Source organism: Nycticebus coucang, chromosome 3, assembly GCF_027406575.1.
Source record: "Nycticebus coucang isolate mNycCou1 chromosome 3, mNycCou1.pri, whole genome shotgun sequence".
Classification (NCBI taxonomy): Eukaryota; Metazoa; Chordata; class Mammalia; order Primates; family Lorisidae; genus Nycticebus; species Nycticebus coucang.
Genome location: NC_069782.1, coordinates 105,362,551 through 105,503,788, shown reverse-complemented (window position 1 = coordinate 105,503,788; position 141,238 = coordinate 105,362,551). Strand labels below are relative to the sequence as shown.

The 141,238-nt window shown below is 38.1% G+C and overlaps 1 protein-coding gene and 1 pseudogene across 3 annotated transcripts; one reads left to right on the top strand and one right to left on the bottom strand.

Moving 5' to 3' along the window:
* Positions 1-43,929: 43,929 nt before the first annotated feature.
* LOC128581078 (X-linked retinitis pigmentosa GTPase regulator-like) lies at positions 43,930-78,807 on the bottom strand (annotated as a pseudogene).
* Positions 78,808-91,387: 12,580 nt separating this feature from the next.
* ZNF365 (zinc finger protein 365) lies at positions 91,388-117,096 on the top strand. 3 transcript variants are annotated; one of them, XM_053585870.1, is made up of 5 exons: positions 91,388-91,654; positions 93,307-94,062; positions 105,928-106,108; positions 113,556-113,593; positions 114,035-117,096. In XM_053585870.1, the coding sequence occupies exons 2-5, from the start codon at positions 93,320-93,322 to the stop codon at positions 114,291-114,293; spliced, it is 1,221 nt and encodes a 406-aa protein (XP_053441845.1). In that variant the 5' UTR covers positions 91,388-91,654; positions 93,307-93,319; the 3' UTR covers positions 114,294-117,096. The 3 variants fall into 3 exon arrangements, with proteins under 3 accessions (XP_053441845.1, XP_053441843.1, XP_053441844.1); XM_053585868.1 differs by having other exon boundaries at positions 114,032-117,096; XM_053585869.1 differs by lacking the exon at positions 91,388-91,654 and adding an exon at positions 91,728-91,799 and having other exon boundaries at positions 114,032-117,096.
* Positions 117,097-141,238: the final 24,142 nt, after the last annotated feature.

The following is a 141,238-nucleotide window of genomic DNA, read 5'->3' as shown; positions in this document are numbered from 1 at the left end:
GACTCTAAAGAATACGGAAGGACCAGGGAACCAGGTCTTCAAACAATGGCTGTGATCTGGATTCACCCTTCTACAGTCTGGGTAACATTTCAAGGTTGGGTGACCATATGTTAAGCTTTTCTCAGGATGATAGCAGTGTAAACTTGCTGTCCTTGAATAATTATTAATATACCTTCTTTTGACCTCAAAGATGTCTTGGTTTGGATAATAAATTATAGTAACATCACCTGACTTAAAGATGTTGCTGTATAATTTTTGGTTTTCCTCAAGTAAGCATGTTCTTTTTTAAGGATCAGTTAGGATGGATTCATTTCTCAAAGTCTTAGGAAAAGATAAACTGGGATTGGTGGGCCTTAGCAAAATTGGCAGGTTGTACTTAGGGTCTTTGTAAATGATTAAGGCAACACACTTTACAAAAGGAAGAGTGTGAACTCTAACATGATGTACGTGTACCACTGCTCCTTCCTTTTGCTTTAGAGCTGAGTCTTTGATCAGGTAATGACTTTGTTATTAATATGAATACTGGAACCAAAGAGCTCATAGCTAATCTTGAACATTTATCAAATACATGTTATCCATTCCAAGCATAAAAACTGTATTGTCTGGTTTGGTTTACATTATATCTCATGAGGTATGCAGAACAGAAATTCCTCTTTTCATTTTGCAGACAGGAGTGTGAAAGTGGAGAGAAAGTTGATGACTTGACCAAGAGAATGTTGCTAATAAATACTTAATCCTGGTTTGGGATCAGCTCTTAGATTTCACTCTTCTTTTTACATCACATAGCTTTTTGCTTGTAGGTATTTTGGAAACTGTTTTATTCAAGAAAGGGAAGGAATAGAAATAACAGGAAGGTAAATACAAATAAATCAAAATGAAAACTTTTTGGTATTGCTTCAGGGTTTTTGATCTTAAGAGAGTAAGGAGTTTTTATTTTGTTTGTTAGAAGTACTGAAGTTGTCTAACTGAAGTAATTGAGGGGAAAAGCTTGTAGGTAGTATCTGATAACAGCCTCTTAAATTTCTGTCATTTTTTGTAGCTATATCCTAAGACCTGACATTTAAAATATAAATATTAACATTACACTTTCAAAGCATTTACCTTGAAAACACACACAGAAGCATAAACACACACGCACATACCTGTACTCCCCTGCACGAACACACAAGCGCAAATACACAAAACCTTTCCAAAAATACACTAGAAAACTGAAAAGAAGTCTGCTTTGGAAAAATTATTTGTTTCGATTTTGTATCAAGTGTTATGTTTGACTTTAAAAATTAAAAAATAAAAGTATGAAATAATTAAAGGAAGCATCTACTAAGAAATAAGGATTCTAAACTTTATTTTTCTTACGTAGGAAGTTCATTATAGGAGAAAATATCAGATTCTACTAGAAACAATATCTGGATAGTAAAGCATCACAAGAATGGAGAAGCATGAATCCTACGTACTCAATTTTGATATGAGGACAATTAATGACAATTAGGGTTATGGGGGGGGAGGAAAAGCAGAAAGAGGGACGGAGGGAGGGCGGTGGGGCCTTGGTGTGTGTCACACTTTATGGGGGCAAGACATGATTGCAAGAGGGACTTTACCTAACAATTGCCAAGTGTAACCTGGCCTATTGTACCCTCAATGAATCCCCAACAATAAAAAAAAAAAAAGAAAAGCTAACATTTGAGAATGAACGTCAGGGATTTGACTCTGAGAGTATGGTCAGTGCATGTGGACAGGGTTCTAGGGATTGGATTCTGGTGCTGACTGGTGCTGACTGTGCCATTCATTCTCCGTCCCCTCATCTGGGTAGGGGGAACATGCTTTGGGGGACTATATTGGCTTAGGGGTAGAGGACAGGATGGAAACTATTTCTGTAACATTCAATAAACACTCAACAAATGTTTATTGAGTGTCCGTGAAGGAAACTGAAATACGGCACCTCACAATATAGTTCTTTGGCATATTTCAAGATATGCCAAAGGCACTACACCTACAGAACTAGCTTGGGGTAGCTGTCCTTGGTGAGGGACATTTGTATCTGTAGAAAAAAAAATCTACATTAGTGAAGCAAACAGCAGATGCAGAAGCTTTCTTTCTCAGGAGTCCTCTTATTCAGATCCAGGAAAGATTAATTCAAAGGAAAAGGAGACTAAAAGTCTAACATTCTATAAAGTCTGATGGCTCCCACCTATTCTGTGCAAGGCTATTGTCTATCAGACTTCATATGCACAACAGCACAGCCTTGCTCCCTACTTTTCCTCTCTATTCTCTCTTAGACATTGGCACCAGGCTCCAAACCTCCATTCCTTTCTGTATAGTATATATAAAAACATGGGTCACCTGGTTCTTTGACTTTCATCTTTATGAAACTCCACTGACCACGGGCACGTTAATAAATTTGTACATCTTTTCTCCTGTTGATCTATTGTTAACTCAATTCATTTCAGCAAATTTAGACTCAAATTTTCAGAGAGACAGTTTCAACTTTTTTGTATCCACTATGCGGAAAGGTCTGGCTGGGGCTGTGTGTAATACACACTGGTAATTAAACTGACATGTTCTCTGCCCTTGTGGACTTACAGCCTAGTAGGAAAGACAGACAACAATTAAATACCCACATACGTGAAGAACTGCAAACTGTCTTCAGTATTGTGAAACAGATGAAAAAGAACAGTACCAGAGTATAAGTAAATGAATAAATGAACTAACACACTCAGATATACATTTATTTTGTTAGAACAACGACGATAAAAATGCTGGATGCTTTTTTTTTAAAATCTCTGTGATCAGAGAGGTAGGGTCCAGGAGTGAATATGTAAGAGTAATAGCCCCTCCTTTTATAGGTATGGAAGGTAAAGTTGACAATGGGAAATATGTAACAAAGAGAATAATCTGGAAAAACAAAAAGCCTCTTTCAAATTTTCCACTCCTTTTGGAGAACTAAAATATGCATCTCTGATTCAGGTCAGTGGCAGGGAGGGGCAGAGGAGCGTTCTTTGCTTTTTGTGCTACAGAAGGCGACTTGACTCTACAGAACTGTTCTGGTCCTGGGCAGAGGGCGTGGGATTGGCTTTCGGGGAGATGGGACAATCAGAATCTTCAACTATAGCCTAGCACTGAACACTCTCCTTCTAAAAGCTCTGTATTTCTGTTTATCATTAGGAATTGGTACTTTCAGGCTGGAGTCTAACAGCTTTCTCATTTGCCAGCAAATTAATAAATCTTTCCATCTCCCCAAACCACTTGTACCCCTTCTTTCTATGCAGCCTCAGCAACAAGTCCTGAGCTTTCAGGAACAAAAAGAAGACAGGATTTTCTCAGAAGTGTTGAGTCCTAGTTTCTCTCTGGCTATAAAAGAGACAAATATTCTAAGCCTTAATTTTTTAGTTGATCTTCCTTATTCATAAAGTTGTGAAAAAGAAAATGAAATGTATCAATGTAAGTGAACTGCTAGAAAGTACTATTTATATCTCTTTTCTCAATGAACATTTGTTGAGTAATGTTGTTGAGCTAGGAGCTTATTACATGGAGTTTCAAGACGTAAAGCTTGATCATATTCACAAAGAGTTCAGCTCTGATTTGGGGAGGTTGATAAGTTATAAGATAATATAAGATATATTATATTATATAAGATAATATTATATAAGATAATATAAGATATATATTATAAGATAATATTCCTTGACTTGTGATGGGGTTATATACTTTTAAAAAGGCATAAAAAAAAATGTAAGTCAAACCATCACAAGTAGGAATGTGTCTGTATATGTAACTATGTGTGGGTGGGTGTGTTTTCTTTTTAAAGATGGGTTTTAGACAAATGGAAGTAAAAGCTCACATAAAAATGTGATTTGAAAAGCACATGGATTAGTATAGATCCAGCTCAATATTTGTCGGCATTTATATCTATTCTTGTAGACAATGAGAACAATGTTTATAATGGTGATGCTGTTGTGCCATTTGAATCAGCAAAGATTAAATAACCATGAGTATAAATTTGTGGGAAATATTTTTGTTTGCAGTTCAGAGGTGTGAAAAATAACAATTATAAATATTAAATGATTGCTATTTCTAGAATTTTAGTTTGCTGTAACACACTATTCCATGATGCATGATGACAAGGCCAGATTAATAGCTTTCCCTATTAAAAAGGAAAAAAACACTTTCTGATTTAAATTATAGATCATAAAAGTAAAGTGTTCATGGATGAATTGAAGACAAATTTGTAAATATTTGTATCCTAAAGAAGAGAATAATTTGGAAAGTTTGTTCCAATAGCTATAATTTCTCAAGAGTCAAAGCAGTTTTTATCTATTTAAATTAAAATGAAAATAGAAAGTTTAAAATATCCCTTTTGCACTTTTAAAAACAAAGACTCCACTGTGTTATCTCAGTCATTAGAGTTCGACAATTGATTTGTCTGAAGGGATTGTATTTTTATAACTGAATTGATGAGCTATTTTGATTTGTTGTCTATATATTTGCAGGTGCTCAGACATCACCCTCATCTGTATATTCTCTCAAGTGGCCTATTTCTTTTTCACAATCTATCTCACATTTCTACTTGTGTTTAGTTTGGTCTTTAAATAGAATGTTACATAAAACACTTCCTGAAAAATGTGGTTCTTGAAAAAATTCATAGAATAATTAAAGCAATATTCTCAAACAAAATCGAATAAACAACACAAAGAAGTGAATAAACTTCTTTTACATACAGTTTTATAGCAATTTAAAAACTCTGTGTGAGTATTACCTGTGTTCTTATGGCAGGGGCCCTGCTCTGCTTAACTGGGACCTAATTATTCATGTTCTGAATTATTATGGTTCTTGTTTCCTTCCTTTCTTTTCTCCTATTAAAACTTAACTTCTGTCCTCAGCAAAAGACTAAATGATGTGTCTTTTAACGTTTTCTATGTTGGTAGTTCTTGTTAGGAAGAAGAAGAGAACAGAAGCTGAAGCCATTTAGAGAAAGGAAATGAATGGATTACTGGTAGGTAATTATTTCCTGTTGATTTATAACCCTGATGAAAGCAATGATGACATGCCCATCACGTTCAATCCCACATCTCCAGGACCTGGCATGGGGCCTAGTATCTGAGAGGTATGTTGACGAAATACTGCGAAGATGAACACCTCTCAGTCTTCCCAGCTTCCAGGTTTGTGAAGAATAAATTTCTGTTCTTTACAAATTGCCCAGTCTCAGGCATTCTGTTGTAGCAGCACAAAACGGTCTAAGACACCATACATTACTGTGTGAGTCTGTAGTTCAATTTCTTGCCAAATTGTGACATGCTGATCAGTGACTATCTAACTTAGCAGGTAATTGTTCTGAATATCTATTGCTATATGTAGGTCATTATGAAAGTTTTGAGATACATGTAAGGGGGAGGGGAAATTTGTCCTTTCCCTGAAAGTTCACTGGAAGATCAACTCACAGTTAAAGCAGATTAATAAGAGAAAGGATTTATTTACCATGCACACAGGGAGAAATCAGAGAGTGATAACTCAGTTTTCCAGAGGAGTTCAGATATCTATAGGCCTTTTTAGAGGGGAGGGGGGAAATTGAGGAGAATAGCGTATAAATGGTTGCTAGGGAGGTTGTTAAGGGATGGGGGAGAAAATTGATTGACTTGTAGATTCACCTGGAAGACAGATATTTATGACCCAAATGGTTTGGGCCAAATCTACTACATTCCTGACCCTCATTTCTAAACATTTCTAAAATATTTTGAGCCAGTTGTCCCTAGGGATCTTCTGATCAGGCCAGTGGTGTTTATGCAGATGGAAGAGAAGGCCTCTTTCCAGTGTTTCTTGACCTTGAATAGCCTTTAGTCCAGACATTCTTTAGACCAGATACTTTTATTTCGGGGTGAAATTCCCTTAGCTCCTTCATACACCAAAATCAAGAAACGTAAAATTCACATGAACGGAATCAAATGAAGCCCTCTTAGCAGTACCAATAATCCAAACAAGTTGAAACTAGATGGTTGAAGTAATATCTGGTGATTTTCTGGGTCAGGACTTCAGCAGGGTTTCCCCTGGAGCTGTCTGTTTGCTTGATGGTATTAACTGGAAAATAGGCCAATCAGGAAGGTCCAAGCCTGCTTTACTCACATGCCTGTTTCCTTGTAGAAATGGTTAGATGACTGGGAGCCTTGACTCAGCTGGAATCAGCAACTGGGGGTCCCACTCCAGGCCCTTCCATCACAGGAGGTGGATAGTCAGACTCGTACATGGTGGCCCAAGGCTCCAAGAAGACTGTTCCTGAAAACAAGGAGGAAGCTGTGTGTCCTTTATGGACTAGCCTTGGAAATCACTTAGCATCCCTTCTGCTGAGCTCTGTGACTCTAAGCTATCATGAGTTTGTCAAGCTTAAAGGGGAGGAATAGAGTCCCCAACTCTCTGTGGAAGGAGTATCACAGAATTTGTAGCTGCATTTTGGAACTGCTAATTATTCTACTTTTATTACTGGATAAGTCAAGGAAAATTGGTAGGAGCAAGCAGTATGCTTTCTCCACTGTCACAGAAAGAAAGTATTGCGAAGGATTCCATGCTTTCTTGAAAATTTTATATTGTGTTTAAATGTACGAAGGTGAACCAAATGACTACTGGGTCTCTTGGGTTCTAAGCTGCAGGCAAGCATTATACCTGTGGTGCAGAATGTTTTGAGCAGAATTCTTTGTATCAATCAACATAAACAAGGCTTTTACAGCAAGTATGTGCCAAATCACTAAAGCATTGTTTGTACAATGGAAATAGGGTGTGCACATTTGAAGATCTGCTACTGGAATTGCAGCTCTCATAGTTCCTGGCATGTAGGCTTTGTTATGCTACTAGAATCATCTGGATATTTTTTCTTGCTTCCCAGATACAAATAAGTTAAAACTCTAAAATATTTATTGTCTGGGGAAATGTATTAAACACACTTTTGGACACAGCTGCCTTTTTATAGAAATGTACTATTGTGTGGAAAGAGTATTTAGGAGGCTAAATGACATATTGTCTTTGATAATAATAAATGGACTTAACTGGATTTTTCTAAACAAATGAATATTACTTACAATAATTCTACACATTGCCTACTATGGAATAGATAACTCAGAATCTTAAAAGACACATTAAGAAAAAACGATATCAGGAATCAAATTGTTTTAGTGAAGAATTGCCCCAGAACTTTTCCAGAAAACCAAATATGACAGATTTTTCAAATGTTTTATACAAGATCCCCTTACACCAGGAGGGTCAAGCTTGCAGCCCACGGGCCCTATGCTGATTTTGCAAGGACTGTTTTGCTTATCTCTAGTGTCAAATATCACACAAAGTATGCAAGGACTTTTTTTTGCTAATCAACTTTCATTAGTGTTTGTGTATTTAATGGGTGGCCCCAGACAACTCTTATTCTTCTGATAAGATAAGAGAAAAAAAAAGTTTCACATCCCTGCCTTATACCAAGTGCTCTGCAGTCAGTGAGAGTGTAATCACCAAAATGTCTCTGTAGTTATCCCAGCAGTCCAGGTTAAGCTCTTTGTTTAAATGAAGATAATAGATCAACTAAAGTTCTTGGTACCCTTCCAAGAGGTAATAATAATTATCAGCAAGTGCTATAGAGCTCAGTATTATTATTTGGGTAACAGCGTAGTCACTGAAGGGAAGGGAGAGCGTAGGGAGGACAATTGCACCTCAAGCAAGGAGAATGGCTGTGAGGAGGGTTCTGAGTCACCACAGCAGGGAACCTTGAACCCAACAGGAAGCCCTCGAAGACAAGTGAGAGCACAGAGACTAAAACTAGAATGGGGAGCAAAGTGTCTGAGTACGTGTGTGTATTGAAAGGGGTACCCTTGCAAAAATAACAGGAAAATACTTAATCCTGCAATTTCCTAGTAACAGTTAAAGATCAATCCTATGAGTTCTCCTGCTAACAGGTACCCTGTGGGAGTTCTGTTTTGCCCAACTTCTGAAAAGGGCTGAACAGACAGAAAAGAGATGTACAGTTTTCTCTCTCAACATTGTTTCTGAGAATCCTTTTTTTTTACCCAGAGTTCCTAAATAATCAGCAGGGAAGGAACTTCAGGTTTCAGTCCTATCTCAGGGCACTCTCTGGCCTTCTCTTGCGATAATCCCAACAATTCCATCCCCAAAGAAAGGCAGAGGAGCTAGCTCTTGGGCTTTGATGTAGGCCCAGCTTGGTTTTGTTATCTACCTGCCACTAAGAAGAGAGGAGAGGATGTGGCATTTCTTAACTGTGGCAATTTACAACCCCCTTTAAAATCCCGGAGCCACTTGGCCTCAGGTGCTGGTTTTTCCCTTCTCTTTCCTTGGGATGCCACTCTGCCCTCTCCTTGCTCTTTGTCTCTCTTTCTCTATTCTCTTTTGCTCTCTCACTCCCTTTTTCCTTATCTCTGTGTCAGTCATTTTTCTCAACCGGCATTGGGAGCACCTCCTCAGCTTTCCACCCTAACAGGGGTAAACTCACGAAAAATGATGATTGAACTGTTTCACATAAGGGTAGTGGAAGAGTGTGGAGAGAGCTGTCAGACCAGAGCTCTGGCTTTCAGTAGAGAGGGAGCCAGTTTATATGATAGTCCTGCAGTGGGGAGCTGGGGAATAAATACGCCAACTTTGCCATCCTCTCTCATTGTGGCACCCCCCCCCCCAACCACCAGTTCTCCTCACTGACTGAATCTAACCAGAGACAAAGAGCCAGGGAGCCCACTGAATGCATCTGGATGGGACAGCCTCTCCGCCACACAAAGCAGGGTAGTGGAGAGAAGGTTTGAAGGGGTGAGTGGGAAGGAATCCAGCACAGCATTCATAATAATAATAATAATAATGATTACTAATTTCATTTTTGTTATTCTAGTACCTGGTACCAGAATACACAATACTTTAAAAGATGCCAGGAATTTTGACGTTCATTTTATTGAGTACATGAATAAATTTCCACCCATGATGGTATAAGTTAGGTGTTATTAAGCCAGTGTGATATTAAAAGACACCCAAATGGCTGGGCATGGTGGCTTGTCCTGTAATCTCAGCACTTTGGGAGGCTGAAGTGGGAGGATTGATTGAGGAGTTTGAGTCCAGTCTGGGTAACAGGGAGAGACACCATTTCTACAAAAAAATAGAAAAATCAGCCAAGCATTGTGGTCCACACCTGTAGTTTCAGCTACGTGGGAGGCCGAGGCAGGAAGATTGCTTGTTGTTTGGGGTTTGAGGTCACAGTGAGTTATGATGATGCCACTGTACTATAGTTTAGGCAACAGAGTGAGAACCTGTCTCAAAAACAAACAAAAAAAAAAAGGTTGTTAATCTCCCGCAGTGGTGGGCATTTAGGTTGTTTCCATGTTTTGGCGATTGTAAATTGAGCCATAATAAATAGTCCAGAGCAAATATCCTTATGATAAATAGATTTTTTTCCCCTTTCTGGGTAGGTGCCCAGTAATAGAATTACAGGATCAAATGGGATGTCTAATTTGAGTTCTTTAAAAATTCTCCATACTTTCTTCCAAAAAGGAGATTCTTGCATGCATGTGAATAAAAAGGAGACTGACGGAAAAAAAAAAAAGAAAGAAAGAAATGATAATGACGAGGTTACCCAGAAAAAAAAAGGGGGGGGGACATAACCACAATGGCTTAAAAACATAAAGGTCTGTTTTCTACATAAAAGAAATCTGGAGGCATAAAAGACTCCAGGACTGATATGGGGGCTCCATGAAGTCATAAGGGATCCTGTTTCTTTCTTTCTGCTCCCTTGAGGTCTCAACCCTGAGGACTGATAGTCCTCAAAGATGCATCTAATGGTCCAAGATAGCTTCCGGGGCTCCAGACACTATGTCCACATTTCAGGAAACAGGCATACAAAAAGGGGAAAGGGAGTTAGCTGTCTCTAAGGCATTCTCCTGGAAGTCCTATGTGGTTTCAACTCGTATCTTATTGGCAAGATTTAGTCATGTGAATACCACTGTCCATGTGGAAGTAGGAAAGTGATTTGTTACCTTGAATAAAATCTACTATTGGTAGGGAAGAAGTTCAGCAGCCTCTTGACTAAATTGTATGGACTTCAAAGACTAAATTTTGACACCTTAAGCAAAGATAGCTATAGAAGAGATACATACGTTATCTCCCTTTACCTTTTCCTAAACTGAATCTGAATTAGATGAATAGTAGTAACCTGAGACAGTTATCTGGGGAGTGGAAGAAAAAGAAACCATGGCTGAACTATTAGTGGTGGTAGTGGGGTTCATCTTCCATTTTTAATCTTCTACACACTTCCTCACCACACGTTTTGTGAAACTCACAAACCCATCTTCATGATGAAATGAAATAGTTCTAAAAATGATCCTAAATTGTCATTAAATTTAGGGCTGAATTGAATTTTTTGTCTTCGAATATTTTAAAAATAAAAATTAAGGATAAAATTAAGAAAAATGCAAAGGACAATACATCAAATGCCCATGTTCCCACCAATTACAACAGAAACTTACCATTTTTAAAATAAAATTATAAGGCGGCGCCTGTGGCTCAGTGAGTAGGGCGCCAGCCCCATATGTCGAGGGTGGCGGGTTCAAACCCAGCCCCGGCCAAACTGCAACAAAAAAAATAGCCGGGCGTTGTGGCGGGCGCCTGTAGTCCCAGCTGCTCAGGAGGCTGAGGCAAGAGAATCGCGTAAGCCCAAGAGTTAGAGGTTGCTGTGAGCCGTGTGACGCCACGGCACTCTACCCGAGGGTGGTACAGTGAGACTCTGTCTCTACAAAATAAATAAATAAATAAATAAAATTATAAAACATAATGCCTGTCTTTCAGCCAAACCCAAGTGTGTCAGAAAAGTGGAGAAGAAAAAAAGAAAGAAAGGAAAGAAAGAAAGAAAGAAAGAAAAAAAGAAAGAAAGAAAGAAAGAAAGAAAGAAAGAAAGAAAGAAAGAAAGAAAGAAAGAAAGAAAGAAAGAAAGAAAGAAAAGAAAGGAAAAGAGAAGAAAAGCAGAAAAGAAAAGAAACGAGAAAAGGAAAGGAAAGGAAGGGCTAAGGGCAGGAGTTTTACATAAATATATTATATGGCAGTAAGGACTGGGCTTTTAGTGCACTTATAAAACCAAATAGCATACACTGTACCTTAGGTAATTTTTTTATCCTTCACCTCTACCATCCACCTTTGGAGTCTTTGGTGTTCATTATTCCACTCTGTATGGCTATGCGCACCCATAGTTTAGCTTCCACTTATAAATGAGAACATGCAGTATTTGGTTTTCTGCTCCTGAGTTATTTTACTTAGGATAATGTCCCCCTAGTCCCATCCAAGGGCTGCAAAAAACATTATGTCATTCTTTTCTATGGCTGAGTAGTATCCCATGTTGTGTGTGTGTGTGTGTGTGTGTGTGTGTGTGTGTGTGTATAACATTTTCTTTATCTACTCATCAATTTGTGGATACTTATGTTGATCACATATCTTTACAATTGTAAATAGTGCTGCAATAAACATACAAGTATTTATCTAAAACTTTCTTTTTCTTTGCGTAGATACACAGTACCAGGATTGCTGGATAGAATGGTAGATCTACTTTTCGCCCATGAGAAATTTCTACACTGTTTTCTACTCATTTACATTCCTACCAACAGTGTATAAAGTTTCCTTTTCACCACATTTATGTCAACATCTGTTGGTTTGGGGGTTTTTGATAATGGCCCTTTTGACTGGGGTAAAGTCTCTAGTGATTAATGACATTGAGCATTTTTTCATATGTTTCTTGATCATTTGTATATCTTCTTTTGAAAAATGCCTTTTTGTGTCCTTTGCCCACTTTGAAAGGAGTTATTTGTTTTTTCTTGCTAATTTGTTTGAGTTCCTTATGGATTCCAGATATAGACCTTTGTCAGATGCACAGTTTGTGAATATTTTCTCACATTGTATGGGTTGTCTATTTACTCTGTTGATTATTTCTTTTGTTGTGTAGAAGTTTCTTAGTTTAATTAAATCCCATTTGTTGATTTTTGTTTTGTTGCATTTGCTTATGGGGTCTTAGTCATAAATTCTTTGCCTAGGCCAATGTCCAGACATTTTTCCTAGGTTTTCTTCTAGAATTCTTATGATCTTAGGTCATACATGTAAGTCTTTAACTCATCTTGAATTAATTTTTCTTACAGTGATAGGAAACCAGTTTCATTCTTTTGCACTTTGCTATCTAATTTCCCAGCCATTTATTGAATAGTGTGTCCTTTTCCCATTATATGTTTTTGTCTGTGGTGCCAAAGATAAATTGGCTGTAGGTATATGACTTTGTTTCTGGGTTCTCTATTCTATTCCATTTATCTATGTGTCTCTTTTTATGCCAGTACCATGCTGTTTTGGTTACTATTACCTTGTAGTATAATTTGAAGTCAGGTAATATGACACCTCCAGTTTTGTTCTTTTTATTTAGGATTCCTTTGACTACTTGGGATCTTTTTTGTTCCATATGAATTTCAGGATTGGTTTTTCTATTTCTGTGAAAAATCACAATGGTATTTTGTTAAGATTTGCATTGAATATGTAGACTGCTTTGGGAAACATGGTCATTTTTAACAATAGTGTTTCTTGTGATCCATGATCATATCATGTTTTTCCATTTGTTTGTGTCATTTGTGATTATTTTCATCTGTACTTTGTAGTTGAGACCTTTCACCCCCCTTGGTTAGGTTTTATTCTCCAGGTATATATATATATATATTTTTGCCACTATTATAAATTGGATTGAGTTCTTGATTTGGTTCTTAGTTTGGTCATTATTGGTGTATAGAAAGGCTAGCAATTTTTCTATGTTGATTTTGTGACCTGAGACTTTACTGGACTTCTTTATGAAATCTAGGTGTCTTTTGGAAGAGTCTTTAAGGTTTTCTAGGTATAAGATTATGTCATTGGCAAGTAGAGATAATTTTACTTCCTCTTTTCTAATTTGGATGCCCTTTATTTTTTTTCCCTTGCCTGAATGCTTTGGTTAAGACTTCCAGTACTATTTTGAATAGAAGTGATGACAGTAATTATCTTTGTTTTGTTTCAGTTCCTAAGGTGAATGCCTACAACTTTTCCCCATTCGGTATGATGTTGGCTATGAATTTGTCATATAAGCTTTTCATTATTTTGAGGTGTTTTTTTCTAGGTCTAGTTTGTTGAAGGCTTTTTTATTGTGAAAGGATGCTTGATTTTATTGAATGTTTTCTCTGCACAATATATTGAGAAGATCACATTTTGTTTCTAATTCTGTCTATGTGGTGAATAACACTTTTTAATTTACATGTGTAGAACCATCCTTGCAGCTCTGGAATAAAATCTACTTAATTGTAGTGTATTATGTTTTTGATGTGCTGTTGGATTTGGTTTGCTAGTAGTTAGTTGAGGATTTTTACAACTATGTTCATCCCCTTCCTCTCAACCTTTTGGAAAAGTTTCAGTAGAATTGGTCCCAGTTCTTCTTAGTATGGCTGATAGAATTTGGCTGTGCATCTGTCTAGTCCTGGGCTTTTTGTTATTATTGTTGTTAGAAAAAAAATTTGTAATTACTGGTTCAAAATTTCAGTGCTCATTAAAAGTCTATTCATAATTTTTATTTCTTCCTGATTCTATCTTAAGGAGATTGTAGTTTCCAGATATTTATCTATTTCCTCTAGATTTTCTAGTTTGTGAGCCTAGAAATGTTTATAGTTATAGTCTCAGATGATGGCTTATATTTCTCAGATATCAGTTGTAACATGTCTTTTTTCATTTCTGATTGAGTTTATTTGAATCCTCTTTCTTTTTCTCTTGGTTAATCTATCTAGAGTCTATACATTTTGTTTACTTTTTCAAAGAACCAACTTTTCATTTCATTGATCCTTTGTATTTTGAGGGCTTTAATTTTATTTAGTTCTCTGATCTTTGTTTCTTTATTTGTTTTGCTATGTTTAGATTTGGTTTATTCTTGTTTCTCTAGTTCCTTGAGGTGTGACATTAGGTTGCTAATTTGTGATCTTTCTGCTGCCTTCAAGAGATTCACTTAACTCTGAAGATTTTTATAGATTCCAGGCAAAGGAGTAGAAGAAATATTCCACACAAATGGGAATCAAAAGCAAGCAGGAATAGCTATACTATTAACATATAAATCAAACTTAAAATTAACAAAAGTATAAAAAGGCACAGAAGGCCATTATACAGGATGGCCATAAAGTTCATGTGCAATTTTAAATAGACACGAACCCTTTATTTTAAAGGATTTCCTTTAAAATTGATTCCTGTATTATTAATAATCAATCCTTTTATTGGGAGGTTTGAACATTCCTCTGACAGCACCAAGATAGTTTCATGTCTTTACTGTAAGACAGAAAATCAACTAAGAAACGCTGGACTTAAATGAGACTCTAGAATAAATATACCTAACAGACATTTTCAGAATATTCTACCCAACAACTGCAGAATATACATTCTTCTCATCAGCATATGGAACATTTTTCCAAGGTATACCATATGTTAGGCCACAAAATAAGTCTCAATAAATTTAAAAAAATTGAAATCATATCAAGCCGCAGAATAAAACTAGAAACCAATCCAAGAGGAACTCATGAAACTATGCAAATACATGGAAGTGAAATAACCTGCTCCTGAATGATCTTTGAGTTGAAAATGAAATCAAATGGAAATTAAAAAAATTTTCAAAATAAATTATAATGGTGATACAACTTATACAAAAGTTGTATCAGATACAGCAAAAGCAGTGCTATGAGGGAATTTTATAGCACTAAATGCCTACCCCAAAGATAGAAAGATCCTATGTTGACCCTTTTTTCCGTTTGAAGCATGTCATTAGGATTTCCATATCAATATAGCATGTAGTATACTCATTGTGTTTTTTTGAGAACATTTCATCATTGTAAGCCTGCTTCATAATTTTTTAACTTTTTTTTTATTTTTGAAGACAGTCTCACTATGTTGCCCTTGGTAGAGTGTCGTGACATCAGAGCTCACAGCAACCTCAACCTCAAACTCTTGGGTTTAAGGGATTCTCTTGCCTCAGCCTCCCAAGTAGCTGGGACCACAGGCGCCTGCCGCAACGCCCAGCTATTTTGTTGTTGTTGTTGTTGTTGTTGTTGTTGTTACAGTTGTCATTGTTGTTTAGCTGGCCCAAGCCGAGTTTGAACCCGCCAGTCTTGGTGCATGTGGCTGGCTCTGTAACCACTGTGCTACAGGTGCCAAGCCATTTTTTGACTTCTTAATTGATGGACAGAGATACATTTTTGCTATTACAAACAATATTGCAATTAATAGCCTTACAAATATGTTGTATTATGTATTTATAGGTATATCTTCAACAAAAGTCAAGGGGATTAAACTTTAAATGAACATGTAAAGTGAATGGAGAAATTTAATTTACAGAAGACTGTCACATTGCTAACTCTTACCATCTCCGGCACCCAGTAAGGAGTTTCTTTTAGGTGAGCCCGTCAGTTAGTGGAGAAATAAAGAAGCCACATAATCTTGGTGTATCTAAGAATACCACTGGTAAGTACATGACTCTACTTTATATCCATATATCCATATAAACACACACTAAAAAAATAAAATTGTGTTCATAGTCTACATACTCTTTCATGACAGTTGCAAGATAGAGACCCACTGAAGCCAGTCTATGCAAAGGACTTTGCAAAATTTTCAAGAAATGATAAGGACATTGTCTTGGCGATCCAAGAGCAGAGGCCAAGGTAGGGTGACTCCCTTAGGGAGTTGAGCTAAAGTTTGGTTCAGGATCTGAAGCAGCTCCCAAGACCTCAGCAACAAAAGCTCCATGTCATTGTTGCAGAGCTCTGTTTACAACAAGGCTGGCTAACCTCCATCTGTCTTCTTCTGTCTGCCCTGCCTGCAACAAGTTTTCTCTGCTTACTCTTAATTTCTGCTCCCTCATACTTTCAGTTTACAACTTATTAGAGTGGCTGCTCAAGCTTCAACTTTACCTTGAGATGTTGTCACTGAGCTCTTAACCTTATTGTCTGTCTCGTACTTCTGAGTTTTTAGTATTGATTTCAAACTTTCATTTTTCCATCAAGTTCATACAGAAAATAGGTTTCTGGCAACTCTGCTGGTTAGTTGTTCTTGGACATGTTAGTTGCCCCTGAGCCAATCAGATTTAGTGGAGAGAGGAGCCAGATGGTAACACAAGGGCTTTACTTCCTGGCTGCTGAGCAGTGGATGACTATATCTCTGACAACAGGGAGTGGTCAGGGAAGAAACACATGATTCCAATATTCAGAATCATGAATATTTTCCATGTAATTTAATATCCCTGCATGATCATAAAAATTGGCCCTTTTTTTGCAGTTTTTGGCCAGGGCTGGGTTTGAACTTGAACCTGCCACCTCTGGCATATGGGGCTAGCACCCTACCCCTTTGAGCCACAGTCGCCACCCCAAAGTGGCCTTTTGTATGTAGATACCTATCATATTCTGTAATTTATGTTATTAATTTCTATTGGTAGACACCTAATTTAAAAAATTATTTGTTAATTTTCTGCATCTATAGAATCATCTAACCATGTATCAAAAATATGTGGGGAAAAACTCAATAAAATAGTAAGCGATAAAATAGTACAAATTTAAAATATATAGTCTCTATATATACTTATATTGCATTTACATGGTATTAGGTATTATAAGTAATCTAGAGATGATTTAAAGTATATAGGAGAATGTGTAGGTTACATGCAAATATACCATGTTATATCAGGGACTTGAGCCTCTGCACATTTTGCTATCTGAGAGTGGCAGGTCTGGAACCAGTCCCCAAGGATATTGATGAATGACTGTGTAAATAACACCCCAATGAAAATCAAGAAAAGGCATGAGTTAAGGGTTAGAGACAGGGCCAGCACCCTAAGTCACACAGGGCCACTGTATTCAGAAAAGCCTAGTGCTTGGTTTAATGCTATGCTACAGCCATTTCGAAATTTTTAATAAGTTTTGAAGAAAGGGTCCACTTTTAAAATTTTGTTCTAGGCTCTTCAAAATACATAGCCTGACTAAAGAAGATATGCATATTTTGAAGGGTGGTCAAGGAATTGATTAGAGCCAAATCAATGTGCATGTGTAGAAAGACACTATATTGATGTATTAATTGATGTATTTCTCCCTCATTCTCTTTTATCTCCTGTGATTCTCCTTCCCTTTACTGAGGCAGCTTCTGGGAAATGATAACATAAGAGAAAGGAAGAGCAAACAAGAAATTTCTGCACTTCAGTTTTAAAATAGGTCTTGGCAAACAATTGCCTTAACCAAAAAAAGTGTCATAAGTTGTAAGAGTCTGGATTTTGAAGACTTTCAAAATCTTAGAAAGATTAGAACAGAATAATAGTTTTTAGAAGAAAATGTTCTCAGTTCAAGAAGTCCCCCTCCCCTTGCAATTTTAATCCCCTTGAGAAAGAAGAGTTAGCTAATAGCCACTGATATTTTTTAGAGAGGGACCCTGCACTGGGCCTGGCCCTGGAGAAAGCTTTGGGGGGCCAGAAGCAGAGAAAAACTGAGCTGCACTTCACTTTCAGTGTGGAGCAAGTTCCACCATTTCCACCATTTCCCTTAAGGTAGCGTGGGTATCTTAAGAGAGGGGCATGAGACACCTCTTCATGTGGTTCCTGACATCGCAGCAGAAAGCCTTCCTGAAAGACTGAGCCATGGGCAAAGGCCGTTGATAGAAAGTTGGACCCTAAGAGGCTTTATGGTCAGGAATAACAAGGGTCTTCATGGACTCACGCCTGAGTCTAGGTGGCACAAGAGGGTATCTCAGAAGATGCCAGCGAGGACAGATAGGCACCAGGGACCAGGCCCTCCCAGATGCCTTGGCACTGCCTAACCCTTCTCAGATTAGGCACAGCAAGGGCAAGGGCAAGGCACCTTTAATGTTAGATGCCAAAGTAAAATAGAAATAAATGTAAGTTGATGTTTTTTAATTTTAAATTTTGAAAAATTCTGATCTGAGATTCTTCCCAGCTATGCATATTTCTCATGGGTGCAACTATTTGAGCCGCATTATCTCCTTAGAACTCATCAAACACCTGAAAAAAATATGACTGAAGAATAAACACTCTTCTGTTCTTTTAAGTGTTTTTACATTTCATTAATAGTTGAATTGGTGTCTGGCTCCTAAGATACTTGGATAAACATCTCAGACAACATTACTCACATTGCATTCACATTTTTAGAGGAGTGATTTCTCAGACTTGGCATACTTTAGCAGTGAACTCTCTTTTCAAATAAAATGTGAAGAAACTCAATACACAAACAGGCGTGGTTCTCTGGCTGGAGGTCAGAATCTGCCCCTTCCTCACTGTTTCCTTTCACCCCTGAGAGGGCCCTGGAGACATACCTGGTACCCTGGCGACTTGTACACAGCTTGAAAACCACAGCGTGTTTAGACTACTCCAATCCTGATGATCTCATGAAGAAGAACTGAAATGGTGAACAACTCGCTTAGCAGTTGCCAAGTCTATAAAGTACACAGAACAGTGTAATCCTTATTAAAATCTGCCTGTGGCGTTAAGGATATCTACAATTAGCCTTTCTAGTCCTCTCTCCCCATCTCTGAGAGTAGTCTTTGGTGGGCCCAGGAATTTGCATTTTTAAAAGGCTACCCCCCCACACACACCAGTTATTCTATTACGTGGCCTGGATGGAGAACCTAGAGGCAGATGATCTTTGAAGACTACTATCGACAATAAAATCCCATAAATAGGAATTTGGAAGAAGAGATTTCTTCTTACACTTTACTGAAATCCTTATATGATTGGAATAATTTGCTGGTTACCTTAACTTGATGATCCAGGTGGAACAAACTGTGGAGGGTAGGAGAATTTTTTAAAACTCATAGGAGGTAGAAATAATACATTTTCAATTTCAGTGGTGTTAAATTAGAGTGGGTAGCGGAAAAAATTCTATTCTCCTAAGAAAGCAAGAATTTCTCTCTAGTGAAAAGAGTCCTTGAAATAGTTATTTGTCCTTGGCTCGTCTTAAAAATCATGGCTCATTGCCAGGTGGGTATAGAAAAATGATTTTATTCATGTAAATGACAATATTGCCTTCAGGAGGTAGGAATGTTAAAAACAGTGTTTGAAAATTTTGGAGCCTAGTTACCATATAATTAAATTAAATCTCAGCTACAATCTCGCCTTCCCTGAGAAGAGTATTATTCTATTTTTGTTAAATATTTAAAAATTAACCTATAAGGAAATGAAAATCATCATTTTAATCTTGCCTCATATTTGTTTAATAATATCAAGTGATTAATTTTCTAATTAAGGAAATGGAATTGATTTTGGAAAGTTATGTAGTATTCATGGTTGAAGTTTTCAATATTTCATTATGACATTTAGCCCAGTTTAATGAAAATTCTGCAGTTTTCTAAAAGAGTTTTCCCAGAGTTTTCCTCTTACTGCTGCAAGAGGTTAATAGAGGTCACGCAGACAAAATATTTCTATTTGGTCTTGAAAGTGGTATGGGGAATACATATATATAAATTTGGGGTTGAATTTTAAATACCTTAATTAAAGTTCTCAGAAATTTTTTTTATAATAGGTTCTTTTACCTCAAGACTATTTATCGACTGAGAATAAAACGTACAGGCAGATTTTTGTTGAAGTATTGCACCCAGCTCCATCTCTATTTACTCAGAGGCACGGGGGAACCTGTTCCTTCTGAAAATGTTGACAGATTATATGGTAATTGTACACCGCCATCTGTGACTGAAACAAATCAAGGTCTAATTACAGGGTTCTGAGGGGAATAGAAGCAACACAATTTTGGACTGAATTGTTGGAGACTTCTATCCTTTTATCAAGGTAAAGTTCTATATGTAATGTGGTAATTGTACTTTTTAATATCGTAGTCACTAGCCATATACAGTTATTTAAATTTAAAGGTAAATTAATTAAAATTCAATAGAATTTAAGATTCAACTCCAAAGATACACCAGTCAAATTTCAAGTGCTCAGTAGCCATATATGAACATTTCCATCATCACAGAAAGTTCTCTTGGAAGCATAGGTCTCAAATACTGGGTCCAGCTATCGAATGCTAATTCCGAAGAAGAGTTAGATCTCTCCCATTGTTCTAGTGCCTCCCTAATCCATCTATATTGAGCTCCCCTGTCTTGAGGATTGGTTTTCACTTTACATTTCATGTGATTTTTGTCTCTGCGTACTCTTGTAGACCCTACCTTAGCATTTGGATAGTGTTGTGATCTTTCTTTTTATCTATTTAACTTTTCTTGATTCTGCAGATTAGTGGGACTCAGCTGGTGGCTCTTCTTCATGTGGTATTGACTAGAAGCCAGTGTGTGACTACGGCCTGCTGGACTTGAGCTGGGATGTCCATGATGGTTTCCCTTACATGTTGGGCACCTTACCTAGGGTGCCTATGAGCTGGCTGGGTCTCTCTCTCTCTCATAGTATAGCCCAACTGTGGTTTCATTTGGTAAACAAGCAAGGCAGAAGTTGCCAGATCTCTTAAAGGGCAGGCCTACAACTTGCATAGCAACACTTCTGCCATCTTTTATAGGTCACAGCAAGTCACGATGCCAACTAGAGTTTAGAGGAAAGGAAATAGTTTTGACAGTTTACAGGAGAGCAGCTTGCATGTATAGGGAGAGGATGAATTTTTGGCAGTCATCACTGTAAGCTTATTCCATTGCTTTCTATTTTATCTAATCCCCCCTTTTTAGGCTGGGTGCAGTGGCTCACACCTGTAATCCTAGCACTCTGGGAGGCCTAAGTGGGTGCACTGCTTGAGCTCAGTAGTGCAAGACCAACCTGAGAAAGAGTGAGACCCCATCTCTGCTAAAACAGAAAAACTAGCCATGTGTTGTAACAGGTACCTGTAGCCCCAGCTACTTGGGAGGCTGAGGCAAGAGGATGGCTTAAGCCAAAGAGTTTGAGCTTGCTGTGAGTTATGACACACATTGCTTGTCCCAGGGCAACAGAGTGACAGTCTGTCTCAAAAAAAAATTCCCTTTTTTTGGGTCATCATCTGCATTCTTAATGATAAATATATTCTATATTTGTATCATTAATATATTTAGCAATAAATAACCACTTACTTTATAAATTATATACACAATAATATATACTGATAAATAATATTTTCCATAGCATCTAGGAAGCAGGGGTGGAGTCATTACAAGTTGTTGTGGTAAGAAAGTTAGAGGAAGAAGAATGTGAAATGAAGATTTTCCATTAAACTTTTCTCTCCTAACTGCATCTTGGAAAGTCACAACACACATAGTGCAGTAAAAATCTGAGCAGTCCTAAGTAAAATACTTTTTTGAAATGAAATTTGGGTTTTACTCCATCTGTATTTACCCATCATGAGATGATTTGCACACTTTGAGATGCTTAAGAAGAAATTCTGAGGCAGGTAAATCATAAATAAAGAGAAATGTGTGACATTAAAACTCATTCATAATTTAAAAATGCAATTGAAAACTAAAATACCATATTTTACAAATTATATTCTCCACAACTGGAACATTAATACTATCCAGGATGAGAATGTATGTGTATAAATGTGTGAGAGCATATGTGTGTATGCACAGGTATGTTGGGGAGGGATGAGGGAAATAGAAGCATGTGAGGATATAAATTTAAACAACTTTTTAAAGGGGATTTTGATACTGTTCATCAAAACGTAAAAACTATATCATTTAAGTTAGAATTTCTGCTTTTGGGAGTATGAGCCAAGATGGCAACCCAGAAGGATCATTCAACTTATCCTTCTGAGATCTCTTGGAATGAATATGAAAAAAGAGAAAACCTAGCCATATCTGGCATGAGGACTTATCCAGAGTCGTAGCTCAGGGAGCACAGTGAAGAGGTGGTGAGCTGGATATAGCGTATGATCTAGAGCATTGGAAATCTAATGAATTAGGCAAGTGATTGCAACTAGCTGGGATCAGCTACCCCCCCAACCCCCAAGGTCTGGGACAGGAGGAAGTCTTTCTGGAGTTTTCAGTTGTTGGAGGAAGCTGTGCATTGAGTGGAAATCTTAGAAGAGTGGGTGGACTCGAATAGCTTACAGCAACTGGATTTGAATTCCCACTGGGGTGGTCTTGCCATAGATTTAGTGGTTGGTGAGGTAGCCATACTGAGAAGGTGGCCAGAGGGCTGCCATTGTGGGAAGGTCATGAGCAGGTCTTAGCAGGCGTCCAAAATATGGCCATCTTATTTCTGCCTGCCTGGATCAGAACTCCACTTTTGGGATAGGCTGAGGGGCTCCTACACCCCATAGGAACTGGAATAAGGGGGCACTGTGAGACTTGCCCCTGAGGATTCTTGTGAGTTTTAAAACCCCAACCTGGGGGATTTTAAATGAATGCTGAGGAAACAATCAGGTGATCACCAAAGACAACTAAGTTTGGAATAAGGACCATAGAAGTTAATGGCTGTGCTGTCTCCAAAATGTGTCCCAGTCACACATTGCAACATATTGTCATCAAGAGCAAGGGCTCCTATTTAAATTAAAGGAGGCAGTGAGAATGAAAAAGGAGAACAAGAAGGTGAAAAAGAAAGAACATATGAGGAGGAACCAACAGAAAAATTCAGGCAACATGAAAAAAACAGAGGAACTCCCCCATGGGACCATGAGGCAACTACTGCAGAAGATTCCACGCATAAAGAATTAATGGACTGGGCAAGAATGGAATTTAAAATATGGATGATAAAGACAATAAAAGGAATGGATGAGAAAAGGGAAAGACAGAACCAAAAATTAGATGAGAGATATGTAGAATATATATGGCGAGCTTAAGGAAATGAAGGAGACAATCAGGAAATGTAAAGATGCAGTAGAAAGTATCAAAAATTGGTTAGACCAAAGAGAAGAAAGAACCTCAGAACCAGAGGATAACATTTTTGAGTTAACCCATGTAGTTAAAAAGGCAGAAAAGAAGAGAGAGAACATGCGCTTAGATAACTACAATACTCCATGAAGTGTTCAAATATATGAATAACAGGGATTTCTGAAGGGGAACAAGATTGTCCCAAAGGAATGGAAGCCCTACTGGAGACTATCAAAAAGGAAAACATCCCAAGTTTTACTGAAGACCCCAACACACTCCTTTCAGATGGATATCAAACCCCAGGTCATCTCAACTCAAACAGCCGCTCCAAGATACATTGTAATGAATCTGTCCAAATGAAGGAGAAAATTCTGCAAGCAGCCAGGAGTAGGCACCAACTGATCTACAGAGGCAGAACCATTAGGATGACAACAGACTTTTCAACTGAAACCTTCCAAGCCAGTAGAGCATGGTTATCCACCTTCAGTATTCTTAAACAAAACAATTTTCAGTCCAGAATTCTGTATCCTGTTAAAGCAAGCTTTAAGATTAATGGAGAAATCAAATCTTTTGTGGATACATAAACACTGAGGATATTCACAACAAGACCAGCTTTAGAAGAAATGCTTAGACCTATTCTCAAAACTGATGACCACAATGGACCACCAACAAAATAAACACCCAGAAGCTAACGGTCAAAATATAGCTTCCACACTGGCCCAAAGGATAAAACTACACAATGGACTTTCACAAAATAAGATGAATAGAACTGCATCACACTTATTAATTCTCTCAATAAATGTCAATGGACTGAACTCACCACTGAAGAGACACAGACTGGATGATTGGATGAAAAGCCACAAGCTATCCATATGCTGTCTCCAGGAGACACACCTAGCCCTGAAGAACAAATCAAGACTCAGGATTAAGGGATAGAAAACAATATTTCAAGCAACTCGAAATCAGAAGAAAGGAAGGATTGCAATCTTATTTTCAGATACAAGCAGATTTAAAGCACAAAATTTGAGAAAGACAAAGATAGACACTATTCTAGTCAAAGGAACAATTCCACAAGAAGAAATTTCAATTTTAAATATTTATGTACCAACTTCAATGCTCCCAGCTTTATTAAACAGACCTGATGGGTCTGAGCAATATCATAGCTCATAATACCATAGTAGTTGGGGACTTTAACACCCCACTGACAGAACTAGACAGATCCTCTAAACAGAAACTAAATGAATATGCAAAGGACTTAAATGTGACCCTAGACAAATGAGATTAATAGACATATACAGAACACACCATCCCAAAGCTAAGGAATATACATTTTTCTTGTCAGCCCATTGTATGTACTCCAAAATCGACCACATCTTAAGATACAAATCAAACCTCAGCAAAATTAAAAGAATAGAAATTACACCTTGTATCTTCTCAGACCACAAAGCAATAAAGGTGGAACTCAATTCAAATTAAAATGGTCATTCCACACAAAGAATTGGAAATTAAATAATCTTATGCTGAATGACAGCTGAGTTCAGGAAGAGATAAAAGAAGAAATTGCTAAATTCATCAAACATAAAAACAACGAAGACACAAGTTAGCAAAACCTGTGGGATATAGTGAGAGGGAAATTTATTGAATTAGATGCCTACATTTGAAAAACAGAAAGAGAGCACATAAACAAATTCATGAACTACCTTATGGAACTGGAAAAAGAAGAACAATCTAATACCAACCCCAGCAGAAGAAAAGAAATAGTCAAAACTAAATGAGAGATGAATGAAATTGAAAAGAAAAGAATCATTCAGAAAATTAACAAAAAAATTCTTGAAAAAAATAAATAAAATGATAAACCTTTGGCCAAATTAACTAGAAACAGAAAAGTAAAAATTTCCAACAACCTCAATCAGAAACAATAAAGGAAAAATAATAACAGATGGCACAGAGATACAAGAGCTCATCTCTGAGTACTGCAAGAAACTCTATGCCCAGGAATTGGACAATGTGGAGGAAATGGATCAATAACTGGAATCACACCCTCTCCCTAGACTTAAGAAGAAATAAGATCTCTTGAACAGACTGATTTTAATCACTAAGATCAAAGAAACAATAAAAAAAATCTTAACAACAACAACAAAAATCCCTGGTCCAAATGGCTTCACACCAGAATTCTATCAAACTTTCAAAGACGAGCTTATATCCATACTGCAGACATTATTCCAAAATTTAAGAAGGAAGAAATCTTCCCCAACATGTTCTATAAAGCAAACATCACCCTGACACCAAAACCAGGAAAGACCCAACAAAAAAGGAGAATTTCAGACCAATTTCACTAATGAATATAGATGTAAAAATTCTCAATAAAATCTTAGCCAATAGATGACAGCTACATATCAAAAAAAACAAATCATTCATCATGATCAAGTAGGTTTCATCCCAGGGATGCAAGGCTGGTTTAACATACACAAGTCCATTAATGTAATTCACCATATTGAGAGAAGCAAAAACAAAGACTATATGATCCTCCCAATAGATGCATAAAAAGCATTCAATAAAATCCAGCATCCTTTTCTAACTAGAACTCTGAAGAAAATGGGCATAAGTGGCACATTTCTTAAACCGATTGAAGTTATCTATGACAAACCCACAGCAAATATTATACTAAATGGAGTAAAACTGAAAGCTTTTCCACTTAGAACTGAAACCAGACAAGGCCGTCCTCTATTACCACTGCCATTCAATACAGTGCTGGAAGTTCTAGCTAATACAATCAGATATTAAAAAGTATAATGTTGGTATTTTAATGGGGATGGCATTGCATCTTTAGATTGATTTGGATGCCAAATGGGGGCAGCGAAAGTCAAACTCTCCCTCTTTGCTGACGATATGATCTTGTACTTAGAGAACTCCAAAGACTCAACTCCAAGGCTCCCGGAAGTGATCGACAAATACAATAATGTCTTAGGATATAAAATCAATGTCCACAAATCAGAAGCTTTTGAATATGCAATAACAGCCAAAATGAGAAGCTAATTAAGGACACAATTCCCTTCACAGTAGCTTCAAAGAAAATGAAACACCTAGGAATATACCTCACAAAAGAGGTAAAGAACCTCTATAAAGAAAATTATGAAACCCTAAGAAAAGAAATGGCAGATGATATTAATAAATGGAAGAACATACCATGCTCATGGCTGGGAAGAATCAACATTGTTAAAATGTATATACTTCCCAAAGCAATCTAAAGATTCAATGCCATCCCCATTAAAATACAAACATTATACTTTTTAATATTTGAAAAAAGTAATTTTTCATTTTGTGTGGAACCAGAATAAAATCTGTATATAGCCAAGATAATTCTTAGTAATAAAAACAAAGCCAGAGGCATCAGCCTACCAGGCTTTAGGCTGTACTACAAGGTCATAGTGATCAAAACAGCATGGTATTGGCACAAAAATAGAGACATAGACATCTGGAACTGAATAGAAAACCATGATATGAAACTAACACCTTACAGCCACCTAATCTTTGATAAATCAAACAAGAACATACACTGGGCAAAAGAATCCCTATCCAACAAATGGCGCTGGGAGAACTGGATAACCACATATAAAAAACTGAAACTGGACTGACACCTTTCTCCACTCACTGAAATTAATTCAAGATGGATAAAAGATCTAAACCTAAGGCATGAAACAATAAAAACCCTTGAAGAAACCGTGGGTAAAACACTTGAAATTATTGGACTGAGGAAAGACTTCATGAAGAAGACTTCAGTGGCAATTGCAACAACAAAAATAAACAAGTAGGACTTAATTAAATTGAATAGCTTTTGTATAGTTAAGGAGACAACAACCAAAGCAAATTTTCAGAATGAGAAAAGGTATTTGCACATTATGAATTGCACAAAAGCTTGATAACTAGAATCTATAGAGAACTCAAATTAATCAACATAAAAAAGCCAACAATCCCTTATCTCAATGGGCAAGAGAGATGAATAGAATAATCTCTAAAGAAGACAGATGAATGGCTAACAAATGTATGACGAAAATGCTCATCATCCTTAATTATCAGAGAAATGCAAATAAAAGCCACCTTGATATACCACCTAACCCCAATAAGAATGGCCCACATCAAAAAAATCTCAAAGCTGCCGATGCTGGCGTGGATGTGGAGTGAAGGGAACACTATTAAACTGCTTTAAACTGCTGGTGGGACTGCAAAATAATGCAACCCTTTTGGAAGGAAGTATGGAGAATCCTCAAAGAACTCAAATTAGACCTCTCATTTAATCCTGCAATCCCATACTGGGCATCTACCCAGAAGAAAAAAAAAAATCATTTTATCATAAGGACATTTGCACTAGACTGTTTATCACAGCTCAATTTACAATTGCCAAACTGTGGAAACAACCTAAATGCCCACCAATCCAGGAATGGATTAATGAACTGTAGTATATGTACATCATAGAATACTATTCAGCCACTAAAAAAGATGGAGACTTTACATCTTTTGTATTAACCTGGATGGAGTTGAAACACATTCTTCTTAGGAAAGCATCACACGAATGCAGAAGTAAGAATCCTATGTACTCAATTCTGATAGGAGAACAATTGATGACCTAGTACATGGTGGGAGGTGGAGGTATGAGGGAACAGAGAGAGGGAAAAGAAGGGACAAGGTGGGGGGGTCACAGTGCGCGACATGCCTCCTGGGACACAATTTTAAAAGGGACTTTACCTAACAAATGCAATCAGTGTAACCTGGTTCTCTGTACTCCCAATGAATCGCCAATTATAAAAAATAAAAATCAATAAAAATAAAAAACACATTGAGATGATAGGGAGGAGAACATTGATAAAAAGAAAAAAACTTTCTGCTTTGGGGAATTCACCCTGTATTTCATGAATCCTTAGTGAATCCCCTTTTTAACATACTGCATATGTTTAGTGATTGTTTTCTTTTTTTTTTTTGTCTCTTAAGGAAACAGAGAAATTTCAAATTATGAGAACACCACTTATTCTCAAGTAAATCCTAGCAGGATCTGCATGTTCTTTTCTTAGAAAGAAGAAACTTCACAACGTTACATAATGATGGCAGAGTTTGTAGAAAATCTCTGTTTAAAAAAATTGTTCTGGCTGGCCGTTTAATATACTTTACCAAACTAACTAGAGATACATTCCGTTAGAACTCTTGGGTTCTCAAAGGGACAGCTCACAATGATTTCTATTTTAGTCAAAAAAGCCAGAACCTGATCCCCCTCTGAAGACGTCACTGACCAGTAGTTGACCGTCCCTGTGATCATTTGATAAAACATGGTAAATCCAGACAGCTCAGATATTGAAATAATTCTGACCACTGGGAGCAAACTAAAGCCAATGTGATAACATCTAAATGTTGAATAATGTTGCTCTGAGTAGAGAATAAAAAAGTTGTACAAAAACTCTTTTTAATTGGTTTCTCACTCCCTTGGGTCCCCTAAATTTCTGCCCCATTACTTACTATGACCAAAATTAGGCTTTGCTTAACCATGTAGTAGTTCTCAACCTTCTTAATGCCGTGGCCCTTTAATACAGTTCCTGTGGATTGTGACCCACAGGTTGAGAACCTCTGGAACGGATTAATCCTCAATTTTGAAAGCACCCAATTCAATTTGACATGTAGAACTGATGTAGTTTTATTTGGAATCTTTGAAAAAGGGGGGAAATAATCCTGGTAGGGATTGGTTACATCAGTTGTATACACCCATGCAAAGGAATATTTATATAAATTGCCATAAAGTAAAAAATGTAGAACTATATAATACTCATATGAAAAGATGTGCAAGATATGTTAAAGGGAAAAAGAAAGGTACAGAACAATTGATGGAGAATTGATGAACAATACATATTTTGCATACGTATTCAACTGAGTAAAATGAAAATGTGTGTGTGTGTGTGTGTGTTTGAATACAGACAGAAAATTTCTAAAAAGGCCTATGTGAAGAAATCTTACAGTGGTCATCTCTGGGAAGAATATGGGATGGAGATGGGAGAAGTTTTAACTATAACTTACCCATTATTAAAAAAATCACCCAAGCAAGCATTACTTTTATAAGTTAGAAAAAAATGAATTAAAAGACAAAACAGTTGGCTAAAAACAAAAAAAGAAAAATTTGAAGGTAATGTGTTCTAAAACAATCCCAGGTGAACAAAGTTACATGATCATTATAATCTGAAACACATGGCAGTTGATGGTTTTATAACGCATGGTGAAGAATTTAGGGTTTGGAGCCTGACTGATCCAGGATTAAATCCTCACTGCACAGCACACAGAGTGGAACTTTGGGTAGGTCAAAGAAGCCTTCTGTGACTCAGTTTTCACATCTGTCAAATGGTTGCAATCATGCCTTCTTTACAAGCTCATTGTTAGAATAACTATGCTGTTTAAATACTTGGCTTCTTATTGGCCTCATAGTAGCTGCTCAGTAAACGGTTGCTGCTCTCACTACACTGTATACAAGCTGTATGGAACTGAGAAAATCCCAACATATCTTAAATTCAGTTCCTATCATACATCAGGAAACAGAAAAAATTATAGTTGCCATTATATTGGCTACAAAAAGCTGAGTTCAGGCAATTGACAAAGGATATTTTTAATATCCTCACAAAATTTTCCTAAAAGCCATACATGGGAGTGGATTCTAACTCAGGGGATAGAAGAAAAATGTAAGTTTTCATTAAATCCCCGTCATGATCAGCCTACAAAAGTCAGTTCTAGTTGAATGCCCTCCCAAGACATTCTTCTCTTTTTATGTCTTACTATTCAAAACCTTGTTAGTTTATTCCTGTGTTGAAGACTACTGGCTCATATCCCTGGGAAGTAATGACAGTTAACATCCTAGCAAATTTATTTTAATCAGAAATCTCCTCTCAGTTAGGCCATGGTTTAAAAAAGAAATTGAATAAACTTTTTTATTATGGGTTTTCTGGTTTCACTTTATAAATATTCCCACAAATCTACAACTGTATATACTAGATCATTTTGTCCCCAAATATTAGTTGGCTCAAATATTTGTCTAGAAATAGAAAGAAAAATCATCTGTTAGCAGTTAAAAAAAAAAAAAAAAAGAGTCTTTGTGTTTGACTAAAACCCCTGACAAATACCAGATCAGCTTTTTATGGGTAGCCAGTCAGCTTGATTTATTTATCATGTGTACATTTGTGAGCAATAAAAGATACTTGGCGTAAAAATCTTTAAGGAAATATACTTCTCAGTTCTTTCAAATTACTCTCTAAGCAAATGCTATAAAATGTCATAAAATGTAGCCATTTAATCCATTAGTCTTTATTTCTAGTAGATGTCATTACCACACCCAACAATTCTCTAATATCATCTCATTCAAATGTCAGCCTACGTTCCAGTATCTCTGCTGTCATAAAATATATATTTTTGAATCAAAATCCAAACAAGATCTACATATATATTTGGCTATGTCTCAAATATATAAAATAAAACTTACAGAATTAAAATAAGGATTACCTAAGTTCACCATAATAGTGGGAGAATTTGCATGCTTCTTTTACTAAGAGATAAAACAAGCAGCGAAAAGTCACCAAATGTATAGAAGATTTGAATAATACGAGAAATAAACTTGACTTAGATGACATGTGTATAAAACACAGAATACTCCACTCAATGGTGACTTTTTATTTTAAGCTCAAAGGGAGCAAATCTGAATTGATTACACACTGGTCCATAAAACAAGTCTCTACAAAGTTGACAGGATTAAAAACATACAGAATATCTGCTTTGATTATTAAGATTCAATAAGAAAAAGAAAAATAGGAAAAAACCCCAACTGTTTGGGGATTAAGCAAATGCATTTTTATAATTTATAAACCAAAGAATTTACAATGGTAATGGCTGGCATATGATAACACGAAGGTATTATTTGAATGTTATTTTATTATTTCAATAAACTTGTTCTTCCACAAAGTTGGAAGACACCAAAAACTCTAACTATTCACAAAAGTAACGCTGGAAAATTCAACTACATAGAAAGCTCAGACACTGTTCTTTCACTTATTTTTTTTTTTTTATTGTGGTAAAATACAAACACCATAAAATTTAGTGTTTTAATCATCTTAAAGTATACAATTCGGTGGAATTTGTGGCATTCACAATAAAATAGTCACTCTCCATTCTCCTCTCTTCCTAGTTGCTGGCAACCACTAATATGCTTTCTGTCTCTGAATTTGACTATTCTGGAAATTTAATATAAATGGAGTTATAAGTCTGTAGCCTTTTGTGTCTGGCTTGTTTCACTTAGCGTAATTTTTCAGGTTTAATCCATGTTGTAGCACATAGCAGTACTTTATTATTTCTTATGGCTAAATAATATTCCGTTGCAAGGTTATACCATATTTGTCTGTTCACTGGTTTCTGGGTTGTTTCCATCTTTTGGCAATTGTGAATAGTGCAGCTCCACACAAATTTTTGTTTGAACAATGTTTTCAATTCTTTTGGATATGTATCTAGGAGTGGAATTGCTGAATCATAGGTAAATCTGCATTTCATTTATTAAAGAACTTTCAAACGGTTTTCCACAGAGGCTGCATCACTTTACGTTCCCACCAAGAATGCATGAAAGTCCCAATTTCCCTACATCTAATTAACACATATTCTTTTACTTGTTTTTCTTTGTCTTTTTTTAAAATACAGCCATCCTTGGGGGTATAGAGTGGTATCTCTTTATCTCATTCTGATTTTTATTTGCATTTCTCTAATGACTGGTGATACTGAATAACTTTTCACATGCTTGTTGACCATTTATGTATCTTCTTTGGGAAAATGTCTATTCAAGTTCTTTGACTTTTTTTTTTTTTTTTGAGACAGAGTCTCACTATGTCGCCCTGGGTTGAATGCCATGGTGTCACAGCTCATAGCAACCTCAAACTCTTTAGGCTTAAGTAATTCTCTTGCCTCAGCCTCTCCAGTAGCTGGGACTACAGGCGCCCACCACAATGCCTGGCTATTTTTTGGTTGGAGTTGTCATTATTGTTTAGCAGGCCCAGATAGGGCTTGAACCCGCCAGCCTCGGTGTGTGGCTGGTACCCTACTCACTGAGCTTCGGGAACCAAGCCTCTTTGACCATTTTTTAAGGTAATTGTTCATGTTTTTATTGTCCAGTTGTAAGAGCTCTTTATGTATTCTGGGTCTAGATTCTTATTGGATATATAATTTTCAAGTATTTCCTCTTATTCTGAGTTGGTTTTTCATTCTCTTGACAGCATCCTCTGACACACAAAAGTTTTCAATTTTGATGGAGTCCAGTTTATCTATGTTTTGTTTTTGTTGCTATACTATTTGTGTCATCTAGAAGAAACCATTTGCAAACCCAAGGTCATGAAGAGTTACCTCTGTATTAATTTCCTAGGCTGCTATAAAAAGTACCAAAAACTGGGTGGCTTAAACAAACAAAAAAATTATTGTTTCATGGCCCTGGAGGCTATGTGCACAAAGATGTCAGCAGGGATAGCCACAGTCTGTCTGACAGCTCTAGGGGAAAATCCTTCTTTGCCCCTGCTGGGTTCTAGGTTTTGCTGGCATTCCCTGGCATTCCTTGGCTTGTAGAAGCATCTCTCCAGTCACATAACCTTATTCTTTCTGTGTGTATTCACATCATCTTCTCTTTGCCCAGGCCTGTCTTTACGTCCATATTTCCTCTTTTTATAAGAACACCTGTCAAATTGAATTAGAACACACCCTAATGACTTCATTTTAACCTGACTACCTCCATACAGATTCAGTTTCTAAATAAGATCACATTCTGAGGTATGTGGGGATAGGATTTCAACATATCCCTTTTTTTTTTGCAGTTTTTGGCTGGGTCAGGTTTGAACCTGCCACTCCTGGTATATGGGGCCGGTGCCCTACTCCTTGAGCCACAGGTGCTGCCCCAACATATCTTTTATTGGAGACATAATTCAACCCTAAACAATCCATTTGTTATAAGAGTTTTATAGTTTTAGCTTTTATGTTTAGATCTTTGATCCATTTTTGAGATAATTTTGTATATGGTGTTGGTATATATTATGCATGAGATAGAGTCCAACTTCCCAACACCACTTGCTGAAGTGACTATTCTTTCCCTATTGAATGGTCTTGTCACCCTGGTTAGAAATCCATTGACCATAAATGCATGGATTTATTTCTGAACTTCCAATTTCTTTCAATGTTCCTTATGTCTATTCCTATGTCATTCCACTGTCTTACTAACTGTACCTTTGTAGTTGTTTTGACATTGAGAAATATGAGTCTTCCAACTTTGCACTTTTTTCAAAATTGTTGTGCAATACCATAGGCATTTTAGGATCAGCTTTTTCATTTCTGCCAAAAGTCACTGGGGTTTGGATAAGGATTGAGTTGATTCAGTAAATCACTTTTGAGATTGTTGCCATCTTAACAATAGTAAGTGTTTAAATCTCAAACATTGGATGCCTTTCCACTTATTTAGGTCTTCTTTATTTTTTCAAACAATGTTTTGTAGTTTGTACTGTACAACTCTTGTACCTACTTGGTTAAATTTATTTTTAAGGATTTTATATTCTCCTTAATAATATTATAAGGCACTGCTGTACTCATAGAATGAACTAGGAATGTTGCCCCTCTTCTATTTCTTCTAAGAGTTTAAAAAGGATTAGTGTTAATTTTTTTTAAAAAGTTGGTAGAATCCATGGGTAAAGTCTTACTAATTTCACTCTTCTTTTTTTTTCCTCAGTCAATCTAGCTAGAAGTTTGTCAATTTTGATTTTGTTTATTCTTTCTATTGTTTTTCTATTGTCTATTTTTTTCATCTCTGCTCTGGCTCTGGGCTTTTCTCTCTCTTTCTCTCTCTCCCCTCCCTTCCTACCTCTCTCCCTCCCTCCCTCCCTTCCTTCTCTCTCTCTCTCTTCCTTTCCTTTTGGACAGAGTCTCACTCTCTCACCCTGGGTAGAGTGCTATGGGAGTCATAGTTCACAGTAACCTCAAAGTCCTGAATTAAGTAATCCTCTGGCCTCAGCCTCCTCAGTCACTGGGATTACAGGCCTCCACAACAATACCCAACTAGTTTTTCCATTTTAGTAGAGACAGAGTGTCTCCTGCTCTTGCTCCTGAGCTCATGTGATCCACCAACCTCCACCTCCCAGAGTGCTAGAATCATAGGCATGAACCACCACACCCAAGCCCCTGGGCTTTTCTTATTGAAAAAAAGTTTGTTTGTTTGTTTGTTTTTCTGATTCAATCTTTTGACTTGTTATAGATCTATTCACATTTTCTTTTTCTGCTTGAGTCAGCTTAGGCCATTTGAGTTTTTCTAGGAATTTGCCCATTTCACCTATGTTACCTGATTTGTTGGCATGTAATTGTTCATTATATTCTCTTATAGTCATGTTTACTTTTGTAAGGCTAATGGTAATCGTTAGGAGCTAAATTGTGTTCCCCTAGAATTCTTACGTTGAAGGCATATCAACTAGTACCTCAGAATGTGATTGTTCCTGCAGATAGGTGATTAAAGAGGTGACTAAGCTAAACTATGGCTTTTTAGGTATGCCCTAGTCTAGTCTCAAACTTTTGTGAAATTAGGACACACCAAGAGAAACTAGGGGTGCACTTACATAGAAGCACAGCCATGTGAGTAGGCAGCAAGAAAGCAACCTCTTTCTGCAAGCTGACAAAAGAGACCTCAGGGGAAACCAAAGGTGATGATGCCTAGATCATGAACTACTAGCCTTCAAAACTGTGTAAAAAAAAATTCTGTTGTTATAGCAGCTCTGGCAAATGAATACAGTAATGCTTTATTTTTGTGTTTGATTTTACTAATCTGAGCCTTCTTTCTTTTTTCTTAGTGAGTCTAGTTGAGATAGTCAATTTTGTTCATCTTTTATTACTTTTCTGCTTTCTATTTCATTCATCTCCCCTCTAATCTTTTTTATTTATTTTTCTGCTAGCTTTGGGCTCAGTTTGGTTCTCTTTTTCTAGTTCTTTAAGGTAAAAAGTTAGGTTATTGATTTAAGAGCTTTTGTTTTTTTTATATGTATATAGTCATTTGCACCTGTAAATTTCCCTCTGAGCACTTTCTCTTTATTCCAAAAAATTGAAAATTATCATTTGTCTAAATGTATTTTCTAATTTTCCCTTGCATTTTCTTCTTCAACATTAGTTAAAGAAGACTCTTAAAGGCAGTGCCTGTGGCTCTGTCAGTAGGGCGCCGGTCCCATATATGGAGGGTGGCAGGTTCAAACCCTGTCCCAGCCAAAACTGCAACAGAAAAATAGCTGGACATTGTGGCGGGTGCCTGTAGTTCCAGCTACTGGGAGGCTGAGGCAAGAGAATTGCCTAAGCCCAAGAGTTGGAGGTTGCTGTGAGCTGTGATGCTACAGTACTCTACAGAGGAGTACTCAGTCTCAAAAAAAAAAAAAAGACTCTAAAAAATTTTTCTATTTTCATTTCTAGTTTCACTCGATATGTTCTCAATTGTGGTTAGAGAACATATTTTGTATAGTTTCAATCTTTTAAAATTATTAAGACTTATTTTGTAACCTAACATGTGATCTATCCTGAAGAATGTTCCATGTGCAGTTAGTTGAAAGGAATGTGTTTTCTGCTATCATTGAGAGGAATATTCTGTATATATCTGAGATCTACTTTAGGTTTATACTGTTGTTCAGATTTTCTATTTTCTTATTTATTTTCTGTCTAGTTGTTCTATCCATATTTAAGTTGGCAATTATTGTAGACCTATTTCACCATCTGCCATGTTGTGCTTTATTTATTTTATGATTCTATTATAGATATATGAAATTTATTTATAAAATAAAAAATTCATAAATGTATATAAATAATGTATTTATAATTGATATATCTTCTTGATGGAGTGATCTTTTCATGAATTTATAATGTCCTCTTTTGTATCTTATTATGATTTTTGGCTTAAAGCCTATTCTGTCTAAGGTAACCACCCCAGCTCTCTTTTTATTACTTACTATTTGTAGGGAATGACTTTTTTCTGTTCCATAACTTTTAATCCATTTGTGTCTTGAATTAAACAGAATACAGTTGAGTTATGTGCTTTTAAAAACCCATTCTGCCAAAATATGCCTTTTAATTAGAAAAATTCAATCCATTTTCATTGAAAGTCACTACTGAAAAGGATACATTTCAGCCTTTTTTCTGTTTGTTTTCCATATGCCTTATTTCTTTTTTCTTTAATTTTCTCCTGATTGTCTTCTTTATGTTTGATTCTTTTCTAGTGTATTATTTTGATTCCATTCTGATTTCTAGTTCTTGAATATTTTTAGTAGTCTTAGTGTTTAACTTGGGATTATAATTTACTTTTAAATTTATAATAATGTTGTTTGCAAGAAACCAATTACCACTCATACAAAAATTCTGCTCCTATATAACTCAATTTCTTCTCCTTGTTATATTGTCACAAATTATATCTTTATATGTTGTGTGCCCAGTAACATAGAGCTATAATTATTATTGTATGCATTTATCTTTTATATTATATTTAAAAGAGAAGTTACAAACCAAAAGTACAATAATACCAGCTTTCATGTTTACCTAAGAAGTTACCTTCACCATATTCTATATTGTTTATATGGCTTCAATTTTCAGTCTATTGTGTTTTAATTTTAGCTTTAAGGACTCCCTTTAACATTTTCTTATAGGGTAGATCTACTAGCAATGAATTCTTTCAACTTTAGTTTATTTGGAAACATTTACTTTCTTATTAATATTTGAAGGATAGTTTAGCCAGATATAAAATTTGTGGTTGACAGTTTTTTTTTTTCTTCCAGCACTTTAAATATGTAATCTCATTACTTCTGGCCTCCATGGTTTCTAATATGAAATAAGCTGTTGATGTTATAGAGGATCCCTTGTGTATGACAAGTTGCTTTTCACTTGCTGCTTTCAACAGTCTCTCATTGCCTTTGTCTTTAAATGTTTGATAATTGTGTATTGGTTCATAACTTTTTGAATCTATTCTACTTGGAGTTTATTGATCTTCTTGGATGTATAGATTTATATTTTTATCAAATTTGGGAAGCTCTGGACCATTAATTCTTTTAACTTTTTTCTTTCTTTCCACCTTTTCCTCTCCTTCTGGGATTTCCATGATGTGTATATTGGTGTTTCACAGGCCTCTTAGGCTCTGTTCATTTTTTCTCTTTATGCTTTTTTCTTTCTGCTCCTAAGATTGGATGATTTCAACAAACCTATCTTCAAGTTTGCTAATTTGTTCATTTGCCTACTTAAATCTACTGTTGAACCTCTCTAGTGAATTTCTCATTTCAGTTATTTTACTTTGAAGGTCCAGAATTTTTATGTTGTTCCTTTTTATAAATTCTACCTTTTTGTTTTTATTCTCTATTTGGGAAGACATCATTATCCTGGCTACCTTTATGTATTGGTCCATGGTTTCCTTTAGCTCATTGTACATTTTTAAGACAGTTGATCCCAGGGCAAGCTCAGCCAGAGGACTGCTTTAGTGAGCATAAGAAGAACCCAGCCCCCAGGGGATCATACCTAAGACAGGAGCAGGTGGATGGGGCTGGAACTGATTGCTGATTGTGAGCTCTAACGGCACCTGCCCCAACACAGACTGCAGTGGAGACAAACACCCCAGCTCTGGGCAGTGTCACAGACCAGAGCTGAGTAGGAGTTTCTGTGAACTCAAACAGCATCTGGTCCACAGGGGAATATAGCCAGGACAGAACCACAAATTATGCAAAAATATAAGTGTCAGTAACATCAATCACGAGTGGGGCTGGAACTGAGTGAACCGCCCCAGCTTCCATTAACCACCTGAGGTTGTCAGGCCTTAGCTCCCCCTGCTGGATGGTGGCAGAGTGCAGAGGCCTGGCTGAGGAGATATAAATCTCCCTGTGACTCATGCAGGCATAAACCCCGGGAGCATCTGCTCATTAGAGGGAACTGTGTCACAGCCCTGTGTTACCAGTGACTGGGTGTGACAGAGATGCAAGGTGGGGAAGGAGGCATCAACCTTCCCAGATTAACTCATTTGCTGGAGGGGTCCTTCTGACTCCATGGAACACCAGAATGAGTCATGCTCAAGCTGCCAGCAGACCCCTGCTATCTAGTTACCAGAGACCTTTTGAACTCTCCCACTTGAGACTGAGTGCTGACTGGGACAATTGATTTGGACCTTTTAAACTGGACCGATCACCTGAGGACTATCCAAGGTGATATTCTGGGTGTGTGGTTGTGGGAAGCTTTGGTTTTCCTTTTCAAGTTGTTGTCCATGGGAGGTGGGGTGACTTAATTGCTGATATTTCTCAACAGATGAGATTTTAACCCAGAGTAACTGATTTCCCAGAGTAGGACAGTGACCAGCTGGAAACAAGATGTAGCCACTTAGCTCCACCACACCAAGCAAGTCCCCAGTGTCTCAGATCGTAACACTGTACAGGTGTACAGGTCCTTTGCAGACACAACTGAAGATCCCATTCATAAACAAATGGCTGAGATGTCAGAAATCTAACTCAGAATTTGGATTGCAAATAAGATTAATAGAATGGAGGAAAAGTTGGAGTTAGAAATTCAAGGTGCATTTCAAAAGTTTTCTCAAGAATTCAATGAATTCAAAGACAAAATCACCAAAGATTTTGACACATTGAAACAAGAATTTGCAGCCCTCAAAGATCTGAGAAATACAGTAGAATTCCTCAGTAACAGAATGGAGCAAGCAGAAGAAAGGATTTCTGACATTGAAGACAAAGCTTTTAAATGCTCCCAAACTCTCAAAGAGGAAGAGAAATGGAGACCAAAAATGGATCATTCTCTCAAAGAACTCCACAGTAATTCGAAGAAAACTAATATTCACCTGATAGGAATCCCTGAAGGTGATGAAGTGGCTTCACAAGGCGCAGGGGCTCTTCTTCATGAGATTATGAAGGCGAACTCTCCAGACATGCCAAGAGATTCTGAAATGCAGATAGTGGACAGTTTCAGAACCCCAGCACAACTCAACCAGAATAAGAAATCCCCCAGACACATCATAATTAACTTCCCTAAAGTTAATATGAAGGAGAAAATTCTGAAAGCAGCCAGACATAAGAAAACCATAACCTTCAAGGGGAAGAATATTAGAATTACTGCAGATCTCTCTGCTGAAACCTTTCAAGCTAGAAGTGGGAGGTCATTGACTTTTAATCTCCTAAAACAAAATAACTTTCAACCCAGGATCCTGTATCCAGCTAAAATGAGTTTTGCTTATGATGGAGAAATTAAATACTTTAATGACATTCACATGTTGAAGAAATTTGCCATAACTAAACCAGGTCTCCGGAATATCCTCAGACCTATCCTCCATAATGAACAGTGCAATCCTCCACCACAAAAGTAAACTAACTCAGAAACTTTTGATCAAATTCCAATTTCCACAGAAGCAAAAGGATTAAAAATGCCCACCGGACTTTTGAAAAACTTGTACCCAAAATTCTACCAGGCTTATCAATATTGTCAATTAATGTGAATGGCTTAAACTGTCCTCTAAAGCGGCACAGGTTGGCTGACTGGATACAAAAACTCAGGCCAGATATCTGCTGCATACAAGAATCTTATCTTACCTTAAAAGATAAATATAGACTCAGGGTGAAGGGATGGTCATCAATATTTCAGGCAAATGGAAATCAGAAAAAAGCAGGTGTTGAAATTTTATTCACAGATACAATAGGCTTTATACCAACAAAAGTAAGGAAAGATATGGATGGTCACTTCATATTTGTTAAGGGTAATCCTCAATATGATGAGAGTTCAATTATTAATATTTATGCATCCAAAAAGAATGTATATGTATACATCCAAAATATGTATACATCCAAAAACAATTTATAAGATAGACTCTAACAGACATGACCAACTCGATTTCCTCCAGCATCGTAACAGTCAGAGATTTTAACACTCCTTTGGCAGTGTTGGATAGATCCTCCAATAAGAAACTAAGCAAAGAAATTTTAGACTTAAACTTGACTATTCAACATTTGGATTTAACAGACAACTACAGAACATTTCATCCTAACAAAACTGAAGACACATTCTTCTCATCAGCCCAGGAAACATACTCCAAAATTGATCACATCTTAGATCACAAGTCTAACCTCAGCAAATTTAAAAGAATAGAAATTATCCCCTGCATCTTCTCAGACCATCAAGAAATTAAAGTTGAATTCAGTAACAATAGGAATCTGCATACTCATACAAAAACATGGAAGTTAAATAACCTTATGCTGAATGATAGCTGGGTCAGAGATGAGATTAAGAAGGAAATTGCCAAATTTTTGGAACAAAATGATAATGAAGACATGAATTATCAGAATCTCTGGGATACTGCAAAGGCAGTCCTAACAGGGAAATTTATAGCACTGCAAGCCTTCCTCAAGATAATGGAAAGAGAGGAAGTTAACAACTTAATAGGACATCTCAAGCAACTGGAAAAGGAAAAATATTCCAATCCCAAACCCAGCACAAGAAAAGAAATAACCAAAATTAGAGCAGAATTAAATGAAATTGAAAACAAAAGAATTATACAACAGATCAATAAATCAAAAAGTTGGTTTTTTGAAAAGGTCAAAAAAAAAGATAAACCTTTGGCTAATCTAACCAGGAAAAAAAGAGTAAAATCTCTAAGTTCATCAATCAGAAATGGTAAAGATGAAATAACAACAGATTCCTCAGAAATTAAAAAAATCCTTTTGAATGTTACAAGAAACTTTATTCTCAGAAATATGAAAATCTGAAGGAAATTGACCAATACTTGGAAGCACACCACCTTCTAAGACTTAGCATGTTGAACAGGCCTATATCAAGTTCTGAAAAATCTCCCTATGTACAGAATCTCCCTAAAAAAAGCCCAGGACCAGATGGCTTCACGTCAGAATTCTGCCAAACCTTTAAAGAGAAACTAGTACCTGTATAACAACCTTTTCCAAAATCTAGAAAAAGAAGGAATACTACCTAACACATTCTATGAAGCAAACATCACCTTGATTCCCAAACCAGGCAAAGACCCAACAAGAAAAGAAAATTATAGACCAATATCACTAATGAACATTGATCCAAAAATATTCAACAATATCCTAACAAACAGAATCCAGCAACACATCAAACAAATCATACATCATGACCAAGTTGGTTTTATCCCAGGGTCTCAAGGCTGGTTCAATATATGTGAACCTATAAATATAATTTATCACATAAACAAATTAAAAAACAAAAACCATATGATTCTCCCAACTGATGCAGAAAAAGCTTTAGATAACATCCAGCATCCCTTCATGATCAGAACACTTAAGAAAATTGGTATAGGAGGGACATTTCTTAAACTGATAGGGGCCATCTACAGCAAACCCACAGCAAATATTGTATTGAATGGAGTTAAATTGAAATCATTTCCACTCAGATCAGGAACCAGGTAAGTTTGCTCATTGTCTCCACTGCTTTTTAATATTGTAATGGAAGTCTTAGCCATTGCAATTAGGCAAGAAAAGGCGATCAAGGGTATCCACATAGGGTCAGAAGAGATCAAACTTTCACTTTTCGCAGATGATATGATTGTATATCTGGAAAACACCAGGGATTCTACTACAAAACTCTTAGAAGTGATGAAGGAATACAGCAACGTCTCAGGTTACAAAATCAACACTCCTAAATTGGTAGCCTTTATATATACCAACAATAACCAAGCTGAAAAGACAGTCAAGGACTCTATTCCGTTCACAGTAGTGCCAAAGAAGATGAAATATTTGGGAGTTTACCTAATGAAGGATGTGAAAGATCTCTATAAAGAGAACTATGAAACTCTAAGAAAAGAAATAACTAGGGCGGCACCTGTGGCTCAAGGAGTAGGGCGCAGGTCCCATATGCTGGAGGTGGCGGGTTCAAACCCAGCCCCGGCCAAAAAAAAAAAAAAAAAAAAGAAATAACTAATAATATTAACAAATGGAAAAGCATACCATGCTTATGGCTGGGAAGAATCAACATTGTTAAAATGTCCGTACTACCCAAAGGAATATACAATTTAATGCAATCCCTATTAAAGCTCCACTCTCATACTTTAAAGATCTTAAAAAAATAATACTGTGTTTTATATGGAATCAGAAAAAACCTCGACTAGCCTACACATTACTCAGAAATAAAAAAAAAGCATAAGGAATTACGCTACCAGACCTCAGGACTATACTATAAATCAATAGTGATCAAAACAGCATGGTGCTGGCACAAAAACAGAGAGGTAGATGTATGGAACAGAATAGAGAACGGAGAGATGAATCCAGCTACTTACCATTATTTGATCTTTGACAAGCCATTTAAAAACATTCAGTGGCGAAAAGATTCCCCATTTAACAAATGGTGCTGGGTGAACTGGCTGGCAACCTGTAGAAGACTAAAACTGGACCCACACCTTTCACCATTAACTAAGATAGACTCTCACTGGATTAAAGATTTAAACTTAAGACGTGAAACTATAAAAATACTAGAAGAAAGTGCAGGAAAATTCTTGAAGAAATTGGCCTGGGTGAATATTTTATGAGGAGGACCCCCTGGGCAATTAAAGCAACACCAAAAATACACTACTGGGACCTGATCAAACTAAAAAGCTTCTGCACAGCCAAGAACACAGTAAGTAAAGCAAGCAAACAGCCCTCAGAATGGGAGAAGATATTTGCAAGTTATGTCTCCAACAAGGGTTTAATAACCAGAATCCACAGAGAACTCAAACATATTAGCAAGAGAAGAACAAGTGATCCCATTGAAGGCTGGGCAAGGGCCTTGAAGAGAAACTTCTCTGAAGAAGACAAGCACAAGGCCTACAGCCATATGAAAAAATGCTCATCATCCTTAATCATCAGAAAAATGCAAATCAAAGCTACTTTGAGATATCATCTAACTCCAGTAAGATTAGCCCATATCACAAAATCCACAAACCAGAGATGTTGGCCTGGATGTGGAGAAAAGAGAACACTTCTACACTGGTGGGAATGCAAACTAATACCTTCCTTTTGGAAAGATGTTTGGAGAACACTTAGGGATCTAAAAATAGACCTACCATTGGATCCTACAATTCCTCTACTAAATATATATCCAGAAGACCGAAAATCACATTATAACAAAGATATTTGTACCAGAATGTTTATTGCAGCCCAATTCATAATTGCTAAGTCATGGAAGAAGCCCAAGTGCCCATCAACCCATGAATGGATTAATAAATTGTGGCATATGTACAGCATGGAATATTATGCAGCCTTAAAAAATATTGAGACTTTACCTCTTTCATGTTTACATGGATAAAGCTGGAACATATTCTTCTTAGCAAAGTATTTAAGAATGGAGGAAAATGTATCAAATGTACTCAGCCCTACTATGAAACCAATTTATAGCTTTCAAAAGAATATGAATTATTATAACCCAAGAATATGGGGAAAGGGGAGATGTAGGGGAGGGGAAGGGGGAGGCTGGGTGGAGGGAGGGTAATTGGTGGAACCACACTTAAGGTACATCTTACAAGGGTACATTTGAAATGTAATAAATGTAGAATATAAATGTCTTAACACAATAACTAAGAAAATGCCATGAAGGCTATGTTAACCAGTTCAATGAAAATATTTCAAACTGTATATAAAATCAGCACATCGTACCTCATGATTGTATTCATGTACACAGCTACGATTTAATAAAAAAAAAAGAAAAGAAAACGCCATGAAGCCTATGTTAACTAGCTTGACGAAAATATTTCAAATTGTATATAAAACCAGCACATTGTACCCCATGAATGCATTAATGTACACAGCTATTATTAACTAGAAAAAGAAAAAGAAAATATATTTTTATTGCAACACTGAACAGTTAAGGCTACAGCACTTGAAGAAGAGTTTAAGATACATATATTTTGAAACTGCTTGTTATAAATATTAGCATAAATAAATGGTCACACTGTTCAAATAAAATAAAACATATTAACTTGTATCTTTAAAAGACTTACCAGAAACTTTCCTTTATAACTCATAACATTTTTCAAGTATAAATTATAACATGCTTGGTGACCATGAAAACGTAAATATATATTTATAGTATTGTACACGATTTTGACCTTCTTGCCATACTTGCTGGTGTGGAAGTCTGATGATTTCGCCCCCTGTGATTCTGGTTAGCATCTTTCTTATTGTTTTTTGAAGCTATTTGATCTTTTATTGGTTTTATCTCTGGAAGTGGCTCCTTAATATTGTGTATACTTTTCTGACTTGCCCTTGATATCCTTTTGAAGACAAAAGTCTTTTGGATTTTCATTGTATATTCACAAATGGCCTTTTTCTCTGGGTTAGCTGTTTCTTCCTTTTCGATGGTTTTAGCTGAGTCATTGGTTATTTCTGTCTCTTCTGTTTCACTGTGGTCACCTTCAGGAACATTTCTATCACCTTCTGCAGTTTTCTTGTCACCTTCCAGATTTTCAGCATTAATTTTCTCAGGCACACTTTCTGGTTCTGCTACTTCTGTTTCTGACACCATGTGATCCTTTTGTTTTTGAACTGGTGGTGAGTGTAATGACTTGTCATTAGAATTCTGGCTAATTATATGTGTCATATTTAAGATGTCAGTAGTTTCTGCAAAGCTTTCTGAATCTGCTGTTGAAGAATTTTCTGTCTCTTTCTCTTTGGTCATTTTATCTTGAAAATTAACTTGGTTCCATTGGCTGCACAGTCTTCCTTTTCAGATACAGTTTTCTCTAGCGGGTTACTCTTAAGCAAATGGAAAGGGAATGAACTAGGGAAAAACAAAGCAGGTGCAGCAGTAGCCCCCTCTGTTGGAGGCAGTGTTCGCAACATTCGAATAGAGTTTGGGGGGAAGCGCTCCTCTCTTCGCGCATGCGTGCTGATAGAGTCCTAGTCAGTGTGTTTCCCGACGTCAGAATGCCAATCGGCAGAAAAGTTGCTACAGAGAAGCCAGAATCAATTGTTTCATCTATTTCTTCTGCCATACCAGGTCAAGGAGTGGCAAGGACTAGCATGTGACATCCACTATAAGCAACCAACTGAACTATAAACTTCAAAAAAATAGAGCAGAAAGTGGGAATGAACTGACTGGTAAAATTCTCCAGTCCAAGTGCTCATTTTCCATGTGGACCATTTCCAACAGTACACAGAGCACCTGTGTCTGTTATCAAAGCTGTATGATTTTCTCCACAGGACAAAGAACTTATTTTCTAATGTTTAATATGCTCAAGGACCTTGGGTTCTGAAGTTTCAAAAATAAAAATGCCAAGACCCAGCTGACCAAACTGTTCCAGCCCAAAGGCATACACAGCTTTCTCTGTGAGAACCGTGCGTGCCCTACACCACATGCTACTTGGGTCACTTTCTCAGGAATTCCAGCCACCAGCTGGGGTGTTCTGTGATTGGTCAACAGCTGATTGGGAAGATCTAATTTCCCAGATATGTGTACAGTTCACCATCCATTGTTACAAAAGCTGAATGGTGATACCCACAGGAGATCCAGGATATAGATTCCCTGGGTCACCTGATGAGGGACACATGCGTTAGTTACATATTTTAAACCAATTGGCTCTTCAGAATTGTCAACCCTCATAAAAAGTTGTTTTTCCTTAGTGCAGCTGAAGTATTAGATCCAGCAGAGAGCTGCTTAATTTTGTGCTGGGATGTAAAAAAGCTTATCAGATGAAAAGTGTTTCTCTCTTTAGTGTCACCAAGTCCCAACTGCCCTTCATTATTTCCTCCAGTTGCATATACATTGCCGCCTTCTGTTGAAATTAGGGTGTGGTTCCTTCCACAGGCAGCAAATTTAACTTTTTCAGGTTTTAGAGCTTTGACACATGTTGGCTTGTTGACTTTGATCCTAATCCTAACTCACCCCAGTTGTTGCTGCCAAACATAAAGTTTGTTATTTCCTGTAAAAATAGTAGCATGTTCCTCTCCACATGAAAGACATACATGTGTATTGCTTTTAAACCAGAATTTGCTGGGAATATTTTTAGCAAATTTGGTCTTTCCAAATGTAAACACAGCTCCAGAATCAGGCACCAGCTCCTCAGACTCCTTCACACTGAGGGAATTACAGGAAGCCTGCATCTGGGGCAAGAGTCTGACAGGGGAGGGTCAGTAAAGACTAAAACAATATCTCAACCCCGGTGCTGGCCGCAAAATAACCCCAGATTCCCACAAAGAAACAAGAGGAAAATAAATGTATCAGATAAGCTACAAACTGGATAATCCAGCTCTGGGTAGTACTGAACACCTATTTCAGGACTGTAAGTTGTCAACTCGGGGAATTCTGCTTGCTTTGCTTATTTTATCATGTCACTTCAAACATATGTTAGTCACTTACTGTGTGCCCAGTCTACTGTGAGGATAAATTGGATCCTCATCACCCAGGAAGTATATGAGTAATCTCTGTGGTGCCCTTTTTCACCATGCATAAGTCATTTAAATACTAATTAGTATTTGTAAAGTAGACAGAAAAACAGGAATGAGGAGATGGTTGATTTTCATTACCTGACAGTAATGAACATGCCACAATATTATTATAAAGAATAATATCCTAGTATCCTTTTATCTTGGCAAGTTAATTTAAATGAGTCTTTACCTCACTCTTTGGGGAAAGAGTTTGAATAGATAAGAACAATTAAAATATAGAGTCTTCATAACAGATAAAAAAATAAAAGTTATACCTTTAGTTTTAGCATCTTTCTTAATCTTCAGACCGACATATGCAAGATTTATTCAATAAATTAATACAGCTATCCAAACTCAAACGTTTTCAAAATGGTAGGCATCATCTTATCCTCAAACTCAATAGGTACATCATGGAACTCTCCATCTTTCCTTCCAACTCTATTCTTCTGTATTTCCTATCTTTTTATTCATGACAAATACCTACCCACTTTCACAAGTCAGAAATCTGGGAGTCATCTTATTCCTCCAGTTCCTACCACATCTATAACAAATAGGCCTCTATGTCCTATTAATTCTACCTCCTAAATCACACTTCTATCCTGCATATTCTCCATTTCCACTGCTACCACTCCAGTTTAGGTGCTCAGTATGACATTTAGAATCCTATAATAGCTTCTTAACTTTTCTCTTGGCTGAACTCTTGGTATTTTCCAATTTATTTACTATATATTGATCCCAATTGATCCTTACAACATGCAAATCTCTTTGCTCTTTCTTTTAGTGTGTAATTCACCATTGTGCCCTATAGTATTTTGGATTAGATACACATTTTTAGTTTGATCCCTACAGTTCTTCATGTTCTGAACTTTGCCTCTCTTCTATCTGTACATGATACAACAGCCATGCTGAGCTACTTGTGCTTACCCACATATCACACTGTTTCATTCCTCTGGACCCTTGTACATGCTGCTATCTTCTGTCCCTCTCTGAAGAATTTGCCTCCTACTCTCATATTTTCACAACATTCCCCAAACCTGGCCTTATTGTACCTAGTTATCAATACTCAATTGAAATGTCACTTTCTCTAGCAATGTGTTCTTCCTCTCCCACTTCCATCACTCTGAGTTAAATGGCCTTCTTCACACTACGTCATAGAAGATGGTTGGAGAACATCTTCTATAAAGAGACAAATAATAAATATTTTAGGATCTGAGAGCACCTCAGTCCATTTTCTGTTGCTATAACAGAACACTACAGACTGGGTAATATACAAAGAGCAGAGATTTATTTAGCTTGTGATTCTGGAGCCTGGAAAGTCCTCGAGTATGGTGCTGGCAACTGGTGGTGGCTTTTGTGCTGCATTTTCCCCTCATGGAAGACAGAAGAGCATTGAGAGACAGAGAATGGAGGCCGGACTTATCCTTTTATCAAGACCACACTCCTGGGCAATGCCTTTGGCTCAGTGAGTAGGGCTCCGGCCCCATATACTGAGGGTGGTGGGATTGAACCTGGCCCTGGCCAAACTGCAAAAAAAAAGAAGACAACACTTCTGTGATAACCAACCCACCACAGTGATAACAGTATTGATTCATTTATAAGAGCAGAGCCTTGATAACCTAATTACCTCACATCTTAAAGGCCCTACCTCTTCATACTGTTACAAGGGCAATTAAATTTCCAATACATTTTTTGACACATTTAAACTATACCAGAGAGTGTAGTGAGTTATTGGTAGCCCCTAAAAAGATATGGATACCTTCTAATGGCAGTAACATGTGAATATTACCTTACTGAAAAAAAGAGTCCTTGCACAAATAATTAAGTTAAGGATCTTAAGATGAAGAAATCATCCTGAATTATGGGGATGGGGCCTAAGTTCAACAACAAGCGTCCTTATAAAACATACACAGAAGAAAAAACAGATGGAAGAAGAGGAAACAATGTGACCACAGTGGCAGAGGTTGGAATGATGCAAACATTAATTAAGGAAAGTCCACAACCACCAGAAATTGGATGAGTTGAAAAACAGATTCTTCCCAAAAGCTCCTCGGAGAAGGGTGCCTCTGCAGACACCTTGACTTTGCTGCCATTTTTACCATCTGTTTTGTGGTCATTTGTTACAGTAGCACAGGAACTATGCAGGGACCCAGAGACTGGGTCTTAACTACTGGACTCTGCCACAGTAGTGCAATAGCAGCCATAGATAATATGGGAAGGATTGGGCTTGACTGTGTACCCATAAAAACTTTATTTACAAAAACAATGGAATATATTAGCCAACCTACATCATAGCATAGTGATGGTCATGCCTGTCTACTGCTCTCCTAGAATAGAAGCATATTATATCAAGGATTATGTCCTAACATAGTACCTCAAACTTTAATTCTAGCAGTGACCGGGCAAGTAAACCAAATGAATGAAGTAGGCTGGATGAAAAGTGAAAGTGTAATCTAACAAGGACAACTTCTACTCAGCTCTTGGCAACTATTGCCATGTTAGCTTTAAAAAAAAAAATGGGCCAAATAAAGCATATCTGGGTTTCAAATTTAGTCTCAGGCCATAAGCTTGCAAGTTTGCATAATCAGTGCCTGGCACAACACATAGCAAGTACTTTGTTGAATGAATTAACATATTCACAAATGCAAACATTCTAACCCCAAATAATGAAGATATTGGCGAGAGTATTAGCTGGGATATAAATTCGGCTGCCAGTGGACAGAGACAAAAACATTAATGGTTTTAACCAGAAAAAAAGTGTATTTTTTTCTCAAGTAAAAATCAGAGCTGGTATGAAGCAAGGCCACTTTTTTACTCTTCTTTTCTTAAGGAGTTGCTTTTGTCCACATAGCACCAGATGGCTCATTACCACATGTATATTCCAACCAGCAGGAAGAGGGAAAGGGGAGAGGGGAGCAGATTCCTTCCCTCTGAAGATGTGTCTACGCAGTTTTCCACATATTTTTTGCTCATATCCCAGTGGAAATAAAATAAAATATTTATTGTGGGCAGCCATGTACCCAGATAACAGCTGACATTTCTGTTAATATGTAAGAAGAGAAGAATGAATCCAGTAAGTGTATATAGTACCAATGAAATAATTTACATAGCGGGAGCAATATAGAAGTCTCATTTAATAAGTTCAACAAATCAGGTGATATCAAGCCAATGCTCCTGCTGCAACAGGAGGAAAAGCCAAATAAATTGCAAACATCTTTTTCTTTCTTTCTTTCTTTTCTTTTCTTTTTTTTTTTTTTTTTTGAGACAAAGTCTCACTTTGTCACCCTTGGTATAGTGCCGTGGTGTCATAGCCTACAGCAAACTCAAACTCTTCATCTCAAGCAATCCTCCTGCCTTAGCCTTCCTAGTAGCTGGGACTACAAGTGCCCGCCACAATGTCTGACTATTTTTTTTTTTTTAGAGATGGGGTCTCACACTTGCTCAGGCTGGTCTTGAACTCAGGCAATTCACCTACCTCAGCCTCCCAGACTGCTAGGATTATAGATGTGAACTACTGTGCCTGGCCAAATCTTACTTTTTAAAGTGTAAAAGATTTGAGAAAACCATGAGAACTGTCTTAGTCTGCTCACACTTCCATAACAAAATAAAACAGAGTGGGTAGTTTAAACAACAGAAATTTATTTTATCACAGTTTTGGAGGCTGAAAGTCGAGACTGGAGTCCCAGCAATGACTAGATCAGGTGAGGCCTGTCTTCCTGCATTGTGGATGACCACTTTCTTGCTGTGTCCTCACATGACCTTTTCTTGGTGTGTGCACATTGCTAGAGAGAGAGAGAGTAGAGCTCTCTGATGTCTATTCTTATAAGGGCACTAATCCCAGCATGGGACCCCACCCTGATGACCTCATTTAACCCTAATTCCCTTCCAAAGACCCCATCTCCAAATATCATCACATCAGAGGTTAGAGTTTTAACACATTACTTTTTGGGAGAGCACAAATATTCACCCCCTAAGAAAGACCATAAGAATGAGATGAATTCTCAGAGAACTTTTCCAGAAAATTTGTCAGTCACCAGCTTTTTTTTCCTTGGAGGCATCTGCCACTCCTGGGTGGCAGGATGATAGTCTGGCTTAGCCAAAGCAGAGACTGTCTGCTGGAAAAAAAGAGACATCAGTCTGTCTTCAGTGGTCACGTAGGCTGCAGTAACAAATTAGAAACTTGAGGAGCTTCAAATACAAAAACAAAACAACGACAATAAAAACAAACAAAACCAGTGAATTCTGGATCTATGTGGGAGATTCAAGAATTAGAAAGCCAGGTAAAATTTCTTGCAACTTGACATACTTACAAAAAAGGACCAGCCAGGGCAAGGGTCTCATCTCAAGCACATAGCTGGTCTCCATCTCAAGATATTCCCCAGATTTAAAGCTGTGTTGCAGTGAGGGTGAGGTGGATGGGGCTGTTGGAGAGCTGGGCTGTGAATACCTAAATGGCAGAGTTCAATCTCTCACATATATTTTTTAAGAATTTTATTAAAATGCAATTTACATATAATAAATTGCACTCGTTTTAAGTATAGTTCAAATGATGAGGTTCAGTCATTGCCCCCGTGTCCCACCCCTAGACCCAGGAAACTACTGATCTAATTTTCTGTCACTGTAAATTAGTTTTGCTCCGAGAATTTCATAGATGTGAAATTTCATAAGGCACATCCTCTTTTATATCTGGTTTCTTTCACTCAGCATGATATATTTTTTTTTTAATTTTTTTTTTCAGCATGGTATTTTTTAAGGTTCATCCATGTTTTGCAAGGATAAGTTCTTTGCTCCATTTACTGTTGAACAATATTCGTTGTGTGTTGTGCATTTTCTTTTTTTTTTTTTATTGTTGGGGATTCATTGAGGGTACAATAAGCCAGTTACACTGATTGCAATTGTTAGGTAAAGTCCCTCTTGCAATCATGTCTTGCCCCCATAAAGTGTGACATACACTAAGGCCCCACCCCCCTCCCTCCATCCCTCTTTCTGCTTCCCCCCCCCATAACCTTAATTGTCATTAATTGTCCTCATATCAAGATTGAGTACATAGGATTCATGCTTCTCCATTCTTGTGATGCTTTACTAAGAATAATGTCTTCCACTTCCATCCAGGTTAATACGAAGGATGTAAAGACTCCATTTTTTTTGATGGCTGAATAGTATTCCATGGTATACATATACCACAGCTTGTTAATCCATTCCTGGGTTGGTGGGCATTTAGGCTGTTTCCACATTTTGGCGATTGTAAATTGAGCTGCAACAAACAGTCTAGTACAAGTGTCCTTATGATAAAAGGATTTTTTTCCTTCTGGGTAGATGCCCAGTAATGGGATTGCAGGATCGAATGGGAGGTCTAGCTTGAGTGCTTTGAGGTTTCTCCATACTTCCTTCCAGAAAGGTTGTACGAGTTTGCAGTTCCACCAGCAGTGTAAAAGTGTTCCCTTCTCTCCACATCCACGCCAGCATCTGCAGTTTTGAGATTTTGTGATGTGGGCCATTCTCACTGGGGTTAGATGATATCTCAGGGATGTTTTGATTTGCATTTCTCTAATATATAGAGATGATGAACATTTTTTCATGTGTTTGTTAGCCATTCGTCTGTCGTCTTTAGAGAAAGTTCTGTTCATGTCTCTTGCCCATTGATATAAGGGATTGTTGGCTTTTTTCATGTGGATTAATTTGAGTTCTCTATAGATTCTGGTTATCAAGCTTTTGTCTGATTGAAAATATGCAAATATCCTTTCCCATTGTGTGGGTTGTCTCTTTGCTTTGGTTATTGTCTCCTTAGCTGTACAGAAGCTTTTCAGTTTAATGAAGTCCCATTTGTTTATTTTTGTTGTTGTTGCAATTGCCATGGCAGTCTTCTTCATGAAGTCTTCCCCCAGGCCAATATCTTCCAGTGTTTTTCCTATGCTTTCTTTGAGGATTTTTATTGTTTCATGCCTTAAATTTAAGTCCTTTATCCATCTTGAATCAATTTTTGTGAGTGGGGAAAGGTGTGGGTCCAGATTCAGTCTTTTACATGTAGACATCCAATTCTCCCAACACCATTTATTGAATAGGGAGTCTTTCCCCCAAGGTAAGTTCTTGTTTGGTTTATCGAAGATTAGGTGGTTGTAAGATGTTAGTTTCAGTTCTTGGTGTTCAATTCGATTCCAAGTGTCTATGTCTCTGTTTTTGTGCCAGTACCATGCTGTCTTGAGCACTATGGCTTTGTAGTACAGACTAAAATCTGGTATGCTGATGCCCCTGGCTTTATTTTTGTTGCTAAGAACTGCCTTTGCTATACGGGTTTTTTTCCGGTTCCATACAAAATGCAGAATCATTTTTTCCAAATCTTGAAAGTACGATGTAGGTACTTTGATAGGAATGGCATTGAATAGGTAGATTGCTTTGGGAAGTATAGACATTTTAACAATGTTGATTCTTCCCATCCATGAGTATGGTATGTTCTTCCATTTGTTAAAATCCTCTGCTATTTCCTTTCTGAGGAGTTCATAGTTTTCTTTATAGAGGTCCTTCACCTCCTTCGTTAGGTATATTCCTAGGTATTTCATTTTCTTTGAAACTATGGTGAAGGGAGTTGTGTCCTTAATTAGCTTCTCATCTTGACTGTTATTGGTGTATACAAAGGCTACTGACTTGTGGACATTGATTTTATATCCTGAAACATTACTGTATTTTTTGATGACTTCTAGGAGTCTTGTGGTTGAGTCTTTGGGGTTCTCTAAGTATAAGATCATGTCGTCAGCAAAGAGGGAGAGTTTGACCTCCTCTGCTCCCATTTGGATTACCTTTATTTCCTTGTCCTGCCTAATTGTATTGGCTAGAACTTCCAGCACTATGTTGAATAGTAAAGGTGACAGAGGACAACCTTGTCTGGTTCCAGTTCTAAGAGGAAAAGCTTTGAGTTTTACTCCATTCAGTAAAATATTGGCTGTGGCTTTGTCATAGATAGCTTCAATCAGTTTTAGAAATGTGCCACCTATGCCTATACTCTTCAGTGTTCTAATTAGAAAAGGATGCTGGATTTTAGCAAATGCTTTTTCTGCATCTATTGAGAGGATCATGTGATCTTTATTTTTGCCTCTGTTAATATGGTGGATAACGTTTATGGACTTGCGTATGTTAAACCAGCCTTGCATCCCTGGGATGAAGCCTACTTGATCATGATGAATGACTTTTTTGATGATAAGCTGTAATCTATTGGCTAGGATTTTGTTGAGAATTTTTCCATCTATATTCATGAGTGAGATTGGTCTGAAATTCTCCTTTTTGTTTGGGTCTTTTCCTGGTTTTGGTATCAGGGTGATGTTTGCTTCATAGAATGTGTTGGGGAAGATTCCTTCTTCCTCTGTTTTTTGGAATAATTTCTGCAGTACAGGAATAAGCTCTTCCTTGAAGGTTTGATAGAATTCTGGAGTGAAGCCATCTGGACCAGGGCATTTTTTGGTTGGAAGCTTTTTTATTGTTTCTTTGATCTCAGTGCTTGAAATTGGTCTGTTCAGGAGGTCTATTTCTTCCTGGCTAAGTCTAGGGAGAGGGTGTGATTCCAAATATTGATCCATTTCCTTCACATTGTCAAATTTCTGGGCATAGAGTTTCTGGTAGTATTCAGAGATGATCTCTTGTATCTCTGTGGGATCAGTTGTTATTTCCCCTTTATCGTTTCTGATTGAGGTTACTAGAGATTTTACTTTTCTATTTCTAGTTAGTCTGGCCAATGGTTTATCTATTTTATTTATTTTTTCAAAAAACCAACTCCTTGTTTCATTAATTTTCTGAATGATTCTTTTGTTTTCAATTTCATTGATCTCTGATTTGATTTTGGATATTTCTTTTCTTCTACTGAGTTTAGGCTTAGATTGTTCTTCTTTTTCCATTTCCATAAGATCTCTTGTGAGATTGTTGACGTGCTCTCTTTCTGTTTTTCGAATGTAGGCATCTAAAGCGATGAATTTTCCTCTCAAAACTGCTTTTGCAGTATCCCACAGGTTTTGGTAGCTTGTGTCTTCATTGTTGTTATGCTCAAGGAAGTTAATGATTTCCTGTTTTATTTCTTCCTGCACCCATCTGTTATTCAACAGAAGATTGTTTAATTTCCATGCCTTTGGGTGGGCTTGAGCATTTTTGTTAGAGTTGAGTTCCACCTTTAGTGCCTTATGGTCTGAGAAGATACAAGGTAAAATTTCAATTCTTTTGATTCTGTTGATATTTGTTTTGTGTCCCAGGATATGATCAATTTTGGAGAATGTTCCATGGGGTGATGAGAAGAATGTATATTCTTTATCTTTGGGGTGGAGTGTTCTATATGCGTCTATCAAGCATAGTTGTTCTAGGGTCTCATTTAAATCTCTTATGTCTTTGTTTAATTTCTGTTTAGAGGATCTGTCCAGCTCTGTAAGAGGTGTGTTAAAGTCCCCTGTTATGATGGTATTGTCAGATATCATATTGCTCAGACTGAGTAAGGTCTGCTTCAAGAATCTGGGAGCATTTAAATTGGGTGCATAAATATTTAGAATTGAAATGTCTTCTTGTTGTATTTTTCCCTTGACCAATATAAAGTGACCATCTTTGTCTTTTTTGACTTTAGTTGCTTTAAATCCACATGTATCTGAAAATAAGATTGCAACTCCTCTTTTCTTCTGAATTCCATTTGCCTGAAAAATTGTCTTCCAACCCTTGACTCGGAGCTTTAATTTGTCTTTTGAAGCCAGATGTGTTTCTTGCAGACAGCAAATGGATGGCTTGTGTTTTTTAATCCAGTCAGCCAATCTATGTCTCTTCAGTTGGGAATTCAAGCCATTAACATTTATGGAGATAATTGATAAGTGTGGTAGTATTCTATTCATCTTATTTGGTGAGACTCCATTGCTTAGTTTTATCCTTTGCATCAGTGTGGAGGTTAGGTTCTGTCCTTTGATTTCTGAGTTCTTACTTTGCTGCTGATCCATTGTGGTGGTCAGTGTGCAGAACAGGTTGAAGTATTTCCCGTAGAGCTGGTCTTGTTGTGGCGAATTTCCTCAATGTTTGTATATCTGTAAATGATTTGATTTCTCCGTCAATTTTGAAGCTTAGCTTAGCATGGTACAGAATTCTGGGCTGAAAATTGTTCTGTTTAAGTAGATTAAAGGTAGATGACCATTGTCTTCTTGCTTGGAAAGTTTCATTAGAGAAGTCTGCGGTCACTCTGATGGATTTGCCCCTGTAGGTCAACTGGCGCTTACTCCTGGCAGCTTGCAGAATCTTTTCTTTTGTCTTGACTTTGGACAGGTTCATCACAATGTGTCTTGGAGAAGCTCGGTTAGAGTTGAGGCGACCTGGGGTCCGATAGCCCTCTGAAAGCAGTGTGTCAGAATCTTTGGTGATGTTTGGGAAATTTTCTTTTATAATATTCTCTAGTATGGCTTCCATTCCTCTGGGGCATTCTTCTTCCCCTTCTGGAATTCCTATAACTCGTATGTTGGAACGCTTCATAAAGTCCCATAATTCTGACAGTGAACGTTCTGCTTTCTCTCTCTTCTTTTCTGCCTCTTTTACTATCTGAGTTATCTCAAAAACTTTGTCTTCTACCTCTGAAATTCTTTCTTCTGCATGGTCTAACCTGTTGCTGATACTTTCCATTGCATCTTTAAGTTCCCTGATTGACTGTTTCATTTCCTTCAGCTCTGCTATATCCTTTTTATATTCTTCATATCGTTCGTCTCTGATTTGATTCTGTTTTTGGATTTCCTTTTGGTTATTTTCCACTTTATTAGCAGTTTCCTTCATTGTTTCCATCATTTCTTTCATTGTTTTCAACATGTGTATTCTAAATTCCCTTTCTGTCATTCCTAACATTTCTGTATAGGTGGAATCCTCTGCAGTAGCTACCTCATGGTCCCTTGGCGGGGTTGTTCTGGACTGGTTCTTCATGTTGCCTGGAGTTTTCTGCTGATTCTTCCTCATGAGTGATTTCTTTTATCTGTTTCCTTGCCCTAATTTTCCTTTCACTTCCTCTTGCTCTTTAAGTTCTTGTGCCTGTGGACTAAGGGTTACAGGACCAGAAGGGTGAGAAGGTTGAAGAGCAAAAAAGGGGATGAAAGAAAGGAGAACCGAGTGATAAGAAAAAAAAAGAAAGAGAAAGGAGAGGGGGTGGGGATAAGGAATATTGACAAAAAGAAGAGAGGCACAGAAAGAGGGAGACAGGGCAATATAGGTGTACAGTAGGGTACTTTGACACAACCTTAAAAAACCCCCACCTTCTGGGGGTGGCCAGTGGGGTGGTTCCCTTGAGGTCAGCAGCTCTTTGCTAACCTGATCAGACACAGTACCCCACCTCCACCAAGTAGAGAGGAAAGACAAAAATGCTATAAATCAAACCAAAACAAGCAAACAGAAAACTTTACGGGGATAAAATTGGGTGAAAAACCAAGTGATAGTGGTAGAAACACTAGCAAAAATGAAGTTGTAGTTATTAAAAAAGGCAGCAATGGGAAATTATAATTAAACCAGTAAAATTGAGAAAGAAAAAGGGATCTGTATGGAAAAGATTGAAATTAAAAAACAAAAGAACACCAACAACGTCAAAATAAACAAACAAAAAAAACACAACCAAACAAAAAAAAAAAAAAGAAAGAAAGAAAAAAATACACAACCAAAAACAAAGCAGTTTGTATATGTTATTGAATATTGTCTGGGCAACACGTGGTCTTCTGGGGTGTGAGATGTTAGTCACAGTTCTGATACGACTGGAGGCTGCTGATTTCTCAAACCTCAGCAGGTAGACACCCTAAATCTCTCTTCAGCCCACTTAAAAGGCACTTTGAACTTGTAAACTTGCTGAGCAGAAGCTTTCCCAGCTTTCTCGCTGGAATCACTGCTGAAGTGGCTATCCACTTACTCAGTGTGCCAAAACCGGTCTCACTCTGCCCCTGAGGGTTAGGGCTGCAAGGCGGCTCAGACCCAACCCTTAGGCTACTTGGTTGCTGGGTTACCAGCTCCCACCCGTTTCTAGCTCTGCGACTCTGAGGGCGGAGCTTGCCGGGGCAGATCACTGACAATGGTTCCGTGTGACCCACCGCCAAACAGTTTTAGCTCCGTCTGGCTCAGCGGCTCAGACTGGGTCCCTAGACAACGGCCAAAGTTCTCCGCCCTCCCGCTCAGGCCTTCCCCAAGGCAGTTCAACTCAGTGCCAAGTCCAAGGACATCAAAACAGTTCACAGGTAAGGCCTTTCTGGTTTGCAGTCTCGCTGCTACTGAACTTACAGTTGTGGGCGGGTTTAGACGGATTGAACACACGCGACCACTTGCCGGTTTTCCACTGTTTTAGTCCTCCTCTTGGGGTCCAGAAGTCTCTCGCTGACTCCCTGTATCCTCATAGGAGTGATGGTAGGCAGATCCCACCAGCCAGAGATGCCTGAAGTCCTATCTCCCCAGACTCACGGTGCCCAGATGCAAGGAAGCTGTTACTCGGCTGTCATCTTGCTCTGCCTCCCCTGTTGTGCATTTTCTTGTTGAACATTTTTACTATTTCCAGTTTTTACCCAGAATGAATAGAGCTGCTTTGAACATTTATGTATAAATGTTTTATGGATGTAAATTTTTTTCTCTTGAGTCGATACCAAGAAATAAAATCGTTGGTTTATTTGGTGTGTTTTTTTAACATTATAAAAAAATCAAATTATTCCCCAAGGTGCTTGTATTCATTTTATGTTCTCAACAGAAATGTATGCATTCCAATTGCTCCATATATTCACCAGTGTTTGGCATGCTCACTTTTTCAAATTTTAGCCTTTCTAGTGGATGTGTAGTGGTATTCCCTTATGGTTTTAGTGTGCATTTACCTGTTGATAAAAAATGATCTCTTAATGGTTTTTTTTTTGTCAATCGTGTATCTTTTTTATGATATATCTATTTCATTTTTCTTCATTTTAAAGAGGTTTTACATGTATAATATGTACATGTATTATAAGCATACATAAACACACATTCTAGATACAAATTTTTTTCAGATGTGTACATTGGTAATACTTTCTCTTTTCATATAGTTTGCTTTACATTTTCCTATGCTTTCAAAAATCAGCATTTCATTTTAAATCAAAATTTAAAATTTTTATAAAGCCCAATATATCAGTTTTTTAATTGATTTAATTTTTGAGTGGCAGTGCTTTTTGCATTCTAAAAAGACGTTTTCCCTACTCCGAAGCCATGAATCTAATGTTTTCTTCTAGAATTTTTAGTTTTAGCTTTTTATTCAGGTCAGTAATTTAAGTTAACATTTTTGTGTATTTTTGATATAAGGGTAGAATGTCATTTTTTTTTAATGTGGATATACAATTGTCATAACACCATTTATGGAAAAAAAAAAACCTACCCTTTCCTATGTAAAATACTTTGCCACTTTTGTTGATAATCAATTAATCCTACCCATGTTTTACTTTTACATTCTCTTTATTGATCTTTATGTTAATACCACTTATATGTGGCTGTATTAGGAGTCTTCATACAAACAAAATCAATAGAAGATACATGCACACACACACAAATACCCACATGACATATGAGGTCAGACAAGTTCATGAACAAATCCTAGAAAAAGTGCTACATATCTCATTGCTGAATATCACCGTGGTCATCATCAAAGTACTCCCTTTGGGAAGCTATGCACTGATGCCAGTACCTCACCTACCCTTCAAGTCAATTTTGGAATTCTTTTTATAGAACAACCATCAGATCTCTCATGATATCATACGAGGTCTGAAAATAAAGTTTGTGAAGTCATCCTAGAAAAATTGCTTTGAAGGTTGGACTAGGTGCTTGCATTGGTGCATAGCTTCCCAAGTGGAGTACTTCAAATGTGACCATAATGCTATTCAGTAATGAGGTATGTAGCACTTTTTCTAGAATGAGTGTGGGAACTTCATTGTCCAATCTTACAAATGTAATTATGTACATGTGTTCATATATATTCATATATGAAGAGATTTATTAAGCCATATTGAAGAGATTTATTATAAGGAATATGTTTACATGATAATGAACAAGTCCCAAGGTCTGCAGTTGGCCAGCGGGAGACCCAGGGGGAACCAATGATGTAGTGGCAGTCCCATGGCCAGCAAGCTTGAGATCCAAGAAAAAGCCCATCTTTCAGTTCCAATCTGAAGGTGGGAAGAAAAAAAAAAGATTTCCTAACTCAAATGCAGTCAGGCAAGAGAATCTCCTTTGATCCATTGTTAGTAATTTCTTTTTTTTTTTTTGTAGAGACAGAGTCTCACTGTACCACCCCCGGGTAGAGTGCCGTGGCGTCACATGGCTCACAGCAACCTCTAACTCTTGGGCTTACGCAATTCTCTTGCCTCAGCCTCCCGAGCAGCTGGGACTACAGGCACCCGCCACAACGCCCAGCTATTTTTTTGTTGCAGTTTGGCCGGGGCCGGGTTTGAACCTGCCACCCTCAGCATATGGGGCTGGCGCCCTACTCACTGAGCCACATTGTTAGTAATTTTTATACATTGCATAAAGTAAGGGTCTAATGTTATTTTTTCATGTGAGAATACAGATGTTAATGCACCATTTTGAGGGGGAAAAACCCTGACTATTTCCTAAGTAAACTAAGTTGCTATTTTTGTTGATGTCTTAATTCATTTTTGTGTTGCTGTAAAGGAATATCTGACACTGGGTAATTTATAAAGAAAAAAGTTCATTTGGTCCATGATTCTAATGGTTGGAAAGTCTATTTGCATCTGGTGAGGACCTCAGGCTGCTTCCATTCATGACATAAAGTGAAGAGAAGTTGCTGTGTGCAGAGATCCCATGGCAAAAGAGGAAGTGGGAGATGGGGAGGTACCAATCTCCTTTTAATACCCAGCTCTAAACTAATATGGTGAGAATTCACCTTCTCCCAAGGGAAGGCATCAGTCTATTCATGAGGGATTCCTTCCCATGACCCAGCACCTTCAATTAGGTCCCCACCTTTCAACACTGCCACACTAGAGATCAAATTTAAACATGAGATTTGACCAAGACAAATGAACCATATCCAAACCAAGCAGTTGACAATCAATTAGCACTACATAAGTTCTATTTTTAAAGGCTTAAAATTTAATAACAATAACAATGTTTAAGATAAGGATTCGAAACATAAACCTTGTAAAGAACAAACAAAGATAAATACATTCAGAAAAGAAATCAGATGATTGCTGCATCGAAATATTAAGCAACAATAATAATACTAATGCAAAGAAAGTAACATTCACATTGTCAAATAAGAGTATGTCTATTGGATATACACCTAGTAGAGGAATTGCAGGATCCAATGGCAGGTCACTTTGCAAAAAAGATATTTGCACCAGATTATTCATTGTAGCTCAATTCATAATAGCCAAGTCCTAGAAGAAGCCCAAGTGCCCATCGACCCATGAATGGATTAAAAAATTGTGGTATATGTATACTATGGAACACTATGCAGCCTTAAAAAAAGATGGAGCTTTTACCTCTTTTATGTTTACATGGAGGGATCTGGAACATATTCTCCTAAGTAAAGTATCTCAAGAATGGAGAAAAAAGCATCCAATGTACTCAAGAATGGAGAAAAAAGCATCCAATGTACTTAGTACTTCTATGAAACCTACTTATATTTACTCACACTTCCTTATGAAAGATAGAACACAACTATAGCCCAGGATGAAGGAGAGAAATGGAGTGGGAAGGGAGGGGAGGGGGGAAGGTTTAATAGAGGGAGGGTAAAAGGCTGGACCACACCTATGGAGCATATGACAAGGGTACAAGTCAAATCTGTCAAGTGTAGACCATAAATGTCTTAGCACAATAATCAAGTAAATGAAGTGAAATCTATGTTGATTGTTTGATCTAACCATATCAGATTGTATAAAAGATCTGATGTTAGATCTATGTTTGATCTAACCACATCAGATTGTATAAAAAAGAAAAAATCAACACATTGTACCCCATGTATGCATAAATGTATTCATGATCTATGTGTATTTGACTTAATAATAAAAAAAAAGAGTATGTCTATTATCGAATGCTTTGACTCTGAGGTTCAGTATGGAGTCATCAGTTAACTTCTTGTTTTTCTTTTTTCCAAAGTCTCAAAAAATACAACTAATATTTATAAATAAAAGTAAAAGATGATTTCAAAAAACAGATCATGCCAAATCTTATAGACAATAGAAAAAGAAGAAATACTTCAAAATCATTCTACTTAATGTAGATACACCTGATATTAAAATTGGAGAAAATATATTATTATAAAGGGGAGATTATAAACATATTTCACTTATAAATGAGGATGCAATATCCCAAACAACATATTAACAAGTTGAATTAAAAATTAATGTTTAAGTAACGTACTTTGGTCAAAATTAAATCCAATTTATGTGAGAATTAGTCGCTATTTTCTTTTCTTTTCTTTTTTTCTTCTTTTCCTTTTTTAACCCTACATTCTATTTCATTGATCTTTCTATCAATACCACACCATGTGTAGTTTTAAAACAAACCTTGAAATAAGTTAAGGTCTTTCAACTGAATTCCTTTTCAAAATTATTTGACTATTCCAGGCCCAATGAATTTTCATGTGAAATTTCATTCTCTTAATTTTGTATAGAATCTATAGATCAACCTGGGGAGAAACTCATCATGACAATATTGAACATTCCAATTCATGAACATGGTACATCCTTCCATTTATTTAGGTCTTTCTTAATTTCTTTCAACAGCACATTTAAAATTTTCATTTTCTACCCAAGTCTTGCTCAAAAATTTTAAACTCATTTGTAAATATTTTATGTTTTTTGATGTGATGGTAAATGAGACTTTTAAAAATGTCATGTTCTACTTCTGAAATGGCAAAGACCTTTGAAAATCTGCTTCTCCATAAAAGCCATGACAGCACTGCCAAAACTATCAAAATCAACTTGTTTTAGAACTCTGGAAATGTTTGCAACAATCTGAAGGGTAATTACTCAAGAAAAATAGCTGAATTTCTAAAAGAACAGTGAACCTCATGGAACTTTAATTTGCCTCAATCTCATAACTTTTTCCTCAGCTTCCTAGTGGTCTTGAAAGCCAACAACACCACAACTTTAGGATCAACCACTGAAGAAGCAATAAGAGTTGGGACTCCCCAAAACTCCATCCCTAGAGAATTTTCACTATTTGACTTGTATAGGAGCTTGTTGAAAAATTCCATTTTTAGGGCTTGTCTTTATTTGACCTCACTCTGCAAATAGCACTGCCATCAGGCGTTTGTTACAAACAGTAACTTTTTTTTTTTTTAACATCACAGCTGCCTGAGGCAGCATTACCAGCTGAGGGTAAGAATAGGTTGAATAAGAGCTTAAAGGATGAAATTAGAAAATAAGATATCCATAGGGACCTTTGAAAACCACCCAGAAATAGAGTAGGTCATGCATGCATATATCCAGGGCTGGGAGCATGTCCAGGGCTGTGCACATTCCTAGTATAGATCTAAGAAGATTCTAAGTTTTACCTCTGGCAGATCTTGAGGCTCGGGGCAAGTGGGAATTGAAAGGCAAGGCTGTATTTTAAACTGTCTGCCAGAGCATTAAAGGTATGACCCAAAGTGCTGACCACATCAGCAAAAGCTGGAAGCCTTATTGGTTCGAGGCATTTAAGAAAATGTCTGCCCATCATTAACTGACCTCTAAGCTAACTGAGCAGAGACTTCAGTGACCACATGTGATAAAACAAACATACAGACTTTACAAAATTGGTACAGGAAAGTCACTGAACAAATAGCAATAACAACAACAAAAAGAGCAACAAAAATGATTATTGTGGGAGTCCAGATTTCTGCAAATGACACGTAGTATTATTTAAAATATCTAATTTTCAGTCTTGGCACCTGTAGCTAAATGGTTAGGGTGCTGGCCACATATACCGGGGCTGGCGGGTTCAAACCAGTCTGGGCCTGCCAAACAACAATGACAACTACAACAACAACAAAAAAAATAGCCAGGTATTGTGGTGGGCACCTGTACTCTCAGCTACTTGGGAGGCTGAGACAAGAGAATTGCTTAAGCCCAAGAGTTTGAAGTTGCTGTGAACTGTGACATCTGAGGCAAGAGAATTAAGCCCAAGAGTTTGAGGTTGCTGTGAGCTGTGACACCACAGCACTCTACTGAAGACAACATAGTGAGACTCTGTCTCCAAAAATAAAAATGAAAATAAAATAAAATGTCCAATTTTCAGTAAAAAATATAAGGCAGGCAAAGAAACAAGAACATTGGCCCATATATTGATTTAGAAAAAAACAAACAGCTAACAGAAACTATCAAAGAATTCAGATGTTGAATTTATTAGATAAACCTTTAAATTATCCATTACATGTTCAAAGAATGAAAGGAAACTACATTTACAGAACAAAGGAAAATAGGAGAATGATATCTTACCACATAGAAAATATCAATGAATAGGTAAAAATAACAACAAAAAAGGCTAAGTAGAAGTTCCGTAGTTTAAAAATGCAATAACTAACATGAATAAGTCATTAGAAAAACTCAAAAACTGGTTTGAATTGGTAGAAGTATCAGCAAACTTGAAGACAAGTCAATTAAAATTCTAAGAACCCAAAAGATTAAAATAATATAGAAAAGTAAAGACCTGCGGAAAATAATGGCAAACCATCAAGCATACCAACATACACATAGTCTTAGGAGTGGGGCATGATAGAAAGAACATTTGAAGAAATAATGGCAAAAACGTTTTCAAATTTAATGAAAAACATTAATCATCACATGGCAGATGCTCAACAAACTTCAGGTACGATAAACTCAAAGAATTCCATGCCTGGATACATCATAGTCAATCTGTCAGAAGACAAAGACAAAGAGAGAACCTTAAAAGCAGCAAGAGAAAAATTACTCATCATATAAAAAGACCTTAAAAAGAAACTCTAGGGCTGAAAAGGGGAGTATACAATGAAAGACAGGAATTAGAAAGGGGAGTCCTACCACAAAGGTTGCCCACTGAATGGCAGAGTTCACTGCATCGTGGCCCAGAGTTGGTCTACAATCTTTGGACATCATCAAACAGCCTTGGGGGAATCAAATGAGCAGAGGCCTATGGACAGTCATGAAGAGGGATTTGGAATGCCTCCAGCTCCCAACCTGGTCACCAGATGCAAGTCAGAGCTGCAAGTTCATTGAGGGACTGTAGATGCTCCTTTGCAGCAGGGACAGTGTAAAACTATGATGTTCTTACATATTTGTAGCTGACAGGCTGCACAGCAAGAATAAATAGAAACAAAACAGCAGCAAACTGGACCAGGAAGAGAAGCTCCCTTTTCTACCTGCAATTTCCCTCCAGCATGTACTGTTGAAAAGCTTAATACTGTGCTCGCTGTATAATAGAAATGCTCATTAAAAGTCTGGACCATAATTATGGAACCCATACTGAATTTGGTTATGAGAGGCAATAAATTGATAACTTGCATAGTTAGGGTATGTCTTAGTTTGATTGACTCTGTGTTTCTCAAGAGGATCTTTTGAGCCCAAGAGATCAAAGGCTGTAATCATAGCTGTGAGCTATGATGATGCCATGGCACTCTAATCAGGATGACAGAGTTAGACTCTGTCTAAAAAAAAAGAAAGAAATGCTCAAAAGGTTAATGTGCCTATAAATGGAAATTGTATCTGCGATGGTGTATTAGCGATATTGCTTCATAACAAATCAACAAATCACTCCAAAATGGCTTAAAATCAATAATTTATTCTCTTGTATGGTTCCTGGGGAAACCACAGGATTTTAGAAATAGCTTGGTTGAGGGTGGCGCCTGTGGCTCAAGGAGTAGGGTGCCAGTCCCTATATGCTGGAGGTGGTGGGTTCAAACCCAGCCCCGGCCAAAAAAAAATAGCTTGGTTGAATGGTAGTTTAGCGTTAGGCTATTTTATACGATTGCAGTCAGATGTTGACTGGGCCTGCAATCATTAAACAATTTGACTTCAGATTGTTTTCAAAGGTTCACCTTTAAGGATATTAAGTCCCATGGCTGACAAGTTTGGCTGCTGTTTGTCCCTAGGGCTCCTTGTGATGGTGCTACTTGAATGTCCTCATGATATGGCAGCTAGCTTCCTCCACATAGAATGATCTAAGGAATCAAGAAAGAAGTTGCAATACTTTTTATGATCTATTGTAGGAAGCGACACACAGTTAAACTCCAGTGTTCTATTGGCCACATAGGTCAGCCTTGATTCAGTGTGAAAGGGTATTAACCAAGAACATAAGTAACAAGGAGTAGTGTAGTCTAACTACTATAGTTGGCTCTCTGACCCCCCAGTGATTCATGTCCTTCCCCCATGCAAAATAAACTGCCTATTAGGGATCTCAAAAGTTTCATCATATAGCAGCATTGCATTAGTTAGAAGTCTATGATAGCATCATTTAATTAGATCCAAATGCAGGGAACGTTCCCTGATTGTTGTTCTTCATATATAGCCTCTAGAGTAGTTTTCCTTGATCTGAACACCTTTGAACTAAAGACATATTCCCCAAATAACCCAAATTACAATGGTGAAGCAAGGACAATATAAACACTATAGACTTCCCCCCATTGAAAAAGAGAAAAACAAGAAGAATCATACAGGAATCACTGGTACGTATCAATTCTAAAATATACCTGGGCATGTGTCATAAATCCATTTATTAGGATTCAGTCTTAGGACTGCTTAGAAATGGTTCTTGATAGTACTCGGTCCCATTCACTGAGCTCTTGCTTCAGTTATTAGCTTTCCTCTGCTACAAATGGTAGCACATAGTTTCAGCTGAGTAGTTTATCTCAGCCTTCCTTCTGACTCAGAAAATTTGGGAGTCCAAAGACTACTGTTATCTTGTACTATCGTGGTCCCTTTTAGTTCATGTATTATTGCTATTAGTACAATTCTTTTAAAAATTTTGTTGGTCTCCTATGAATCATATTAGAGTTTACTTTACTACAATAGCCACACTCACCAATGTCTTCAGACAAAAGCCACACCCCAAAATGTATTTACTATAATAGAAGACTTTCTTTACATTGGGGTTCTTTTCGGGTCATTGATGTGCAACATCTCCAAGATACTTAGAAGCCTTATTATTAACAGAGAGGATTTACAAGCACATTCCTCATGTTCTTACAGGACTTCTTCTCTGAGGCATTGCTTGAGGTTTTTCCTCACTCTTAACAAAGGATTCTACAGTCACACCATCTGCTTCATCTTTAGATTATGTTTTTCCTGAGAATGATATACGCTTAAAAGCCATTTCTTAATTTTAGCATTGTTTGCCATCTGCAAGTCTTGGAATAGGAAACAATTTTAATTTCAAACCCAGCATGCCCTGGATTTTTAAATTTTTCACAGTTCTTTCCTTAGCTTATCTCTCCTCTCTTGTATTTTACTATGAGCTGCAAGTAGAAGACTGGTGATACATTTAACACTCTCTGTCTTGAAATCCTCTTAGTGATTTCTTTCAGTTCACTGGGCATATTTAAAATTTTCCATTCCAATTTCAGACAACAATATGGATAGACTTCCCATCACTTCATAATAAGCATTTTTTTCTAGTGTAACATTTTCTTTACTTTTCTTTAATTTCTCACCTCATCTCCTCATTGAGCACCATCCAGTTTTCATTAACCGTCTCAAGTTGCATTTAAGTTTCATTAATAAACTCCTCATGGTCCTATAAGCTCTTCCTACCAACTTGTCTCAAAACTATCACCTTGTTTTTAGGTTTTTGTTATGGCAGCACCCAATTTTCAATTATCAAAATCTATATTTATCAACTACTATGCAAAAAAAATCATCCCCAAAGCCCATCAGATTAAAACAAAAAAAGCAATTTATTATTTATTGTGGTTTCTATGGGTAAGGAATTCATTTTTAGGTTGGTTGGTACATTCTGGTTCCGAGTCTCCTATGAGATCGCATCCAGATGTTAGCTAGGGCTGCAGTCATCTAAAAGAGGCCGAGGCTGGTGGATTGCTTGAGCTTAGGAGTTGGAGACCAGACTGAGCCAGAGCGAGACACTATCACTAAAAATAGCTGGGTATTGTTCAGGCACCTGTAGTCCCAGCTACTTGGGAGGCAGAGGCAAGAGATTCACTTGAGCCTAAGCGTTTGAGGTTGCTGTGAGCTGTGATACCACAGCACTCTACCGAGGGTGACAAAGGGAGACTCTGTCTTAAAAAAAAAAAAAAAAAAAAAGGGAGAGGGCAGCGCCTGGGGCTCAAAGGAGTAGGGTGCCAACCCCATATACAAGAAGTGGTGAGTTCAAACCTGGGCCCAGCCAAAAACTGCAAAAATAAATAAATAAATAAATAAATAAATAAATGAGAGAGAGAGAGAATTTAATTTATTTCTTTTTTTTTTTTTGTGTTTTTTTTTTTTTTTTTTTTTTTTTTTTTTTATTGTTGGGGATTCATTGAGGGTACAATAAACCAGTTACACTGATTGCAATTGTTAGGTAAGGTCCCTCTTGCAATCATGTCTTGCCCCCATAAAGTGTGACACACACTAAGGCCCCACCCTCCTCCCTCCATCCCTCTTTCTGCTTCCCCCCCCCATAAACTTAATTGTCATTAATTGTCCTCATATCAAGATTGAGTACATAGGATTCATGCTTCTCCATTTTTGTGATGCTTTACTAAGAATAATGTCTTCCACTTCCATCCAGGTCAATACGAAGGATGTAAAGTCTCCATTTTTTTTAATAGCTGAATAGTATTCCATGGTATACATATACCACAGCTTGTTAATCCATTCCTGGGTTGGTGGGCATTTAGGCTGTTTCCACATTTTGGCGATTGTAAATTGAGCTGCAATAAACAGTCTAGTACAAGTGTGCTTATGATAAAAGGATTTTTTTCCTTCTGAGTAGATGCCCAGTAATGGGATTGCAGGATCAAATGGGAGGTCTAGCTTGAGTGCTTTGAGGTTTCTCCATACTTCCTTCCAGAAAGGTTGTACTAGTTTGCAGTCCCACCAGCAGTGTAAAAGTGTTCCCTTCTCTCCACATCCACGCCAGCATCTGCAGTTTTGAGATTTTGTGATGTGGGCCATTCTCACTGGGGTTAGATGATATCTCAGGGTTGTTTTGATTTGCATTTCTCTAATATATAGAGATGATGAACATTTTTTCATGTGTTTGTTAGCCATTCGTCTGTCATCTTTAGAGAAAGTTCTATTCATGTCTCTTGCCCATTGATATAAGGGATTGTTGGCTTTATTCATGTGGATTAATTTGAGTTCTCTATAGATCCTGGTTATCAAGCTTTTCTCTGATTGAAAATATGCAAATATCCTTTCCCATTGTGTAGGTTGTCTCTTTGCTTTGGTTATTGTGTCCTTAGCTGTACAGAAGCTTTTCAGTTTAATGAAGTCCCATTTGTTTATTTTTGTTGTTGTTGCAATTGCCATGGCAGTCTTCTTCATGAAGTCTTTCCCCAGGCCAATATCTTCCAGTGTTTTTCCTATGCTTTCTTTGAGGATTTTTATTGTTTCATGCCTTAAATTTAAGTCCTTTATCCATCTTGAATCAATTTTTGTGAGTGGGGAAAGGTGTGGGTCCAGTTTCAGTCTTTTACATGTAGACATCCAGTTCTCCCAACACCATTTATTGAATAGGGAGTCTTTCCCCCAAGGTAAGTTCTTCTTTGGTTTATCAAAGATTAGGTGGTTGTAAGATGTTAGTTTCAGTTCTTGGTGTTCAATTCGATTCCAAGTGTCTATGTCTCTGTTTTTGTGCCAGTACCATGCTGTCTTGAGCACTATGGCTTTGTAGTACAGACTAAAATCTGGTATGCTGATGCCCCCAGCTTTATTTTTGTTACTAAGAACTGCCTTAGCTATACGGGGTTTTTTCCGGTTCCATACAAAACGCAGAATCATTTTATCCAAATCTTGAAAGTACGATGTAGGTACTTTGATAGGAATGGCATTGAATAGGTAGATAGCTTTGGGAAGTATAGACATTTTAACAATGTTGATTCTTCCCATCCATGAGCATGGTATGTTCTTCCATTTGTTAATATCCTCTGCTATTTCCTTTCTGAGGATTTCATAGTTTTCTTTATAGAGGTCCTTCACCTCCTTCGTTAGGTATATACCTAGGTATTTCATTTTCTTTGAAACTATGGTGAAGGGAGTTGTGTCCTTAATTAGCTTCTCATCTTGACTGTTATTGGTGTATACAAAGGCTACTGACTTGTGGACATTGATTTTATATCCTGAAACATTACTATATTTTTTGATGACTTCTAGGAGTCTTGTGGTTGAGTCTTTGGGGATCTCTAAGTATAAGATCATGTCGTCAGCAAAGAGGGAGAGTTTGACCTCCTCTGCTCCCATTTGGATTCCCTTTATTTCCTTGTCTTGCCTAATTGTATTGGCTAGAACTTCCAGCACTACGTTGAATAGTAAAGGTGACAGCGGACAACCTTGTCTGGTTCCAGTTCTAAGAGGAAAAGCTTTGAGTTTTACTCCATTCAGTAAAATATTGGCTGTGGCTTTGTCATAGATAGCTTCAATCAGTTTTAGAAATGTGCCACCTATGCCTATACTCTTCAGAGTTCTAATTAGAAAAGGATGCTGGATTTTATCAAATGCTTTTTCTGCATCTATTGAGAGGATCATGTGATCTTTATTTTTGCCTCTGTTAACATGGTGGATAACGTTTATAGACTTGCGTATGTTAAACCAGCCTTGCATCCCTGGGATGAAGCCTACTTGATCATGATGATTGACTTTTTTGATGATAAGCTGTAATCTATTGGCTAGGATTTTGTTGAGAATTTTTGCGTCTATGTTCATGAGTGAGATTGGTCTGAAATTCTCCTTTTTGTTTGGGTCTTTTCCTGGTTTTGGTATCAGGGCGATGTTTGCTTCATAGAATGTGTTGGGGAAGATTCCTTCTTCCTCAGTTTTTTGGAATAATTTCTGCAGTACAGGAATAAGCTCTTCCTTGAAGGTTTGATAGAATTCTGGAGTGAAGCCATCTGGACCAGGGCATTTTTTGGTTGGAAGCTTTTTTATTGTTTCTTTGATCTCAGTGCTTGAAATTGGTCTGTTCAGAAGGTCTATTTCATCCTGGCTAAGTCTAGGGAGAGGGTGTGATTCCAAATATTCATCCATTTCCTTCACATTGTCAAATTTCTGGGCATAGAGTTTCTGGTAGTATTCAGAGATGATCTCTTGTATCTCTGTGGGATCAGTTGTTATTTCCCCTTTATCGTTTCTGATTGAGGTTATTAGAGATTTTACTTTTCTATTTCTCGTTAGTCTGGCCAATGGTTTATCTATTTTATTTATTTTTTCAAAAAACCAACTCCTTGTTTCATTAATTTTCTGAATGATTCTTTTGTTTTCAATTTCATTGATCTCTGATTTGATTTTGGATATTTCTTTTCTTCTACTGAGTTTAGGCTTAGATTGTTCTTCTTTTTCCAATTCCATAAGATCTCTCGTGAGATTATTGATGTGCTCTCTTTCTGTTTTTTGAATGTAGGCATCTAAAGCGATGAATTTTCCTCTCAAAACTGCTTTTGCAGTATCCCACAGGTTTTGGTAGCTTGTGTCTTCATTGTTGTTATGCTCAAGGAAGTTAATGATTTCCTGTTTTATTTCTTCCTGCACCCATCTGTTATTCAACAGAAGATTGTTTAATTTCCATGCCTTTGGGTGGGCTTGAGCATTTTTGTTAGAGTTGAGTTCCACCTTTAGTGCCTTATGGTCTGAAAAGATACAAGGTAAAATTTCAATTCTTTTGATTCTGTTGATATTTGTTTTGTGTCCCAGGATATGATCAATTTTGGAGAATGTTCCATGGGGTGATGAGAAGAATGTATATTCTTTATCTTTGGGGTGGAGTGTTCTATATGCGTCTATCAAGCATAGTTGTTCTAGGGTCTCATTTAAATCTCTTACATCTTTGTTTAGTTTCTGTTTAGAGGATCTGTCCAGCTCTGTAAGAGGTGTGTTAAAGTCACCTGTTATGATGGTATTATCAGATATCATATTGCTCAGACTGAGTAAGGTCTGCTTCAAGAATCTGGGAGCATTTAAATTGGGTGCATAAATACTTAGAATTGAAATGTCTTCTTGTTGTAGTTTTCCCTTGACCAATATAAAGTGACCATCTTTGTCTTTTTTGACTTTAGTTGCTTTAAATCCACATGTATCTGAAAATAAGATTGCAACTCCTCTTTTCTTCTGAATTCCATTTGCCTGAAAAATTGTCTTCCAACCCTTGACTCGGAGCTTTAATTTGTCTTTTGAAGCCAGGTGTGTTTCTTGCAGACAGCAAATGGATGGCTTGTGTTTTTTAATCCAGTCAGCCAATCTATGTCTCTTCAGTGGGGAATTCAAGCCATTAACATTTATTGAGATAATTGATAAGTGTGGTAGTATTCTATTCGTCTTATTTTGTGAGACTCCATTGCTTAGTTTTGTCTTTTGCGTCAGTGTGGAGGTTAGGTTCTGTCCTTTGATTTCTGAGTTCTTACTTTGCTGCTGATCCATTGTGGTGGTCAGTGTGCAGAACAGGTTGAAGTATTTCCCGTAGAGCTGGTCTTGTTGTGGCGAATTTCCTCAATGTTTGTATATCTGTAAATGATTTGATTTCTCCGTCAATTTTGAAGCTTAGCTTAGCATGGTACAGAATTCTGGGCTGAAAATTGTTCTGTTTAAGTAGATGAAAGGTAGATGGCCATTGTCTTCTTGCTTGGAAAGTTTCATTAGAGAAGTCTGCGGTCACTCTGATGGATTTGCCCCTGTAGGTCAACTGGCGCTTACTCCTGGCAGCTTGCAGAATCTTTTCTTTTGTCTTGACTTTGGACAGGTTCATCACAATGTGTCTTGGAGAAGCTCGGTTAGAGTTGAGGCGACCTGGGGTCTGATATCCCTCTGAAAGCAGTGTGTCAGACTCTTTGGTGATATTTGGGAAATTTTCTTTTATAATATTCTCTGGTATGGCTTCCATTCCTCTGGGGCATTCTTCTTCCCCTTCTGGAATTCCTATAACTCGTATGTTGGAACGCTTCATAAAGTCCCATAATTCTGACAGTGAACGTTCTGCTTTCTCTCTCTTCTTTTCTGCCTCTTTTACTGTCTGAGTTATCTCAAGAACTTAGTCTTCTACCTCTGAAATTCTTTCTTCTGCATGGTCTAACCTGTTGCTGATACTTTCCATTGTATCTTTAAGTTCCCTAATTGACTGTTTCAGTTCCTTCAGGTCTGCTATATCCTTTTTATATTCTTCATATCGTTCATCTCTTATTTGATTCTGTTTTTGGATTTCCTTTTGGTTATTTTCCACTTTATTAGCAATTTCCTTCATTGTTTCCATCATTTCTTTCATTGTTTTCAACATGTGTATTCTAAATTCCCTTTCTGTCATTCCTAACATTTCTATACTGGTGGAATCATCTGCAGTAGCTACCTCATGGTCCCTTGGTGGGGTTGTTCTAGACTGGTTCTTCATGTTGCCTGGAGTTTTCTGCTGATTCTTCCTCATGAGTGGTTTCTTTTATCTGTTTCCTTGCCCTAATTTTCCTTTCACTTCCTCTTGCTCTTTAAGTTCTTGTGCCTGTGGACTAAGGGTTACAGGACCAGAAAGGTGAGAAGGTTGAAGAGCAAAAAAAGGGGATGAAAGAAAGGAGGACCGAGTGATAAGAAAAAAAGAAAGATAGAGAAAGGAGAGGGGGTGGGTATAAGGAATATTGACAAAAAGAAGAGAGACACAGAAAGAGGGAGACAGGGCAATATAGGTGTACAGTAGGGTACTTTGACACAACCTTAAAAAACCCTACCTTCTGGGGGTGCCCAGTTGCGTGGTTCCCTTGAGGTCAGCAGCTCTTTGCTAACCTGATCAGACACAGTACCCCACCTCCACCAAGTAGAGAGGAAAGACAAAAATGCTATAAATCAAACCAAAAGAAGCAAACAGAAAACTTTACAGGGATAAAATTGGGTGAAAAATCAAATTGTATCGGTAGAAACACTAGCAAAAATGAAGTTGAAGTTATTAAAAAAGGCAGCAATGGGAAATTACAATTAAACTAGGAAAATTGAGAAAGAAAAAGGGATCTGTGTGGAAAAGATTGAAATTAAAAAAACAAAAGAACATCAGCAACGTCAAAATAAACAAACAAAAAAAAACAACCAAACAAAAAAAAAAAGAAAAAAATACAGAACCAAAAACAAAGCAGTTTGTATATGTTATTGAATATTGTCTGGGCAACACGTGGTCTTCTGGGGTATGAGATGTTAGTCACAGTTCTGATACGACTGGAGGCTACTGATTTCTCAAACCCCAGCAGGTAGACACCCTAAATCTCTCTTCAGCCTACTTAAAAGGCACTTTGAACTTGTAAACTTGCTGAGCGGAAGCTTTCCCAGCTTTCTCGCTGGAATCGCTGCTGAAGTGGCTATCCACTTACTCCGTGTGCCAAAACCGGTCTCACTTTGCCCCTGAGTGTTAGGGCTGCAAGGCGGCTCAAACCCCACCCTTAGGCTACTTGGTTGCTGGGTTACCAGCTCCCACCTGTTTCTAGCTCTGCGACCCTGAGGGCGGAGCTTGCCGGGGCAGATCACTGACAATGGATCCGTGTGACCCACCGCCAAACACTATTAGCTCCGTCTGGCTCAGCGGCTCAGACTGGGGCCCTAGACAACGGCCAAAGTTCTCTGCACTCACGCTCAGGCCTTCCCCAAGGCAGTTCAACTCAGTGCCAAGTCCAAGGACATCAAAATAGTTCACAGGTAAGGCCTTTCTGGTTTGCATTCTCGCTGCTACTGAACTTACAGTTGTGGGCGGGTTTAGACGGATTGAACACACGCGACCACTTGCCGGTTTTCCACTGTTTTAGTCCTCCTCTTGGGGTCCAGAAGTTTCTCGCTGACTCCCTGTATCTTCATAGGAGTGATGATAGGCAGTTCCCACCAGCCAGAGATGCCTGGAGTCCTATCTCCCCAGACTCACGGTGCCCAGATGCAAGGAAGCTGTTACTCGGCTGCCATCTTGCTCCGCCTCCTCAATTTAATTTATTTCTAAAGGCTCCTTTACAAAGTTTTCAAGTTGATGCTGGACTTTTCTTTTCTTTTCCATTCTGTCCTCTGCAAGGGGCTGTTTGGGTGCCCTCACTATCTGGTGGCTCACTTTTCTCAGGGTGAGAAACTCTAGAGAAAAAGGTAAAACTGCAAAGCCATTTATATCTAGCCTCAGAAGTTCTATATCACCACTACTGTAGTGATCTATTATTTACAAAAATGCACTCTAATTCAATGAGAAAGGGACTACACAAGGTCATGAATACCAAAGGATGAAAATCACTAGGAGCAATCTTGGGGGGTGGAAAACACAGAGGTTTGTATGAAGAAAATTTATTTGAGCTTGACAGCAGTAACATTACCTGTGAGAGAAAAAAGAAACCAATACTAGACAGAGAGAGAAGTTAATGTGATACACTTTCAACAGTGGCCTCAGCCAAAACCCTGGAGGACTCAGGAACTGTGAAAGCCCTTCAGATGTGTGCTGAATTGAAGACTATCTTTGTACACTCATATCAAGCAGTCATTGAATGTGAATCCTCCCTGTTCAATGTCTTGAACAAGACATTGTTTTCATCCAAGGGTGATTCTTACTTAGGGAAGAAAAAAGGTGTGCGCTATCAGCAGCCAATATTCCTAGGAAAAGAAGGAGTAAACAATGGTACACCACAGCAGCCCCTACATAATGAAAGTTGGGAGATAATTGATGAAATCTTTGGAAGCTAAATATCAAATAGTTGCTAATTTACCATTCTATATTCAGTGAAAGTATCTTTTAACATTAACCAGAAAATAAGCATATTTTCAGACAAATAAAATTAAGGGAACTTGTGACATAAGATCTTTACTAAAAGTAATTAAAGAAATACCTTCAGGCTGATCCAAAGGTGGTGAGTTATCTCAACTGACTACATTAAATTGAACTTTTTCTCATGCTTCCTTCTCACTACTGCACCTGACATGTCTTAAAAAGAATCTTCAGCCAGAGGGAAAATGTTCTCAAATACAAGCAAAAAAAAAAAAAAAAAAAAGCATGAGGGAGTAAAGAACACAAGAGCAATAAATAAGTAAATATAAATGAGTATTAATTGTACAAAACAATGACCATATGTCATCTGAGATTTAAGTTATATATAAAATAACACAAAAATGGGAAAAAGGTAATAGCATAAACTATAACTTGTATTAGGCTGTTATAAGTCAAGGTTGTATGTTGTATATCTAGAAGTACTACATGAATAGTTTAATGATATATGATTACAAGATAATAGAAGGGGTAAATGGAATAATTGTTTTAAAAAAGTTTGGTTAATCCTAAAGAAGGAAAGAAATAGAAAAATAAAAAATATAGGTGGCGCCTGTGGCTTAGTGAGTGTCCAGGGTAATGGGTTCAAACCTGGCCCCAGCCAAACTGCAACAAAAAAATAACCGGGCGTTGCGGCGGGCGCCTGTAGTCCCAAGCTACTTGGGAGGCTGAAGCAAGAGAATTGCCTAAACTCAGGAGTTGGAGGTTGCTGTGAGCTGTGATGCCACAGCACTCTACCAAGGGTGACAAGATGAGACTCTGTCTCTACAAAAAAATATATATATACACACATATATATATATATATATACATAAAATAGATGACCCTAATAGAAAATGAATAGCAACAATGCATACATTAATATGTGTGTAAACTCAACTATGTCAGTAATTACATTAATTGTAACTGATCTAAATAAAAAGAGTACAGGCTTATGGTTGTCAGATTGGAATAAACAACAACTGTATTGCGCTAACAAGAGTCAGACTTAAATATAAAGACACAGAAAAGTTGATAATAAAAAATACCAAAAAAATGCCATGTGTGATGGTTGATTTTAGGTAATCTACCATTAATCTTAATCACAGGGCATGGTAATATTAAGAGACACCCTAAGGGATTTCTGGGTATCCTTTTCCCTGTCTTCATTGTGAATAATAATCTGATTTCCCTTTGGTAATCTGTGTCAATTACCTTGGCCAACATGATAACTACCTTCCAACCATGCTGATTCAGAGGCACAAGCAACCCAACGTGGCCTGATGGCAGTCTAACTTCTAGTCTAATGAAATCAATGTTGTGTCTCCTGGTGGCAGGACTCCTCCCTCTGCAACAAAGACCTCTAGGCCAGCAGAACACAAAGCACGGAATAGGCATGCTGATTCCCACCATATCACCATTCACTCCCCTATGTGGCCTGTACAGAAGACGGATGGGCCTGAAGAATGGCAATGGATTGTTCAAAGCTTAACCAAGTAGCAAATCCAATCGCAGTTGCTATGAAAGATGAGGTTCCATTGTTTGAGCAAATTAACACATCTCCTGATACCTGGTACAGCTATTGATCTGGTAAATGCCATTTTCTCCATTTCTGCCCACAATAAGACTCATCAGAAGTAGTTTGCTTTTAGCTGGCAAGGTTAGAAATAAACCTTCACTATCCTACCTCAGGGCTATATCAACTAATGAGCCCTATGTCATAATTTAGTTTACAGAGATCTCGATCACCTTTCCCTTCCACGAGATATCATGTTGGTCCATTACATTGATGACATTATGCTCCTTGGACCTAGTGAGCATGAACTAGCAACTATTTTGGACTTACTGCGTATCATAGAGTGGAAAATAAATTCTACTAAAATTCAGGGGATTTTTAATTTAGTGAAATTCCTAGGAGTTCAGTGGTGTAGGGCACGCCAAGATATCACCTCAAAGGTGAAGAAAAAGTACATCTGGCCCTGCCTATAACCAAGAAAGAGGCACAAGAGCTTAGAGGACATATTTGGATTTGGGAGGCAACGCATTTAGTTAGTCACTCTGGCTCATGTAAAGAGTGACTCAAAAGGCTGCTAGCTTTGAGTGGCACCCTGAACAGAAGGCTCTGCAACAGGCCCAGGATGCTGTCTGTGCAAGATACTCTGCCACTTGGGTCATAATTCAGCTGATCTAATGGTACTTAAGGTGACAGTGGCAGATAGAATGCTGTTTGGAGACTTTGAGAAGATCCCTACAGATAAGTTGCAGTGGAGACCCTTAGCTAATTTGGAGCAAGGTCCTGTGATCATTCACAAACAACTATTCTACTTTTGAGAGACAGCTTTTGGCTTGCTACTGGTCTTTAGTGGAAACTGAACACTCAAATGTGGACCATCAGCTGAGCTACCTATCATGAACTGGGTGTTGTTGATCCACCATGCCATAAAGTTGTGCAAAAAGTGCTTTGAAGGGTGGACTAGGCACTGACATCTGTGCATAGCTTCCTAAGGGGAATGCCCCAAAGGTGACCATTCCCATTCAGCAGTGAGCTAAGTGTCTCTTTTTCTAGGATGAGTTGGCAAAATTAACTGTCAGACCTTGTATGACAATTGCTCTGATGGCCAGTCCAGAATAAGAGTTTCAAAATTGCTTTGAAGGATGACAAAAGAGGAGAAGGCTAGGGCCTGCTTTAGAGATGGTTCTTTCTTTCTGCAGTTTTTGGCTGGGGCCGTGTTTGAACCCACCACCTCTGATATATGGGGCCGACGCCCTACTCCTTGAGCCACAGGCACCACCCCAGGTGGTTCTTCACCATATGCAAGCACCACCTGAAAGTGGATAGCGGTAGCACTACAGCCTTTATGGGACATCCCTGAAAGACAGTGGTGAAGGGAAATCTCAAAGGGCAGAACTTCAGGCAGTGCACCTAGTTATGCACTTTCCTTGGAGGAGAAATTGTCAGACATTCAATTACATGTCAATTCACAGGCTGTAGCCAATGGTTTGGCTGGATGGTCAGGGACTTGGGAGGAATGTGATTGAAAAATTGATGGCAAAGAAATTTGATGGAAAGGTATATGGTAAAACCTCCCTAAGTGGGCAAAAGATGTGAAGATATTTATGTCTGATGTGAATGCTCAAAAAAGGGTGACTTCAGCAGGTCACAGTTGGACAGGATAACCCATCCTATGAATATTTTTTCAGCCACCCCTTCACTGCCCAATGAGCTCATTAACAAGGTGGCCATGAGAGAAGAATGGAGGTTATGTTTGGGCTGAGCAACAGGGACTTATATTCACTAAGGCCAACCTGACTATGGCCATCTTAACTGCTCAGTCCACCAGCAGCAGAGACAAAAGCTGAGACTCTGATGTGACATCACTCCCTAAAGTCATCAGCTGGCTACCTGTTGGAATGTTGATTATGCTAGACTGCTTCAATCTTGAAAAGGGCAACATTTTCTTCTTACTGAAATAGATACTTACCCTGCATATGAATTTTTCTTCCCCCGCACACAACTACCACCTGCAGACTTGTAGAATGCCTTATCTATCCTCATGGTATTTGACATAGCATTGCTTCTGATCAAGTAGTAATTCACTTCACAGCCGAAGGTAGGCAGAAATGGACTCATGCTGATGGAATTCACTGTTCTTACTATGCTCCCCAGCATCCTGAAGCAGCTGGCTTGCTTCAGGATGCTGGAAAGCATGGCGGGATAGCATTTGAAGTTGCAAATATAGCACCTGCCAGGTGACAATACTTTGTAGGGCTAAGGAAAGATTCTCCAGAAGGCTGCATATGCCCTAAATCAGCATCTGCTATATGGTGCTATTTCTTCCATAGCCAGGATTCCTGGGTCTGGAAATCAAAAGGTAGAAACGGGATTGGCACCACTCCCTATTAGCTCTAGTGATCCACTTACAAAATATGTCTATTTGCTTCTTGTTCCATGATTTTGTGTTCTTCTGGCCTAAAGGTCTTAGTTCCAGAGGGAGGAATTTTACCATTGGGAGACAAAACAAGAATTCTTTTTTTTTTTTAATTTTTTTTATTTTTATTAAATCATAAACACATCGATCATATATACATTAATGCATTTATGGGGCACAATGTGCTGATTTCATATAGAATTAGGAATGCTTATGTCATTCTGGTTAACATATACCTGATCTCATTTACTTAGTTATTGTGTTAAGACATTTATACTCTATACAATAGATCCAACATTTACCCTTGCATTATACACCATAAGTATGATCCCACCATTCACCCTCCCTTGATATAATGCCTCCCATCCCCCCCTTCATCTTGGGCCATAGTTGTGATCTATTGTTCATATGAAAGTGTGAGTGACTGTAAATTGGTTTCATAATAGTACTGAGTACATGGGATATTTTTTCTTCCATTCTTGAGATACCTTACAAAGTAGGATATGTTCCAGCTCCATCCATGTGAATGTAAAAGAGGTAAAGCCTCCATCTTGTGGAGAGAAGAGAACACTTTTACACTGCTGGTGGGACTGCAAACTAGTACAACCTTTCTGGAAGGAAGTATGGAGAAACCTCAAAGCACTCAAGCTAGACCTCCCATTTGATCCTGCAATCCCATTACTGGGCATCTACCCAGAAGGAAAAAAATCCTTTTATCATAAGGACACTTGTACTAGACTGTTTATTTGGCAATTTACAATCGCCAAAATGTGGAAACAGCCTAAATGCCCACCAACCCAGGAATGGATCAACAAACTGTGGTATATGTATACCATGGAATACTATTCAGCTATTAAAAAAAATGGAGACTTTACATCCTTTGTATTAACCTGGATGGACGTGGAAGACATTATTCTTAGTAAAGCATCACAAGAATGGAGAAGCATGAATGCTATGTACTCAATTTTGATATGAGGACAATTAATGACAATTCAGGTTATGGGGAGGAAGAAAAGCAGAAAGAGGGATGGAGGGAGGGGGATGGGGCCTTAGCGTGTGTCACACTTTATGGGGGCAAGACATGATTGCAAGAGGGACTTTACCTAACAATTGCAATCATTGTAACCTGGCTTATTGTACCCTCAATGAATCCCCAACAATAAAAAAAAAAAAAACCCAAAAAAACAAAAAAGGAAATTCTAAAAAAAAAAAAAAAAGAATTCTTTTGAACTGGAAGTAGACTGCCACCTAGCCACATTGGGCTCCTTGTGTCTCTTAGTCAATCGGCCAGAGAAGGGAATAACAATGTTGACAGGGGTGTTTGATACAGGCTACTAAGGGGAAAGTGGAGTGTTATTCCACAATGGAGGTAAGAAAGAGTATCCCTGGAATACAGGAGATTTCTTAGGGTGTCTCTTAGTAGTGTCATGCCCTGTGATTAATGTCAATGTGAAATTACAATCTCCCAAACCAGGCAGGACTATGAATGGTGCAGACCCCCTTCAAGAATGAAGATTTTGGGCCCCCCACCAGCTAAAGAACCACAACCATCCAAGGTGCTTGTCAAAGGCAAAGAGAATACAAAACAGCCAGCAGAAGAAGGTAGTTATAAATACCAGCTAAGACCATATGACCAGTTACAGAAAAAAGGACTGCAATTATTAGGAGTATTTCCTTTCTCTTTTGTTAAGAATAGATTTGTGTGTTCGTGTACATATATTAAGCAAATATCTGTTCTCATTTTTCTCTTACCAAGTAACATAAGATATATTGACTTTATATCAGTATTTAAGAATTGTTAATTTTATGTCATAATTACGAAATATCAGGAGAAAAGCAAACATCTCCAAGGACTTTACCTCCTTTTCTGGGAAAGGGATTAGTGTGTTTTTAACTGTATACGGGATGTTGAATCAGGTTAGGTGGAACTGTTATCTTGCTGTTGTCTTTATCTGGAAAATAAGTATAGTTCAAAGGAATTCGTATCAATGCCAAGTTGGGGTATTTATGATGGTTTATTTTAGGTGTCAACTTGACTGGATTAAGAAACACCTTGAGAACTAGCAAACCATTACTTCTGGGTGTCGGTGAGGTATTTCCATGGAAATTGGTGTGTGAGTCACTGGACTGAGTACAGAAGATCTGCCATCAATATGGTGGGTGGGGGCATCCTACAGTTGGCTGGGGGCCCAAACAGAACAGTAAAGGAGAAGAAAGGATTTTCTTTCTCTCTCTCTTTTTTTCTTTTTAATTTTCTTTCTCTTTTTCCTGGAGCTGGGACACTCTCCTCCACCTGCTCTTGGATATCAGAATTCCAAGCTTTCGGGCCTTCGGACTCCAGGACTTATACCAAGGACCCTCCGAGTTTATAGCTTTCAGCCTCAGACTAGAAATTACACCATCAGCTTGCCGGGGTCCGAGGCTTTGAACTTGGGACAGAGCCACACTACACACTACTGGGATGTCAAGGGTCTCCAGCTTGCAGATGGCTAATCATGTGAGCCAATTCCCCTAATAAATCCCCTTTCATATATATATATACAGATAAGTCAAATATACACATCCTATTGGTTCTATCCTTTGGAAAACCTTAACAAAATCAGCTGTTTAGTGTTTGCATGGTGTGTTTGTATGGTGACTAGAACACCATGCAAACACCACATGGCTGAAAGATGGTGTGCTTATACAGACAGTCCCTGACTTAGAATGGCTCGACTTACGACTTTTTGACTTTACAATGATGCAAAAGCAATATGAATTCAATAGAAAATGGACTTTGAATTTTGATCCTTTCCTGGGTTGGTAATATGCAGTAAGATAACATTTGCAGTGCTGGATAGTGGTGGCAAGCTGGCAGTTCCCAGTCAGTCAAACAATAATGAGGGTAAACAACTGAAACTTACAGCATACTGTGTTGTTAGACAATTGTGTACAATTGTGGGCTAATGTAAGTGTTCTAAGCACTTTTAAGGCAGGCTAGGCTAAGCTATGATGTTGAGTAGGTTATATGTGTTAAATGTATTTTCAACATTATAATATTTTCAAACGACTATAGGTTTATTAGTTCATAACCACATCATAAATTGAGGACTATCTGCACTAAAATCAGACAACATACATTCTATGTAAAAAGAATTACCATAAAGAAGGAGATCTCATAATCATAAAAAGGCTAATCCAGTAGGAAGATGTCACATATCAAATTTGTATAAATTCCATAACAGAGCTTCAAAGATTACTATAGTTTCAATGTTTGTGTCCCACCCCACCCCCAAATTCATTTATGAACATTTAATTACAAATGCAATAGTAGGTGGTGAGCCTTAGGGAGGACTCTGCCCTTAAATCATCAGGGCAGAGTCCTCATAAAGAAGATTAGTGCTCTTTTAAAAGAGGCCCCAGAGAGCTGCTTTGTCCTTTCCACCATATGAAGATAGAGCAATATGATGTCACTTAGGAGGAATCAGGACTTCACCATACACCAGGTCTGAGAGTGTCTTGATCTTGGACTTCCCACCCTCTGGAACAATTCGATATAAATATCTGTTGTTTGAAAGTTACCCAGTTGATGATATTTCATAAAAGCAGCCCAAACTAAGATAAATGATAAGAAATCAACAGAACAAAAGAAGCAATGAATAAATCCATATTCACAATGAAAATTTTCAGCAGACTTCAAAAAATAGTCCAGCAAAAAATCTGTAAAAACAACACAATTGACCAACTTGACCTAATCAGTTTATTTAGAATACTGCATCAAACAATGATGGAATTCATCTTCTTTTTAAGTACAAATGGATCTTTTATCAAATCACAAAGAAAGACTCAACAAATTTGGAAAAAAGTAGAATCAATCATGGTATCTTTCTAGAATATCGTAAAGGAAGAAACAAAATTATTACTACAATAATGCTAACTGCTTGATAATTAAACAATAAAATTTCAAACAAAACAATAAATAAAGAAATAAAAATGAAAATTAGAAAACTTTTGACTAAATCATAAGGAGTACACACAACATAACAAAGCTTTTACTGAGCTGTACCATGCATAAAAGGAAATATATTGCTTTAAATGCATATAGTAAAGAAGAAAAAAACCTAAAAATAATCATTTAAGTGTCAATCTCAAAAAGCTATGACAAGCAAATTAAATTAAAAATGACAAGCAAATTAAATTTAAAGAAAGTAGAGGAAAGGAAAATAAAGGTAAATCAGTGAAAGGCAAAAGAGACATGTAATTAATAATACCAGAATAGCAACAATTGAGTATTTGTAAAGATTAATAAAATGTATAAGCCTATCTCAAGGCTTCTCAGGCAAAAGAAGTGATGGCACAAATTAATTAAAAAAAAAGAGAACTGTAATGCAGATCCAATAGACACAGAAAGATAATAAGATAATATTATAAACATTTTAATATTAGTTAATTTGACAATTTAAGTTTGATAAGGATAAATTCCTAGAAAAATATAATTTACTCAAAATGTGAGACGTAGAAAATCTGAATAGGTCAATATCTATTAAAGACATCTTAATATCTATTAAATATCTATTAAAGATATTTAATTTGTTATTTAAAAATCTCCCCCACAGAAATGTCTAGGCTCACATGACTTTAGTGGTAAATTCTTATACAAATTTAAGGGAGAAATAGCACAAAACTTGGGTAAATTCTTCCAAAAACAAAAGAGAGGACTGGTTTCCTCATGTCTCCTTTATGACACTAGTATAACTACAATTCCAAACCTGACAATACATTGTAAGAAAGAAAATTACAGACAATCAATTGAATTAATTGAATGTAATGCTATAGAAATCGAATTTATTCTAGAAAGGCAAGATTGGTTCAACATTTAAAAATTAACACAACCACATTAACATAAAAAGGAGAATGGTTATATGAACATCTTCACAGATGCAGAGAAATAATTTGATAAAATTTCTCTCAGTCCTGTCTATTGTATATTTTCAAAACTCTTGGCAAACCAGAAATAAAAGACAACTTTTTTTTTTTTTTTTTTTTTTGTAGAGACAGAGTCTCACTGTACCGCCCTCCGGTAGAGTGCCGTGGCATCACACGGCTCACAGCAACCTCTAACTCTCGGGCTTACGCGATTCTCTTGCCTCAGAAAAGACAACTTCTTAAACAAGTAAAGAATTATTACAAAAACTCAATAGCAAACAACCTATCCAATACTGAAATACTGAAAAATTTCCTTCTAAGATTGCAAATGAGACAGAAGGCCAGCTATTAATACATATCTTCATCACTTTACTGGAGTGCTAGCCATTGCAATATTTTTTAAAAATAATATATGAAAGAAAGAAATAAAACTGTCATTACTTATAGATATCATGAATATATGTCAAGAAAAATCCAAAAGCATCTACAAACTGTATTTGCACTAATAATTGAATCTATAATGTTGAATAAAGGGCCATTATTTTAAAATCAGCTTTATACATAATCTGCAAACAAACAGAAAATTACATTTTTCAATATGCTATTTATAATAACATCAAAACACAAACTACACAAAGAATCAAGACAAGATTTTGTTTTGTCGTTCCTTTAACCAGCCAACTAGGTGCTTATTTGATACCACTACTCATATATCAAAATGCTAAATTAAAATCAGAAAACTCCAAGAGTTGGAGAGATTGGGCAGTATTTGGACTTTTTATGCATTGCTGGTAGGCTTGTAAGTTGGTATAAAAGTTTTAAATACCATTAGGTAATATCTAATGAAATTAAATACACACATGCTCTATGACTTATTTTACTCCTAGGGGTGTGTGTGTGTATATATATATCACAGAAATGTGTACACATGCTCACAAAACACATATCTTAATATGGAAAATAAATATGGAAATTACAAAAGGCAAAGGCTATTTATTCAGAGATTTCTCTGGCAAGAGAGTCAGCCACTGTCACATTTGGCAGAGACTCAAAGGCAGGCAGAGGAGTGGGAAAGCTTACTGATAGAAAAAAGACAAGGATTCAAGTGAGCCTCAAGTGGAGGTTGCTGGCACAAGGCAGCTGCAGCTGGACTAAGCAGAAGTGAACTCTCCTATCTGATTGGTTAAAAGAGCATATTTGGCCGATGCTAAGGTAGAAGTAGGGCCAAAAATTAGGGAAACTGGCAGTAAAGATCAGGTTTTGGTCATTTGGGGGCCAAGCTTCCTGTACTGATTGCTGCGGATATTGAGGGTCAGAGTTGTGTTTTTCTATGTGATTTGGCCATTGTACTCAGTATCTCACTAGAATGTTCATATCAGCTTTCACAACAGCCCCCAAATTGGAAACTACCCAAATGCTCAACGTCAGTATGATGTATAAATGGAACATATTCACCTGATAAAATATTATGAAGCAATGAGAATGAACAAACCACAACTACACTCAACAATATGGTGAACCTCACAAACACAATATTGACCAAAAGGCAGACACAATAGAATTGCGCTTGTCTGAGGCACAGAGGCAAGCCTACTCCATACCGTTAGAAGTCAGGATGATGGGAAAGGGGGATAAATAAGATAGGAGTACAAAGCAGTGTTCTAGGAAACAGGTAATTGCTTTGTTTCTTGATCTGGATGTGGGTTTCATAGGTATGTCTAGTTGTGAAAGTTCATCAGAACTTAGACCTTTGATAAGACTTATTATGTAATTAGTTCCCAATAAAAAGTTTGAAAATGATCTAACAACTTATTTTTAAAGAAGAATTAAACTGGAAGGTAGACTATTTTTACCTGGTAATAATAATAACATGCTAAACAAGTTACATTTTTAACTCACTTAAAATCTTAGCTATGATCCGCTTAGTAAAATATGCCTCTTAGTATAACCTATGGTTAAGGAAGGAGATTCTTTCTTTCCAATTAGAAGAATTATTTCTATAGCCAAAAATAGGTAAAAATGACTCCAGTTAAACATGGAAATACCTTCATTTGGGTAACACATTTAAAAAGATATATATGATACTGTTGGGTTATGAGTGTAGCCAGGTTTTAGTGTATACCATGTGTTTCCTTTATATATATATATATATATATATAAAATATCTATGTACATTTTCAAGTTCAGCTCTCTTGCCTCTAGTTACAAGCACTTTTTCTTCTCTGCTTCTAAAAACAAATGTAACTGTCACCAAAAATAGTAGAATAAAATTGCCTATGTATTTTAGGTCCCTATTTTGACAGAGCATCGGTTCCACAATTTATTCTTCACATAATTACATAATTATTTAACAATTTCCATATTTTAACTGTGCCTTTTTCTGTATATTTTATTCCATAGCAACATGTTTTCTAGCTTTCCTACAACCATTCTGCTTAGGAAAGATAATCCCAAATATTTTTCTTCATATTATACACTATCAAGGAAGGAAAGGGCTTAAAAATTTGTGAATAACAAGTGCTGAGAACCTCTTTAGCTTCTGAGGACACTTGGGGGGCCAGACAAGGATCTAGGTACTAGAGATAGTTGTTCTTAATTTAGGTAGCCTGGGTTCAAATCCTAGCTATATAATTTATCATCTCTGTAAAAATGATCTAGTTACCTCTTTATGACTCAGTTTCCTCATTTATGAAATAGAGATGCAAGTGACACTTTTCTGCTAGCCTTATTAGGAAGGTTAAATGGCATATTATGTAAAATCCACTTAGAATCACCCTTTGCCCATGGTAGGGATTCAAAACATGTCAGTTGTTACAGTATTGCAAGAAGCAAGGACATCTAACAACTTTGTCACAAATCACCTATTAACAAATGTCTCCACCACCACCATGACTGCCTGCCATGTCCTCTCCTCTAGCCACCCGATCCATGCCATCAAGGAGATGACAAATGTATTAACTGAACTAGCAACTAGGACTGTGGTACTGGAAAAGTCCTTAGTTCAGTCCAGCTCCCGCCTGAAGGCCAGAGAAATCTTGGATCCAGAGAAGCTTGGAAGTGAAGCTGGTAGTAAACCTTGGGTCTCCACCTTCCTAGTTCAGGCACTAGCTAGAAAAACCTACAAAGTGGAAAATTAACCCATCCTCTCATCTGGCTCCTGTTCAACCCCATCTGGCTCACATTTGACCCCACCAAAGGGAGCAAAAAAGTAACAGTGTTCTTTCTACTTGGGGAGAGGAGGAGGACTATCCTGCTGTAAGATGTCTATTTTTAGCCTCTATAGATGGCCTACTCCCTGCAGATTCACTCTGGCTAACAGACTGCTGTGGGATTTAAGGCACTCTCCATGGTGTTGCTTGGTGGTTGCCATGCCAACAGAATTTAATGAAAATAGGGTTTTCTAGTCAATTATGCTGGTGGAGGATTTAAAGCCAGATTACAGCCCTGACTCTGAAGCTCAAATGATGCAAGTGATTTGTGCTGACATACAGCAGACATGCTATAGTACCTGCTGAAAGACAGAATGAATACATGGATGCAAGTGGTTACATGAGGGAGCAGGAAGACAGCACTGAACTGAGCTGTTAGTTTAAGTCAATATTAAAGTCAGTGTGGAGCAAGTTTATTCACATCTTCCTTGGCAAGTGGGGGTAGCTTTGGATTTTCATAATTACCTGACCCTGTGTGTAAAATGATCTGTGTGATTCCAAAGGACTGTTTCTGATCTTTAGGCCACTGATTAGCCCTGTGACCCAGGGCATACCAAATGCACACAGCTCGCTGCAGACATGAAAAAAGCAGCAGGAATATAACCCCGAATGCCCTTTCAGGCCTTTTATCTGGGGTACTTATTCACCTCTAAGAGGGTGTGTGTTCAGTCCCTCTAAGGTTGCCTTTTAGCAAATGTAGTCAACACATTTAATAAATAGATTTTTAAAAAATACAAGAAGCCTGTGTTTGAAAAGCAGACCTTTGGCCATAATGAATGAATATTATGTGATAAACAGAAGAAAAGGAGCTCATAAGCCTCCATTCAGTTCCTACCTCTTTCAGCAAGGATTATTTGACAACCCCAGCCTGAGGGCTCTTTCCCTTCTCAATGAACTCTGTTTTCTCGATCCATCATTTGGCCTTCCTTTCTCCTTCTTTCCTCCCTCTCTCACTTTCTCTTCCTCCTTTCCGTCACCCTCTTCCATTTCAGCCATCCTCTTTTCCTTCTTCACTCTTCTTTCCACAGTCACTGTGAAAAGAACTCAGGCTTTTGGAGTCACGATTATCTTCAAATCTTTACTGTCACTGATGCTTGTTAGTGGCGTGACCTAGAGCAACGTTCATTACATCTCCAGCAGCATTTTCTCTGTGCACGGTGGGTTAGCAATATCTGTCCTGTCGGTTATTGTAATGAAGAAGTGTTTCTCAGACTTCAGGGATCATGGGCATCATCCGAGGAGGTAGGTGAAAATGCAGATTTTCAAGAAAACCCACATCCACAGATTCCAATCGTTTGGGTCAAGGTCCCACACATCTGCATTTGACAGCCTCCCTGGGCTGTATAGGCCTCACTTTGTATGTGCTTATATGTTTAGTATAGTAAGGCATGGTGTCAATACTCCAGAGGTGAGAGCTATAATCATTAATCATTTAGCGAACATTTACTGAAGATCTATGATGTACCAGACATGATGCCAGGCCCTATAGATACTTCTCATTTAATTTCCTTTACCATGAATTTAATTTGTTCTATATATGCTTTGTCTCCATCCCATTGGCTGACAGCTCCTGGAGGGCAGGACAAGGCAACATTACTGTGGCAAAGAAGCATATAAATGTTAGAAAACATGGACTCTAATCTTGATTCTATTACTTACTAGCTACATGACTTTAGGTAAGTCATTTTACTTCTCAGAACTTCATTTTCTTTAACAAAAACTGGATAGGCAATGAGCATAGTGGGTAAAAGCCTGGAGTTCGCTGTCCTGGCTGTAATGCTTTTAAGTGGGGTGATCTCCAGAAAGTTACTTAATTTCTTTGTGCCTCAGTTTCTTCCTATGTGAAAAGGGATTCATTGATTGATTTGTTCACATTCATTCCTTCAACAAATATTTTTTGACCACTTTGTATGTGACCAGCACTGTGCTAGGTACTGGGAATACACTGGAGATTAAGACAGACAGGGTCCCTGATTCATGTAACTTACAAGTTAATAGTGGACACTAATATTAAACAGAAAATTCCACACATAACCAATCTATCATAATAAATTTTCCTAGTGGGAGTTAACCGAGCCTGGGAGCATCAGGGAAGGCCTCCTTGGAGAGAGCATACTTAGCCTCAGCCCTAGGAGATAAAGCCCTGACCAGATAAGGATGCCCCAAAGAAGGGAAGCCACTGGACTCTTCAGTAAAGGGATGCCCGTGTGGCTGAAGCTGAATGAGCAAGGTCCCCAGACCTCACAGGTGTTGAAAGATTAAGTGAGATAACAAAGTGCTCAGCACGGTGTCCCACACAAAGAAACATGATCTCAGAGAAAAGAAACATGATCTCAGAGATAAAACATGGTACTAGTTTGTTGTGAGACAACGTATGGAGAATTACTGTATAAACCATTGGTTCTCAGCATTTTGCATTCCTCAGAACCACCTGGAGTCCTTGTTAAATCGTGGATTGCTGAGGTCCCTTCTCCAGAGCTTTTATATTCAGTAGGTCTGGCAGGAGCGCAATCATACACACTTTCATAAGTCACCAGGTGATGCTCATGCTGCTGAGGGATGAGGGGCCGAGCCAAATGATGCCGTGAGAACCACTGGTGGTGGTAACTGTTATGTCCTAAATGTCTCTTAATCAAAGTTTAATCTCTCACAAAGCACAGAATAACTTCTTCATAATTATTTGATAATATTTATAGTATTTTTAGGATGAGGAAAGGCCCTGGAAAATGTCCATCCTTTCATTCAACAGGGAAGGAACTTGAGACCAAAAAAAGGAAAAGAAGCTGCTTAAGAAATGGGAGGAGCCTGAACTCCAAAACATTTCCTCTCTAGAGCATGTTTTTGTTGTATTATGCCACGAAGGCAACTATGGAGAAGTTTACCCTGCTTGCACCTCTCAAGATGACCAAGATAACCTGACTTTTCGTTGTGTGACCTTTCATACTTTAAACATGTTTTCTACATTAATTGGTTGTTCGAATAAATATATTTTTGAGTCAAAAGGTAACTTCAGTGAAATATAATATATTTTTTAAATATAATGTTTTCAAAGAGAACATGCTTAGCACAATTGGCTATTTTGATTTACGTAGGTACATATTAGTTCTTCTTCTCTTTTCTTTTCTTTTTTTTATAGACATGTAGACCCCTCTCCTGGGGAATTAGTAATAATAACATACGAATTAATAACAATAGCTGGCTTTATCAGTGCATGTTGGCTTTAAGGAATGTGTTTTACTGTTGTCACCTCATTTGATCCTCACCACCATAGTAAGAGGAAGGTCCTCATTCTCTCCATTTTACAGATGAGGAATCCAAGGCACAGAAAAACATAGTTCCAGGACCCAGGTTCTAGAGTCAGGATTTGATTCTAGAGCTTGGATTTGAATCAAGTCTGATGCTACAGCTTGGAATATTAATTACATTGATGTGATAATTCATTTGTCAAAAACAAAACAAACAACAAAAAAATCTCAACTAAGATCATTATTGAGCTATTTACAGTTTAAATAAATCAGTGTTGACACGAGTAATAACAAGCCTTGAGGAAAGACTCCCTGAAGAGTCAAGACAATGCATTAAAACTGTCTACAAATGAACAGAATCTCTACTTTTGACATAAAAATAAAATTCAACAGTAACTTTTGTCCTCGTTTCATATTTCAGGAGTTAGACTAGAAGTAACCCAAAACAGGTTAACAAAACAAAACCAGCAAGCTGAGACATTAGGGTCCTTCAGAAGGAAGGAAACCTCTGCTTGGGATGATAAATCATTCTTTTGCAGAGAAAGGGCCCTCAGAGATGGGGACGGGGCTAGTGGGGGATCTGGTTGCTTGCTTATTCACGACCCCTATACTTTACTGGATTTAGTTCTACCTGTGAACGTACCTCCAGGACATTTGGCTAGAAAGGCTGGAGCAGACTCTCAATAGTCTGGGACATTCTTGCCTCCTTACTTAGGATAAAGAGGGCCTAATATAAAAACCTGGACCTTCCCGCTGGCAGATTTTCAAAGATGCCCGGCTATGCTTCTTCCTCATTGACACTCTCTTTCTCTCCCAAAACTGTGAAATGCAAAAAAAAGCTTGCTAGGGCCTGAAGGAGTGCAGCGCCCGCGAGGCCGGCGCGCGTCTCCCTTCCCGCCCGGGGGACCGATCCCAGCCTCTCTCCCAGTGATGTCAGTGGACTCCTGAGCCGATTCCGCTCCCCAGCTGGTGGAGGACAGCGGAGCTCCCGCCGGGTGTCACCGGCGGAAGCCGCCGCAGCCCCGGCACCGCGGCGCTCCAGGCCTCCCACCCCGCCCCCGGGCACGCGGTGTCCCGGCGGCCTCGAGCGCGTCCCCGCCCGCTGGCTCGCACCACGCTCCGCCCTGGACGCCGCTGGTCCCGGCGCCGAGGTGCGGCGCGGGGGGGAGCCGGCCCCGCTCAGCCTGATTTACGGCTCTGCTGAAAACCGCTTCGCTCCCGCGGCGTCAGCACCGGCGGCGGCGGCTGCAGCGGCAGCAACAAGTCGGGTGAGTCTGCGCCCGCGGTCCGGCCTGGGGGCACCGCGGAGGGGCGCGTCCCGGGATGCCCGGGCTGGGGAGAGCGCCCCCGACCCCGCAGTGCGGCCGGCGGTCGGGAGAGCCGGCTTCTCGGCCCCCACCTGCAGGAACTTGGGTGCGTACGAATCAGAGGTGGCATCCCCAGGCTCACACGCCGCGGGGGCGGGGAGAGCTGGGACCCCGAGGCGGGGTCATCGCCAGCTGCCCTACATCTGCAGAGTACATTGGGGCTTTCCCACCAACCCCGTGGACTGGGGTTTCCTCTGGGCCCATGTTCCAGAGTGCGTGATTACCCGTGTCCGCATGCCAGGGGGACATCCCTTTCTTATTGCCCCCAGGCATTCTGACTTCCCTTTTCCCCTGCTCTTGCCAGAGTCTTTGGCTCTGTGCTGAGCTGATGTTTGCATGTTATCCCCAGAAAACCAGCGGTTGAAACATCCCGGTGTAGCACAGGAAGAGGTTCCCTTCTTTGGGGGTCCAAGGTTTAACCTGGAATCTTTGCTCGCTTGGCTCTCTGGGGACCACTGGCACCTCCGCAGTTGAAGAGGCTGAGAACTCAATAAGGACACTTTTCACCCAATGGTCCCAACTGGGCTCCCTCGTTTTAGGCTCCAGTGCTTGTTATATTTAAGTAGAAACCATTCCTTAGAGGAAATAGATATGCACTGCTTGCAGAATTGGGTTGCTAGCAGTCATCTGTTGCTAGGGCAAAGATAATAAATTCCTACAAGGTAAGAAGAACTTCCTGTTATTAAAAAAGTTATTCTGACACCTACCTGGTTCAAACATTGGCTGCCTCTGAAGGATGTTATGTAAAAATACAACATCTGGGACAAGACAAAGTCATACAGAACAATCTATTATAATAAAATCTTGGCCATGGCCCTACTTACATCAAATGATACTTGGCACATTAGGTCACCAAATTTTAGTAGAGCTCCAGTATGAGGACAGTTATTGTTATAATAACACTTTGACTTATGTCATCATAGCAATAATTAAAGGAAAAAATCAAAGACAGAAAGCTCAGATGGAAAATTTTTCAGCCGATTGTGTACTTAAATGCCACAGTGTTTAGCTTGAGTAATCTTTATTATGCTTGAGGTAAGATTGCTGAGCTGGCTCTCTTATGTCCCATTTTGACAATTCATGTGAGTTTCATGCATATCAGGAAAATAGGACATGTTTTTGCATTCAGTGTACTAAATTGAGGAGGGCAGGAATGCGAATTCCACTTCTGGATTTGATACTTTAGACTTTGGATTAATTGTTTTACTTTGCTCCAAGTGTTCTTTTCTGAGAAGAGGGAATGTCACCCACCTTTACTATTCTAGGGGCTGATGAACGTTTCTGTAAATATAATACATAGGAAGTATATTTGACATTTTGCACAGTACAGTCTCTGTCTCAACCACTCACCTCTGCCATTATACAGAAATGGATGTGGCTGGATTTGGCCCATGAAATGTAGGTTTTAATTATAACATAAAATATATGCAAAAGTCATTGGAAACCAAAAAGCCTCTGCTGTCATGGAGATGAGCAGCAATCATTTCAGATGGAATATTTTCCTGCAGGCACTTAAACTACTTTTTTTTTTTTTTTCTAATCCCCCCTCCCAGGACTTTTAGAGTAATGCAACAGAAGGCTTTTGAGGAAAGCAGATATCACTGGCAGGAATCCTTTGAGAATGTTGCTGTGTGCCTGCCATTCTGCTGCCCGAGGTGTGGAGACCATACTAGATTTAGAAGCTTGTCGTCCTTGAGGGCCCATCTGGAATTCAGTCACAGCTACGAAGAAAGAACCCTCTTGACAAAATGCAGCCTCTTCCCATCCTTCAAAGACACAGACCTAGTCACTTCCTCAGAACTGCTGAAACAGGGAAAATTGCAGGGCAGTGGCAACGTGGTGAAGCAGAAACCGAGCTATGTTAACTTATACAGTGTTTCGCATGAACACTCCAAGGACAGGAAGCCATGCGAGGTGGTGGCAGAGAGGCCTGTGTCCTACGTGCAGACGTACACTGCCATGGACTTACGCGCAGACTCGTTGGATGGACCACGGTCAAGTCCTGGACTTCCCACCTCAGACACCAAAGCTGCTTTTGAAGCACATGTTAGAGAAAAATTCAATCGGATGATGGAGGCGGTGGATAGGACCATCGAGAAGAGAATCGATAAACTCACCAAAGAGTTGGCCCAGAAAACGGCTGAACTGTTGGAAGTTCAGGCAGCTTTTGTGCAGCTGACTCAGAAAAAGCAGGAAGTTCAGAGACGAGAGCGAGCTCTGAACAGACAGGTGGACGTGGCCGTGGAAATGATAGCTGTGCTGAGGCAGCGCCTGATGGAATCCGAGGAGGAGCTTCTGAGGAAAGAAGAGTAAGTGATGCTGAAACAGGATGCTAACCCCATTGCCCTAGGCACGCCCCCAACCTCCAGTTTTTATTATTTGCAGGTGCCTTTCCTGCATTTCTCATTGATATAGTTGAACCAGAGGCGCAAGACTTTGGTATTATTTACTCTTTGTGTGTATGGTCTGCAACCCAGCAAGATTAAAGTCAAAATATCTAATTCCTTTTTGCCTGGGAACTACAAACCACACATAATGTTTGGAGAGAGAGGCTTGTTTTTTAAGCTTACCCATGGTGGCATCCATTCCCAGCACCAAATGGTGTGCAAGTGTGAGTTGAATGGGAGGCCAAAAAGGGTGTGTTGGGTGAGCCCTTCCTTCTTGTCAGGAACATGAGCTACTGTTTTCTTCAAGAATAAAAGTATGCCTCAAGTATAAATAATTTTGGTTTATTTCCCATATTGGGTTATCTGTTCATGTTAATTAAAGTCTGTAACTGAGAATCCATTTAATTATAATTTATACTTGGGAGATATTAGGAAGCCCAGAGGAAACCTTTTGCTATTGCTGTACTTCTATGACTTAAGTTTGAGACTTTTTTTTTTTTGTATAACAATGTATGAGGTTAGAATAAGTCTTGCCCACTTGTAAAGAGTTGAGAATGGTTTTCACAAATTATAGAGCATAGACACTGTTACTTAAAAATCGTCATACTTGAGGGAGCATTTTTTTAATCATGATGTAGACATGGATTAAACCCAAACTAGAAAAGTATATATAACAATTCAGTGTATTTCCCTTATGCAGAATGTTGAATTTCAGTTTAAATGGAGGCTCAGAATTCATGGAATCAAAGCACATAAAAATTGATAGAGTAAAATAATCTGGAAGGTTGGTTTCCAAATAATTTGAGTCTTATTACCAAGATTGATTAAATTTCATCCCTATTTACCCTCTGGCACTCTATGTGCTCTCTCTTAAAATATAATAATTAAAACTTCCTGAGAAGCCCTATATGTTAGAGAGATCATGACTTGCAATCACGGAATGCTTACATTCTATCTTGAGGGAAAGCCTAGACATTTTTTGTTCAGACTAGATGCTATTTCAGTTACCCGGCCAGGATGGATTTGAATCAGCTGCTGATTTACTTTGCTCCTAGGCAAATAATCTCAGTGAAAAATGTTTCTCTTTTGGCTCCTAGTATTTTCTAGTGGGATGTTAGCATCTTGACCAGTTAAAAGCCCTCAGGGTGCCCTACACTGCCCTGCTGGAAAAATGGCAGATGGGGTTGCTTTATGTGTGGAGAAAACCCTAGAATTAAATGTGTAATATTTCTGTTTGATTCAAGAGCAATATGTTTAAAAGGCAACCAAAGTAATTTTTTGCATATATTTATTTTATTTATTTATTGCATAAGTAATAATGAACATGGGATTTGAGTGGTGGTTGCCTGGAGTATGAAAAGACAAAGCCATGGGAGGGAGGATCATATGGTATGATGTAGGTTATTATAACTTTTGTTTTAAGTGGTGAGTTCAAGGATGCTTTATTGTTAAAAATAACTGATTGGCTTGGCACCCAGTGGTTATGGCACCAGCCACATACACCGAAGTTGGCAGGTTCAAACCTGCCTGGGCCAGCTAAGACAACAATGACAACTGCAACAACAACAACAAAATAGTTGGGCATTGTGGCAGGCGCCTGTAGTTCTAGCTACTTGGGAGGCTGAGGCAAGAGAATCACTTAAGCCCAAGAGCTTGAGGTTGCTGTGAGCTGTGATGCCACAGCACTCTACCGAGGGTGACATAGTGGGACTCTGTCTCAAAAAAATAAACAAATAAACAACTGATCACTCAATAAAAGTGGGCCATGCATGGATCAGGTGTGATAATATGTTATGGTTAATCCAAGGCTGTTGACTGATCACTAACTGAAAAACTAATACATACTTGTAAAAAAAGGACTTTAATAGGATAGACTTGTATATCTTAAAAATACCCCCTCCAATCCAAGCATACCCCATCCCATCTTCCAGAGATGGACACTGTTAGGTTCAGTAAATGTCCCTTTCAAACCTTTCCTGTGTACATATGCTAATTATGTAATTTATACACACAAATGTTCTGTTTTTTCCAAATGAACTTAAAACACATACTATTCTGCCACTTGAACGTGGAATTGTTTCTGCTTTAACATAACATATCTTAGGCATCTTTTGAGAACTAAATACAGGGTTATGCCATTCCTTTAGACTGTTGCATGGTATTCCATTCTATGGCTGCGTCATAATCTATTTAACCAGTTTGCTATTGATGAATGCATAATTTCATTATGTTTTCCTACTGTTAAAAATAGTGCCTTAGTGAATACTCTTATCTATCTTAATTCACGTTTTTGCGAATCTACCTGAGGGTAAGTTACGATTCTAAGTGTGTGATTTTTGGACTCCCAGAGAAAAAGCAATAATATTTAAAAAAAAAAGTTTTGAAAAAAATTGTTAAATTGACTTAAATTTTTGATTATAAAATAAACAAAAATCTTAATTTTTTATAAGCCTTCATTTGGGCCTGTCCCATTGAGTTCTGTGTTCCAATAGTCACTCTTCTGTACACAAAATGGGACTGAAAGAGTTTTGTTTCCAGGAGGACACTAGAGCTTTTGGTCTGAGAGACTGTGGACAGTGGTATCAGTGTCTGCTGTGTCTGTCCTCCATCTCCTCCATCCCCCACCCCCTGCCATCTGAATGGGGATGCAGAGCCAGCTGCTCATCTGCCACCCGTTGGTTGATACCAGGTTGAATTGACCAGATTTGCCTGGCTGAGCATGCCCCTTCCCTCCTGATGTCTCCTCCAGAGAGCTGTGCCTTCCACCAAAGAGGTGACCTTTCGGGTAAGGTTTAGAACCTCCAAGGAGTTGTGCTCCCCTGCCAGGCACCTCCCCATGAGTTCTCCAGGCCCACCTGTGAGAGAAAGTAGGTTGTTACCATCCCATTCACAATTAATCTTTGGAGACCCTTTGAAACACAGATGGTAGATGTGGTTTTAAAAAAAGGAAACATCTAGTATTTAACATGCACAGAAGGCTCTCTTGCTTGTGTGTTTTTAAAAATTCTTTCGTTCAAACTGAAATTAAAGATCCAGGGCTGCTGCTACCCTGAGGCTCTCTGTGGGCTGGATGAATCTACTTGGTTTGTAGCGGTCATCTATATACTCTGCAACTGAGAAGGTTGTTCGCATTGGCAGTGCAGTTGACCTTTAAACAACAGGTTCACTTATACACTGATTTTCTTCTGCCTCTGCTACCCTGGAGAGAGCAAGACCAACCTCTTCTCTTCCTGAGCCTACTCAATGTGAAGATGATGAGGATAAAGACCTTTGTGGTGACCCACTTCCACTTATTGAATAGTAAAAGTATTTTCTCTTCCTTATGACTTTCTTTAATAACATTTTTAAACCTCTAGCTCACTTTATTATACAATGTATAATGCATATTATAGAAAATTGTGTTAATCAATATTTATGATATCAGTAAGGCCTCTGGTCAACAGTAGGGTGATAGTAGTTAAATCTGGGTCAAAGTTATATGGATTTTTGACTGTGTGGAAGGTCAGTTCCCCTAACTAACCCTCAAGTTGTTGAAGTATCAACTTTATTTTTTACTTTTGTGTTGGTGAGTCTTATACCCCTGAGGAGAAATACCTTTACGTTTTTGAATGTTCAAACCCAGTAAAGAAGTTGCTCATTGTCTTCACAAAGTCTGTGTAACTTTAAAAGTCCAATCGAAACAGGTGTTGACTTATTGAAGAGTATTCAGAGCTGTTGGGTAGCATAGCCCGTAATCAGGTAAATCAATCCTGGCAACTGTGCAGTTAAGATATCCCTTCTCACGAAAAGATGAACTCAGTAGCTAGGTGCTGGCCAAGTTGGTCTCCTGGGCTTTGAAGAATTTGTGATAACAGTGATCCCACATTTACTTATACACTCTTCTGGTAAAGTTGGAAAGTCCTGACTGAGCAGCTGTAATGTGCCCAGGGCCATGCTGAGTGCACATGGGAAAGATAAAACCCATGGAATTTTTCCCTAAGGTGCTATGCTCTATATAGGAAGAATAAAGCACGCCTACAAACATGCTCATGTTCAAACCCAGGTTGGTTTTGACAGGTTCTTAAATAGAAGCCACAGTTTTAAGTTGATAAAACATAAGAGAATAGATTTTTATTCTGTGTGGATAAGCCACACTGAGGGAAAGAGGATGAAGGACAGAATTTGCATTGGTGCTCAGAGGACAGTGAGAGAGTGACCTTGAAGGGGCAGTAGAGAGGACTGCTAGAGGTGGCCCCCAGGGGACTGGCAACTTTTGATTTGAAAACTGGAAGGCACTCCCATGTTGTTCATGCTCATTTTATAGGCACAGAAAATAAGGCCCAGAGCAGTGGAATGACTTGCCCAAGGACAAAGACTCAGCAGCAAAGCTGAAACTGGAATCTGATTTCCTGTTTCTCTGCTGAGTACTTTTCCCCTTAGTTCACTGTGTCCTAGCCAGACTTCTGAAAATGTAATTTTTGCCCAAAAGCGTCAAGACTTATGTAATACCAAATGTGGCCCATTTTGGAATGGGCTTGCTTCTTTGCTATTTTGAGAGGATTGCCACAGTGACATCATTTATTTTCCCAATGTGATTAAAGAAAATGTCAGCTGGCTTTGGAGGTGTTGGGAAGCAGGGAAGTGGTGGCGTTATAAGCATGGTCATGATATTAAGCTTCCGGAACACCCAGCCTGAGGATTTTTGTTTCCCACAAGGGCTTTTAACTTAACTCTGGGATGTCTTTGCTCAGTCAGGGTGGGACCTGTGCCCCTGCCAGCCTTTGATTGCAGTTAGGAGCCTCTTTGTGATTTAATCTCTAATTTCCATCCTTCTCTGTTGCAAGTGACAGCAGACACGACGTTTCCTTTCCTTTCCCATCATTTTTCCTATTCCCATCCTGGAGTCTTGTGGGAGCAGATCTTCACCAATTGCCAAGTACCGTTCTAGGCTCTGGTTATACTGTGGTAAAAGTGAGTCTGGTTCCTGCCTCCCTAGACCTTATAAAACAGAAGGGCAAGGAAAACATCAAACAGATCATTAGAGGTGTGATGAAGAAGACTTTGAGGGGAGGCTTGTGCCCCTCAAAGTTGGTTAGTGTCCATTAGGTTTCTATCCAAAGCTGGTTTGAAATGCTGCCCTTTAAAAGGCACATTTGACAGTGACTTGCTTTGCCTCCTGCCATTTAATTAAGTCATTCCCACTTGGGGATCACCTGAGTGGTAAGTGGGCAGCATAGTATGGGGACTGATCTATAGCTGGGGAGCAGGCCAAGAAAAATCAGGAAGAGTTTAGTGGGCAGAGGGGTCTGTTTGCTCCCCATTGTTAGTGCATGTATATTAATGGAGTCTTTTCAGGCTGTGTTCCATGCAGACTTACACACTAATGTAGAATAAACTAGATGTCCAACATGCCCTCTTTGGGATGGCAGGTGGTAAAATACGGACACCTGGCAAAATTTCTGTTTCTCTCGGTCTCTCAGTGTCTCTCTCTCTCTCTCTTTTTTTTTTTTCCCCAATCTCCTATCCCTTATCATATCCCTTCTCTAGGCCTGACGGGCTTAGAATGTAGTGTTGATTCACTCAGAACCAATGAGAGTAATTTGATTGTCTCATTAGAGTTAAGGGCTAGCAAGTCTAGAGATGGGCCATAGCTCCAGATGGTGTGGCTGGTTCAGATTCTGTCCTTATGGGGCCTAGAGGAAAGCAGGGAAGTTGACTCCCAGCTCCAGGTTTGCACCCCGGCTCCTGGTGCTTCGGGGTGGCTGAATCCTGCTTTGGGCTTTTCCCGGTGGCTGACATTGTGGTCTGTCTGAGGTGCTCTGTGATCAATAGCTAGGCTATTTTTAGCTGGAGGTATTTTTACCATTTCATATTTCTCTGAAGCGGTTCATAATTCAGTAATGTAAAATGAAATTTAAATAACTTGGTAGAGCCTGGCCTTTGGGAGGGAAAGCCGAATATAAGTGTTATTTAAGAACAGAGGAGAGGCATCAATTTTAGATCCCACCCCCACTCCTGTAGGAGGCACCTGTAGGTTACTTTTTGGTTTTATGTCCCAGTACTTGTCTGGAAAAAAGAAACTTAAGGATCTTTGTGTTGGTTAACGATTTCAACTAACGATACAGTTCCATATTCATGTGTTTAAGCAGAAATTCATTGAGCTTCCTTTGTGTGCTGAGTTCATGTTAGATTGTGTGGGGGTGACATAGTGAAGGGACCACAGGGTCCCTGAGTCACTGATTTTACAGTCAATGGGGTAAGTGGCGCACCTTGTCTCGGGTGGTGCGGCTGATGATAGTGCATGGACAGGGGTCTGTGGGGAAGGCATCAGGCCATCCTGTGTATACGTGGGCCTGGTCTGGGAATTCTGGGAATGCTCTCAGCAGGAGTCTAAGGTTAAAGGCATCCTTAAGAGTAGGGATTTGGGAAGGGCCGGAGAAGTGACCCTGGCATAATAGCATATCCAAAATAGCATACCCAAAAGTAAGGATCTGACGTGGCACAGGAATGAAGGGAGTTCAGATAGACACAAGAAATGGTTTAAGGATGGTAGATTGTGATACATGATAAGATCAGTGTGTTGTTCCTCATTAAAATGCATGCTTCAACGTCCATGCAGAATTATAGTGAGCACCCCAGCGCTTTAATGCACGCTTCCATTAGTCTCCACACGTGCTTCTAGCATAGCATATCTTTGATTTTTCTGAACTAATCTGCCTTTAACCCACCTCAGAAGAAGTAACTGACAGGGTTCTATCTGTGAAATATGAAAAAAAATATATTATGGGTGTTTCAGCCCTCGTGGTCATGCTGTAAATGAGTGAGTGAATGGGTGTTTTTTTCTAACTAAAACTTTGGTTTATGGAAGGGGCTTTTCCACTCAGTATTGCCTTATACTGTGGTTTCTGAATGCCTGTGAATCTGACAGATTTTCAGATCTGCAAATCATTGTGTATAATAATGAATTTCAAGGTCTCTTTCTAATACTGTTTATTTTTTTTTTTTAGTGTCAAATATTACTTTAAATAAGCACATCTCCCCCTGAAGCCTAAAACCTTGGATTTAATAATACTTCACCCTTTTTTCCTTCAATCAATAAGAAGTCAAAGATGGGGCCGGAAGTGGCCTAGAACCAGTTAAAGTTATTTCCCCCAAGCTGGACTGTACCCACACCCTGATTAAGTTTCACTCTGGTTTGCCCTTATCTTCTCATCTCGCCTTCCAGCTTTCACACTGTATTCTGAGTCACAGGGGTGAGAACCTAAAATAAAACCACATAAGTCTTTTATTGTTCTGTCTGATAGCATCATATTATTCTTTTCCTTAGTCATATTCAACTCAGCTTTATAATTATGTCTTTCAGTATCTGCCTCTCCCACTACGTGTATCCATCAAATATTAATATAAGTTACATATTTTTATGAAAAATAACTATTTTTTCCCAAAAACAATTTAGTGAAAAGAGTGATATTCTAAAAGTTTTTGTCTGACTTCCTAGAAGGCAGCTGGACTTCAGTAGTTTTTCATTCAGTCTGTTGCAAGTTTGTTCTGGTTGAGGTAAATGAAAATCACATCTCTTGTAGATGGGTAGTAGGAAAATGGAAGGGTATTTTAATAGCCTCTCCAGATAGTAGTGGGTATTTTGCTTTGATACTGTGCCAAATGTGGCAAATGCTAGTTTCTTAAGGATTAATTGCAATGTAGGATCTGACGCCGTATCAATGAACATTTGGTTCACTCTTTCCCTGAAATGCATTGCTCTCTCTTGCACTTGAATATTTTACTGTTTGGAGTATAATTATTAAAGAGGTTAAAAGGCAATGTCGTTAAAACCTTTCCTATTCAGAAAAATTCCAAGTTCCTTGGGGAAAGAAGAGGTGGTTCTGGATGTTGTTCATCCAGACAGAGCAGGATGTGAGAGCAAGGCAGATCTGAGATGTGCACACATGCCATCCCACATTTGGTCCCTCAATTTTTATACTCTTTTCATTTAATAAGGATGCCCCGTGCAATCTCGGTATCATGAACTTCTCTAGTCTTGGTCTTAAGTGTTTAGCTTCTTGTTTTTAAAACAAAATTATACTTCCTTGTCAGGCTAACTGTCCACACACACCGCACCCCCCCACCTAGTTGATGTGATTTGTCCACAAACTGTAATTAGGTTAGTGTCAGTGCCAGGTTGGTTGACAAATGCAAAGGATATTAACTTCTCAGCTCCAGGGCACAAGGTAATTGGATGAAGAAAGTTAGAACAAGATCCTTCTCTTTTCCAACATGGCATAACACTCCACAATTGTCTAGCAGCAATGGTATTTTTAACAGTTTTATAGGAAACTAGTAGCAAAACGTTATGTAATTTAAAAATGTAGCCACAGTTACAGGTGGGGTTGCATTCGGGTTTGTTCTCTTGCCTTTGTGATGTTAATTGTATGAGTTTAAACCTTCAAATGTTGCTGTCTTGTAGGAGAGACTTTACAGGGAGAGAGCCCTGGAATATTATATATGCACAGAGAAAAAAAGAGTGGAAAAAAATGTGCCAGATGTTGACAGTAGTTACCCCTGGGTGGTAGGATTTGGGGTCATTTTTGTTTCTTCTTCATTGTCTTTTGTAAACATTAATTATAATAAGTACTTATTTAATAGTAGGTGTCAAGCTTTGTATGGAATGGTAGACTTAGAACACAGAACCAAAAGTGAGTTAGACCCTTCCCAGTTGGATCCTCCAACAGGTCAGTTTTTATGTTTCCCCTGATAGATATGAAATATTTCTATAATAAGATAAATGTTGGAAATATCATCAACCAAAATAAATTGAAAAAAAAAATGACTGACATGGCACTTTTGTTTTTGGTTATTTTCTCTGCAAGAACTTTTTGGAGTCTGTTTCATGATTCACTTATCCCAAATATCACCCCAAAAGTCTCTACAATAGAGTTGACTTCAAATGACTTGAAAGTTTAATGTCAGAAGGAGGAGCCCTTTTCCTGGCGTAGCCATTTTCCTGGGGTGCACTTCCCGTGGTGCTTTTGAGCCATGGTTATACTCCATCCAAAGGCTCTAACTGAGAAAGGGCTGCTTGTAACACTCGTACAGACCTTCCATTCTTTAGCTGCTGGTTAGGTTTTGTGGCTCACCTGGGAGGCAGATTAAAGTGGATGATAAGAGAGCTTAAAAATTGGCTCACACTCATGGCTTGAATAACTCGGACCTTGGAAAGTACCTGTCTTCTGTCCAGGGCTCCTAGGGAAACATCTGGAAATAACCTCGAAACCTGATGATGAAAGAAAACCTTTTCCAGAAGAGCTCTTACTTCTCTTGTGTAGATATTTCTTAGCTACCAAAAGATAATGGAATGATTACAGAAATAGGATTTACGTTTGGTCTTGGGTAGGAAACTAGAAAAAGAGAGGATTGGTGTCACTAGTAATTCTTCAAATGAATCATCATTAGAGCCAACCTGTTTTCTGGTTTTGTAGATATATAATTCCTAAGGTTTTGCAGATATGTTACTCTGTTGGAAATGTCAGAAAAGTTTCAGAATGGCCAAGTTTGACGTAATGTACTAGTGAGAGAAAAATTATGACTAATTGTAAAAGTGACACACACACTGACTTGCAGTGCAGAATAAATGAGCTGGAAACACCACTAGCTATTTTGTAAATACCTTATGTAAAACTCTAACTTTCTGAGTCAGACTCCCCTGAACTTTTACTCTTAAGAAATTATGGAGCTTAGTAGAAAATAAAGATCAAATGGAGGTTGAGAAGGTACAGAGAAGGCAATGAATTTCACCATCATCTAGAACAAATGAACGAGGCTGGATAGATAAAAATGAGGGATCATTAAACTGAAAGAAGCAAAAAGGGCAGTGATCAAAGTCTTCAGAATTCTGCATACATTGAACATGGCAAGAACAATATGAGGTCATTCTTTGAAGGTTGAGAGAGATTTTGGCAACACATAAAGGAAATACTAACAGGTAATAAAATTATGAAATTCATTAGAAAATTATGAAATTCCAGAGGGGGTGGCCGAATGTACAAAGGGGATGATGACTGAAGGGTATTCATGGATTTTTATTAAGTGAATGCAGTAAGGGGAAAAGAACTGTTGATTACCTGTGGTTTGGCCTGGGGAAAAGGGTGTGGAGAGAGGGGCATTGAGAGGAGGGTCAGGTGAGTAAGGTAGAAAAAGGAGAAAAACTATGTGTGTGTTAGGGAGTGGGGTGTATTTGTAAAGAGATTTTTGAGAGGATAGCTACCAAAGTAATGGTGGTGATCTTGGGATAATGGAGTTTCAGAAGATCTTTTCCTTCCTTATATTTTAAATTTGTTGTTTCAATTTTTTTTAAATGGAGAGCTTATCTTATTTACAAGTCAGAAAAATGTTGCTTCTATACTTCCATTAAAATAAAAGGAAAATATAAAATGTATGCAATAAAGCTATTTGCAATTTTCTGGATTTGTGAATCTACAATGAATTATGTAGCAAAAGGAGTATTGTTTTTCACTCAGCTTTTTAGGGGAAGGCAACCTGCCCATTGCTCCTCTTATACCAGGAATGGAGTAGCTTTCCCAGTGGCCCTTGGCTTGGCCTCAAGGTGGATTTTGGGCTGTTTCAGTCTTCGTTCAGGTAGTTCAGAATTGGACAAGGCGACTCATTTGATGTATTATCTTAGTGGTCAGCATGGCCTCTCATCTGTATACCTTCGCTTTCTCTAGACTTTTTTCCCTAGACAGCAGACTACTTAAAATGTACAACAAAACTGCTCTCAAAAGCAATACATTCTTTGGTTTCCTAGATTAGTTTTTAATAAAATCTGGAATCCTTGCAGTGGCCAGTGGGGCACTACCTTGCGCTTTTCTCCATGCAGACCTCCTTCCTGTGCCTCAGACCCATCTGCCCCTGGTTTGCTCCTTCCAGATCTGCATGGCTCGTTCCTCAGGGCTTTCTGCAGGTCTCTGTTCAAATGTTATCCAATCCAAAATGTTACCTCTCATTTTCCCTTCTACAATACTGTCCACCCCTTCTTTTACTCTGTGACTTGGTCCCCTTGCACCAATTTCAGTTTTCCTAGGCCTTATCACTTATATACCTGACATATATACAGGAGAACATCCCTAGTTGACCACCTCTTGGCATTGACCATCTCCTTGAGTTGACCTAATTTTCATAGACTGGCTATGTACCACGTGTCCACGTCAGTACAGGAGTCCTAGTTCTTTATGTTGACCACCTCTATATATTGGCTAGTCTGTTACAGTCCCTTGGGTGGTCGACTTACAGAGGTTCCACTGTATTTGTATATTTTTATAGTGACTGTCTCCCTCTACTAAAATGTAGTCTTTTAGCTTAGTGCCCGTAGATCAGTGGTTAGGGCGCCGGCCACATACACAGGAGCTGGCGGGTTCGAACCCAGCCTGAGCCTGCTAAACAACAATGAAAACTAGAACAACAACAACAACAAAATAACCAGGCATTGTGGCATGTGCCTATAGTCCCAGGTACTTGGGAGGCTGAGGCAAGAGAATTGCTTAAGCCCAAGCGTTTGAGGTTGTTGTGAGCTATGACACCATGGCACTGTATCAAGGGCAATATAGTGAGACTCTATCTAAAAAAATAAATAAATAAAATGTAGTCTCTAAATATCACTAGGATGCGATTTTTATCTTTTATCTTTTTTGTCGTGCTGGGTCATGCTGCCTAGGATGGTAACCGACACATAACAGGTACCCAGTAAACATGTGTTGAATGAATGAATTCCTGTCTCATTTCTCCATTTTGTGTTCTGACATTGTTGCCTTGCAGAGAAGTTGTCACCTTCAACCATTTCCTGGAAGCAGCAGCTGAGAAGGAGGTTCAAGGGAAAGCTCGGCTCCAGGACTTTATTGAGAATCTGTTGCAACGTGTGGAACTGGCGGAGAAACAGCTGGAGCACTATCAAAGCCAGCAGGCCTCTGGCTTTGGCTGTGACCGCAGTGGGCATGTGGTGAGTCACCCTAGTCCAGCCACCAAGTTGTGAGGCCCCTGTGTGTGATGAGAGTGGGCTGTGGGCTGAGGACAGAGGAAAAGGAGAGAAGGGAGCTGGGTGGCTTGTGGGGACTCTTTAGACATCACTTGAAAGTGCTCCCTGGTCCATGCCTATGATGTGGTGGAAGGGATACCAGTGGGTCCAAGGTCCCTGGAATAAGCTAAATCCTGGGCCCACAGTTTCCAGTTTCCAGTGACCCTCTCGGCCCACACCACGCTGAGTTGTAGATGTGTTTTTATATTTATAAAATAAAAGAATTTGAAGTATCCAGAGAAATTATTTGTCCCAGCCTTGATGTTCAAGTGGGTCAGAAGTTGTTATTATATATTGGAACTCTAAGAGAGTCTTATGAAATTGCCTTTTCTCAGTAAAACAAGATCCATCTACATATCCTTCCCCCCACTTAGTAGGGAGGAAAACACTATTTAACAGTCTCTCTGGATTAAAATTCTTTAAGTAGATTTCAAAAAGATAGAAAAAGTCACAGGCAATAGTTCTCTTATAGATATCTGCATATAATTTTACACGTAATTTCAGGGGCTTAGAAATTCTCAGAGCTTGGATGAGAACCCTGGATGTAGATAAAGATCCATATTTCTCCTTTAAATGTCTTGATCAAGACTGCCTATTCTCTTTGGAAGAATTTTATAATTTATAAATAATTACGCTCTAGGTGAGAGCATTTGGTGGGTCATGTTTGCCCTCTCTGCTAAGTCCTTGATATTATAAACAACAAAGCCAAAGAAGAGCTTTTGATACTCCAAAATGGTTTATTTATAACATTTTCATTATCTCTTGAACTTTATTTATGCTTACCTCTTTCCCAGAAGATTTAAAAATTATTCTTTTACTCCCCGCACCTCCAGCCATGGACTCTGTTATAAGGAAAAGAAAAATAGGAAACATTAATGCTGACCGAAAGATTAGCAAGGTTGCTATTAGTTGCCAAGATTAAGAAGAAACATGATTCAACAACAAAACAAATTATTCAAAAGAAGGAATTAGATGAAAAGCAAATAGATAAAAGAAGGAAAACAGGACAAAGAGAAAAGGAGGGAGGAAAGAGAAAGGAAGAACTCCTACGTGGCGCTTGCTGTAATAATGTACACCGTGTCTTGGAGCAGCACAGAGGTGCAAGCCCCAGAATTTCTGGAACAAGTGTAGACTGGAAGGAAGAAAAAAAATGTGTTTACATATATGAGGTTTCTTTGTCTATATTCAATGCAGTCTCATCCATGTGCAGTATTTATTATTTTCTGAGTGGCTGCCTGTGGCCTTGTCCACTCCTGAGAAGGAACTGTCTCCTCACAACTTGATCCTTTGTCTCCCAGGGAAACCCTGGGACTATCCAGTCTTGACTAGCTGTGGCTGCAGGGACAGTCTGACCCCTTCCTGCCGCCTTCCATCTTGCTCTCTCTTCACAGAGGCTTGTGGCATGTGGTCATGGAGCCCAGAAGTGTGATCTGGCTTCTAGATCGGACAGGACAGGTTGTCTTCCTGGGCCTATAACCCTTCTGTAAGATGAAGGCACCGGATCAGTGCTCTCTGATCATCTTCTGACTTTGATGGCTGGGAACTCTAAAATTAAAATGTAGCATTAACACTTTGAGTATTTAGGATTATAAGTCACCCACAGCTAAGAAAAATATGAAATCCTCCTGTGCTAAACCAAGAAAAATTTCAAAGACAGAAAACAATGGGAGGCAATGAATAAGAAAGAAGACCCAGGAGTCCTCTCTTTTTAAATATTTTTTGCTCACTTCCTCTGCCCGATTTATTTTTTCAGCTTGAAGGTTGAATTAGCCAGTCTTTATTTCTCATCACGCCAAATCACGCAGTCAGCTCTTCTCGTCAGATATGTACATACCAAGTTGTATATAATCATGATATTTAAGGATGGAACACACTCCAAAAAATGCACGGTTAGGTCTTCTGTGAACATCAAGAGTGTACTTACACCCACCTGGGTGGTGGAGCCTACTGCACACCTGGGCTGTATGGTACAGCCTGTTGCTCCTAGGCAGACCTGTACACCATATTACTGTACTGAGTACTGTAGGCAATTGTAGGAAAAAAAGATGTATAAAAGATGGAAAATGGTAGACCTGAATAGGGCACTTACCAGGAATGGAGCTTACAGGACTGGAGATTACTGGGTGAGTCAGTGAGTAAGTGGTGAGTGTTACTAGGACGTTACTGTATTACAGTTCTGTGGACTTGACGAACACTATACAATTAGGCTACACTAAATTTTTAAAATTTTTTCTTTCAATAACAAATTAAGCTTACTATAACATTTTTATTTTATAAGCTTTTAATGTTTTTAACTTTTTGACTTTTTTAGTAACACTTATCTAAACCATGAATATTCTCCAGCAGTAGAAAAATATTTTTTTATATCCTTACTATATAAGCTTTTCGGTATTTTTAACTTTATTATTATTTTTTTACTTTTTACACATTTTTGTTGAAAACTAAGACACAAACACACACATTAGCATAGGCCTACACAGGGTCAGGGCATCAATGTCACTGTCTTCGGCCTCCACCTCTTGTCCCACTGGAAGGCCTTCAGGGTCAGTAGCACACGTGGAGCTGTCATCTCCTATGAAAACAATGCCTTCCCTTCTAGAGTGTCTCCTGAAGGACCTTCCTAAGGCTGTCTCACAGTTAACATGTTTTTTTAATAAGTAAGAGTACATACTAAAATAGTGATAAAAAGCCTAGTATAGGATATACCTCAACAAGTAATGTAGGTGCTTATTATTATCAAATATTATGTACTGTACATGATTGTATGTGTTATGCTTTTATACTAGCAGCTTAGTAGGCTTGTTTATACTGGCATCATCACAGACATGTGGGTCATACATTGTGTTATGATGTTATAATGGCTACAACATCAGTAGATGATAGAAATTTTTCAGTTCCATTATAATCTTTGGTAACCACCATTGTATATGTGGTCTCTTGTTGACTAAAGTGTCATTATGCAGCATATGACTATATTTATGTGTGCACACACAGATAATACACGTGTATGCATATATATATACACACATAAACCCACATATACGTACACAGAAAATGTGCACATACATACATACAAATATGGCAGGAGTATAGTAAATACAGGACCTCCATAGTTGACTACCTTCCTACGCTGACCACTTCCTGAAGTTGACCTAATTTTCATAGACCAGGCATGCACCACATGTCCATATCAGTACACTAGGCCTACTTCCTTTTGTTGACCACCTCTATATGTTGACCATTTTGTTACAGTCCCTTAGGTGGTCAACTTACTTATCAGCAGATTTGCTCTACCTAAGGAAGAATTGACTAATTCGGATGAAAGAAAGAGAGTTAGATTATAGCAAGGAATTTAGAAACAAGAGCTGTGCTTGAGTGGGGCACGATGAGGCTGTAGTGAGGAGAACTGTCTAGTGGTTGGAGGGAGAGAACATACATTTCCCTGCGAAGACCATGAGTCCGTTGTATGATTTCTGAAAGAACTGGGCAGCCGTGTTTTCCCCTTGTACTACATGTAGTACTCTAAATTGTTCTTTGGACCATAATGTGCCACATTATATGACAGCCTGCAGACGCTGTAGCTCATTTTGCTTGTTACTTAGTCTACTTCATTGTAATACAGGTTGCGTATCCCTTATCCGGAATGCTTAGGAACAGAAATGTTCTGGGTTTCAGATTTTTTTGCATGTTAGAATATTTGCATTCTGTTTCCTGGTTCAGCATCCCTGATGCAGAATCCTAGATCTGAAATGTTCCAATGAGCATTTCCTTTGAGTGTCACGTTGGCTCTCAAAAAAGTTTCAGGTTTTAGAGCATTTTGGATTTGGGGGTTAGGGATACTCATCCTGTGGTAGTTACCGCTACTTGAAATTACCTTCATCTGTTCACTCATGTGTTGTGTTTCTTCCTCACTGTGAGAGGGACCCTCAGAGCAGTTTCCTCAGGGCCCAGGAAGCACTATGTCACCAGTACATTTGTGTTACGTGAATTACTGCTAGTCCTCATTTAACAACCGACGGGACATAAATGCAATGCTGAAAAGAAGATTATCCAAGCTGTTTCATGACCTTCCATTTGAGCAGTTCTGTGAGTGATTTTTGACAGATAGGAGAGTAGGTCACTTTGTGTCTCATTCGACAACATTTTGCAGAGCATAAAGATAAAATATCTGAGTAAGCATGTTATATTTTTAGAAATTGGCCAGGTGAAAAAGAACATAAATGCTCAAGGGGATTGAGGCAAAGATGCAGATGCCAAAACATTATTTCAGAGAAGGCACTAAATAGGAGGGGAAGGAAATTTTTCCATGGCACAGAAGAATCTAAATGTTAAAAGGTCACCCTAGAAAGAGGCAACTTACATATCAATGTAGGAATTACACTGCTCTCTAGAGGTGGTCGTGAGAAAAAGGAAGAGGAGAGAGGGAGGACGATGGGCAGTTTTTGCAGCAGCCTGAGGGGAGAGGGTGAGAGCAGGACTGGGCATGGCTGTCCCAACAGCTCAGGTGTGCAGGCAGAGGGCACAGGGGAGTGAGGTCACAACGCCCTGCTCCCCTGCAGTGTGCTGGGACAGGAACCTAGCTCAAGTGAGTCTGAAGCTCCCTAAGCTGGGGTTTCTGGGTGCTCTGACACCTTTACTAAACTGTACCAAATAGGTTACCAAAGATGTTATTCAAAGCTTTTCCTGTTGAAAGCTTTCTAGTTATTCTTTGTATTTATAGCCATAGATAGCTTGGGAGGCCACATTTAGCACTTTGAATATATCAAAGATGTGGCTTCTGATTTTATAGGTGAATGTACAGGTTGAACATCCCTAATTCCAAGATTGGAAGTTCTAAATGCTCCAAAGTCTGAAACTTTTGAGTGCTTCCAGGGTCATGTTCAAAGGAGATGCTCCATCAGAGCATTTCAGATTTTGGATTTCCAGATTAGAATTGCAAGTAGAATGCAAATATTCCCAAATCTGGGACATGTCTGCTTCTGGTTCCAAGCATTTTAAATAAAGGATATTCAACCTTTGCTCAGGTTGGCTTTCGATTATGAGGCTCTTTATATTTTTCCAACCTGGAGCTTTGATCTAAGACTCTCTTGGTCCCTATCTAATGTCCACCTTTCCCTAAAAAAAAGAAGACAAAGGAGCTAGACTAGAAGTAAATGGAGGTAGGTAGATGGGCTGAGTGGTCCAGAAGGAGCAGTGGCCTCTTGCGTTCACTGGATGGAGACCTGTGATAACAAGGCCCACCTCCACCCCAGACCGCTCTCTTCATAGGATGTTTGGAGAAATTCAAACACTTTCACTTAACTGTGTACGCTCTTCTTTGCCCATGCCGTATTTATACGCACAAACATATGCTTTGTCGGGAGGCAGGACAGAGCGAAGGCTTGCTCGGGCATGGAGTCGGCTAATTTGGGTTTGAAGTCCAGCCCTAACACTGGTAGAGCACTGAGGCTTCAAACCAGGTACTTAACTTTGCTGCCTTGGTTTTCAAATCCGTAAAATTGGATTGATAATGCTTACCTCGGAAGGCTGTTTTGAGGGCTAATTCTGCTTGTTGTCTGGGCAGTATTCACCCGGCTTGTGTACCAATCATGTACCATTTATGGTAACTGCACGTACCTGTGAGGTTCAGGGCCCACCTTTCCTCCTCTTCATTTATGCGTTTCTCTCTCCACAAGACATAGTGAATTCCTCTCATTTCTTGAGTTCCCCGCAGGATTCTATAGGGAGATGTATAGGTGCTAAGGTTGAAGTCAGGGACCCCTCTGAACATTTCATAGCTATCCACATATTCATTCATTCTCTCCCTCTCCCCCTTTCTTATCTCTCAATTTTGCATGAAATTCTTAAGGGTAGTAGGTATGTAACAGTATATATTAATATTAGACTATTGCTTACATGCATACAGTAGACACATTTTGTTATGCCTGAATAATTTTTTAAAAAGAAGAGGAAAGATTTAAAGAGAGAAACATCTTGTGCATTTTTTGCAATTTACTCACTGATTAAAGTTCATTCAGGCAGCATGGCTGAAAAATCTTAATTGGTGATTCTGGGTTGGGAGCAAAAAGCTGGGAATGCTCATGCATTCGCTGTCCTCAGCCTAGTATTTCCCTGAGCCATCTGTCCCACCTTCTTTGTACAGTGTATTGCATAGCCTGAGGAACCTCGTGTCAGGGTGATGCCTTCTTCTGTTATAGTTTACTAATTTCATACCAAATCAGCCAGCATGAACAAGGTCAAAATATTGCTGATATCAAGAGACAGAAGCAAGAATCTCATTTTGCCTCCTTGGGGCCATGAAACTGACAAGTTTTTGCAAGGAACCTTCTTTGTGGTTTGCTGCAGACAGAAGAATGGAGAGAGATGCTGAGTTTGGCTTCTCAGGTTACTTTAGTATATAGCAGGGACATGCCTTGGCCACATGGCCCAAACACCAAGTTGGTCCTTTCTCCATATTTACTTTGTTGTTCTCTCCTACCTGCTGATGTGACACCACTTCTAGTGAAAGCTGCATGAAGGCTGGGTATACGCTGGGTTTGCCTTTAAACTGGATGGTGACATCTGGATCGCAAAATGCTAATTATCAATTTGTTCTGTAAATAAGGGCATGCTGAGCTCAGCCACAGAAGAGCATGCAGATACTTTATTGCATGAATTATTAGGAGGGGGAAATAATCTCAGCGATAGATGGCCTCAGGGACAGTTATGGGGTTGGCCTTCATATGCTCTTATTTTAGAAATTATATATTTTAGGCAATAAACATTTTATGCCCATTTTACCCTTAGTTGATACATTATACCCAGCCACAGCTATACTAGATGAGCTATACTAGATTGTTTCTTCAAATGTTGCTCTACTGGGGGGCTCTTTGACTTTTTAACATTTTTGAGATCTTCTGACATAGACTACTCAGAAATCTCAGAGCACGTGGCCACAGAGGCTGCCTGAATTAAGCCGAGTCTAAGAATGAGATCCTTCTTTTGGGCCAATATCGTGGATGGCACCTCCAATAATGCCTCCGATAACGGTTACTAACTTCTTTAATGTGAATTCAATTTCTTTAAAATATAAGAAAGATTTTTTTTGAATGCCAAAATTTGTTTTTTTATTTCAATCAATTTTTTATACATGAATGCATTTATGGGGTACAATGTGCTGATTTTATATACAGTTTGGAATGCTTATATCAAAGTGGTTAACATAGCCTTTGTTTCACTTAATTATTGCGTGAAGACATTTATACTCTACACTTAATACAGTTGACTTGTACCCTTGCAATATGCACCATAGGTGTGGTCCAAGAAAGATTTTTAAAATCACGTACATCCTTCAAGTGAAGTAATTTTCTTTTTCTTACTTGTTTCCCTTTAGCTTACAGATATCTCCTCAAATAGGAAACCCAAATGCCTGTATGTATATCTTTTTTTACTGGTACCATTTGATAATGTTCATGTCGAATGTTTTTCTTTTGCATTTTATATGCCTCCTATAATATAAATGGGTTTGGGAGACTTGGGTGCAAAATCAGGTGGCCATTGGCACAAGGCCTCATAAATTTTACTATTATTTGGGGTTGTCACTTAAATCTGTGCCTCAGTTTTATCACTGGCAAATAGGGCTAGTACATGTATTATCTCCCTGAGAATTTAGTATCATGTGATCATTTCATGGGAGGCCATGGGCATTTTTGGAAGAAAAATACCAACATATATTGTTTTGGTGGCAGCATGGTCACCACTGTAGTATGTAAGAGTAGTTGTGCTATGAGTGGTTATTATCCTTTTAAGGTTGTAAAGAAATCTTTTTTTCTGCTCATCTCTCTTTCATCCCTACCCAACTATCTGTAGCAGCCGAGGACACCCACATTCGGCATATAACCACCCTGATCTCAAGACCCATTTCCATCCAAAAGGAAGGAACTACCTGAAAAAAGCCAAGGATGACAGAGCCAGCATGCAGCCTGCCAAGTCCATTTATGAGCAGGCCGAGTCCTCAAGAGAACTCTGCAAACCGCCAAAGAAAGGGGAGCTTCTGGGGTTCAGCCGGAAAGGCAACATCAGGCCCAAAATGGCTAAAAAAAAGCCAACAGCTATTGTGAACATCATCTGAAAGGGTGGGTTGCTCTGGACCGTCATCGCTGGGCATTGAGGAGTGTTGTTCCAGGAGCCAACACTAGTGTCCTTTTGGATACATCCCATAGTAGGACACATTGGATTAGCAAAGAGCTTAACACATGCAGGCACCTTGATTAACTGGAAAGTAACACATGGTAAACTCAGTGAGCCAGAATTTTATTAGAACCCCCTTTTAGAAGCTTGCAAATTTTAGAAAGAATGAAAAAATGAAGGTTTTAGTAAAACTAAGATCCAGCTCCTAAAATAATCGGCCCAGTCTCCAGTGGTTTTGGCACCTAGGCCTCTATGCAGTGGTCATTAATTCTCAGGATCAAGGCCACACAAGATGTCAGGCATTGGGGGAAAATTCGTCTGTGCCCACTGCTCTCTAAATTGTGAGGCAAGGAATCAGAGTATAAAGTTCTGTTAACAGCAGTGAAATGAAAATATTTGTGTTCATTTTTAGCCATCCCCTCAGTTAATTTGAAATCCTCTAAGGCAGCAGTTCTCAACCTGTAGGTCGCGACCCCTTTGTAACAATGAAAATACATCCTGCATATCAGATATTTACATTATGATTCATAACAGTAGCAACATTACAGTTAGGAAGTAGCAACGAAAATAATGTTATGGTTGGGGGTCACCATAACATGAGGGACTGTATTAAAGGGTCGCGGCATTAGGAAGGTTGAGAATCACTGCTGTAAGGATTCTGGTTAATCAAGATTTCCATCTTTGGTTGCTAAAAGGACTTGTTCAGTCAGACTTCAGTTCTCATTTCCATGGACTGTTTTCCAGTTTAATTGAGGGATTTTTTTGGTGCCCTAACTGCATGTCTATTCAGATTTGGGCACACCTCTGCTGTCTTTTTGGCTGTTTTCCATCCTTCGACCGTGCCACCAGCCTCTATCTTACAGTCGCTTCAGCCGCGATGGTTGTGGAGGCCAGTTCCCAGCATTGCCGCAGCATCCAGTGGTCAGAATGCCAGCGGATCGCGCACGTGGGGCCTCACAACCATCGGAAGCGCTGTGGCTGTTATTTGGCACTTTCCTAGAAGCGCCTTCCCTGGCAGTGTCAGCAGCTGGCTCTCTCAGCTGCGGACTTGACTTTATCTCCCCTGGCTTAACTTTTCCACTCAGCAGCTCACTTCGCCTCCTGCTGCTTTTGCTCTTTCATGACAAAAATACACATTCTTACCTTTCAACCAGGTATCTGGAGTGTTCACTGTACACTCTAAAGTCATTTCCAAAATAAGCCATGCATGTGGGAGCCAGAGTCTGACACTGTCCTCCCTTCCTGCTGCCCTAAGATGGCTTTTGTTTCCGCAAAGTCCTGTTAAGAAATTCCTGCTGTCTGATTTTCCTCAAGAATAAATTCACAGGTTATTTTTTACCTTAAATTTAACAATGTCATCAGATTTTATACAGAGTTTAAAAGTGTTGACATCCTTCTGGAAACAAGAATAAATCTATCCACAAATAATTCATACATATATATAATATATATAGCATAAAAATATATATGTCAAGCATATTAATTTATTTTTAAATACTCATGGAGAAAGTGTGTGTTTGTGGTGAGTGGTTTTTAAGCTATATACTTGGGTTCTGTAAATTGAATTCTCTTAATTTATAAATTAAAACTCTAATAGTAGAATTATGATTGTTGTTGCAATAAGCATCAGATTAGCAATGCATTAAAAATAGATACTTAAGCAGTTACTTAAAATGCCAGTCAATTGAAAAGTGTAACTTATTATACAAATATTTTGAACCTATCATAGTAAAATGTTGATTTTTGAACCGTCACTTTGACTTTTGGCCTATGGGGGTGGACCATTCATGTGATGTATAGGCAACTATCAACTGGGAAGAAAAAAACACTGCTGTGAATATCACTGTGTAGGCTAGCATTGTAAAAATTGTAATGTTATAATTATTTATTTGGAGAATTAACCACCTCCAGATTTATTTATTATTGATGCTTATATCATGATTGCACTTTTGCCTTTTACATACTGAAAACATGACTTGTTAGTTGTATTGCATGCTCTTTGTTCCGTAATGCGTGTGCAATGACAACAACTTGTTTTTAAAGATGGTATAGCCAGAGTTTTGTTCTGTTTTATTTAAAGTAACTGACATTTCTTATTTCCATTTAACATGCCTAAAGGGCATGGCAGCGCTCTTTGACATTGGTACCCAGTGATCTCCAGAAAGCAACATAGTATCATACAACTGTATCTATATTATATACAGAACATTATTTTCATATTTACTATATTAAAACACTTGAGTTCCCACTAAGTTTTGATACCCCACCCAATATAAGGAAATGTATGTGTTGTGCCTCCTTAGAGACATAAATTTACTGTTGAAATACGGGAGCTGGCTCGCTCAGAAGGATACTCCTAATTATATACTGTGGCCTGAGCTGGGTGCCATGTCCTATTTATGTCTTATTTTTAAATATTTTCTTTGTCCACATGGACAGTCAACCTTAGAGGTAGGGCAGTTGCTTTTTTGAAGAAATCACCAAAGTTTCTGGGAAAACATGTTCAAGGTTAAACTGAAGAATAGATCTCATTTTATCATTTGTTTTGTAAGGAGGAAATCTTCATTTGGACTGTTCTTTTTCTTTGTCAAACTAGGTTATCGATCCTTATGTGCAGAGTTCAGATTGCTTAGACACTGTTTTCCAGTATTCTGCAGGGCCGGTGAGTTGTACAGAAGTTGGAATATTCTGTTCCCAGAATTTAAAAATGTTTTTAGATTATGAAATATTATAATAAAGCTATATTTCTGACTAACGTCTTGGTATGTTTTGTCTGGTTGAAGTGTTTGGAGGGAACCAGGTATGTTGGTCCATTAATAGTGAACAAAATAATACTTTGTGAACAAGCTCTTAAATGTATATATAATCACCATGATTTTGCACACCTGTAAACATTTAGCTCCATCATTTGTATTCATCAAGTATTTGTGGAGTATGTGAGCATCAGTGGTCTCAGGTCTGTCAAAAAAATGAAAGAACAATAAGAAAATAGGTTTTCTTCCATCTAGGAAGGATAAAGAGGAGGTGATGTTCGAAGAAATGAGTGGGCCTGGAGGCAGCAGAAAAGGAAGAGCATTTTAGGCAGCCTGCGCACGGTCATGGGGTAGAAAGCACGGAACAAGGCCTTGGAACGTAATATAATTTTACCTGTCATGGCAATTTGTTGGCCGGTGTGTCTCCCTGTCCAACAGGTAAGCCTTTCAGACCTGTCTGTACCCTCTAGTGCTGTATCCCATTATGAAAGAGCTGTGTCAGGCGTGGGGCTGCTGCTAGGTAGGCATTTAGGAGATACAGCCTGGACAGGGGCTCAGCTTGCCAGCGAGGGACAAATAGCTTCAGCTTTAGGAAGAGAAAGACTACAAGGGTATGGAGACAGGCAGACCCTTGGAGTACTCCCTTCCAAGCTAGGGCTTGAGCACATGGACTGGGCGGTCACCCCTCTTGTTAGTATGTAACTTGACACGCCCCTTTTATGTAGCCTGCACCCCTGGTGTAATAGAAGGTTCATGGGATTTCCTTCTGAATTCATGGAAGACCTTGCTCATGGACCAAAGTTATCTTTCCCGAAGAGCACACAGATAGCCTCATAATCTTTCTTAGCACAGCCATGACCAGCTATTTTAGGCAGAATAATGTCCACCTCCCCACACACATAACATTTTAGCTTTGCAACTAAAGAATTGTAAAGGATAAAATAGTAAGATAATATGTGTTGTTCAGGCCACTAAATTTGTAGTAATTTGTGACAGCAGCCGTACAAAATGAATACACCAGTTAATCAGAGCATACGAATTACAATCTATTTGCTGTTCCTCAGCAGAGGTGCAGTTAGTTGAAAGAGTGCTGGCATCAGCATCTTCCTTACCCCGTACACCTGCTGGGATTGTGGGTCCAGTCTTCTCATCTGGAAAATGGACAAAATGATGTCTTGCCTTGGCCATGTAGTTAGTATGTGGTATATGGGAACGAACACAAGTTCTTTCCTTTTACCTACCAGCTAACTCCCTCACCAAGTACTTGAAAATAGAGAAATAAGAATCTTCCCAGTGTACTAAAATAGCAAGAGGCAATAAACCAGAGCAGAAAATTACGAAGTTACATTAAAGAGTCAATGGCAAAGAACTTTCACTTGATTGACGACATTAACCTAATAGAAATGTATAGGAACTAACATGGCAAAAAAAGACATCAGGCTCCACCACTTACTAATTTTATGATCTTGAACAGTTTATTTCCACTTTCTCTGTTGTCAGGATTATGATGCAGATTCAATGAGACGATCCATGTGAAGTTTTTGGCAGCACACCTGGCATAGAGTCAGTGCTTCATATATTTGTTTATTTAAGAGAGAGTTGGTTAAATACAGAGGCTTAGAAAACTGTGTCAGAAAAACAAATCCTAATAGCATATGTTGGGGGATATATGGGCCAGTAAATAAAATTCCTCTCTCAAGTTCTGAACCAACCAATAATTCAGACACATGAGCCCAAAGCTTGGAGACCAAAATACCAGTGCTACTGGGAAAGCTGGATAGTGGAACACCCTTTGGACCTGCAGCTCTGTGCGTTGCTTTTGTATCTTAATGCAATTGCTTTGCTTTGTTTCTTGGGGTCCTATGTCTTTATCCCCCAGCAGGACCAAGGTGGTGTTTCTGGTCTTCTATTCTTTGGAGTCTTTACCCCAGATGTAGTTGATATCTCTCTTTCTTTGAATTTGAACCCCTTCCTATGTCTGCGAGGAGATTCCTCACCTAGTGGGGTAAAGCCACTTCCTATGGTAGAAGCTGAACACGCCACACCATCACTTTCCTAGTCTTTCCTGAAGCTTTGTGACTTAGACTCTGTCAATTAGACATGTCCGCTTCAGTATTTGGTGATGAAGAAGTGACTCAAAGAGACAGGGATGTACAGAACACAGTCTAGTGATGGAAGAGAGCAGAGATGGCAGCTCCATCCAGTTGCTGAGGTGTTGTCATGACCGTTCTGACAGCAGAATCTAGCTTCCAGTGTGGGGTAAGCTGTGTTTGTGCCCACTGGCAGTGGCACTGGTGTTTTCACCAGACAAATTCAGTGCTTTAATTTTGTGTGGTGTCTGGCTGCTAGCACCTCCAGGTTAGGTTCTCCATCCTTCTTGGAGATGTAAACTAAAAATACCCTTCTAATAAGCCTCTTGCTTACATCAGCAAGAATCAGTTTCTGTTACTTGCTGCTGAGAACCCTGATGAATATCAGCACATCTGCTTGGAGTAGTTGGGGAAGCAAGGAACCGCTGCCTTTTCAGGGGGTCAGGAGTGAGTTCGAGGTTAGCCGTAATAAAGTGACTACATGGACTCCGTGGCACAAAAGGAATTTGGTGTACTCTCAGCACACTTGCTTCTTGGGCTTCGGAGTCAGATTTAAGGTTCCCTACCATTTGTCTCAAAGGAGGGAGGCCTTCATCAAAGCAAATAGTTTGGTTCAATAGCTTAAACAAATACTGATTTAACGTCTCACCAGAGAGATCTAGTGTCAGAATCACTAGAATTAACTATGTATTTGTTCAACCAACTGTTCACCAATCTTTTTTTTTTTTCCATTAAATCATAGCTGTGTACATTAATGTGATCATGGGGCACCATACCCTGGTTTCATAGACCGCTTGACACACTTTCATCACACTGGTTAACATAGCCTTCCTGGCATTTTCTTAGTTATTGTGCTAAGACATTTACATTCCACATTTACTAAGTTTCACATATGTTCACCAATCTTTACTTGGGGCCCCGTATGATATAAGTTGTACAGTAGTAGGCATAGGGATATGGACTGCCTCATGGCCAGATAGATAGATTTGGGGTAGCAGGTGAAGTTTTCTGCCCCATCACAGCCCATCCCGGGCATAGTCAGTCTTTCTGTGACAGTGTCGACATTACCCTGACCAACCGTAGGGCTTCTGCAACCTTCCAGGACCACAGAGTCTTAACAGAATCCCAGACTTGGTCATTCTCTGTCCAGTGACACTGTATATTTTCTTTGCATCACTGATCACTGTCTGCTTATCTATTTATAATATTTATAAGATATTCTATCTGTATCTATTATATATAAATTAACTTGTTGGCTATAATAAAGCAAAAATTGCTTCATGACAGAAATTACTTGGTGCAAAAATTGCTTATGATTTTATCCTTGTTAGGCTTCTTAGCATAAGTGAACTGAAAGTGAAGCTCAAGGTTATTCTATCTAGCTTAGCGGTTCTCAACCTGTGGGGTCGCAACCCCTTTGTGTGTAGAATGACCCTTTCACAGGGGTCGCCTAAATACATCCTGCCTATCAGATATTTACATTATGATTCGTAACAGTAGCAAAATTACAGTTATGAAGTAGCAAAGAAAATAATTTTATGGTTGGGGATCACCACAACATGAGGAACTGTATTAAAGGGTCACCGGAGTAGGAAGGTTGAGAACCACTGATCTATCTCTTTATCCTTAAGAATTGTTACCTCCATCTCTGAAATGCTCTGCCAACTGTATCACCCAGTGGTTCATTCATGTAATCCATCCTCTGTTTTTCCTCTGTTCATATGGTCTTTCCTGTTTATAGCCTTTTGCTCCATACCCAGATTCTCTTACTTGTCTTGCCTTTGGTTTTCAACAGTTTTATCACAAGTTATTGAAGTGTGATTTTTGTTTATATTATGTTGGTTATGGTTATAATATCTAGGTCACCTGTGCAGGTCTATATTTCATGTCTTTTTTTCTTGGTATTCAGTAATATGGTGCGGACTCATAGCATGTCTAGAAACTTTTTAATTGAATGCTGGTTATTGTATATAAAAATTATACAGGCTCCAAATGACTTTTTCTTTTCTCCTCACTGTGTTCTCCCTCTCCTCTGGTAAATGAAATCTGGACAGCACATCTTAAAGCAAATCAGGGATTGAGCTGAGGTGAGGATGATGTTTAGTTTCGGTAAGGCTCAGTCTACCTTTGATTTGTTCTTATTACTAAGACTTTGTCCCTCAGGGGTTTCAGCTGAATGCTTGGTGAGTTCATTGATATCTATCTATCTATCTCTCGATTTAATCTTTAGTTCATCAACATTATGAAACAGTGAAAGATTCCTCTCTGATTTTCAGATTTTTGGCTTAACTTGCAAGTCCTAAAGTTTTCTCTTGTTTCTTAGGTACCATAAGTATATGATACTTTGTGTTTCAGATGTTTTCTGCTTAATATTTCAATCTCTTGCCCTCCCAGCTTGGCAAAGGTCTCAAGGGGTTCTGTGCTTGAGGCCCCTCAGGTTTTTAATTATGTCTCTATAGCCCAAACGACCATTAAAACTTTGCTTGTTTTTCTTTGTAACATCAGGTTAGGAAAATCTTTAATTACCAATCTCTTAGAATTTGCAAATGTCCCCAGGGAAAAAGTGACTGCATGTATGTTTATTAATTCATCTCTCTGAAATTCTCTCTTTTTGATAAACGTAAACATTCTTGTCCTCTTTGATTCAACAGCTATCTGTTATCTTTAAACAGGTTCATTTATATTTAATGTTTGTAGTTGTTCTTGGGGGAAGAATTGGTCAGACACGAATTTCTCCATTCTACCCAGAAGTGGATGTTCTTATCTTACTTTTGTGTTTGACACCTTGATCACATAATTTTCTTGGTTTTTCATTTTGGTTTCATCTTGGATTCTATTTCTCAGAAAACTTCAGCTCTGTGCCATGCAAATCTTTTGATTCCTCCCTCAGCAGAGGTACCCACACAGGTTAAGTTCATAGGCTTCCACCTGATCACGTAAAATATTACTAGGAAAGAAATAAAACTACTAAGAAACTAAAACTCAGTATAAGCTCACAGAGAGCCAAATGCAAGAAATGACTTTTGGTGAAAGAGTGGTTATTTGTACCCTCATTAAAGTTCTTCTGACAAGAGAAAGGGAAGTACTTTTTCTGGGAATGCTTTCCCATAAAAATATACCCATGCTTTCCTAATACTGAATCCAAAAAACAAATGTCTGATATATTGAAAAGAAAGCCTATTACTTCCAATTTCTTGACATCAGAGAATAGGAAAAATAATGGATTGATTAAAGATGTTTGAAAGGTCACAGATGCTGAGATATTAGGTGACACTTTGTAGCTCAAAATCAACTTTTTCTAGTCACAATAAATCTTACGAGGTTAGTGGTAGAGGAGCAGACATGTAATCATAAACATAAGAGTACAAGTTCAATATCCATTGTCAGAAATGCTTGGGACCAGAAGTGTTTCAGATTTCAGATTGTTTTTTGATTTTTGAATATTTACAGTATTCTTTCTAGTTGGATATCCCTAATTTGAAAACCCCAAATTCAAAATGCTCCAATGAGCATTTCCTTTCAGCTTCATGCTGACACTCAAAAACGTTTTGGATTTTGGAGCATTGTGGATTTCAGATTTTTTGGATTTGGGATGCTTAACCTGTATTACTATAATTAAAAAGAATTAATTATAGTAGAACCTCCATAGTTGACTACCTCCCTATGTTCACTATTTCCTTAAGTTGACCAAATTTTATTGACTGGACATGCACCACATGTATGTATCAGTGCAGTGGGCCTCGTTCCTTGTGTTGACCACCTCCATATGTTTTTACAGTCCTTTGCATGCTCCACTTACAGAGGTTCTACTGTAGTTGTATTTCTTTATTGGGTACATGTGATGTTTTCACATAAGGATTTGATTTGAATTAAAAATTTATTTTTTAAATTTATTTTTATCTTTTTTTAGAGACAGGGTCTCCTCTTGTCGCTCAGGCTGAGTGCAATGGTGTGATCAATAGCTCACTGTGATCTTAAACTCCTGGGCTCAAGCAATCCACCCACCTCAGCCCCCCTGAGTATCTGGGACCGCAGGCACAGCTGTTATTTAATTTTTTTTAAATTTTTGTAGTGATAAGATCTCACTGTATTGCCCAGGCTGATTCTGAACTTCTGGCCTCCCAAAGTGCTGGGATTATAGGCTTGAGTCATGGTAACAGGCCTTTCAACTTATATTACTATAATTTAATGTCCTTCTCTAGAGAATTTCAGATAATTTGAGACCTAATAGATCTATTTTGTTAGCATAAGGGTTATTGGAAATAATATTAAAATATGTCTTCCTATTTAAGAAAATCAACTTCAGTAAGTGTACTTATGTTGTTTACCCAATGATTATTTATGTTGTTCCTAAAAATTTCCAACATTAGCCCTCAACTACTTGAGCCTACTTGAGCTAAACATACTATTTTTCTCCTTATTTTGCGTCACTATAATGTTTGTTCATGCATTAGCCTAATGTGGATTATTACTGTGCATCCTGTCTGAAGTGTTTGGAGTAGACTATTTTAGTACTTTGTACCCTAGTATTTATTTTTAAAAATACCAGTAATGACTCCAGTGGATAAGAGATTTAATAAACTTTCATAAATGGAACCTGCTATAAACCTGAACAAAATGTCCATTCCCATTTCTTGGTTAATGCCTTATTTGATTCAGCTAAAGTTCTTTTCTGAGCCTTTACCTCTAAAGGGTTGGCATAGAAAACAAAAAGATGAAAATCAGCTTATCTTCTTCAAAGCATTGGGACACTTGCTAATATTCCTCAAATCTATTTGTCTAATTAATTCAAGCTATATGTGTTTCAACATTTATAACCCAGACTTTTTCTGGTTTAGTTTTTGCCTTAGAGATAGATGGGACTTAGAGATCTCTAACCTCCTTCCTTTTTATACTTGGAAAAAATGAGACATGTTTGATGGAATGATACTCCATGAATCACATAGAGAATTAGTAGCAAAGAACTAAACTACAGCTGGAGTCTCTTAATTTTCTTAATCTTCAAGCTCCTTGAGAGCAAGTAACAAATTTACTTTTCCTCAAAAACTTGCTTTTGGCTTATAATATACCTTCATATTAAAAATAGATGAATCAGAATCAGTGTGTATTGTATCCTACCCTTTGTGTGAAAATGATAACAGGGTTCCCCCCTTAACCTACCTCAACCCTATGCAGAGCTGGACAGGGAATCCCATTTTTCTATGCCTAGGTGAGCTCAGAAATCAGTCTCATCACAGACCTCATCTTTAGGCATAAACAGGCCCTTTCCACACTGCATCCTCTGGGCTCCAGCAAGGTCACGAACAAAGCAGCCTGATGGGTTGTGGGCAGTTCCTCTTGGAGTAGAGAGCACATACCTTACTCCCTCACCTAAAGCAAGAACCACAAAGATCCAATTCCTTTGCTAATGTTAGTGTTATTTTCTGCCCACAGAACTCTGGCCAATTGTGAGATATTTCCCCAAACCCCTACTGTCAGGACAGGAAAAGCAGTTTTTAAACTCCTAGACAGAAGTGGGGGGTTGCCTACTTGGGTTCCCCCACCTCTGCTGCTAGAGATTCTCTTCCCCCTCTTTTACTTATCAATCTTTCCATCAAGAAACACTGTCCTGTGAGATGAAAATATGTCAAATGATATATAAAACCAGTGTATGGTGCCCCATGATCGCATTAATGTACACAGCTATGATTTAATAATAATAAAAAAAAGAAACACTGTCCTGTTACTTACTCACATAGCCTGTGGGTTCATTCCTTGAATCTCTGGTATCAAGGACTAGACAGAGAAATTCCAGCTACAAAAAAGGGTAGAGAAAGAAAGGAAACACTATACACATACACACGGAAGAAATGGAAGGACAGGCGGTGCCTGTGGCTCAAAGGAGTAGGGCCCCAGCCCCATATGCCGGAAGTGGCAGGTTCAAATCCAGCCCCAGCCAAAAACCGCAAAAAAAAAAAAGAAAAAAAGAAATGGAAGGATAAATTAAAATCTAATAAAAACAATTCCTTTTAAAGGGAGGGAGAGAATTGGAAGTAGGGAACAGGGATGAAACCACTACTTCTCTGAATTATTACACCTTGTCTTATGTTAATTTTTGAATCATGTATTTTACATAATAATTAATTGAAATGCAGAAAAATTGAAAACAATGAAGAAGCATTCAGAAATTAAAAAAATAGAATCTAACAGGACTGCAGAAGGAATAACTTTTAAGTAATCTGCCTTACAATAGTAGTATTTGAACATCCCAGTGAAAGACTCAACTCTGGCTATATTTCTTCTTCTAATAAAATAAGAAAAAAGCCCATAAATTTTATTAATATTTACATGCATTGGGGTTCACAAAAAAAAATTGATTGGTTAGAATTGAAGAGGTTAGATGCAAGGGCTTATTTACTCTCTTAATGCAGGAAAAAGTTTTGGACTTGCTAATCGGTTTATGAGAGGCATTGTTTGAAATGAGCAAAGCAGAATGGAGCTAGATGCCATGTGACCTATCTTTAAAATGAGCCAGTTCTCCAAAACCCAGGAGATTTGGAAAAACCATGATTGGTTGCAGCACCTGAGCCAGCACAAGGAAGTCCCTCTTGGTGTTATGGCTATAAGGAAATGAACTTCGAAGTAATTCTAGGAAAAGCCAATTAGATATTTATAGTAAATTTTTTGTAATTTTGTTTTTTAATCAGGTTTCAAGTAACCAGGAAATATGAAAATATATGGGTGCAGTATTGAAAAATAGGGTTTCAGGAGGTGGAGCATGATGGCGGATGGGACGGACGTGCAGCCCACCTCTCCCAAGTCATCAGGTGAGAGGAAGGGGGGTCTGGACCTTTTCTCCACATGGATTATTGGTGTGGGCAGACAGCTAGAGACACACAGCGAATTGGAGGATTGCTGTATATGAGGTGTAATTTAAAACCACAGACTCTGTTGTAGAGATTTTCCCTGTTTGGCTGTGCTGACCAGCAGGCCCCTCCCTCAAGGATGACAGCAGCTTGCAATTCCTGGCAAAACCCAGTTGATGAAAATTTATTCCCGAGCTGAGTTTAGTGACCCAAAAGGGGTCCCACTCAGAGCCACAAGGGGCTAAGCAACCTGATGGAAAATTGAAGGGAAAGGATCCCACCCGGAAAACAGACATTTTGAATTGTCCGAAATAGCGGACACCTTCCCCCAGAACAACAGGAGTGATTAAATAGACTGGACCATTCCTAGTGGGGAATATTGGTGTGGGCTGGCAGTTCAGGCTGTGTGGTGAACTGGCAGGTGGCTGGACTCAAAAGTCCAGATTCAAAAGTGAGACTCTGAGCCACAAAAACTGAGAATAAGGTCTCCATGCACTGCAGCCGCGGGAGCCAGCAGCAGCTAAAACTGGAGGCAGCCAGCACCCTCCCCCACAGCCCATTGCAGTTGCCAGTTTACAGGAGAACATGGGAGCACAGTGTAAAGATTTGTGAAGCATGGACTCTTACACGGAGTTGGAAGGTCGGATAGGAGTGCTGTCTGGAACAGAGCAGCTGAGGTTGGACAATAATTAGATAAAAAACTTTTACAGAAACTCCAAAATGGCGATTGGCCAGGTAGGGTGGTTACCATAGTAACAGTGTAAACTGTGAACCAGGTATAAGCCTGGGAGCAACTCACAGCACCAGCTGGTGTCCAGAAAGTATATTGCATTATAAATATATTCCTACAAAAGTTGGTCCCTACGTCATACATATAGATGTATATTCTACATATATACAAGAATAATATTTTAGTGGTTGGTGCCTTTTTTCTTTTCCTCATCATTTTCTTAGAGGAGCTAGTGTTAATTTTTTAATTATTTTATATATTTTTATTTTTATTTTTTCTATTTTAAATTTTTTCTTTCTTCTTTTTTAACTTTTTTATGAAGACCACTTTTTTTTTCTATTTCCCTTCTCTCTTCCTATTCTTCCCTTCTTATGGTATCTGAGAGTGCTTACATCAGATTTTTAGAAATTTTTCTGTTTGTTTGTTCATTTTGTTTGTTTGTTTTTTTACCTTTTTCAATTATTTTACGATTATCATTATTTTAATTGTAGTTGTCATTTTTGTTGTTGTCTGTATGTCTATGTGTTTCTGATTGTTTGTGCATCTGTGGGTTTGTGTGTCTGGTAGCCTTTTTATCTATTTATTTGTTCATTTGGTCTCAATGAGTTTGGTGTTTTGCTAAATCCTCGGGTTGGCTATTTTCCCTAACTCCAATTTTCACATTCAACAAGAACAAGGGGAAATGGGGAATGATGGCTGATTGGAGCCAGCTCTCAGTAGAAGCCCCAGTCCGGAGGCAGAGATAATGACCAGAAAGAACCCACCAAAGCTGCAGGAGGGGAGCTGAACTGAGAGATGAGATAGATAATTGCTCATCTTCCCTACTGAGGTAAGCTTCGACTCCAAAGAAACTATTTTCAGAGGTGGAGACAAGATGGTTGACGGAAGCCAGCTATCGACAGAGGGTCCCATCCAGAAGGAGAGTTAAAGGACAGAAATTTAGCAAGTAAACTGGTGGATAAGAGTTGCACCAAGAGAGAAGGTTGAAGAACGCACATCAACCCCTCTGAAACAGGCTGCAACCCCAAGGATACAAACAAAAGGTACAAAATCCATCACCAAGTGGATGGGAGTCCCCTCCTCCATGAGAATAGTTCAGAGTGCCCCACAAACAAATTAGCATTGTTCAAAACATTTCAGTTGTCAACAGACCCCCGCGATCCAGTTGCCAGAGAACTTTAAAGCTCTCCCACCTGAGACAGGTGCTGACTGAGACAATTGATTTGGACCTTTTGAACTGAGCCAATCGCCTGAGGACGATTCAAGTGGTGCCCTGGGTGTGTGGTTGTAGGAAGGTTTGATTTTCCTTTTCCAATTGTTCCCTGTAGGGGGCGGGGTGATGTAATTGCTGGTATTTCTCCACATCTGAGACTTCAACCCAGAGTAACTGTTTCACTAGGGTCGGATAGAAACCAACTGAAAACAAGACAGAACCACTTAGCCCCACCATACCAAACAGGTCCCCAGTTTCTCAGGCCATAGCACTGTAGGGGTCCTCGACAAAGCTCCAGGGGAAAAGTCAAATAGTATAAAATAATCATGGGGCAGAATCAGTGGAAAAACTCTGGTAACATGAATAACCAGAATAGATCAACCCCCCCAAGGAAAGATATGGCAGATGAAACTGAAGATCCCATTCATAAACAGTTGGCCGAGATATCAGAAATCGAATTCAGAATTTGGACTGCAAACAAGATTAATAGAATGGAGGAAAAATTGGAATTAGAAATTCAAAGAGCAATTCAAAAGTCAGAATTAGAAATTTGAGGAGAAATTCAAAAGTTGTCTCAAGAATTTAACAAATTTAAAGACAAACCCACCAAAGATTTTGATGCACTGAAGCAAGAATTAGCAGCCCTCAAAGATCTGAAAAATACAGTAGAATCCCTCAGTAACAGAGTGGAGCAAGCAGAAGAAAGGATTTCTGACATTGAAGACAAAGCCTTTGAACGCTCCCAAACTCTCAAAGAGGAAGAGAAATGGAGAACAAAAACGGATCATTCTCTCAGAGAGCTCTCGGATAATTCGAACAAGGCTAATATCTGCCTCATTGGAATCCCTGAAAGTGATGAAGTGGCCTCGCAAGACACTGAGGCCCTTCTCCATGAAATTATGGAAGAGAATTTTCCAGACATGCCAAGAGATTCTGAAATTCAGATAGAAGACAGTTTCAGAACCACAGCACAACTCAATCTGAATGAGACATCCCCCAGGCATATCATAATTAACTTCACTAAAGTTAATATGAAGGAGAAAATTCTGAAAGAAGCCAGATGTAAGAAATCCATTACCTACAAAGGGAAGAATATTAGAATGACTGCAAATCTCTCTGCTGAAACCTTTCACGCCAGAAGAGGGTGGTCATTGACTTTTAATCTCCTAAAGCAAAATAACTTTCAACCCTGGATCCTGTATCCAGCTAAACTGAGTTTCATTTATGATGGAGAAATTAAATACTTTAATGACATTCGTATGTTGAAGAAATTTGCCATAACCAAACCAGCTCTTCAGGATTTTTCAGACCTACCCTACATCACGACCAGCCCAATCCTCTACCACAAAAGTAAACTCACTTAGAAACTATTGATCAAACTCCAACTTCCACAAGGTTAAAAGGATTAAAAATGTCCAATGGACTTTCAAAAAACTCGAAACCGAAAATTTTACCAAACTTATCAATATTCTCCATTAATGTTAATGGCTTAAACTGTCCTCTAAAGAGGCACAGGTTAGCTGAATGGATACAAAAACTCAGGCCAGATATTTGCTGCATACAAGAGTCACATCTTTCCTTAAAAGATAAATATAGACTCAGGGTGAAAGAATGGTCGTCCATATTTTAGGCAAATGGTAATCCGAAAAAAGCAGGTGTTGCAATTCTATTTGCAGACACAATAGGCTTGAAACCAACAAAATTAAGGAAGGATAAGAATGGTCACTTCATATTTGTTAAGGGTAATACTCAATATGATGAGATTTCAATTATTAATATCTGTGCACCCAACCAGAATGCACCTCAATTTATAAGAGAAACTCTAACCAACATGAGCAACTTGATTTCCTCCAGCTCCATAATAGTTGGAGATTTCAATACTCCTTTGACAGTGTTGGATAGATCCTCCAATAAAAAGCTGAACAAAGATTTTAGATTTAAACCTAACCATCCAACATTTGGATTTAGCAGACATCTACAGAACATTTCATCCCAGCAAAACTGAATACACATACTTCTCATCAGCTCATGGAACATACTTCAAAATCATTCACATCTTAGGTCACAAGTCTAACCTCAGCAAATTTAAAGGAATAGAAATTATTCCTTGCATCTTCTCGGACCACCATGGAATAAAAGTTGAACTCAGTAACGTAATCTGCATACTCATACAAAAACACGGAATTTAAATAACCTTATGCTGAATGATAGCTGGGTCAGAGATGAGATTAAGAAGGAAATTGCCAAATTTCTGGAACAAAATGACAACGAAGACATGAATTATCAGAACCTCTGGGATACTGCAAAGGCAGTCGTAAGAGGGAAATTTATAGCACTGCAAGCCTTCCTCAAGAGAACGGAAAGAGAGGAAGTTAACAACTTAATGGGACATTTCAAGCAACTGGAAAAAGAAGAACATTCCAAACCCCAAAAGAAAAAAAATAACCAAAATTAGAGCAGAATTAAATGAAATTGAAAACAAAAGAATTATACAACAGATCAATAAATCAAAAAGTTGGTTTTTTGAAAAGGTCAATAAAATAGATAAACTTCTGGCTAACCTAAAAAGAAAAGAGTAAACCTCAAATTTTATCAATCAGAAACGACAAAGATGAAATAACAACAGACTCCTCAGAAATTCAAAAAAATCCTTAATGAATATTATAAGAAACTTTATTCTCAAAAATATGAAAATCTGAAGGAAATTGACCAATACCTGGAAGCATGTCACCTTCCAAGACTTAGCCAGAATCAAGTGGAAATGTTGAACAGGCCAATATCAAGTTCTGAAATAGCATCAAGCATACGAAATCTCCCTAAAAAGAAAAGCCCGGGAGCAGATGGCTTCACATCAGAATTCTACCAAACCTTTAAAGAGGAACTAGTACCTATATTACTCAACCTGTTCCAAAATGTAGAAAAAGAAGGAAGACTACCCAACACATTCTATGAAGCAAACATCACCTTGATCCCCAAACCATGAAAAGACCCAACAAGAAAAGAAAATTATAGACCAATATCACTAATGAATATAGATGAAAAAATATTCAACAAGATCCTAACAAACAGAATCTAGCAACACATCAAACAAATTATACATCATGACCACGTCAGTTTTATTCCAGGTCTCAAGGCTGGTTCAATATACATAAATCTATAAGTATAATTCAGCACATAAACAAATTAAAAAACAAAGACCATATGATTCTCCCGATTGATGCAGAAAAAACTTTTGATAACATCCAGCATCCCTTCATGATCAGAACACTTAAGAAAATTGGTATAGAAGGGACATTTCTTAAACTGATAGAGGCCATCTATAGCAAACCCACAGCCAATATCGTATTGAATGAAGTTAAATTGAAATCATTTCCACTCAAATCAGGAACCAGACAAGGCTGCCCATTGTCTCCACTGCTCTTTAACATTGTAATGGAAGTTTTAGCCATTGCAATTAGGGAAGAAAAGGCGATCAAGGTATCCATATAGGGTCAGAAGAGATCAAACATTCGCTCTTCACAGATGATATGATCGTATATCTGGAAAACACCAGGGATTCTACTACAAAACTCTTAGAAGTGATCAAGGAATATAGCAGCATCTCAGGTTACAAAATCAACATTCATAAATCGGTAGCCTTTATATATACCAACAATAGTCAAGCTGAAAAAACAGTGAAGGACTCTATTCCGCTCACAGTAGTGCCAAAGAAGATGAAATATTTGGGAGTTTATCTAACAAAGGACGTGAAAGATCTCTATAAAGAGAACTATGAAACTCTAAGAAAAGAAATAGCTGAAAATGTTCCTTGGAACCATGCTCATGGCTGGGAAGAATCAACATTGTTAAAATGTCTGTACTACCCAAAGCAATATACAATTTTAATGCAATCCCTATTAAAATTCCAGTGTCATATTTTAAACATCTTGAAAAAATAATACTTCATTTTGTATGGAATCAGAAAAAACCTCGAATAGCCAAGACATTACTCAGAAATAAAAACAAAGCAGGAGGAATCACACTACCTGACCTCAGACTATACTATAAATCGACAGTGATCAAAACAGCATGGTACTGGCACAAAAACAGAGAAGTAGATGTCTGGAAAAGAATAGAGAACCAAGAGATGAGTTCAGCTACTTACCGTTATTTGATTTTTGACAAGCCAATTAAAAACATTCAGTGGGGAAAATTCCCTATTTAGCAAATGATGCTGGGCGAACTGGCTGGTGACCTGTAGAAAACTGATACTGGACCTGCACCTTTCACCATTAACTAAGATAGACTCTCACTGGATTAAAGATTTAAACTTAAGACATAAAACTATAAAAATACTAGAAGAGAGTGCAGGGAAAACTCTTGAAGAAATCGGTCTGGGCAAGTATTTCATGAGGAGGACCCCCCAGGCAATTGAAGCAGTTTCAAAAATACAGTACTGGGACCTGATCAAACTAAAAAGCTTCTGCACAGCCAAGAACATAGTAAGTAAAGCAAGCAAACAGCCCTCAGAATGGGAGAAGACAGTCACAGGTTATGTCTCCGACAAAGGTTTAATAACCAGAATCCACAGAGAACTCAAACGTATAAGCAAGAAAAGAACAAGTGATCCCATCGCAGTCTGGGCAAGGGACTTGAAGAGAAACTTCTCTGAAGAAGACAGGTGCATGGCCTACAGACATATGAAAAAATGCTCATCATCTTTAATCATCAGAGAGATGCAAATCAAAACTATCTTGAGATACCATCTAACTCCAGTAAGATTAGCCCAAATCACAAAATCCCAAGACCAGAGATGTTGGCGTGGTTGTGGAGAAAAGGGAACACTTCTACACTGCTGGTGGGAATGCAAATTAATACATTCCTTTTGGAAAGGTGTTTGGAGAACACTTAGAGATCTAAAAATAGATCTGCCATTCAATCCTGTAATTCCTCTACTAGGTATATACCCAGAAGACCCAAAATCACATTATAACAAAGGTATTCATACCAGAATGTTTATTGCAGCCCAATTCATAATTGCTAAGTCATGGAAAAAGCTCAAGTGCCCATCAATCCATGAATGGATTAATAAATTGTGGTATATGTACACCATGGAATATTATGCAGCCTTAAAGAAAGATGGAGACTTTACCTCTTTCATGTTTACATGGATGGAGCTGGAACATATTCTTCTTAGTAATGTATCTCAAGAATGGAAGAGAAAGTATCCAATGTACTCAGCCCTACTATGAAACTAATTTATGGCTTTCGTATGAAAGCTATAACCCAGTTATAACCTACAAATATGGGAAGGGGAAGAGGGAGGGGAGGGAGGCGGGAGGATGGGGGGAGGGAGGGTGATTTGTGGGATTACACCTGTGGTGCATCTTACAAGGGTACATGTGAAACTTAGTAAATGTAGAATATAAATGTCTTAATGCAATAACTAAGAAAATTCCTGGAAGGCTATGTTAACCGGTGTGATGAAAATGTTTCAAACTGTTTATAAAACCAGTGCATGGTGCCCCCTGATCACATTAATGTACACAGCTATGATTTAATAATAATAATAAAAAAGAAAATCCAATAAAATAAAATAAAATAGTTTCTTGGAACCAAAAAAAAAAAAAAAAAGGGAAGAAAGAAAGAAAGAAAGAAAGAAAAATCGGGTTTCAAATTCTGTTTATGTATACTTATCTTGGGGTTGGCTTTGTCTTCAATGAGAGCAGTAGCTTTTCTCCTTCTGGTATAAGGAGGCACCTTCCTGAGAGGGCAATCCACGCAAATAAAGCCTAAAAGGATAGAAAACTCCTCCTATATCTCTTCGGTTTCAGTTGCTTTGAGTTCAAAATAATCCTTATGCCAATGTAGCATAATCTATGTGTGGCATATTCTGATTCCTTTTAGAGCAAGTTCAGATAAGTGATAGAAACAATGAATCTTAAACAAATAGCCAATAATTTTACTACTATCACATACCTTTGATGACTATTATAAATATGGTCTAGGAGTGTATTGCCAATATCAGTACAGATTAAGATTGCTTTCCCCAAACAGTGTGGTCAGTATTTCTGAAAGGAAAGCTAATAGTATGTGTGTAAATTCTGCTTTAATATAGTCTACCCCCAAATAGTGTAATGTGTGTTACACAGCCAATCTCTGGACTGAGGTCATTCTTTTTTTTTTTTTGTAGAGACAGAGTCTCACTTTATGGCCCTCGGTAGAGTGCCGTGGCCTCACACAGCTCACAGCAACCTCCAATTCCTGGGCTTAAGCGATTCTCTTGCCTCAGCCTCCCGAGTAGCTGGGACTACAGGCGTCCGCCACAACGCCCGGCTATTTTTTGGTTGCAATTTGGCCGGGGCCGGGTTTGAACCCGCCACCCTTGGTATATGGGGCCGGTGCCCTACCGACTGAGCCACAGGCGCCGCCCGACTGAGGTCATTCTTAAAAATGGTCTTAATGCACCTCTGATTTCAGCTGGAAAATCAGATTAATATTACTATTTTACAAACTTGGACAGGTTACTTAAGTTCTCTGAGCTTCCATTTACATTTGTAAAAAGTGCTTATAATAATAGTTTTTACCTCATGGACTTGCTGTGAGGACCAGTACAGATAATTCACAGTTAAGTGGCATCTTAGGCATATAGTAAGAGTTTAATAAATTTCAGCAATTATTTAAAGAAACACTGGTTCAACAAGGAAAAATAATTGAAAAGTAAAAAAGCATATACATATTTTACATTAAAATGTGAACTATATTATACATATAAAGAGTATGTATAATATATGGCATAATTTTTTAATTAAGGAAATTAACACTCATTACTTTGCTTAAGATATAGAATATTTACAAGGAATCTTGAAGCGCCTGAAAACAATGTTTTCTTTGTTTTTGCTTGTTTAGAAAATTTTTTAATATTTCTATCTCCTATAGTTTATTTTTTAAAACTTTTTTTAAAATTTGTGATTCATACTTATTAGCTGTAGCTTGCTCAATTTCATTGTTGTGAAGTGTTCTATTATATAAATGCACACTATTTAAAAAATCCATTCTACCATTGATGAATATTTGAATTGATTTCGGTTTTTGCTATTACTACCAATGTTGATGGGAAAATGCTCATATATTTTTCTATGTGTAAATGCACAAGAATTTCCCTAGTGTATGTTCATAGGAGTGGAATTGTTATTTTATAAAATGCACATTTAACTTTACTGGAAATTACAAATTGTTTTTGGAAGGGGTTGTATTTAATTTATCATCACACCAGCAGCGTATGAGTGTTGCTGTTACTCCATTTCCTTAACAGCACTATGAATTGTCAGCCTTTTCAATTTTAACCAGTTTGATCCATATGCATTGGTATGTTAGTTCTGTTTGAATTTGCATTCTGTGATTACAAATTAGGCTGAGACTTTTCTTATGTCTATTGGTCATTTGGATTCCTTCTTTTGTAAGTGTCTTTAAGCCTTTTACCTATTTTTCTGTTGGCTTAGCTATCTTTTCCTCTTCCTCTTTTCTCTTAAAAATTAACCTGTAGGAAGTCTTTATTTTCTCTCGCTCTCTGGCTCTCTGTTTTTCTTGTATCTTTCTTTGTTGTCTTTGGAGGAAGAGAGGACAAAATGTTAATGTAGTTAAGTTTATTAATAGTCTTTTTCTTTTATGCTTAGTGCTTTTTTGTTTACTTCCCTACTCAAGGTCATGGGAATACCTTCTTGTTAATTAATGTTTTACCATTAAATATGATAATCGCTATATGTTTTTGGTATGGATCCTTTACAGATCATTGTAGTTCCTATCAATTCCTAGTTTGCTAAGGTTTTTCTGTGTGTGTGTGTGTGTGTTTTTTACTGCATATATCACAAACGGATAACCATTTTAAGGGATGTTTTTTTCCTTATCCAAAGAAATTTTGTTTCGTTTTCTTTTTCTCTTTTAATCTCCTAATGTGGATTATGTCCCTTTGCTTTATAATATTACATAACATAAATCTTGATATAGATCATACTTGGTCATTACATATTTATATAAATACTGCATTTATGTTGAGATTGATTGGTTTGCAATTTTCCTTTCTTGTATTGACATTATCTTCTTTATCAGAGTTAGACTGGAATTTACTATTTCTAAAACAGTTTGTGCAAATTTGAAATTAACCAATAATAAGTATCTGTTAGAACATGTCTGTGAAACCACTTGAGACTTGGTTTTCTTTGTGAGATTTAAAGTTTTTTATTGTTCATAGTATTGTTCAAGTCCATCTCCTGACTTTGGTCAGTTTAGGTATGCTTTTTTTTCCTACCAATTTATCCATTTAATTAAATTTTCATGTTTCTTGGTAGAGAGTCATTCATGATATTCTCATATTTGTTTTTAATCTCCTTTTTATTTTCAATATTCTTTATTTTTGTCTTCTCTCCTTTGTCCTTGGTTAGTTTTACCAGAAGTGTATCTGATTTAATAATCATTTCAGAGAATCAACTCTTTGTAGTTTGTAGTCTTTGTAGTTTCTATTAACTTCCTCTTTTGATTATACGTCACCTTCTACTTTATTCGAATTTATTGTTACCGTTTTTCAACTTCTCAAATTGGAAGATTAGCTTGTTGTTTTAGCCTTTCTTTTATTATTTTCCCTTTTAGTAACCTCTTAGTTATAACCCACAAATTTCCATGTGAAATGTGTTATAATTTTTGATCCTAAGTATTTTTTAATTTTATTGTATTTTCTTTTTTAGTATACTTTATACTTTTATTTGAAAATATGTTTTTAAATTTCAAATTGAATGGATTTCCCCCTGCTTATCTTCTGTAGTTAATTGTAAATTTATTACATAGTAGTTAGAATATATGATTCTTTGGCACCAGTCCTTTGGAATCTGTTTAGATTAGCTTTAAGGCCAATTATGTAATCAATTTTTATTGTGCTTAAAAGATATACATTCTCCTAAGGTTGACCACAATGACATCATACCTATATATAGGAATGATGATATAGGTATATATAGCTGTGGTATATGCGACACATATGAAGTTAAGCTCACCGATTTGATTATTTATCATATCCATATATCTTCACTGGTGTTATTTTGTCTCTATGATCTATCAACTACTGAGAAAATTGGGCTAAAATGTCTTTCTATCACAGTTGGCTTAGCATTTTCACTTATTAGTTCTGTCAATGTCTGCTTTGTATTTATCATTAGGTATAAAACATTCAACATTTTTATATCTTCCTGAAGAAGTGAATCTTTCATTGTTATAATATATAATGATCCTCTTTAGCTCTGTTAAAGTTTTTATTTTGAAGTTAACTTTCTTGGACATTTACATAGCTACAGCAGCTAATTTTGATTGATAATTTACTGGGTCTTTTTCTATCCTGTTACTTTCATTTTTCCTCATCCTTAAGTTTTGGCTATGACTTTTGTAAATGTCGTATACTTGCATATTTTTTTCTTATCTGACAGCTTTGATTTTTTATTTGAGATGTTGGATTGTTTATGATTTTGTTGACATACATTTGGATTTACTACTAATATATCATTATATACCTTCTCTTTCTCTTACTTCAAAAATTTTCTCTTTATGTCTTTTATTTTGGATTGATTTAGATTTTCTTTTTTGTTCTTATTTCCCCTGCTTTTTTTTTTTTTTTTTTTTTTAGTGATTAGACATTTGAGTAATGGCCATCTTTTCTAAAACCAAATAACATTCAATACCTAGGTTCTTGGTTTCCTTACCAGTATACATTGAATTAAGTCCTGACAACCTCCCCACATTGCCATCCTCACCATTGGAGCAACAGCTTCAATAATATAAATGGCCAAGAAGTTTTTGGAATTTCTTCCTCCAAACAATAAATAATAATTAATACTATATCTCTCAGGTAATTACAAAGATCAATGTTTCAAATAAAAATTTTAAAAGCTGGAGGGCTGTTGATTTTTTTACAGGTTAATATTAACTCATCTGTTTGGGCTATGTAAAATACAGAAGAGTCTGAAATAATGACAGTAGTTATTACAATTACAACTACAGATGTTACAGATATAGGCTCCTTGCTGGCATGTGAGCTGGTATTCAGTTATTGATTTAGATAATGCACTCCCTCATTTTGAATAGCAAAGCCATTTGAAGCCATTTGCTCTTATCTGCCAGGGACAGAGGTATGCTTTTATTATCTTAGTTCAGAACTATGTCAATACTCTGGTTTACAGCAATAATCTAGTCCAAGAGACCATGATAGTCTTACCATTTTGCAGGACAGCATGTTAGTCCATTATATAGATGACACATTCTGGTTGGACTAGGTGAGTGGGAAGGAATTAGTATGCCTTGATAAAATGCATGCATGCTAGACCTGGGAGAAACACACCAGGAAAATTGAAGGCATGTCATCTTGTTCATCTTGGCAAAATTTCTAGGGTTGAATGGACTGCGAAATGTGATATCCCATAAGAAAATAGAATACAGGTTGCTATACCTTACACCCTTGTCGTTAAGAAGGATGACATTTGTGGACTTCTTTGGTTGTAAAAGGCAACATAAGCCATGTTTGAGTGTACTTCTCTGACCCATTTACCAGATAAAAACCTGTAACTTTTCCTCTTTTGAATGATCCTGGAATAAAAGAGTCTCTGCAGCTGGTCCAGACTGCTGCACAAGCCACTCTGCTACTTGGACCTAAGGACTCAGTAGATTCAATGATGCTCAACATGTCTTTGGTAGCTAGAGGGGCTGTATGTACGGAGCCTTGAGAAACCCCAGTGGGATAATCACAGTGCAGATGCCTAGGATTTTAGAATGAGACTATACCCTTTTCTGAAAATAATTTCTTCATTTAAGAAGTAGTTTTTAGCCTCCTACTAAGCCTTAGCAGGGACTGAATGCCTGAGTCTCTAATGGCATGCAACCTAGGTAGCCCATCATGAGTTAGGTGTTATCTCATCCATCAAAACATAAAATGGCATATTCACAGAACACTCCATGATCAAGAAGGGGGGAAAAGCTACGTATGAGATTGAAACCAAGCAGATTTTGTAGATTAAATTAAGTTGCATGAGTATCTGGCACAGACTCCAGTGGTACCTATTCCTGCTATGTTGCCACCTCACTCTCCACTCACATCCCTGGTCTCCTAAGGAATATCCCCAGTGAATTGTCTGAGAATGGAAGTATTTGGGCCTGGTTCCTGGATGGTTGCACACAATGTGTTGATACAAGTTAGGAAGTGAGTTATACTGTAATGACACATGAATGTATTGTGAGAACTACCACCTATAAAAGATACTCCATAAAAGTCAGTCTATCTCACCACCAATTTTGAAACACTTTTCTGTAGCATGTCACTAACTAAATAGGATTTCTTAAAAATAATTCCTAAATTTCTTAAAAAGAATTTCCTAAAAATAATAAAGGGCTAGTGTTCTATAACACGATGAGGTGACTACAGTTAACAATGATTTATTGTGTCATTTTCAAACAGCTAGAAGAGAGGAGTTTGAATCTTCCCAACATGAAGAAATGATAAATGTTTGAGGTAGCAAATATGTTGATCACCCTCATTTGATCATTACACATTGTATGCATTTATCAAAATCTCACACTGAACCCCATAAATATGTACAATTATGTGTAAATTTAAAATAGTAATTAAAAATGTGTGTACAACTAAAAAAAATAAAAATAATTCCTGGTGTAATAAGTTTAAAGCATGTTACACTGAAACTTAAAAAATGTTCTAAAAGAGTTAATATAGTTAGATACATTTTGGATTTCAGCATTTCCTAAACTTGTTTGACCTTAAGACCCCATCTTCACAGAGCATATCACAGTCTTAGTGCTTTTCAAAATCTACCTGGGGAATTTTCAGCAATTAAGACTTTGACAGAATATTAGTTTTGATAGCCAGGAAAGAAAGTTTTAAAATTTTATACTATGGATCTAAGATGTGCTGGTCTTGGTTATTCTAAATGACTAGAATTCTTAGTTCAAGAAAGGTTTTAATAGAAAATCCTTGACATGAGGGTAGTGTAGGTGACACTACCCAAAAGAATGTGTAATTCAAATTTAGGCGATTTTTCCATTTTATAATAGGGTTACAAGGCGATCACAGCTCTGCAAATCTAATGAAATGCATGCTTTGAGCTTACAAACCAATTGATTAAGAGAGAGAAATAATTATAATAAAAAGCATGATATTTGGCACTATGATTACACATCAAGTTATTCAGGTCATTAAAATCATTCTTATTTTCAGAATTAATTGTACCTGGTTTTGCACAATGCAATGAAGTTCATGGAGCTGAAATATATTATACTTTCTTTTGAGACACTTATGAGAAAAAAGAACTGTAAATAAGATAAGGGCATGAGGTTAAGATAAAGAAAAAAATTAGATCTTATTACTAATGACTTTGTGTTATTATCAAGCTTATATAACAGACCATAGCAAATATTATTATCTATAAAAAGAACAAAAATTGATTGACGAGACCAAATTTCAGAGAATACTATTAATTTGAGAAGCCCACAAGTAAGTGTGGTTGTCCAATGAATCTTAGTTTAATTTTGAGTCCATTACCCACCTTTGCCATCAAATAGAACACTTCTGTTTTTAAGTGGTATGTGATGAAGAGGTGATAAGATATAAGAAAGATTTTTTTTTTTCAACCACCATGTCTAGGGATGTTGAGGCTGTTAATTACATCATACTCTAGACAAGCTCTTCTCAACAATGGTTTTGGGAGATAATTGGGCTATAACACCCTCCATAATCCATTATATACAGCGAATTAGTCTCCCTCCTATGTATCTAAATGCTACTATGTCTCATTCTTGAGAGGATTAAGAAAATAGTCATTCTAATAAATTTCTGTAGGGCTGGTTCTTTAGGAGAAACTAGTTTGATAAAGGCTGTTCTGGACCACTGCTTACTTGTCAATGACACCTTTAAAAATTCCTGCATGCCATCCTCACTGATTCTGATTCAGTTGATTAGGAATGGGACTCAACAGCCTGTGTTATATAAATCTCCCTGATTCAACAAAGTCTGAGAACCACTGCTCCAAATAGAGAAAGTGAGTTCCAAGATGCTTTATGAAACAAGTGTTCCATGGCCCACAGTGCTCCAGTTGGAAACTCCCAATGACATTACTGTATTAAAGAATTTCAGTTATCCTAGAGTTAAAACACAACTATTCCAAGTTTATCAAACTTATGTATAACATGAAAAGCGTTTTTACTGGGTACCTATAGTCATCCTGTGGAA

Coding starts and splice junctions, on each gene's coding strand:
- ZNF365 (XM_053585868.1), top strand. CDS start 93,320: ATGCAACAGAAGGCTTTTGAGGAAAGCAGATATCACTGGCAGGAATCC. Junction 94,063..105,927: donor GAGCTTCTGAGGAAAGAAGA/GTAAGTGATGCT, acceptor GTTGCCTTGCAG/AGAAGTTGTCACCTTCAACC. Junction 113,594..114,031: donor AATAGGAAACCCAAATGCCT/GTATGTATATCT, acceptor AACTATCTGTAG/CAGCCGAGGACACCCACATT.